General features: G+C 35.9%; 8 protein-coding genes and 1 long non-coding RNA gene across 17 annotated transcripts; 6 read left to right on the forward strand and 3 right to left on the reverse strand.

Annotated features, from left to right (window-relative positions):
• The first annotated feature begins 2,584 nt into the window (after positions 1 to 2,584).
• On the forward strand, positions 2,585 to 43,882 carry LOC140779547 (phospholipid-transporting ATPase 2). Its single transcript, XM_073124658.1, has 25 exons — positions 2,585 to 2,785; positions 3,221 to 3,414; positions 5,900 to 6,113; positions 8,894 to 9,010; positions 13,935 to 14,027; positions 14,105 to 14,279; positions 18,577 to 18,743; positions 21,243 to 21,347; positions 26,439 to 26,536; positions 26,622 to 26,764; positions 29,506 to 29,602; positions 29,704 to 29,813; positions 29,939 to 30,103; positions 32,413 to 32,567; positions 32,659 to 32,739; positions 32,903 to 33,023; positions 33,979 to 34,085; positions 34,199 to 34,330; positions 38,107 to 38,260; positions 41,427 to 41,544; positions 41,693 to 41,866; positions 42,013 to 42,064; positions 42,892 to 43,019; positions 43,130 to 43,280; positions 43,364 to 43,882. Exons 2-25 carry the CDS (start codon positions 3,293 to 3,295, stop codon positions 43,697 to 43,699), a joined length of 3,315 nt encoding a protein of 1,104 aa, XP_072980759.1. The 5' UTR covers positions 2,585 to 2,785; positions 3,221 to 3,292; the 3' UTR covers positions 43,700 to 43,882.
• Positions 43,883 to 46,186: 2,304 nt separating this feature from the next.
• Positions 46,187 to 53,374, forward strand: LOC140780158 (pentatricopeptide repeat-containing protein At4g21065-like). Of its 4 annotated transcripts, none has more exons than XR_012107462.1 (4): positions 46,187 to 48,423; positions 50,383 to 50,443; positions 50,517 to 52,848; positions 52,923 to 53,374. XR_012107462.1 is itself a non-coding variant. In XM_073125546.1 (2 exons), exon 1 carries the CDS (start codon positions 46,356 to 46,358, stop codon positions 48,390 to 48,392), a length of 2,037 nt encoding a protein of 678 aa, XP_072981647.1. In that variant the 5' UTR covers positions 46,187 to 46,355; the 3' UTR covers positions 48,393 to 48,423; positions 50,517 to 53,374. The 4 variants fall into 4 exon arrangements, 1 of the variants encoding a protein (XP_072981647.1); XR_012107463.1 differs by having other exon boundaries at positions 50,517 to 50,670; positions 52,707 to 53,374; XR_012107461.1 differs by having other exon boundaries at positions 50,517 to 53,374.
• A 10,317-nt stretch (positions 53,375 to 63,691) lies between these two features.
• Positions 63,692 to 66,522, forward strand: LOC140758460 (transcription factor bHLH62-like). The gene is made up of 8 exons (XM_073094640.1): positions 63,692 to 64,768; positions 64,856 to 65,092; positions 65,179 to 65,244; positions 65,328 to 65,396; positions 65,482 to 65,553; positions 65,646 to 65,867; positions 65,946 to 66,042; positions 66,123 to 66,522. Exons 1-8 carry the CDS (start codon positions 64,055 to 64,057, stop codon positions 66,158 to 66,160), a joined length of 1,515 nt encoding a protein of 504 aa, XP_072950741.1. The 5' UTR covers positions 63,692 to 64,054; the 3' UTR covers positions 66,161 to 66,522.
• Positions 66,523 to 71,548: 5,026 nt separating this feature from the next.
• LOC140778684 (U11/U12 small nuclear ribonucleoprotein 48 kDa protein) lies at positions 71,549 to 79,411 on the forward strand. Of its 6 annotated transcripts, none has more exons than XR_012107228.1 (6): positions 71,549 to 72,922; positions 73,829 to 73,943; positions 75,398 to 75,505; positions 76,054 to 76,872; positions 76,990 to 77,921; positions 79,157 to 79,411. XR_012107228.1 is itself a non-coding variant. In XM_073123514.1 (5 exons), exons 1-4 carry the CDS (start codon positions 71,583 to 71,585, stop codon positions 76,852 to 76,854), a joined length of 2,364 nt encoding a protein of 787 aa, XP_072979615.1. In that variant the 5' UTR covers positions 71,549 to 71,582; the 3' UTR covers positions 76,855 to 76,872; positions 76,990 to 79,411. The 6 variants fall into 6 exon arrangements, 3 of the variants coding, with proteins under 3 accessions (XP_072979615.1, XP_072979631.1, XP_072979640.1); XR_012107229.1 differs by having other exon boundaries at positions 79,207 to 79,411; XR_012107231.1 differs by having other exon boundaries at positions 76,054 to 76,673; positions 76,811 to 76,872; positions 76,990 to 79,411.
• Positions 79,412 to 94,453: 15,042 nt separating this feature from the next.
• LOC140758301 (uncharacterized) lies at positions 94,454 to 95,848 on the reverse strand. Its single transcript, XM_073094400.1, has one exon. The coding sequence runs from the start codon at positions 95,682 to 95,684 to the stop codon at positions 94,833 to 94,835; it is 852 nt and encodes a 283-aa protein (XP_072950501.1). The 5' UTR covers positions 95,685 to 95,848; the 3' UTR covers positions 94,454 to 94,832.
• Positions 95,849 to 96,402: 554 nt separating this feature from the next.
• Positions 96,403 to 98,444, forward strand: LOC140758246 (uncharacterized). The gene is made up of 2 exons (XR_012104079.1): positions 96,403 to 96,580; positions 98,190 to 98,444. It is a non-coding gene; the product is annotated as an uncharacterized lncRNA (long non-coding RNA).
• An 11,171-nt stretch (positions 98,445 to 109,615) lies between these two features.
• On the reverse strand, positions 109,616 to 110,692 carry LOC140758392 (uncharacterized). Its single transcript, XM_073094528.1, has one exon. It carries the CDS (start codon positions 110,672 to 110,674, stop codon positions 109,652 to 109,654), a length of 1,023 nt encoding a protein of 340 aa, XP_072950629.1. The 5' UTR covers positions 110,675 to 110,692; the 3' UTR covers positions 109,616 to 109,651.
• Positions 110,693 to 119,671: 8,979 nt separating this feature from the next.
• Positions 119,672 to 120,752, reverse strand: LOC140758362 (uncharacterized). Its single transcript, XM_073094492.1, has one exon. The coding sequence runs from the start codon at positions 120,603 to 120,605 to the stop codon at positions 119,748 to 119,750; it is 858 nt and encodes a 285-aa protein (XP_072950593.1). The 5' UTR covers positions 120,606 to 120,752; the 3' UTR covers positions 119,672 to 119,747.
• Positions 120,753 to 139,993: 19,241 nt separating this feature from the next.
• On the forward strand, positions 139,994 to 142,488 carry LOC140758430 (U-box domain-containing protein 9-like). The gene is made up of 2 exons (XM_073094589.1): positions 139,994 to 140,395; positions 141,206 to 142,488. Exons 1-2 carry the CDS (start codon positions 140,099 to 140,101, stop codon positions 142,289 to 142,291), a joined length of 1,383 nt encoding a protein of 460 aa, XP_072950690.1. The 5' UTR covers positions 139,994 to 140,098; the 3' UTR covers positions 142,292 to 142,488.
• Positions 142,489 to 144,179: the final 1,691 nt, after the last annotated feature.

A 144,179-nucleotide genomic window follows, 5' to 3' on the forward strand; every position in this document is an offset into this window, starting at 1 on the left:
TATTAAGCTAAAATCTAATTGATCATTAGTCACTGTTTGGTTAATATCTTGAGATTTAACCGATCAAATCCTGTGATCTTAGATTTGTTGGACAACTCACTCCTAGAGCGACGACATATATAAAATTCAAAAGGATCCGTCGGTTAGATTGTTTGTAGATCCCTTCGTACAAGCTTTATCGAGTTGAGAATTGTTGTGGATCGGATTAAGTTGGTTCGTAACATAATCATTTCGGTCTCCTAATCTTCTAATAATCTTCTTAGAAGGATATAAAGTTTGTTGCCTATTTTGTTCTTTAAATATAATATTTTGTTCTTCATGGTTATGATATTTTTGTCTTCAAGAAAAGATTATCTTCATTCATCGGCCTCTCTTCCCTCTCTTTCCCTTTCTTCTCACTACTATTGTTATTCTCTTTTTAGATTTTTCAGTTATTTTATAATAATTTTAAAAATTTTATGTAATTAAAAATAATCCATTACCGTAATGGCCGATACATATTTGGAGAGCATGATCTCAAAATCGATACTAGAATCTTGCTTATATTATTAGTTAACAAATTAATTTCATAATGTGTAATAACTATGCGCATCTCTTATTTATAAATTAAAATGTGTATAGATTCTTTGTCACTAATATCAAGAGCCAATAAGAGAAACTCTATTAACTGATATCAAATTGATTGTGGTATGAAATCCTAATATAGTCTCCTTCATATTCATAGATTTATTGCTAAAAGAACTTTTCTGGCCTTACAGGAAATTGTCACTATGACTCATTGAAATCTGAGATATGTTATGATTGTATCCAACAAATATTTTATCATATACAAAACCGAACATGATACTGTTGGAATATAAACAATCATGCTCCGCAAGCTTATATATGTATTGAGATGCAACAATGGTTATGCCGGTATGCCCATGCGCGCCGTCCTTGGCATGCCTTTGATACTTTTTAAATATAATTTTAGAATATTTAAATATATTATTGGGTTTTTGGCACGTCTATCTTTATTTTTTAGTTTGAATATATATATTAAAGTTAAATTAGAGTCATTTATCTTCAAATTATTTTAGTAAATACCTATCTGATTTAATAATATTAAAATAAAAATATTATTTAATCACATAATATGATTGAATATATATTCATTAAAATTAATATTAGTGATTGAAGAATTCTTCGTATGATTGAATAGTTAAAAAAGATGGGGCTCCATATAATATATCATGTTTGTCATATTATTAAAAAAAAAGGGTCCTATAGAATATTTTATATTTACCACTATAACAGATCTATTTTGTAAATAAAAATCTGTGTTTCAAATGTAATGCAACTCGTGCCAATTCGTGGCACACATCCAGGCTAGTTGGTATAAGTCGGCATGGCCATCATTGTTGGAATGTTTAGAGTATCTCCAAAGCTAAGGCTCCAAATATGGAGCCAAAGTTGGAGCAAGAGCCGGTGCATTGGAATATATAATATATTAAAATAATAATATAATATATATTATTATATTATCTATTTTAAATTACTTAATAGATCATCTCAGCGTTATTATTTTTTAATAAAAAATATATGGTTAGAAAACTTTCATCGAGATATTTAAAATAAGACTAATATTCAATAGTTTCAGAAGTAATTTTAAATTACTAATTTTTTAATTAAACGTATCGAAATTACATTACACAAAATAAACATCGAAATAAGAATTACATGTCATTAACTAAAAATATCAAAAATACATTAAATAAAATAAGCAGAAATTAACCAAATATAATAAAAATAATAGATGTTTAATATTCTGATAAGTCATCTCCGTAGGCACCCGTTCCGGTTCTGATTCCGTAGTCACCTTATTTTTTTGATTGTATCCACCTTATCCACCTTCTACAAATTTCTTGTCTTTTTCTTTGAAAGAAAGCACGTTCATCCGGATATTCAATTTTATTTAAATCAATTGACAAGATCTCTCTATCCTCGCGATCACGATAAGTATTTCATATCTAATGTATTTTAATTTTTAATATTTACATTGGAGATAATTTTGAGCAATTATATTTTAGGATACATAATTTATTAGACTCATTATTATAAATAATAAAAAATTTAAAATTTAAAATAACTTAAAATAATTTAATATTAGACTTATTTTTATAAATAATAAAAAATTTAAAATTTAAATTAACTCAAAATAATTTAATATTAGACTCATTTTAAAGGTCTTGATGAGAACTTTCCAATGATATTATTTTTGTTAAAAACTGATTAGTAAAACTAATTATATACTTAGTTTAACTAACTAAATTATTTAATAAAGGATACAAATAGAATTAAAATAATTGAATATAATAATTAGTGGGCAATTTTGTCATTTTTAAAAAATTAAAATGACAAATGGAGCCTGCTCTATCATTTTTATAGTGGGGCTCCAAAATTTAGAGCCCTATTATTCCTAGCTTTAAATTTGGAGCTAGGTTTAGAGCCCATTGGAGTTCAACAGGGCCGGTTGGAGTTGCAATAAAGTTAGTTATTTTTGTCTCTTTAATGTTACATATAGAGAGAGCTTAAGGGAAAAGTAGCTAACTTAAATAAAAAATTGTAATCCATCTCCTCTCTGACTCGATCCTCCTATTCTGCCCTAAATCCATCTCTCTCAATCCTCCTTTCTCACTCGATCCTCGTATTCTCCCCTAAATCCATCTCTCTCAATCCTCCTCTGTCGAGTCGGGGGCGGTGGCAAGCGGTAGTGGCAAGCGGCAACGGCAGCGGCAAGCTACAAGTAAACTTTCTCCTAATATTCTCTTTCTTCTTCTCTTCTTTCCTTTCCCTCTCGGGGGCGGCAAGCGATGGCGCTGGCAAGATCTTCCTTTTCTTCTTCTCTTCTTCCCTTTCTCTTTCTTCCCTGCTCGGCTGATCTCTCTATTCTACAGTTATATTTTGGAATTTCAATAATTAGTTTGCTAAAAGAAGAAAGAGATCATTGTCGTGACTGTCATGAATATTGGTTTATGAATGCAGTTTGCTAATTATTTATTAATATTAATCTGTTATTTATTAATGCTAATTTTCTCACTGTCCTGAAAATTTTGCTAATTAGTTTTCTAATTAATGTTAATATGTGAATCCAATAATGTTGGTCATATTACTTGCTACTCTTTATTTTGAAATTTTTGGTGGAGAACATTCTTTTATTGATGTTCCTTATTGAATGCAGATCTCCTGCCAGCCTCTTACTTGATTTTTTTATAGGGGACAGATAGCATATGTAGATGCTTTTGTGTCGGCAATGAAACGTTTTGTATACATCAATGATGATTCATGCCAGGATTCATACTGCGACAACCGAATATCAAATAGAAAGTATACTCTATTGAACTTCCTTCCGAAGAACTTATGGGAGCAATTCAGGTTTGAGTCTATTACTTACATTGTGTCTTGGGGTTAATTACTCTTGCATTGTCATCCAAGAGGAGCTGTATACAGAATTCAGAAATAAATTTTGCATAAAAGATGGAAATAAAACATGCTGTGCCGGTTGCTGGATGCCAACAACATGGAAATCCATGTTTTGAACCGGTCAAAGGTCCTTCCCTTGCATGCTAACCATTAGAACCTCATGTAATTTGTCATATGTTTGATGTACCTGATAAGCTTCCTTTTCATGTGGTAAATTATCTACCTATAATATTAAACTTATCATATGCTGTACTTTCTTATTAATCAAAATGTTACTGTTTTGACAATACTTTCATAGCCATTATGGACCTATCACCATTTTTTGAGTTAGACAATCATGATATAGCCATCAATAACACCCATTCACTTTGTGTGATGGATAGGCTTGCCCCACAGTAATGAAGCATGAATGTGAACACAGGCATGATATGATAAGACAGCGTGATATAGCAAATTTTGAAAAAAACGGGATATAGACACAACTAGGATACGACAATAAATCAGTTAATAATTAAATTATACATATAGTTTATTAATACATGTAAAGTTATAACACCTACAACAAAAATACATAAAAATGCATATGCTATATATAATAGAAAACATCACTTAGTTAGAGGTCAACCACTCACTTTTACCCTCTAATATGATCTTTTATAAACTTGCTGAATGGTAATTATATTGAAAATTGAAATTACTTTGAAATTACCTCCACCTTCTCCCAATTTTTGTAATTAGTTACACTCTTCCACAATGGAGTACTGCTATTTACATTGTTGGAACTTCTATTAGCTCCGCTAGATCTTAAACTTTCAATATTTTTTTTCCTGTCTCTGCAATCATTATAAAATTAAAAATAAAATAAATTTGACAAAATAACAAGTGTCACGTGCTAATTACAAAATGCAATAACTGTATAAATAAAAAAATAAAAAATAATAAGTCAAACTGAAAGTCGTTACGATCATGATAAATCTGTAGTTATTGTTTAAATAAAAATAAAAGTTAAATATATTTTACTGCCCTATACGTATGTTCTAAATCACTTTACCCCTTTATATTTCAAAAAGTCTCAAACTAATTCTTATATTTATGACTAAAGTGAAAATCGTTAGTTTTTCTGTCAAATTTAACTGAGCGTCATGGCTATTTTGGTCATTTGGCGACGTTACTTCAAAAATCGGTGTGTTTTGCTTAACAAATATGAGGGGGGTATTTTGGTCATTTTGGTGTGCTCAATTAAGTTTGGTAGAAAAAGTAATAGTTCCACTTTAATTATAAGTATAGGGATTAATTGGAGACATTTCAAAGTATATATGTATGGGTAAAATAATTTTTGGCATAAGTACAAGTTGGTAAAATATATTTAACTCTAAAAATAAAATAAAATTTAACAAGCCACTAACTAATAGTCGTTGCAATCAACTGTATAAATAATAAAAAACAAATATCTTTAAGTAATCTAAGCTTCTCTCTAATAAAAAATAAATCTAAACTTCTTTGCAACTTGGCTAGAGAGAAGAAATTTGAGAGAATGTGAGAGAAGAAATCTGAGAGAGGGAGATAGATACCTTAGTTGGGGATGGTTGCAGCTGCACATTGTCAAGAGGACCATTATTGTGGGAGACTGCTCAGCACGTCATTGAGGGAAATCGCTTCGCACATTATCGTTGAGGGAGCTCCACACATCATTAAGAGGATCACTGTCATAACAAATAGAGAGATGGGTTCATGGTAGGTTTGATTTGGGATTTTTGAGTTTGGGTTTTAGGGTAACGAGTTATTTGAAGGCCGTACTCATTACTCACGACGCGTCTGCCCGATGTTTTCGAAATTATTTTTTATTTTCATTTATTTCTCAGATACTTTCAACGTGTCGGACATGTATCTCCAGCATGTTGGTGTCCATGGCGAGTTGGACATGGCCATGATAGCCGTTTTGTTGCCATGTCCGTGCTACCCAGGCAATTTTATACTAAAAAACGCATACATATGCCCAAGTAGAAACCTTATGCACCACGGCATCTATGCAATTTTATGCTCAAACTGATTTGATATTCTATTAAATTTTAAAAGTTTGATTATCTAGTTATCTACAATGCAAAAATTGAATACTAAACAAATGTACTAAGTAATTTATTAACCTTTAGTTATAACTATATTTTGCTTATTCCATTTGCCATTTCTAACATCTCCTGTAGTTCTTGTCTATCTTGATTGTGCTAGAGCTCCATATTTGTTCTTTTCTCAGCTTAAATTTGCACTGATGACTGATCTCAAAAAACAATCACCTGAATTTGTTATAGAAATACCCATCTGTTATTGCTGTTCGAAAGGACTTTTATGCTTATTTTTATATTCTTGTACTCTTTCTGATGCACTTGATATTTATATTGTGACATCAACCTTTTTCTCCAATTTTTATTTGATGTTTCAGGAGGTTCATGAATCAATACTTCTTGCTGATTGCGTGCCTCCAACTATGGTCTCTTATTACTCCTGTAAATCCTGCTAGTACATGGGGTCCACTTATTATAATATTTGCAGTTTCTGCCTCAAAAGAGGCTTGGGATGACTACAATAGGTATCTTTTAGACAAGCAAGCAAATGAGAAGGAAGTTTGGGTTGTAAAGAATGGCGTCCGGAAACATGTACACCTTCATTTACCAATTTATGTTTCTTTTTCTTTTATTTTCTATATAACCTAATATCCGGTAAAAACCATATTCATTCTAGTTATTTCTTGGAGGTCCTTTATTTTACCTTAATCGTTCTAAAACTAATTACTTCTTTAAGTATGTTGGAGTTGTTGCTGTATGACTTGTAGTTGTATCTACTTCATATTTTCATTTGATATTGTTTTCACCAATGTTTTGAAAGACTCATGGTATGTGTGCAGGCACCCCATCACATAGCACCTAGGTGGTATGTGGGTGCATATGTAGGTGTCTTGGCAGTCTAGCATTTTTAACTAATACAGTATACTACATAATATATTATATGATATACTAATATAGTATAATATATACTAATGTAGTAAATGATATACCAATGGTGGCATAGGGTGTCTCCCTTTTGGAAAGGAGTATTACAGACAAGTAAAATTTTTAAAACTGGGCTTTATTGGAAGGTGAGAAGAGGGAACAAGGTCAAGTTCTGTACTGATATTTTGCTGGGTGAGTGTAGTTTATCTACCCAGTTTCAGATACTATATGAGATAGCGTGGGATACCAGTGCAGCTCTGAAGGAGGTCTGGGATAGAACTGATTAGAATCTGTAGTAAGAAGGCAATTAACGGAACATTTGAAAAAAGAGAAGCAGGAAATGAAAATGCTGGTTGAGACCGGTGGTAATGATTTATCCAATGATAAGGATATTCCTCACTGGCGTTTGACTAGCAATGACAATTATATAGTCAGATCTTTGTACAGATTTCTGAACAATGGGAGATTTATGCCTAGGAGATTTTCTATATTTGGAAATTGTAGATACCTATGAGAGTGAGGGCGTTTCTATGGTTGATGTGTCAGAATAATATTCTGACTAGAGATAACCTACTGAAGAGAGGTTGGCTGGAAATGCTAATTGTGTTTTTTGTTCTAAAGAAGAATCAATGAATTGTTTGTTTTTTGAAGTGCTGGTATATGAAGAAATTACTGAATGGAACTAGCTTGACCACTGGGCTCACAGTCTTTCCTACGCATGTGAAAGATTGATTTGGGGGGAGGAAAAGCTGCTTAGAAAAAAGGTTGATATTAAGTTATTAATTTGGATTGCTGCTATAATTTGGAGCGTTTGGCTTGAAAGAAATAGTAAAATATTTAATGACGATGCAAAAGACCGGAATACATTACACCATAAAATAACAACTTTGTTCTTATACTGGGCAGTAAGTCAAAGGGAGAATGCTACAAAGAAGGCTACGAGCTTTGTTTTTGGAGTGGTGGTGAACCTGGAAGAGGATGAACGAGTGATGCTTTTACTTCTGTCGACGGAGCTTGCTGGATGGAGGAGGCTTTTAATTCTGCTTCAAAAACTTTTAATTTTGATAACAAGTTGTTCTGCTAGTGATACTGTTATCCTTTCCTGAATTGTGGATAGTATTTGCTATGGCGGGTTAGGTGTTTGATGGTTATGTTTGGTAGAAATGTTGGTAGCTGGTGGTTGTTTTTGTTTGACTTATATTTTGATTTATAGTGTTCAAGGGGGTTCATGCTGAAGAGGGATTTGGTGGTTTGTTCCATCAAACTCAGATGTTTCTTGTTAGGATTTCAATGAAACAGGGTTTTAGATTTCTGTCAAAAAAAAAAAATCCTGTTAATCATAGACGATGCATTTGATGGTGAATACCCTAAGAGGGGCTTAGTGTTGTCACTTCCAATTAATGATATATAAGATTCTGTAGTTCTAATAAGCTGGAAAATTTCGCATCTCAGCATTGCTGCATGATTGCATCTACTTACAGAAACAACTAAGACTACTTCGAACATTTCGGGGTTATTTATATCAAGGATAGTTATGCTGGCCACCAGCTGGCACGGGCACAACACGACACAGCATGACGTGCTATGGTTAGAGCTTTGTTGCCGCATCATGCAAGAGAGAGAGAGAGAGAGGGGAGGGGGGAGCACCATCAATCGCTTCGCCATCCTCGTCTTTAACCTCTATTCGGCTCGTCCTATTATTGTGAAGCAGAATTCACCAAGTGTTGGATTGTTCACCCACCAATAGGAAACGGGAGAGAGAAAGAGAGAGGAGGGCGGTGACAAAGACAAGGTGAGGGGAGGGTGGTGACAAATAGCGAGGCGAGAGGAGGGCGACGGCTTCACAGTGATGCTGCCTCCTCCGGCTACTTTGCTTGATTCTAAGAGGTGAGAGGAGGGGTGTTGTGTGGCGCCCCTTGTGCCACGTGCCAGTACGGTTTTGACGTGACCATCATTAATTTTTATGATTGCATCTAGTTGTAAAACATTTGTCCTTACTCAGTAGGTTTTTATAAGTCTGTCTAGATAGTCTGTACTATAAACTATAGAAAATATTTTGTGGAAGATCTTATATTTAATTTCTGTGAAATTAAGAGAGCTAAGTATATCACCTATATGTATTATTTTTTTAAGGATAAATTACAAATCCTGCAGTCTGGGGGTAAGTTGAAATCAGTCTAGTGGTAGAGGAACATGATGTTTTTTTGATGAAATACCAATGCACCTTACTTTGCCTCTCAAGTTTCTTAGTCCAGCTAATTGCCAAAGTAAACACTCTGTTACTAATCATTCATTCTGAGAAATCCTCTGCATGACTTTGTCGGGTGAAGGGCCTTTATATACATAATGCTGGAAAATATAATCAAACATAGCTTTACTTATATGATAGGCATTATAAATGATTTAATGAAACATATGTAAAGTCATGTTTCTTGTTTCTCTTTTAGATTCAAGCACAAGACATTCGTGTTGGTAGCATAGTGTGGCTGCGAGAGAATGACGAAGTACCATGTGATCTTGTTTTAATTGGAACTTCTGAACCACTAGGCATCTGCTATGTTGAGGTAAAAAAAGTTATTCATTGTAATTCTTTTCTTTATCTGGGAGAAATGTGAATTCTGAGTGAAATGAGAATGCAATATGTTTCAAGTATAATTGTATAACTATCTTGCACTTATAATTTTGTTATTATCAAGTACTACATGTTCAGATGTCATCTTTCATTCTTTTGGGGTTGTGTGGACATGGAAAGGCCTCTTATAAACTTATTTGCACTAACGATTATAGGTAGATTGTTGATATGTTGTAGACTTTGTCATACTAAATGTTACATGTAAATAGATTGCAGTAACATAGTGGTAGTATAATTTTTTATGTTGTTACTCCTAGACAAGTTGCAGTATGAGTAAGTGATGGATTATTTATGCCAGCTTATGATGCCAAAGGTGTTAGTTTAAGTTGTTAACTACATGCAAATGAAACATAGGATAATAATATTGTAACACTCGTCCCTTGGCTACGTGCTCACAGCACACGCAAATGTGACAAGGCAAGCGAGTGCTAACATAGAAGCAATCCTGTCTTATAATAATCCATTCTTGAGACAACTCATGTTACATTTCAAACAAATCTCTTAGCACAAAAATTTCTATATATATCATAACAATACTAAACAATTACAAAATCTGATAGTACCTACGCAGGTTGCGACAAACTCATGTTGTCACCTGTTAAAACAAAATTTTTATGATAAATAGTGATACAAATATACAATTGTTACAACTATTGTAAGCTTATATACAAATATTATCGATATCACGTAATCTTTGCTATTGAGCATCCCATTATATCTCGGCTCACTACCAAGCTCCATATGTGAAGATTGTAAATGAAAAAGGTTTTGAGCTAAATCACTCACTGAATAAACCTTACCCCAAATTAGGGATGCCAAATAAATAAATCATGTATTAGTTAATGTAAATTAGAAGGAGAAACATCATGTTATGAATAAGTTTATAAATGGATCCTCAATAGAATATATAATTCATATTAAACAACCATGTTATAACAGTACCAAATGTAACAATATATGATACATGATAACTTTTTGATAATCATGTATAACGAGAAAAATGAGTCAATGCATCACCAAGGATATATGACTATTATCTAAAGCTTTGATGATTGAAAACTAATAAGATCAATGCTCATTTCATCATGCGCAATCTGTACTTTGTACTTGGTCTTGCAATCTTTTCTAAAGGCTCATTCGTTCCCATAGGCCCAATCCATACTATATCAATTTTATGAGTATATCAACCATCTATTCAGATTGGCATACCATTCTGGCTAATAGAAAGTACATGGGGATAATCTCTATATCAGTTATTAAGATAATAGATAGATAAACATCACATATGGCGATCAAGATAACATATAGCTAACTATTACATAAAACGATCAAAATAAAATATAGCTACTCATCGCATATAACGATCAAGATAACATATAACTAACTATCGTGTATAGCGATCAAGATAACATATAGCTAACCATTGCATATAGCGATCAAAATAACATTTAGCTAATCAGACACCCTTTACCCTGGCGCCTATTAGAATATTCCTATGCTTTCTATTAACTATTCTAGTTATGAGATTTCATGATTTCCTTTAGAATAAACATATCATACAATTATCCAGTACTTTAATAGATTATATATTTCAAGAATTTACGTGGTATAAGAATCAAAGGAAGCACAATGCTATGCACTCTCCAATCATTCCCATGTTAGATGTATATTCATGTTCAAGATCACCTCTACAAATGAAGTATGACTAGTATGCTTGTCTTTAATCATCTCTATATATTATCATATAATCATATTTGAGACTAAAACAAGATTCATAAATATAATAATTATATAATATACCCTAATTTGAGAAATGTGTCTAGGGGTAAAACTATTCACTACATTCTCGATTTTCTAATATCCTATTTCTGACCTCGTAACCAATTTGCGTCTACTTTCAAGATCTTCTAGAACTCATGTTACTGGTAGGGAAGGGTCAATACTGTAATGCCCAATAAGATAGAAGAGATTAGCAGATTTTAATATTATTTATCATGTTAGTAAAATATTAGTTAATGTATAAGTATATTTAGTATTTAAGTTTCTACATTACTATATATATATTTTTATTTATTTCATGTAGTTATAGCCAAATTGTAATACTTTACTAGAAATTATTTTTTGTACCCAATATATGAGTCCATAAAAATATTTATGTACATGTAATAGTAAGTGGGAATATTTACATATATATATATATATATATATATATTCTTATAAATGTTATAGTGTATAACTATATGCATTAATATAAATGAAACCTTATATTGGTATGTATTACACTCTAGATATTTGGTTTAACCTTAACAGGATAAGTATTAATTAAGATTTTGACAAAAAACCTATAATTGTGGTAGGTAGGAAAACATTAGACTATTAAGCCTCATTTACTTTAGGAATGAGGTATTTATTCTAGGAATAATTATTTTGGAATAAGAGTGTAATAATTATCTTTAATGTGATATAAAGTGAAAGAAAAGATGGAAAAAAGTGTTTTATTTTTATGAAATTATCATAAATACCCTTGATTTGATATAAAGTAGGTTGATAGGATAATTATCAATGGTAAATTAGTAATTAAGTTAGTATGTGGTATAAGATGTAATTTTGATAAATAATATTTATATAATAAAATGAGGTTATTATGATGTTCAGTTATATGGTAAATTAGCAATTAAGTTAGTATGTGATATATAGCTTCATTCATGATTGGCTTTTAGATGGGCATTTCTAGTCAGAAGAGTCATTAGAATCATTATACTGTGTTTAGTTAATATGATAGTACATTAATATTGGGGGAATATAGCCAATGAAGCACAAATACGGATACGATATGCTATAGATATGAGGATACAATAAATTCTCAAAAAATAGGATAGATAAGTCTAGGATACGGCAATAAATAAATTATGTAAAAAAAAAATTATTATGACACCTATATAACATTGTATTCAATATTTCAATATATTTGTTATCTATATAAGCATTTAATAGCAAAAATGAGAATAGTAGATATTGAAGACAATGAGACAAAGAAAACATCAACACTCAACAATTAATGCACCTAATGCAAGAAATTGAGAATGGGAAAGTGGAAGAAATCAGATGAAGAAAATTTAGAGAAAAAATTGAGAAGAAATTGAAGAAAAACTATGATTAGAAATTGAGAGAAAAAAGAGACAACTAGAGGGAGAACAAATATTGACACGAGAGAGTGATAGAGGAAGACCGGTCATCCTCGGGCAGTCAAGTGCTGAGAGAAGGGGAGAACAGTTTTGTCATCGACTTGCCGAGAGAGGGGGAGAATGATGTCGTCATCAGCTCGTTTGTTGAGAGGGGGAGAACAATATCATCGTCGACTTGTTCGTCGAGAGAGAGTGGGGGAGAACGATGTCATCGTGGTCGTCAAGAGAGAGGGGAAGACGAGCGGGCTAGGGTATGAATCAGTTAGAGAGAGGGGGGAGAATAAAAGGGGGTGGGGAGGGGGGGGGGGGGGGGGTAAGTTGGTTAAGTTAACGGGTTATAAAATTAACCTAATATACCCAAAATGTATCCCTAATGTATCCCCAACATATCCACCCGTATCCTCCCTGTATCTAAATATTAAAATTATTTATTTCAATTCCGGATACTTCAAAAACGGATCGGATATATATTCAGGCAGTATCCAGCCCATATCCTTTTCCAATACGTATCAGATATGGATACCTCTCCCATTTTGGGGTATCTGTGCTTCCCACAATATAGTGTATGTAGGCATGCATGCCTGTATATAGACATATAATTATAAACATATAACTATAGAATATGATAATTGAGTGGTTATTGTGAAGCAAAAGAGAACTCATCTTGAATATCGTGAAGCATCTATGTGGTGCTTCTTATTGGCATTCGCCTTCAATACTAAATATATACCTACGTTGCATCATAACGTCAAATGAAAATACGTATATTATTTAACCATTCAAACATTATTCTTTGTAAAATCGGGTATTTGATAGAACTTTCTGGTATTTCCATGCCATAATCTTGAGGTTCTTAGGTGATATGTATCTAATATGTGCATGGTTTAATGGATCAAATATTCTTGTTCCATTGCCAGTTATCTCCAAAGGAATTGCAAAATGCTTACTTGGTCTAATATACTTCCTAAAACTAGGACGAGCTTCCAACTTACTAATGATATTCTTTTGGCTGTATTAGTTGATAAACCTGCACAAGAACAAAACAAAAAGTCGTATGTTTTCTGGTCTTATAAGCGACAAATCTTTTTCTCTGGTGGATCATAAGGTGTCATATTTCAAAAGCACTTGATGGGCAAATAACTTCAGACTTAAGACCTTCAATTATGTAGGAGTTTTCCCAACTATCTACATTGTGATCAAATCCCTCCTTGTTTTGCTAGTAATTTTTAGAAAGCAGCAAAGAAAGGACTTTGATGAGAAGAACGGAAACAAAGATCGTATATTCCTACTTCATCGTTTATGATCTTACTTTGCTCTCACTTTCTTGCATCTCTTGCATCATGCTTGTTTTTTTTGGTAACTGAGGAACAGAAACATTGATGAGAAGAGAGATGAGACTTTGACTTGCTTGGAATTTGTGCCATGTTTCTCTTATTGGATATTAGTAAACAGTCTTTCTATAAGAAATTATCGTAGATGTGTCTATTGACCTGATGCTATTACTTCCTAAATGAATATGTTTTTCGGGCATCAAACCATATTCCTTGATGAACATGCAAATGAAACCACAGATTTAAAATGTCTTTTTAATGTATGTAGCTTGTCTCTGAAAATTGTCTGAAGTTGCTTATGTTGGTCATTTTTAACTTCTTGTTCTCATTGTATTCTCAGACTGCTGCTCTAGATGGCGAAACTGATTTGAAGACGAGGGTCATTCCACCAACTTGTGTTGGATTAGACTCAGAACAATTGCACAAGATCAAGGTCACGTTTTTCCCCTTGACCTGTTGTCAGCAACTCTGCGTATCTTCTTTCATAATTTTCTATCTTTAATCCAACAGGGTGTTATCGAGTGTCCCAACCCAGATAAGGACATCAGAAGATTTGATGCAAATATGCGGTTGTTTCCTCCCTTTATTGACAATGACTTATGCCCTTTAACCATCAATAATACCCTTCTACAGTCATGCTACTTGAGGTATACAGAGTGGGCTTGTGGAGTGGCAGTTTATACAGGCAAGTTTAAACATAAGAAATGAGAGTTGAATTAATCAGCTTAATTTGTATTTGCATACATATACACGTTTGATTGCTTTCTTTATGAAGTTAATTAAAAGGGTACATTTCATGCAGATTATCATCAGTACACTACTAATTTATATTTTCATTGATACTATAGTAGAGTTATAAACTCTACAGGACACATAGTTATCATTCTTGTCATGCCAAGAGTTAAACTTTACTGTATGAAATACGATGGGTGTCCTTTTAATACCCAGGCACCTAAGACTTCAGTATTTTAATTACTCTGGTCTTTGTGCATTTGTTATCCATCTTTGTGCAATCTGGCTTTTAGGTATTTGCAACCCAACCCCTGTTTTTCTTTTAGAATGACCAAAAAATACCCTGGGTTATTTAGACTTTAGACTAACAGAGTTTCAAGGGAAAAAAAAGAAAAGTATGGTATATGCTGTTGGTTCCAAATATTAATGTTTAAAAGTTACCCTTTTATTCCTTCCCTTAAGATCTATCACTTGTATTTGCTGCCTGCTGGTGCTTGGTCACAGCAAATTGCTACACTTTTTTTGCACCAGCCCCACCTGTCACCAGCTGGACAAGCCACTTGCAACCTTCTTAAGCTTCATTCAGAACTGGGCCATTGGCTACCCGCCTTCTTCATGGTCAACAAACCTCTTGTCCTAATAATGGCCTTCACTTACACAGTCTGACGAATATTCATTTGATTCTTTCAAGTGCGTCAGTCTATTGTGTTATCACAACTACATCCAACTCAACACGGTACTTGAATATCCTCGAGTCCTATTTATTGAACCCACACAGCTCTTGGACCTCTTTTCTTTCACAATCTTCCCCTTTTCGAAAAGTAGTTCCGTCCATTCAAGTTTGTCGATCCATAGAAGCAATGCAAGTGAAGACATGGAAATTTAAAAAAATTCAAATTTTGACTATTGCATATGAGATAGAAATAAGAAACTTTGATTCAAAGATTGTTAGGTAAGATTGGAAAGTGACCTATTTTTCTTTTTTAAAACATAAGTATACAAAAGGCCAATTATGCAATTTGGCTCCATAAAAGATTTATTTTATTTCTAATAAGATTTTAAATCAATTGAGGCTTAGATCATCCATCAGGCTCGACCGGGCCATCCTCCCATAATTGGCCCGTCCAACATCATAGGCATGAACTGGACTGGGTTTAATAACTTGTATCTGGCCTAAGTCTGGACCCAGTCTAAAAGTAGTTCGGGACTGATTGGGTAAGGCCTTGTCCAGGCCAAGCACTTTTTTTTTTTTTTTTTTCATCCTGACCAGGCCAAGCCCAACCGGATCCATGAGCAGATCTAGGTGTGTTATGCAAATTTCTATTATGCTTGGTTACTATATTATGTATATCACCTATAATTATGAGGAATGCGGGACCTATGGGTATCAGTTAGTGAGAATGATTTAGATCTATGGATTATCTGCTTCACTGGAAAAAAGCACGTCCTGGTGCACGAGGCTTTCGCTAGTGTAGAGTCTTGAAAAGGATGTTGTATGCAAGTATGTAGCATTGTCCTTATTGTTAAGGAGGCTGTTCCATGTCTCATACCTATGACTTGAACCCATTTCATCTTCCTCACTAATTCTTAAATTCCAAAATAGACCAGGAAGGCATGAATAACAAAAGTAGTGGTGTTTTTTTTATTTGTTGGAGACGGTACCTTTGGTATTTCCAATCTATCCAAACACTTATAGAGTTCTTATCCTGTACTAAGCGTTTATGATCAATCACTTTACTAGTTTATTCTGGCGGTGTTCATAAAGTTCTGAATATGGTTTTATTTAGCTTTATCTTATATTTACGTTATTGAGGTGTTCTAAAACTGTTAGATGATATGATCTCTTAAAAGCAATTAAAATTTAATAGAGTGAGATGTGAGAGTGAAGGATCACAAATACATAACGTACACATTACCTTCAGGGTTTTTGGGACTTCGTCTTTGTGTTTTTCTTTTTGGTGAAATTTTTGTAGAGCCTGTATTTTTTTACTTTTTAGATTGAGTTAAGCAATTAGAACAGTTTGGCTAGCAAGTACCTAAGCTATGGGTTCTTTGTTTAAACCACTGCATTTCTTATATGCATGCTCCAGGAGGAAGTATTGGGCTGTGGTCAATTTTTCTCCATTTACTTAACTGATAATTATCAAATGGTACAAAGAAATTCAAATTACACGTAAAGAAGTTACAGTTAATTACTTAATTATGTTTCACTACTTTGTCGTATGCTGTTTGTACTTTGTAGTGTTACATGCCTCTAGTGTCAAGGATGTAGTTCTTTTTGTGTATATAGTTAGTTGTTCAAGCTAAAATTTTATATTTCAATTTCCAGTGTTGCTTTTGGTTTTTTCTTGACTAGATTTGTTCCACAGAAGAGAACACATACGAGAAGATGAAGTATACTTTTGTGGAGTATGTAAGTGATTAAGAAAGAGTTATTATGATGATGAGAGCTAATAGAGATTTCCTTCAGGACAAGATTGAACCAAATGAACTCTATTGCCTCCTTAGTGGTCTTAATTTTTTTTGATGATCACTGGTTAAAGCCTATAATTTATAGGTTCAAATTATCTGTCTATGTGATTGTCTTGATAAAATCTGTGGGAAATTAGGTATATTTTGTTTTGGTGTGAGTATGCAATCAAGATCAGTAAGTTAAGCTCTTTCAAGTTGTTTTATGTGTCATGGCATTTCTAGGCAGTTCTGCAACATTTAATCTAATTCAGGAAGTGGATACATTTCAGACGCAAACATGAAATTCTGTTCGCAGTTTGCACTTTGCATTTTCCACTATCATAATTTACAATTAGAAGCACATGGTATGCTGTTGAATCATTGCACTGTGTCATGCTGACATTGACAAGCAATATATGGCATGAATGCACACTTTGATTTTTCTCACATGAACAGATTATCCATGTTTGTGTATTTACTGATGTAGGACGAAGTAGGGGTCCTATGGTCTGATGGTGGACCTTTTGATAAAGATGAATGAGACTGGAAAATGTCGAAAATGAAGAGAACAATAGAGGTGTAATATTTTAGTGAGAGAAAGATATAATAAATAGGGAGGAAGAGAGAGAAAGAGATAACATGAGACACCTGGCTAAAAGAGACTTCTTTTCATAAATCCATATCTGTTTGTTACATCTTTGAGCCTTTGATAGTCTTTTGGAAGAAAATCCTAATCTACTCTTTAAGAAAACAAAATTTTAATCTAATAGGACTCTTTAAATTACTTCAACAAAGTCTAATCTAGTTTATGTTGGACTCCTCCAGAACTAATAATAATTCAAATATTCATTGGCACTATTCACTGCTACTGTAATTCAAAAAAATAAATAAAAATAAAACCAATAAAACCCTAAGTCTAAAACTATATAAAATCTACTAGACTTTCATCCTCCCTCATTTATATTATGAGTTAGCAAAATATATCTTTAGATGTATCAATATATATATATATATATTTATATCTTTGTATCTGTACTGTGTCGTATCCCTATTCTGTGTCCATGTCCATGCTTCATAGGGGTGAAGTCATTTTTACCTTTCTATAACATGCTAGGTCGCGTAAACTGTGTAGTATGGTGCCTAAATCCATGTGAAGAAATCCTTATGACTGAATCGATAATCAGTCTTCAGCTATTCACTTAGGGATGATGAGTAATTACCTTCTCCAAATGGACTTTGGTAAGATAGTAGATTCCTTATGAGCATTCGACATAAACCATTTGCAGAATTAAGTATTTGAAGCCTATCCGTCAGCAGCATCACAAATTGACTTCCAAAATATAGAAGGGACATTATCTTGATGAAAGAAACTACCAGTTCACATTCAATCTGATGGTATCTTATGAACCTCAAATATCCTCATGTTCTCATCATAGATTTGTTTCTACTTCTTGAGTTTTTGCAAATCATTTCTTAGCTCTCCTACCATTCTTTTTAGTTGATAGATGTTTAGAATTACAATCAAAACAATAGAGTTGAGAAGGTATTCAAGAAATTTCAATTTATTTTCTTGTCTTTGTGATATATTCTCTTTCAAGCTCGGCAATATTTGGGTTATGGCATAATATTATGGGCGATTTGTTCATATGAACTGCAGGGAAACTAGTATCAATAGAGTATCTTGTGTTTTAGGATATTCTGCAATGTATTGGTTATGTCTCTTAAATAGTCTGTTTTTCAATAGCATTAGATTCTATTGATAACAATTTACTGATTGCATGGATCATTATTTTTTTCAGGCAACGAAACCAAGTTGGGAATGAGTAGGGGTATACCAGAACCCAAACTCACTGCTGTTGACGCAATGATTGATAAGCTTACTGGAGCAATATTTTTATTCCAAATAGTGGTTGTTATTGTTCTTGGTTTTGCAGGCAATGTTTGGAAGGATACTGAAGCTCGTAAGGTAATCTCCTTGACTGTCATAGGTATCGATGAATTAAATTGGTTTAGATTTTCTATTATACCACAACCTCTTGCTTAGTGTCTTGTATGATTAGTTCATCAGAATACAAAATTTCAGCTCGACGTTTCACATGCTTTAATTGGTCATGCCAACATGCAACACATTGTTTGACTTAGCACCTGTTGCATCAGGTAGCTTGGCACCCAGCGTGAAATATTGTAAAGAAATATATAAATTTGGATCCTTATAGAACTATGTTGCTTATGAATGAATTTTTAAACACATCTATGTGAGATTTTGATCGCAATGGAGGTCTACGCGCTCCATTCCAGTTCACCTACCAAAGGAGGCGACACCATGCAGCTAATGGAGGAGGCAATAAGGATGACGACTTGGGAGTTTAGCTCGTGGATTCGAACACATGACAGTCCATTCGAACGCACAACATATTTTGCCGCCACGTTAATGGACTTTCCTCCGTTCGAATGTCGTCGACCTGTTCAAATGGACTTTCATGAGTTTGAATGACTGATGAACTCAAGGGATGGCTAGGGAGGTTAGATCAGATGGTGGAAATTAAGTCATTGAGTCTATCTTGGTGAATGCGTCTTTATTAATTTGTCAGTTTGAATTAAGTCACTTTCAGTTTTTGGATTGATTAGGGTTTATTATAAAAGGAGTTGTGATCGGTTATTTTGGGCAAGCATTAAAATATTTTCTTCTCCTCGATCTCTTCTCTCTCAGGTCTTAGCTAAGGGCCTAGGGTTTGCCGATTTCTTCTCTCATTTTGCTCCGAAACAGTTGTGGTATTACTTGACAAATCTGTCGGCTAACCTATCAGATTCCATGTAGTATGAAATTTGCTAATGATATCATTTTTAGTTTATTAATATAGCATAGGACTAAACCATTGTTCAAGGTTTCAGTTCCCCCCAAAATGAAACATTTCGGCCCTTTTGACTCTAGTTTTGGTGGTATCAGTTTTAATTTTCTTTAATGAAAAAGAAGATTTTAAATTAATATTGTGGGGGTGGGGGGAGTTCTACTCTAACAAGGTCTGAATTGGTATGAAAACATAAAACCAAGACCAAATAGGAAAACACGCAAAGACCATTTGCTTGGTTTTCATCGACCCAAGCTTTGTTTGCGCCAAACTTATTTGCATGTTGCAGTTCAAACCGTATAGAAGCTCAGTTCGAAATAATTTCTACAAAATGCTGAATTTGACTTCTTCACTTGGAACTTTGATTTCTTCACACATACCAACTATCAATTTTTCACAAGTAGTGTGACTCAATCATATATAACTTCTAGAATTTTAGATCATATCACAAGTGTTGTGTCCACGAATTTGCCATTACATAAAATTACACTAAGATAAATAATACAAGACAAATTCAGAAAATCGGAGACATAAAGAGCAGGAAAATTAAAAAGACTTGCATACCATGATGAATAGTAAAAAAGTTTAGTGGTCATCATCACCGTGTGAAGAAGAGTAGAATTTTGTATAAGAGACAGAGGAGGACCAGGTGTTGCATTATCGAATGATCTGAGACTTTGTTGATGACAAGATAGTGGATTGTATTCCTCTAGGGATTTATGCAGGAATGTTGCCCTTGCAAACGAAAAAGAAAGAAATGAAATAGATCAGATTTATGCCAAATCTAGACTATACATTTGTATGAATTCTTTCTTTCTTCTCTCAACTTTCATTGTATGTAGTTTCTCGCAAGTAATGGGATTGATAATGGGTTGAGTCAATGTTAGGTTCAGAAAAAAATTCCAGCTTGAAATCTGAATCATACTTGGAAGATATTGTTACGGATGCGAGTAGGTTGAATGCTGGTTTAGTGGCAGTTTTGCATCAGATGAGGTGTGGTAGGGCTTATAAAATTTGTCACCCGCAACCAAGTTAGAGTTGTATGTCTTCATCAGGTACCTTGTAATGAGGGAATCTAAAGTACTGTTAGTACTACACTTGGTATCATCTGCTCAGCGTATGTTGTGTCATGATGGGACAGTGTAAGTAGCTGTAAACTATCTAGAAATATTTTTGGTTAAACTCCTGTTATCTGGTTTGACGTTGGAAGTTCCCTGATACATCATTGATCTATGGGTCCTGTTTTAGCCAATATATGCTTTCAGATTTTTTAGCTTGGATATGGGCATACGGCACATAGTTCCTTCTACTTCTATTTTAAACAAAAGCTGCTCCTATTGGTTCTTGTTGATGTAGATTTGCTTTTACACTTGGGACATCTACTGATCTCTTTGATAAATTATATTGTATAATTTGCAATTTTTATGATGAGCTGCATTAATAAGCTTACAGACAGCTCACTTCAAACATGTGCTTTTCATGCTTGCGATTGGAATTACTATTTTTACTATACCATTTGGTAGCACTTCTTTCTTTAGTAAGTCACAAGTGCATATTATATCTTATCTCTGAGAAACTTGATTGTTAGTATCATAATTCTTTTTATCTTGATGTAGCAATGGTATGTTTTGTATCCTAATGAAGGACCGTGGTATGAACTGTTGGTCATCCCTCTACGGTTTGAGTTATTATGTTCAATCATGATTCCCATCTCTCTGAAGGTATGCAATTTTCCAGTTGGCTGTTCATTTTATTTTGTAGTATCATCCAGCAGCATGCCATATATCTTGATAATATTAATGAAAATCATGTCATGTACATTTCTCGCCAACTTATTAAATACTGGAGCTGAGTCATGATAGACCTTCTGCTTCCAGGTGGATTATGTAGCAGCATATTTAATCATCAACAATTTTGAATATTTTATGTCGCAGAATTTAGTTCACTCATCTCAAGTTACTCTTGGATAACTGAACAGCTGAGATTAGCATTACAAATAGTTCGTATCTTATTAGTGGAGGCCCGAGGGGGCATATAAAGAAAAAATGTTAAGGGAGGGATTGCTGGGCTAATATGAAGCATAGATTTGGATACAATACAAATACACTAATACAACAGATCTTGAAATATACAAATACGATATATCAGGGATACATAGCTATATATGTACTTATTTATGTCTATACACACATATGAACTTGTGTACTTTCATTTTCTTAATTGAGGGATTATATATTATTGTTGCTTATGATAGCTTACATAAAGAGATTTCCAATTTATTCATTACAAGAACTACCATTCATAATAAAGAGCTACTATATTATGTAGTATATTACTAACTAATATGTAAGATAAACAAATGAATTCTATCTATAAATCAAAATAAATTGACCATTGTAACAAAATTTCTAATGTAGATTATAAAATAAATAAGTGAACTCAATCTTTTCAAAAAAGAAACCTTTTATAATTCATATTTGGGGATCTTGTTTTGGCAGTATTCCTTGATGTAATTGGTGACCTACCATTTGTGGGGCCAAATACCATTTAGTATTCTTCACCCATGAATAAACGTTCCACAAATATTGCCCACTCTTGTTACTGATCTAAAAGCAAACTAGCACCAACTCTCATTATACATGATCTGAATTTTGCTAGGCTGGTTATTTGGAACCAGCAATTGGCTGCCAGATTTCATCCTATCATAGTGCTTAAGAAGACATTGTGGCATGGCTGAATGTAGAGTAGTGAGTAGTCCTTGTCGAGCGGTCTTGTCTATAGTATAAAATCCAAATATTGAGCTCTAAAATTCTTCACATTTGTATTCACCTCTCAACATTGTGATGTTATGTTCAATGAAATTCATTTGTTTCTGTATCAATGTAGCCAGTTCTAGTGTAACATTTAGTAAGGACGAGACAATAAAAAAGCATCACAAAAAACTTAACACACATCAGAAGTTGCATATATTGGACCCATGGTTTCATGTGCCAGATAGCACTACTTGTGTTGCTAGGCACGTCTCATGCTTGCACTAATACTAGGGTGTCAATTCATCCTTACTACCAGTTGCATTCCACTTTCTCCTCCGTCACCCTTGACACTGTTATTGTTTTAGCCTTTGTCACCCTTGTCTGTAGTCTGTCTTCCGCCTTTGGTTTTATGATTGTTAATTGTTGTTACCATTTGTGTCAGAGTGAAGCGAGGGAGGACATACTGTAACCATTTTATATTATTTATTGTTTTTGTTGATGTGAGGTTGATCTTGAATAGAAACTTGCTCCACATTATAACACTAATAAGTTTATACCGCTTAAGAGCGGGGTAGGGTTTCCACCTCTTTTTCTTTATTGCGAACTAGGGTTGTGGGATAGGGTTTTTAGTTTTTCCTAAGGTTCGAAAAATCTGGATCGGGATCGGCCTTCCGGAAACGATATGTATCGGCCGTATCGGTCGCTTGGATTGGATCAGACTTTTTAATTACGTAAAATTCTAAATATTATTCAAAAATACAGGAAAACTTCTAAAAATTTAGAAAAAAGTTTACCAAAAAAAAGAAAATAAAAAAAAGAAAAACTATGGTGCAATAAAAATTAAAAAGAATAAGAGATTAGAAAGAAAGTGAGGGAAAGAAAATCAAACAAAAGAAAGAAAAAACCATGGTACGGTGACGAAGAAGAAGAAGAAGAAGAAGAAGAAGAAGAAGAGAGAGTGGAAGAAATGAAAAAAAATTGAGAGAAATAAAAAAATAAATTAAAAAAATTATCTATTAGAGTTCATCGGAGTTCGTTGGAGTTTGTCAGAGTTCGCCTGAGCTAGATTTCTTCATAAGAGAAACAATAATTATATAGTAAGGAGAGAAAAAGAGAAAAACGAGTGAAAGAAAGAGGAGAGCAAGAGAGGAGTGAGGAGTGAAAGAGAGAAAAAGAGAGAGAGAGAGAGAGAGTTCGGATCGGGCTTGGTTTAGGTTCGGGTTCTCCTGATCTCGATTCGGATTGGCCGATCAGTATCGGGATCGGCCAATCCGGTGAAGCATGGTTTTTCCCTTTCTTGCCTTCGATAGCTATAGAGATAGCAAACTAAAGAGACAACAATAGAAAAAGATCTAAAGAGTGCTCTTTGCTCTCTTCTCTCTTTCGTTCTCTTTCTATAATTTGTCCCACTCGGTTCTGTCGCAAGATGCCATCCTTGTGCCAAATTGCACATATCGTGCCACGCTGCCAGCACACCTAATGCCCTTGGCACATGAAACTTTGAGTGGACCAAAAAGTTGAAGGTTGAGAGAATTAATAAGATATGACATTGATGGATGGAAAGGATGGTGTTACTGGTTGATTTGATAGGTGGGGGCAATATAAAGGGCCTGCTGATTTGAAGAGGATGTCCTTACTACTAACATTGAAATTCTCCAAATGTAAGAAAATATATAATTGTCTTTGAAATTCTAGGTGTATATGACACCTTATCAGATAAGTAACTTCGACATTTCCAAGTATTTTAATGCAATACTAATTGATCTATAACTAGATAAAAATTTGAAAAAAGTAAATAAATTGGTAGATAAGATTCTATGTGATAACCATGTAAAATATATAACGATGGCCATGTCGGTCGCACGCCCTCACCATGCTCTTGCATGCTAGTGGCACGCAACGTAATAAAAATTTAGTGTATTTAGAGATGTTTTTAGATCTTCGGCATGCCAATTACTAGTTTTTGATTTGAATATATGTGTTAAAGTATATATTAGAATCTTTTTATCCTTAGATTATATTTGTAAATGACCTATTTTGTTAAAGATATAGTAATAGTTATTAGAAACATTATTCAACATATAATACGGTTGAATGCATTCATTAATTAATAATTAATAATTAAAATTAATACCTAATTAAACATAGAATAATGGGGATGATCAAAAACCTAATTTTCTATCACCGTTAGTATTGCTTATTGTAATGTATCACATAGTTTTCATACTAATGTAGATTTTGCAATTCTCTTATAATGTGATATGGATATTAAACATGTACGGGGATGATCAACACAAACACATTATAGACATATGCAAATTGTGGATATGGGGGTGTTGTGGCTTTGATGGTTGTGATTGATATGATGATATGATGATAATGATGATGAACTCATATCATTATATGAGCGCCTGTTCTCTGATGTATTGCCACTTATAAACTGAAGTCTTTTTCTTATTTGGCTGTAATCATGTTGAGCCTGAGATGATCCATTTTTGTTCTTTTGTCTCTGATAAATTTTGCCTTATACTTGTTTAGGTCTAGTCCCATGGTCTTGATCTTTAGTGCTATGTGTAAAAGTTTTCTCCTATGTTAACACATGTCTCATCCCTGTCATCACCACCACCAATCTTATATTGAGTCTCATCTTTATCACCATCACCACCGCCACCACCACCATTATCAATTGTATCTAAGACTTCTAAGGGATTAATTGGTCGTGAAAATGATCCAGTTTGACTAATAACAGGTTGTGAAAATATAGCTCAACTAGTAGACCTTGTCCTTATTCAATACCTTAATGAGCATTGCTAGCTTGGCCTTTAGAGGCTTGACTCCTTGTCTAGCTTTGATGAGCTTGACATTATATGAGACGGTCAAACTCCCTAAGTCTTCCTTGGTATTCCACTCGAGTATTTCTACGTTCATGCTGTACTTTCCTAGCAATCCAAGTCCCTTATGCAGGCTTTACAGCCCATCTTTTTAACATCTGTCACCCTAACCTTTTCAACAATAAATCTGTAAGGACAAAGAGGATCTCCATCTTCATCAAGCAATGGGTCATACTGATTATCAGCAGTCTGCTTCCACTTTATTATAGAATTTTTCTTGTATTGAAAAAAATCAGCATCCAGGGAGTCAAAATCTCTCTTATTTTTCTTCTAATCCTCAGTTATGTATTGTAGATGTAGCCTCATATTATAGTAGACGTATACTAATTTCTCTAAGTGTGTATAGGAAAGACGATTTCTAGTTTCAGCAGCTCAAAAGTTCACCAATTACGCTCACATCCACTAGATGAGGTCCTCTGTGAGAATATGTGAACAACAAGCTTTTTAAAATTGGAGGCTTCACATGATGTATCATGTTTGTCACATGATAAAAAGAGGTCCAATAAAATCCCTTTTAGATCTTATTCAATCTGTGTTGACCAGCACAAGCACATGTTAGTCGGCACGAGTTGGTGGCACGGGTTGGCACGACTGTGCCCCTTGCTAGATGCCGTGCCACCATCCGCACGACAAGTGCCGGTTTGCACTTGGCATGAGGCGTGCCGATTGGCATGACCTTCCTAAAAGTTATATGTCAAAGCCTCAAAAGATTGAATCCATAGCATATTTTCCTGGAGTAACTCTTTGGTATTTTGCACCTATCATTCATTATGGATCAAAATCAAAGCACCCCATATTATGCGATTCTTCAATACATTGTTAGTGCTACGATAATTAATTAGTATAATTGACTCTGCTTTTAGTACTCATGTAGTCATGTTCTTATGGTCTTATCTTGTTTAAGTTTTATACTGGCTGCCACCATTGGCTAAAGCCTAAAGGACATATTGCCATAGATGTTAGTCACATTTATACTGCTCATTCATGCAGATGATCATTTATGTCAATCTCCTCAGTTAACTTATTTTACAAGGCGAGAAAATAGTGCTACTTGAACATTCCTTTTTTTGGGGATCTTTTTTTTATGTATCTTTTCTATACCGTCTTCCACTCCTGTGTGAAGTCCCATTTCATATTAATGAAATTGTAGAAGAAATTTGTGTTATAGGTTTCTCTTGATTTGGTGAAAAGTGTTTATGCAAAGTTCATTGACTGGGACGAAGAAATGCTTGATCAGGAAACAGATACACCTTCTCACGCTGCAAAGTAGGACAGCACCCCCATATTTTTTGGATAAAGGCTACAATGTGTTTCTTCATTTTTCTTGATTTCTAAATATTTTCTTTTTCAGCACAGCGATTAGTGAGGATTTGGGACAGGTTGAATATATCTTGACTGATAAAACGGGGACCCTGACAGAGAACAGAATGATCTTTAGGAGATGCTGTATCAATGGCACATTTTATGGAAATGAAAGTGGGGATGCTTTGAAAGGTTATACTCTCACCACCTTACTGTTTCATGGGTCCTTTAGCTCTTATCTTTCTACTATCACATCCTCCTTATATTATTACTCTTGATTGAGTTTCCATCATCAATCTTAGAGATGTAGGTTTGTCCACTACGATCATAATTAAAAGTTCACGAATAGCTTTATGGTCATGTAGAGGTTGAGTGAGAATTGCTTGATATACTTGTACCACTATTAGTCCAAGTAAAATTTCTTTCAACTTTGAAGGTTGCAGATGTTGCACTTCTTATGTCAGGCTTCTCTTCATGGCAGCAGTAGGAAATTTCTAGTTCATTTTGGCATAAATTTATGAAGAAGGTAGCATTTGGTTCTAGTAGATTGGGATTTTTTTTTTTATTGTTAGATATGCATCACTTGAATCCCTTCCTTGGATAGGTCATATATGCACAGTAAGTATATCTCTTTTTTGAGTAAAGTGGTTTTTACTGCAACTCAACATGCTAGGCACTTAGGCATGAGGTTAAGGCAATATGACAGTAATGTGGAAACAATACTTCAAATGCTTGTTGCAAAAAGTAGCAGAGCTTAAAAGACGATCTCTCAGTTTCAAAAGTTGATGAATTGCTCAAGCATGCCTTCAATAAAAATCGTATAGCAGCCTTTGAGAAAGGAGAAAATTGAGACTTGAAAAGACCCATATGAGCTACTTTTCCCCATTTTCCTCGGTCTCCTCAGTCTCCTTTCTCTTTAAATTTACTCTTCTTTCCTTGCTTCACTCTTTTCTCCTTTTCTGGCTGCTCCTTTTCCTTTCTTTTCCAATGTGCTTTGCTGTTGTTCCTGCTGTTGCTAGTGTAGCTGTCCACTAGTGTTGCTATTTCTCCCCTTCTTTCATCTTCTGGACAACTACTGCTGCTAACTTATAGAGCTTTTGGAAGATATCTTGCAATAAAGTAAACTCCTTTTGCTGCAATAACGTGAGATAGGTATCTGGTTTTGTTATCTGTACATTTTACTACATTACTACACCTGACAAGTGGGGCTAAACTTGAAACGTTCTCACGTTCTCTTCCGATTCTAGTTTTTAACTTTTCATGTCCTTTCTTGTTTCCACTTCCCTAACTCCTCCTTTCTTTCAAAATTTAAAACCGTAGAACCTTCCCCTAAATATATCTCAATTGAGCAGTAAATTTACTGATACTTTGATTTTTTTAAATGTTACCAAACAATAGTTTTCTGTATTAACTTTCAGATTAAAGATATATTCTTGGTAGACTTATCTTTTGAGTTGGATTCTATCTTCTCATTTCTCTTCTTTCTCTCCTCCTCCATCTTATCATTGATAACTTGATATGGATAAGATTCTTGGTGGCAGAAAAAGGATCTCACAATGCTATTTCTTTTCTCTCCTTGGGTGTACATCTATGTATTTCTATCTCTTTCCTCATAGCAGCACGTTTCTTATTCTGACATATTTCAATTTGAACGTTGAAGTGTTGCTTTGTTCCTAAAAATTCTCAGCAACAAATTAATATCTTCTGGATTCTGACATAGAATGCTAGCTATGTTTAAAATTCAACTATTATATATTAATATTATTACCTGTATGTAGTTTACCATAACATCACTTTACTCCCCCCCCCCCATGCTTCATTTTATATTACTTAACTATCCTCTGCTTATTGCTGAAGTGAAACTTATGATGCCATTGACATAATATTTAAAATTAGTTATATACTCCTATTATTTTTATTAGATAATAATCTATTGGGGAAGAAAGGTTTTTGTTTAAACGACAACACCCCTCTCTTCTCCTATACTTGATTAGCGGTGTATTCCTGATTTTATATGGGATGATAGTGGAGTATTTTAGTTCATAAAATTTAAGAAATGGTGGGAATACAGTTGGCCAATTATTTTTGAAAGTTGTAACTTGTAAGCATTGACACCTTTAATTCGTATAGAAAATTTAACAATTTCACATTAGTCATAAGTAGAGGGTTGTTAAGTGATACAAAATGAAGTAGAGGCTGGGTAACCCTATATCTTTCATTAGGTGGGGTGACCAAGGCTGAAACCACATTTTAATTGATAGTAGAATTTCATTCTAGTACCTGGATTGCATTAAGAGTATCCAACTCCACTAATATTTTATGTTCCTTGTAGCTTTTCTCATTCACTTCTAATAGTTGAACACACACCTGCCTGAAAGAAATTGGGCATTGCAGCTCAACTAAGCAGCCTAGAGTTCATATTAGGTGGTATTATTATTGTCAAGTTGTACGTATTAAGCACAATTGTTACAAGATGAAATGGGTTTGAAAGGAAATAGAACATAAAAAGAAAACAATGATATAAAATCTTCATCATATCATTGCAGGCTTTTTTTGCCTTTCTGTTGTTCTCCATATAGTTATGAGTTCTCCAAGAATGGTACTCGATGAATGTTTTATGTGATAGTACTATTGGACTTGGTAACTAATTTTTTAGAATGCTCTAGCACGGATTAATGATTTTCTCTTCACACTCTGACTACTTGTATACTCACTCTAAATTTGCATAATACTGCTGTTTAGAAGCCCTCATTACTTGGAGATTGACCTTTCTTCTTTGTTGTTACCTTCTGATCATGTTTCACCATTGTTGGTCCTTGTACTTGGTTTAAATTTATGCACTTTGTCTTGTTTATCTGTTTCATATGTCTGACTGATCCATCTTTTGATGGATACTCATTTTAGAGTCTGACTGATTTTTTTTCTCTAGTTAGATGTTGAAATGCTGAATGCTGTTGCCAGTAATGATACTCATGTAATCAGATTTCTCACTGTTATGGCACTTTGCAATACCGTCATGCCTGTCAAAAGGTAAGGTTACTATTTTTTTTAATGCTTTATGTTGCCTTGTTTCACATCTCATATATTTTCTAAAATTGTTCCTTGTCACTCACCTCTGGCCCCATCTACAGTAATAGTGGAACTATCTCGTATAAAGCGCAATCCCAGGATGAAGATGCTCTTGTTAATGCAGCTGCTCGCTTGCATATGGTGCTTATCAGCAAGAATGGCAATACTGTTGGTAGGCTTCGTTGTCTTGAAGATCTTCAATTTTGTCGCTGACTATTAGAAGTCGAGAACTAGTACTGCTTTGTGCTATCTTTATGTTGATTGTTAAGTTTTCTTGCTATTTTGATGTATTTTCAGAAATAAATTATAATGGCTCTATTGTTCAATTTGAGATGCTGGACATTCTTGAGTTCACTTCTGATCGGAAAAGAATGTCAGTGGTAGTAAAGGATTGTCATAGCGGGAAGATTTTCCTGTTGTCTAAAGGCGCAGATGAGGCGACACTTCCTTGTTCCATTCCTGGTAAATTGCATGGCATATATATTTAACATTTCTGCTTTAATGCTTCTTGGTGAAACAGACATTTTGGCTTCAAGTAAAGTTCACTCATACATGAACGATCTTGAAAATCTTGGTCCAAACCTAATAGTGTTTTCCTGTTGCCCTTGGAGATTTAAGCCAATACACTTTACCATTGCAAAATTATTCAAAAGTTTGTATTTGTATGTAGCACTGTGGTCTCAACTTTCAAACATAAATAGGAATTTGAAGTCTCCTGAATGAGTAAATCACTATTGAGCATATCTGTATCAATCATTTGTGTTAATACTTCTAATAGTAATTCTCAAAACCTTTCATCTACATTACAGCATAAACTCAAGTTCTTAGACCACTAAACAATTTCTTTTCGTGGCATGTTAAAATGGTAATTGTTCTTACTTCCTACTTTCTTTTCTTCCTCATGCGTGTTTGTGAGTAAAATGGTCTAGAGGTGATTAATTTATCACTTCAACAATGGTTAGCAAGCAACAGATGCAATTGCATAGGCAGCAGCATATGTGAATTGATACTTTATATGACCCACGAAAACTGATATGAGCAAGTTAAGTATGAATATAAGAAACACAGACACTTGAGAACTTTAGCCATGTCATATTGGATCTGATACGTACTGCGTACTTCATAGATAGATAATTCTAGGATGGTTCCTTTTTGAAAAGCTTCAGCCATATCGTATCTGATTTTTTTTTGAAAAAAAAGGACACTTCTAAAATACTTCTATGATATTTCTTAGATACTTTTAAAAGTTTAAATCATGGATGGCCGTACTAGTGGCGTACTAGCATGTGGCATGAGAGGTGCCGCATGACACCCCTCCTAGTAGTTTCGCCGCTTGCTATTTACCTCATTGTCGAATTTGCCGTTGTCGATTGCCGCTCGCACTCCTGTTGAGTGCCCTAGGCCGAGGGAGAAGAGAGAGAGAGAGAGAGAGAGAGAGAGAGAGAGAGAGAGAGAGAGAGAGAGAGAGAGAGAGAGAGTTGGGTCGGTCGTTTAAAATCTTAAGTTGTGGATCTGACGGGGATACGAGCTCGGGCTGTGGCGAGTTGGCGACGGTGAGTGGTGAAGGGTGAAGGTTGTGAAGGTGAGTAGTACCTTACCTTTCTCTCTTTCTCTTACGACAGGGTCAGTAAAGTGCCACGGCACGTGCTATGCAGGTCGGTGGTTGGCACGACCTTCATTACTTCAAATACAAGTCAATGATACGAACCGGCTTGATCCGATTTGTACTGATTTCTAGACAGATTCGAGGATGGAACTTTTGAAGGCGATTCCGTCAGATGTCTAGCTGAATTTGGATATGTTATCGCTATTGAAGAGAACTTTCCAACGAATCCAAAATCTCAAGGTTTAATCGGTTAGATCTTGAAATATCGACCAAACAATTGCTGAAAGTTAGGATATATTATGGACAGTCAAATAAGAGAAGATGAGGGAGAGGAGATTGAACCTTAGGGACATGGGTGGTGCGGCTAGACGAAGGGCGTTTCGGCGATCAAGGATGGTAGCCTAGAAGGGGACGAGACCAATCTGAAAGAAGAGGTGATGATGGTTGATGGGAGGGAGGAAGGGGAAGTTGAGGTCAACGGCCAAGTTGAGAGGGGAAAAAGTAGGGGGCTGATAAAGTTCGAATCGGAAGAAACTTTAAATATGAAAGTTCTAGATCATGATGTCACCGATCTTATCCAACTAGTTTCCTAATGTTTAGACATCTGATAAATATCTTCTGAATATTTTTCTGAAACTACATAAAACTAGATTTAGCTAATTAAACAATTTCTAATCTACTCATAAGACAATAAGATAAATACACTCGATCTATCGAGCCCAATATCCCCATAATGTGATTTGACTTGACCCAACTTGCATAAGTCAAATTAGAATTTTTACCGTTAGATTAAGATGGTTCCTTTTGCAAAAGTTGACCCTAGAAGTGATTAATTATGCATTATTAATTTGAAATTTGAATCTAATCAATGTTTTAGATTCCATGCCACAAATGCATAATCAACTCATGATTTTTAGATCAATTTTGTTTTGTACTAATATAAGTGTTTACAAATTTTCTATAAATGATTACCTTTGCTGTAGCTTAAGTATATATTATCACAAGCTATAACAACAACTACAACAACAACAACAAATATTGATTATATACACAAGCATACACAAATATATCCTGATTTATAATCTGTTTATTAGGGAGTCAAATTTTCTATTGTCATTTTATATATGACAATGAATTTTAACGATTTCTTCTCTTTAATGTCCAGGGCAGCAGATACGGACCTATATTGATGCGGTGGAACAATATGCTCAGTTAGGACTACGTACCCTTGTTTTGGGTTGGCGTGAGTTGCAAGAAGATGAATACAGGGAATGGTCACGTATGTTTAAGGAAGCCAATAGTACATTGGTTGATAGGGAGGTATTTCACAATTCACATTTCAGTTAGCTATGATTTGGTTGTAACAAATTAAAGGAAAATAGTCTAATACTTCAATATCATTGTTATCTAGTGGAAAATTGCTGAGGTTTGCCAAAGGTTAGAGCTTGACCTTGAGATTCTTGGAGTCACTGCAATAGAGGATCGTCTTCAGGTATGTCTTTCTTCTCGCTGAGGGATAGATTTTTATTTTAGGTACTTGCTGAGGGATACATTTACTTTTTAAAATTATAAAACTTTCTTAGACAGCATGTTTACATGCCTCTATATATGTATGCTTGTTTACCTATTCTTTCTTGGTCCTTTGTTCTGGATAGGAGGGTGTGCCAGAAACTATCGAAATACTGAGGCAGGCAGGGATCAACTTTTGGATGTTGACGGGTGATAAACAAAGTACAGCAATCCAAGTTGCACTCCAGTGCAATTTCATTTCCTCAGGTAGTGTGCTAGTTTTCACATCCGTCTTACTAATATTAACTAAAACTTCATTCATTATGATAGATTTGACAAGTGTAGCACCGAAGCAACTGGAGTTTAATATGCCATCTGGCAAAAATGAGACATAAGGATGTGTTCTATATTTTCCTCTAGAGACAAGTTAACTCTGATGGATAATTTATAATTACTTAACTTTAAGCGAGTCTTCTATCACTTAATTTGCAGTGTATCTCCTATCATAGATTGTTTCTTGTAGGTTGTGTTCTAAATGAATCAAAGTCTTCAATATGGTTGCTTGATGTGGAAGATTATCTAAAACATGACCATTCTAAGCGGCTCGATTTGGGTAGTGGTAATAGACATAATGGATAAAGGACTTCCCATTAAATTGGATGACTCTTTCAGGGTGGTCAGCCTTTGTTTCTTCCAAATAAAATGACTAGTTATTTATTTGACTACATTTTACTGAATTTCTATTCTTTCCTGGTTAAACAACAAATTTTGTTTGATATAGATATCCTCCACACTTACGGTGCCTCAAAATAAAGTTGGTCAAATAAACTACTAATGGAAGAACAACTATAAGCATTAATGCTGACATCAACTTTAAAATAGATTGAGATTTGCATTAGTCCTCTTCACATGCTGAGCAGGTACAGAATATTTTACCATAGTGTCAAAGCTTAAGAACTTCCAAATAGTATCATTTCATAGAGTTATTTTGAATTTTTGATTGTCTATTATATTTTTAGGTTACATTTTCCCTTGATGTGTATCGTGTTAACATTTGTTTCAGAGGAACTAGTTGCAAGTCTTGTTCTTTTCATTGAAAGATGCACAAGTTACATTCTTTTCACCATTTTCATCTTCTGGCAATAAATGCATTCTTTGGTAATGTACTCATCATAATTTAAATAATTGAATTAACATACTAATTTATTGGTATTCATTTTAGAGCCCAAAGGACAACTTTTGTTTATTAATGGCAAAACTGAGGATGAAGTGGCTAGAAGCTTAGAGAGGGTATTGCTCACAATGAGAATAACATCTTCAGAACCTAAGGTACTTCGCAATTATTCTCTCTGTACTGCTGTATTGTCAGGAATTCTACTGTCCGGGACATGGATGCTTCCTGGATTTGGAGTCATCCTGATGTGGTTATTCATTTGAAACAGGACTTGGCATTTGTTGTGGATGGTTGGGCCCTTGAAATTATTCTTAAGCAGTATAAAGAAGCTTTCACTGAATTGGCAATTCTCTCAAGAACAGCAATATGCTGTCGTGTGACACCTTCACAGAAAGCTCAGGTACTTTCTTTGCCACATTGTTCCTAGACATGATTGGATCATCAAAGCTATCTCATTTACTTATTTCATATTCTTCTCTTTATCGTTCATGTTAACCATGATTAATAGTCTTTATTCACTGTATGCTTTTCCAACTGAATTATCAAATCTTAAGGATGACCATTTGCAGAATATGATGCAAAACTCATAACTGTGCTTTTAATTCTATCATTTTATGAGGCAATATTATCTAAAAGAATTCCAATTGGCATACTTGTTGATTGTTCATACCCTCATAAACTTTCTATTTATGATGTATCAATGTAAAAACATTTATTAAGTATGTGCACTTCTTTTGATTTTTCATATCCTCATAAGCCTATGGTGTTGGAGTATGAGAGGGAATCTCAATTGCATATGAGGTTTGCCAACTTTGCCTTGTGTTGGCATTCACTTGACCATGTTGATTGCCAACTTGTTGTGTTACAACAAGTAAATCTTTATTATCACTGTTTGCAACTAGTTTGTGTCGAGCAACATGGCCTGTGTGTCTCAGCATATCTTGTGCCACTCATTTGCCTATGGACAACTAACACACCTTGTACTATAGCAAACGTCGTGTGAAGTTTCATCCAAGTCTTGCAGTTCAGTCTTGTTTGATCCAATACTGCTATAATAACAATTTAAAAGAATTTGTTTTAGATTCAATGCTAAATTTAACTTGAATACAACTTGTACCTAACATCTATTATGCATAAATTTATGATAAACTCTTGGTTCAAAGCAAGGCTTCAAGCATCGGGATCAAGGATAGCCATGCCACAGGCACAGGCCACATCGATCACCGGTTGGCACGAGACGTGCTGCGAAACTTGTCGGTAATGTCGTAAGAGAGGGAGAGAAAAAGATAAGAAACTACTTACCATCACCTTTCACAGCTCACCGTCACTACTCGCTTAAAGTTGCTGTAAAATATTTTTTGGGCCAAAGGGTGTGTGTAGTAAAAAAAAAGTTAGAGAGTATGCAGAAAATGACGATAATTCATGGTGTCTAAGTGGAATTATTCTATAATATATACTAATATAGCATATATAAGTTTTTTAATAATGATTTACCTCTATAACAACAAATAATCACGAATTAACTATATATATGTAAATGTATACACACACACACACACATATACACACACACACACACTAACTAGTACTGGGTTCCTAATGGAGAGAGAAAAAAAGGGAAAAAAGAAGAGAAGAGAAGGCGAGCACGTCCTATCCACTCTCGTGAGTCTCCCTCTCTCACTCTCTTTTTAGCTCTTATTAATGAGGACATCAAAATTGATTGATCTGACTCTTTATCGGCCAATTTTTGGGACTATGGTTTGTTGTTGTAGTAGCTACCGTGTAACATCCGCCACCAAACACGTGCTGCTCACGTGGGTAGAACCAACATAATTATCACGTGATCTGCTGGTCAATATCTCAACACAATATACAAGAGAAAAGTCCACATTTTCATAAATAATACAAACAAGAAGTCCATAATACTAAAGCCACAGTAAGTCCAAAATATATATCCATAACCAAAAATATGATAAAGCCCACGCAGGAGCTATAAATTATTTAGCTTAATTTATATGAATAAACTAAGAATAAGATAAGAATTAGAAAAAGAAGACTCAAGTCAGTCTTTGCCAGATCTGCCACGAACTCTGGCTCATCTACTAATCTGAAAATATTTTCACCAGAAGATGGTGAGCATAAAGCCCAGCAAGTTTCTACTTTTATAGTCTAAAAGTAGTGCTATGAATGATGCAACAATAAGTAAATATGAATATGCTCATCATGATCAATTCAATGCATCAGTTATCAATAATCTACTATGCAATCAATCTGGACTATCAAGTCCTCAAACTTGAGCTCACACTGAGCTCCGCCCATAAGCCATGTCAATACCATATCATATAATATGCATCATTTCAAACTAACAAGTCTGCAACATAGGTTCATGCAGAGCTACACCCGAAGGCCACATCAATCCTCATACCCGACCACACACATACCCCAAGGGAAGAAATAAAAAAGAAAGGCAGGAAAGAGGGAGAAGAAGAAAAGAGATAGGGGAAAGGGACACACATGCCCCGCACTTACGCGCCATTTTTTTCTTTTTTTTTTTTCTGGTTGTTACACACGGCATGTTCTCTCTCTTTCCCTACTAATTTTCCTGCTGAAATAAAACATGTTTTAGCAAATTAGTTTGTTACGGTACAATTTCCTATGTAGTTTTAGTTACTTAATATTGTCACTAGTTTTATCTTCAGTTCTTCACCGTCGTAATATTATGCCTTGATGTATAATCTTACTAGTCTATTCATAGTTGAATTAATTGGAGTTAGTGAATTACTTATGGCAGTTTTACATTTGTATTTTCTCTGGTGATGATAGAATTGATGTCAAATTGTTAATTTGCAATAGGAGAAATTACAATTATTGAACATGTTTTACCATATATTATAAGGATAATTTATACTTAAACTCTCTAACCTATCACTATTTTTCACATACATTCACTGAACTTTTTTGTTATTTATATATACTTTCGAAACTAAGAAAAATATCTATATATACCCCTTTGAACTAAGAAAAGAAGTAACTATGCAGACATCTAAACTAAATATGAGCTTTCTTCGTAGTATGAAATAATCCTTTTGTAGGAAAATGTGCTTTAGTTTAGGAGAATATAAGTTTATCGACATATAGATGTACAAACATATAACATACAAGTATATTTTGTTGTGTGTGTATGTGTGTTTGTGCAGACATACATTCAGTGAACTTTTTTGTTATTTATATATACTCTCGAAACTAAGAAAAATATTTATATATACCCCTTTGAACTAAGAAAAGAAGTAACTATGCAGACATTTAAACCAAGGATTCGAGTTTCGGTCGATCCCGAGTGGGATCGGCCGAAACGGATCGGGATCAGCTATAGCCGATCCCAATCCAGGCCGAAATCACTCGGTTTCGGCCTGCTGTAGGCGGCTACAGCAGGCAGCTGTCTGCTGTCATCAGCAGCTAGAGAGAGAGGGAGAGAGAGGAAGGGAGAGTGAGGGAGAGAAAAGGAGAGAGAGAGAGAGAGGGAAAAAGCAAGAGAGAGTGAGAGAGAGAGAAAATGGAAGAGAGAGTGAGGGAGAAGGAAAGATTAAAAAAAATGGTATGAGAGAGAGGAAAAAAGGAAGAGAGAGTGAGGGAGAGGGAAAGATTAAAAAAAAAGTTGAGAAAGAGAGAGAGAAAAAGAAAAAAAAGAATGTGGGAGAAAATGAATACTTTAGACTAACAATTAGAGGGATAGAAAAGAAGAGAGGGAGAAAAAGAGATTTTTACTTTTTAGGCTTTATATGTGAGTAATTATTATTTCTTATTTTCTTATAATTTTTTCTAAATTTTTAGAAATTTCTCTAATATTTTTAATAATATTTAGAATTTTATTTAATTAAAATAGTCCGATTCGATACAGGCGGCCGATACAGCCGATACGTATCGTTTTTTCGGACGGCCGATCCCGATCCCGATACCGATTTTTGGAACCTTGATTTAAACCAAATATGAGCTTTCTTTATAGTATGAAATAATCCTTGTTTAGGAAAATGTGCTTTAGTTTAGGAGAATATAAGTTTATTGACATATAGATGTACAAACATATAACATACAAGTATATTTTCTTGTGTGTGTATGTGTGTTTGTGCACGTGTGTATTTATGTCAACAATTAACTGACATGTACATAATTATGCAGCTTGTTGAGCTTCTAAAATCCTGTGATTACCGAACTTTGGCAATTGGTGATGGTGGAAATGATGTAAGGATGATACAGCAGGCAGATATTGGTGTAGGGATTAGCGGTAGAGAGGGGCTCCAAGCTGCAAGGGCGGCAGACTATAGAATTGGAAGTAAGTTTTTCAATGATTTTGTCCTTTTAGATTCATTGTCATAATTTAATTTCATAAGTTTTTCAAAGATTTTTTCCTTTTAGATTCATTGTGGTATTTTTAATTCACTCATAAGATGTATGGTGTTGCAATTCTTTTGGCCAGCAGGCATTTTCATATATTGGATTTAGTGTTTCTGAAATTTTCTGTTATTCAATGTTGCTTAGGATATTATCATTTGTTTGGGAAGCTAAATATATTTCATTTTATTTATTAAATAATAATACTGGAGTTATATCTGTATCTTTATATCAGGTTGATCAGATACAATCTATAGTTTTCACATCAGAATTTTGATTTCACCTTACAAATTGAGTTGAAGGAGATGAGTATTTAGAAGCAAATAGTAGTTATTATTGTACAACATCTTATTCTTTCTGCTTCTTAGTGTTGTAAAAGTTTGCAATACATGTGTCAATGGAAGCCTATCCTATTGTGACATTCTAATATGCTTGAGACCTCTATATGAAGTAAATGGTCATGTTAGCCTTTCGTTAGATGGTTTCCACTCACACATTCTGTTGTGCGACATTTTATTTTGTCATGTTCTTTTGTATATTAAAGTTCACTATGCTAAGGGTCACCTTATTTAGGAGTTAAGAACCTAGATTTATGCCATAAAATTATAAAATAAAATTTCTAAGGTGCTAATTTTAACTTTTTATTTATTATCTTCCTCAGATAAAATCTACTAGTATAATTTGATAACTTTGCCCTCCTAATAAAAATTTCTGGCTCCACCAGATGGTGGAGAGATGTCCAACGAATATCCTTCTACGATAAGTTACTATGATTTACTATCTTTTGCGTTTATTCTTGACTGTTGTATCTAATTGTGATGTATAACCAATACTCCATATTTCAAGAGATTCACAGGCATTATGTAAACATTTCTGACTCGAGCATAATTATAAATTATAAATATAGATTTCAACTTATTGAGTTTTGTACCTATTGAAGTTAATTGCTGAAGTTAGCATGTGGTGATACTTTTCCTTTGTTTTCCTATTGTTTTTAGTGTTTTGGCTCCATTCATGCTGTATCTAAGTTCAATTGTTGATGGATATTTTGCAAAATAAGTTTGCCTAGTTCTTTTCAGGATAATTTGTTTTTAAGCTGCAATTTATGTTCAAGAACAGTGTGTAGAAGTTTCTTAGAAAAAATTATTCCATATTTGAACTTAGCCCAGCAGCAGCTGTACCACTGATAGAGTGACAGTAATTTTCCTCTCTAGGACCATTCATTCAAATGCAGTATATCGGGACATTGGAGTTCAATGGAACAAATAAACATGCTAAGTAGCTAAATTTAGATGTTTGTCTAGTTATATATCTGTAAAGATGAAAAAAATTTCTTACCAGATTTCTGTTTTGAGGTTGTAACGTTAGAATTATTAACCCTTTTATGAACAAAATTTTATGCAAGTACAGGAACTAGAACGGGCCAAAGTGGAGAAGTGCCTTAGTGATGTGACCCTTGTGTAAATCCCTTTAGCCAAGAATGGTTAGTGGATCAGAATGCTACAAAGGTTGATTCTTAGATGAGGATGTTGAGGTTGATAAGTAGTGTCAATAGGAAAGATACAATAAAGAATTAATAATTATAATATCAAAGCTGCATGGTTTGAACTTTGAAGTTCCATCTGAAACTGATGCATATTGCATAAAATGTATGGCAGCACCCAACCTGAAACTACAGTGAAACCAGTAGCTCCAAAACCAGCTGCCCTGCTTATTTTTGAGGTGAATAGTGTGTCTTGATTGAGCTGCAATGGGATTAGTAACAAATGTTTGCCTATATTTCAGATTTCAGGTTGAATTTGGCATAAATCTGTCCCAATTCTGACAGTAGCAAGTCTATTACAATGATCTGTTATATCTATTGTAATACAATAAAAAATGAAAAAAAGATGATCCAATGCAGACAATTCCAGGCTAGATCTTCCCTGAATTTGATCCATTTCATTTTGCTTCTCTTTCCCTCTGCCGACCTGACAGGCTGACAATAATTCACTTTCTCGACTTCAACATGTACTCAAATCATTCATTAGCACAACAACTCTCTCTTACACACAACCCTTAGAGGCTGACAATAGAATCCACTATGCGCCCCTCAATGCTTAAAGGGACATGTCTAAAGTTCCATTCAAATGATAAAGAATGCCCCTTTAATGAATTTGGTACTTATTCCTAGATACGAATACAAAGAATGTTGAAAGGTTACTTTTCAAAATGTGTTGGTAATTCTCTTTTTTCTGAATCAATATTAGATCTTTGAGACAAGTGAGAAAGTAAGGGCAAATTCAGACAAGCATGAACATAACCAATGTACTGTACATACTACTGCTTCTATTTACCGAAAATCTTCCCTTCTACATTCATAAGGTTCTATTTGCACTTTAGTACAAGTATACAAGTTCTTTTTCCCGTGGTAATGGAAGAGATTTGAGAATGTTTGAAAACCTATAGATGCAATAAGTGATGCTTAAAGTTCGGCTAGGGACCTTGTGTATCCGGTGTAACTGTTGTTGTATTTATCCTGTTCTTTTGTGATCGAAGGAGGCATCCTTGGGACTTGAGTCTTTTGTACCTCTGATATGTGAAAGAACTAGATTTAGCTTGTCCATGCTCATGGTGATGTCTTACAAATAAAAAATTGTATGCTACAGAATGTCATCAACAATGAAAAGATAGCTGACATGCTCTATTAACTAAGAATGGACATGGTTTTACCCTAGCAATTGCTAGTGGTGTCTCAAGATTCATTTTGGTTTAAGATTAAAGTACTAAACTAGGTTTAGATTGCTTCTAGAATCTTTCACATAAAATAATTGATTTTAACTGCTAAACTATTGCATTTCAAAGTTCTGTTATGTAAATGTTTTGAAGCAATGCAGGATATCTATCATTTTTTTATGTTTACTGCAATTTACTTTTTGCATGCATCAAGGCGGAGGGGTGTTTGGATATTTTATATTCTGAAACAGAGGGCACTATATGTGTTTGTCTGTCTACTCAGCTTAGTGTGTTCTGTGCTTTAGTTTATTTCTTTGAGAAGATATACGAAAACTAATCTTTTTTACTGTGAGATATAATATAGTTCGTTGTTCACTGTGGCGCTATTGCAGAGTTCAGGTTTCTGAAAAGGTTGATACTTGTTCATGGGCGGTATTCATACAATCGTACAGCTTTTCTTTCACAATATTCTTTCTACAAGTCACTATTGATATGTTTTATACAGATTCTGTAAGTTCTGTCTTTAGTTCATTTTTTCTGTCTTGGTAGTGATAAGTTGCTGCTTAATCTCTTGCATTTACGTTCAATGCTCCTGATAGTCTTGCTTTAAAGCGGTAAGTATCCCATATTATTAGTACTGATATTGGATTCTTTGTAGCTTTTCCTTTTTCTCAGGCATCTCTGGAACTAGCTTATTCAACTCTGTGAGTCTGATGGCTTACAATGTCTTCTACACCAGTATACCTGTTATGGCTAGTATTCTTGACAAGGACTTGTCAGAAAAGACAGTGATGCAACATCCTCAGATTCTTATTTATTGTCAAGCTGGAAGGTAAGAGAAGAAGCTCCTTTCTGTTCATGCCAGCTGTATTAGTCACATTAAGCTATTTGCTCTTTTGCCCTCTACTGTGTTTCTTTGAATACAAAAAACATATGCTTAAATTTTGTGGGGTCCACTTAACTTGGTTATCATTGCAGGCTTATCAATCCAAGTACTTTTGCTGGATGGTTTGGACGATCTCTGTACCATGTAAGTAAATATTTGATTAATGCTCTGAATCAATCTTCACATGATTTTTGGCTGATCCATTTTTGTGATCCTGTTACTTAGCAATATTGGCTGTCACACAATTCTTTCAAGTTTGTACCTACCCGAACAAAGTTACAGGAAGAGCTTTGTTTGCCTTAAATTTGGATAAATCCTAGTACTAGTTTAGGAATTTGTGTGTGTGTGTGTGTGTGTGTGTGTGTGTGTTTACTCCTATGTTTAACAATGTTCTGCTATTATAATTGTGAGCTCTTTATCACTTAAGGTACATTCTAAATCCATGACTATTTCATATGCTCAAATGATAAACAAAAATATACACAGAAAAGTGATTCAAATTGTATGTCATTAGATTTATTAACATACAATTATGACTCAGCCACCCTTGCCTTAATGTAGTTTCTCATAAATCATATTTCCACTTGTTCCTACTTTGGGGTCGTACGACAGTACCATGGCTTTTGTAAGTTTGGTTTAGCAACTGCTTTCAGTTTTTGTGCATATTTCCTTCTTATTAGCTACTTCTGTCTTATATCATTTAACTTATTTGGGCTACTGAGCAGGTTTTGTCTCATTTTTTTCATAGATGTGTCAATCTTGAATGCTTCCTTGACACATTGGCTTTGTCAATTTTTTCTGTTAACATATGTGATACCTTCATCCAAATATTAATTGATTTCATTTAAACTCATCATATGGATAATGATGAATGTCTATTTGCACTTAAGAGGCTTATGTGCAAGTCAACCCGAATATTGATTGTTATATAGTATTGTCTTCTCTAGGCACTCACAGTCTTGTAATTTCAGGCACTCGTTGTTTTCTTAATATCTATTCATGCATATGCTGATGAGAAAAGTGAGATGGAAGAGCTATCAATGGTTGCACTCTCCGGATGTATTTGGTTGCAGGCCTTTGTTGTGATGCTGGAGATGAAGTAGGCATATCTGATTGATTGTTATATTGCGAATATTGTTGTTGACTATCATAGTTTGATGCAGAAATATTTCCATATCTCACCATATCTTTTACTTACCATTTTTGCAGTTCTTTCACACTACTGCAGTTTCTTGCCATATGGGGAAACTTTGTTGCCTTCTATGTCATCAATTTCATAGTGAGTAATATACCATCAGCTGGGATGTACACCATCATGTTCCGTCTTTGCAGACAACCTTCATACTGGATAACCATGGTCGTGAGTATCATCTTATGCTCTTCTTCATTTTTTAATTGCAGTGATATACTTTCCTAGAACTTTGACCATACTTGTTGTTTCAGCTCATTGTTGCAGTAGGGATGGGACCCGTTCTAGCTCTAAAATACTTCAGATATACATACAGACCTAGTGCAATCAATATACTTCAGCAGGCGGAGCGGATTCGAGGGCCAATTTATTCCCTGGGAAATCTAGAATCTCAGCTGAAATCAGTGGAAAAGGACGTTGCGTCGTTGTCCCTGAATCAACCCAAGAATAGGAACTCCGTATACGAGCCCTTGCTTTCCGATTCTCCTACAGCTACCAGAAGATCTATAGGACCATCCACATTTGATCTTTTCCAGTCTACACAGTCCAGGCTCTCTTCCTCTTACTTACGAAATTGCAAGAATAATTGATTCTCCATACGTCTTTACCACACAAAAAGTGTAGTTATCTTACCCCCTGTTGCAGTGAGGATGTATCTCCAGGCAAAAGGGCAGTATAATTCCTTTTAACGATAAATTGTACTGGTGCCAAGATGGGCCATGTAAAACTCAAGATATATGGTTAATAAATGCGGACAAAAATATTGTTTACAATTCTTCTTATATTACACATCTCATTCTAGTTTTGTTCCTTTTTTTTTTTAATTTCTTTTTTGATGAAAAGAGTAGAAATAACTGCTTACAAGATCATGGCAGATAATGAATACCTTTAGGAAGTAGGAGCATTACCCCTAAGCCTCCTGCACGAAATATCCAATGTGACAGGGGATATCAATCGTCCCCTTAAAATATTCCTCTGTAAATAGTCTAAGCTCAAGGATGACTCTTTGCAGCCCCAGCTCTCGCCCCATGCCCAGCTCCTGGCTAAAAGAAACTCCTCTTAAAATCCATGTTTGAGCCTTTGATAGTCTTTCATAGGAAAAATTCCAACCTACTCTTGAATAAAACAAACTTTTAATCTAGTAGGACTCTTTAAATAACTTCAATTAACTCTGATCTAGTCTATGTTGGACTCCTTCAGAACTAACAATAGTATATTCGTTGGCACTATTCACTGCTACAGTAATTCAAAAAATAAAATCTAAAACTATATACAATCTACTAGACTTTCATCCTCGTCATTTACATCATAAGTTAGCAAAATATTTCTTTATATGTATAAATAATATATATATATATATCCTTCTTGTATCTCTATCTGTATCCATATCTATACTTCATAGGGGCGAAGCCGTTTATACCTTTTTATAACATGCTAGGTGGCGTAAATTGTGTAGTATGATTACTAAGTTCGTGTGAAGAAATCCTCATGAGTGAATTGATAACAAGTCTTCAGCTATTCACTTCGGATGATGAATAATTAGCTTGTCCAAATGGACTTTGGTAAGATAGTAGATTCCTTATGAGTATTGGACATAAATCATTTGCAGAATTAAGTTCTAGAGTAGTGACATATATATCTTAATATCTAGTTTTGGTTGTACATGGGTATGGGTCATTAGTTCTTATGATCTTTTCCGCAAACACAATACATTTGGCTTTTGGTTTTAATCGCCTTTATTTGCACATTTTGGAGCTAATTTTTTTCACTCCTCTCTTTGATATTTTTTGCAACTCGGAAGAGTAATTAGTTTTCAAAAATTGTTAAACTAGTAAGAATAATTTGACTTTTAATATTTTATCCGTAATTTATTTTATTGTCCATATTTAGAAGTCAATAGCATCAACAAGTGCATCGGTTTAAATGACATCTCCAATAGTATTTTTAATTATGATAGAATAAAGAAAAAAATTATCTAATCCGTATTCATTTAGTTGGGATACAATTTTAAAATTTTTTATTTGTCAAATACTGAACTAAAAATATGGCTCCAATTATGAGTTGAACATTATCTGATCCATTTTCACCTCCACCGGCTAATCGGTTGCTTTCGTTAGCAGCTAATAAATGAAGTGTTAGGATTTTATTGGTGTTTTGCACAACAGATTTATTTATATAATTTTTTATTCACTCCTACCCATTTTATATTATTTTTATAGTTTTACTATTCTAAATATAAATAATACCCTTATATTTATTTATAATTACACAAACCTATCACCTTATCGCAACATTTATGTAACGAAAAGAAAAATGATTGCTACTCTAAATTTTAGTTTTAATTTTCTTTTAAATTATTTTTGCAAACGGTTTAGCATTTTTTTAAATTATAAAACGTCTAAAGTTTAACATTTTATAAAAAAAAAATGATATTTTTATCTAAAAGTAAAATACTGATGAGTTAAATATTTTACTGACAACTAAAGTAAAATATATATTTTTTTATTCATTCATGAGCCCGAAGGTCAGATATGGGCCGGACAAAGGCCAACCCTCCCCAGATACAGAGATATTTTAGGTTCCACTAAGTTTTTAACTGTCTAATTTAGGCTTCAAATAATATGCGTCGAACCAAACACCGTCAAGACCTGTTCTAAGCCGTTGCGCTGCCAAATTCAGATTTGATTCATATATGTAAAATAAAAGTAAAATACTTATGAGTTAAATATTTTACTGACAACTAAAGTAAAATAATTTTTTTTTATTCATTCATGAGCCCGAAGGTCAGATATGGGCTGGACAAAGGCCAACCCTCCCCAGATACAAAGATATTTTAGGTTCTACTAAGTTTTTAACTATCTAATTTAAGCTTCAAATAATATGCGTCGAACCAAACACCGTCAAGACCTGCTCTAAGCCATTGCGCAAATTCAGATTTGATTCATATATGTAAAATAAAATTTAGGAGAGGGCTAGTTTGGTAAAAAAGCACTTGATGGATATTATTAAAATATCTGTGAATCTTAATGAATTAAATGTGCGTTTGATTAATTTCTTAATGACCTGTTTGGGGAATCCTAAGAATTCGGTCGGTCTGGTTAAGGGAGTCTCCAGCAAAATGATGCCTGCACGATGTGAACAAAGAAAGGAAATCAGATAGTGTAATTAATTTTGAAACCGAGGTGTGTAGGGATGCGTTTGAAGCGACAGAAATTCGACCAAGTGCATATACCGTGTGTGGTTTAGATGAACTCGTCTTCTCGAAGCCTACTTTTCGTCGAACACCTTCTCCACAACTCTCCTGCTCCAAGTCCCAGGATCCTCCACCAAATCCAAGCTCAGATCCTCACCAACCCAAGCCCTCAATCCTGTCATCGCCTCCTCTACGAGTTCATCTCTTCATGCTTCCGCTCCGGTGACATCTCCAAAGCCTTCCTTCTACTCCGCCACCTCCCAAAGTCCAGTGCGTCACTATGGAACCAACTCATACGCTTCTCCGCCGAATGCAATCCAAGCCCAGAGTTCTTTGCTTTCTACCGCGCAATGCTTCATCAAGGAATCCGCCCGGACAAAGCAACAATTGGTCTGGTTCTCCGGTTTGGCGTTTCTCTTCGCGAATCTTCCAATATCCCTGGGGCCATCCATTGCCAAATTATGAAGTTGGGTTTTGCTACTGATCGGTTTTTGTTGACCGGTTTGTTGAATTTTTACTCGAAATGTTACTGCTTGAGTGCCGCTGAGCAGCTGTTTGATGAAATGTCTGAGAGGGATGTGATTGCCCACAATGCAATGATAGCTACACTGAGCAGTCACGGCCGAGTGGAGGAAGCAAGGAAACTTTTTGACCAAATGCCGGAGAAGAGTTCGGCCTCATGGAATTCGATGATCACTTGCTACTGCAAGCATAATGACCTCTGTGCAGCACGTGAAATTTTTGACCAGAACCCTGTTAAGGATGTCGTCTCATGGAATGCAATGATCGATGGGTATTGCAAGATGGGGCATATGGTGAAGGCCCGTGAGTTTTTTGATCGGATGGGATCTGCAAAGAACTCTGTCACGTGGAATACGCTGATCGCTGGGTACTTGCATCATAGGGAGTTTGGTACTGCACTTGCGATGTTTCAAATAATGCAGATGGAGAATGTGAGGCCTTCTGAGGTTACCATGGTTAGCCTGCTCACTGTCTGCGCTCACTTGGGGGCATTAAAAATGGGTAGATGGATCCATGCCTACATAAAAAATCATCGTTTGAGGACCGATGTCATCTTGGGCAATGCTCTTATTGATATGTATTTCAAATGTGGAAGCATAACTGAAGCACTTGAGGTCTTCCATAGGATCCTCGTGAGGAATGTGTTCTGTTGGAATTCAATAATTGCAGGGCTAGGAATGAGTGGTCATGGGGAGCATGCTATTGAAGTGTTCCTTGAGATGGTTGGAAGGGAGAAGATCAAGCCTGATGGCATCACATTTGTCGGGCTATTGTCGGGCTGCAGTCATTCAGGTTTGGTGTCTGAAGGCAAGAAATATTTCTCCCAAATGCACAAAGTATATGGTTTAGAACCAAAGATTGAACATTATGGTTGTATGGTAGACCTTCTTGGTCGCGCCGGATATCTCGAAGAAGCATTAAATCTTGTAGAGACAATGCCTATACCGCCGAACGCCATAGTTTGGGGAAGTTTGCTACGCGCGTGCCGTATTCACAAGAATGCTAAGCTTAGTGAAAGAGTGACGCAACATCTATTGCAATTGGATCCAAATGATGGAGCTAATTATGTTTTTTTATCAAATATCTACGCATGTTCAAACCGTTGGGATGATGTTGAGAAATGTAGGAAGATTATGATAGAAAAAGGGGTACGCAAAGTGCCCGGGTGCAGTTCTACTGAGGTGAATAATATGATTCATGAGTTTGTTGTTGGTGATAGGTCACACCCGCAATTCGAACAGATTTACGCTTTTCTAGTCGAAATTGATAGGGAGATAAGGAAGCTTGGTTACCAACCGGTTATAGATTCTGTTCTTCATGATATAGAAGATGAAGAGAAAGAGAATGCAATAATGTATCACAGTGAGAGGATTGCAATTGCATTTGGACTTATGAGTACAAGTGCAAAAGAGCCAATTAGAGTGGTGAAGAACCTCAGGGTGTGCAGTGATTGCCATGAAGCAACAAAATTTATAGCTAAGTTATTTCAGAGGGAAATAATCGTTAGGGATCGGAATCGGTTTCACCATTTTTTAAATGGAGCTTGTTCTTGTAAAGACTATTGGTGACACTATCAATGAATTATTCTTCCTGGTCAAGGTAATGAGATATTAAAATTCATCTTGCTGATTGTTCTAACTAAGCTTTGTAAAAGCTACTAACCAATGATAGAGTTCATTTCTTCCACCAAGCTTGCAGTGCTCGCCAATCTTTGCCATCATTTCTATATTTTTTTGGTTTCTTTCTTGAAGAAACCATTACTTTGAAGCTAAATTATACTAATACTCTCTGAACAGAGAGAGACTAGCATTTCTCATTCATTAGATGTTAACCAGAAAGTATTAAAGCATTTGAATATTTCATAAATATCTAGAATTCTAGATTAATAACATAAATATCTTAATATCTAGTTTTGGTTGTATATAAGTATGGGTCATTAGTTCTTTTTTTTATGATCTAAATATCTTAATATCTAGTTTTGGTTGTATATAAGTATGGGTCATTAGTTCTTTTTTTTTATGATCTTTTCTGTAAACACAATACCTTTGACTTTTAGCTTTAGTCACCTCTATTTGCACATTTTGCAGCTAGTTTTTCTCTCTCCTCTTTTGTCTGACATTTTTGCAACTTAGAAGAGTAATTAGTTTTCAAAAATTGCTAGAATTGTAAGAATGTTTTTATCTTCAATGTATTATCTCTTTCATGCTTTGATCTTTAATGTTTTACCAGTAATTAGTTTTAATGTCCATGCTTAGGAGTTAATGGCATCTACAAGTATATCAGTTCAAGATGACACCTGTATTTTTAATTATGATAGAACAAAGAAAAGAAATTATGTGATCCATATTTGAAAGTTATTCGATCCATATCAGAAATCATCCATATCCGTTTAGTTAGGATATGGTTTTAAATTTTGCTATCCGTGTCTAATATCTGTACCTAAATCTGTATCCGGACTAAAAATATGAGAGAGAAGAAAAAGAGAGGGAGAGAGAGGGAATGATAGAGAAGAAAGAAAAATTGAAAAAGAAAAAAATAAAAATAAAAAACTCATTCGCAATTGTTAGATCTTGGTCGGAGAACATCACCAGAGATCGAGGTTGCCAGAGATCTACTCAGTCGCTAGTGGTGAAACCTTGAAAGAGATGAGAGAGAGAGAGAGAGAGAGAGATGGCTAGAAGAGTGGGGACATCATATGGTCGATACTAGCCAATGAGCTGGTTTTAGCCAGGATTGGGATTGGCTAGGGCCGATCCCTCTCGGAATTGGCCGAAACTGGAATCCATGGTGGGAATGTTGCCCTAGTGGATGAAAATGAAAGAAGCGAAGTAGATCAGATTTATGCCAAATCTAGACTATACATTTGTATGAATTCTTTCTTTCTTCTCTCAACTTCATTGTATATAGTTGCTAGCAAGTAATGGGATTGATACTAGGTTGAGTCAATGTTAGGTTCAAAAAAGAAAATCCAGCTTGAAATATGAATCATACTTAGAAGATATTGTTATGGATGCGAGTAGGTTGAATACTGGTATAGTGGGAGTTTTGCATCGGATGAGGTGTGGTAGGGCTTATAAAATTTGTCACCTGCAACCAAGTTAGAGTTGTATGTCTTCAGATACCTTGTAATGCAGGAATATAAAGTACTGTTAGTTCGACACTTGGTCTCATCTGCTCAGCATACTATGTTGTGTCAATTGTCATGATGGAACAATGTAAGTAGCTGTAAACTATCTAGAAAGATTTTTATTTAATTCCTGTTATCTGGTTCGACATTGGAAGTTCCCCTTGATACATCCTTGATCTATGGGTCCTGTTTTAGCCAATATATGCTTTCAGAATTTTTAGCTTGGATATGGGCAGACGGCACATAGTTCCTTCTACTTCTATTTTAAACAAAAGCTGCTCCTACTGGTTCCTGTTGGTGTAGATTTGCTTTTACATGTCAGACCTTAATGAAAATTCTTATCTTTTTTTCCTACTTGTAGATTAGTCCGATACTCTGATATTTCTGTTAAATATGAGCTTTCTTCTTACTTTGAAATAATCCTTTTTTAGGAAAATGCGCTTTAGTTTAGGAGAATATCAGCATATAGATGGACAAACATATAACATACAGGTATATTTTGTTGTGTGTTTGTGCACATGCCTATTTGTGTCAACAATTAACTGACCTATACATAATTATGCAGCTTGTTGAGCTTCTGAAATCCTGTTATTACCGAACTTTGGCAATTGGTTATGGTGGGAATGATGTAAGGATGATACAGCAGGCAGATATTGGTCGAGGGATTAGCGGAAGAGAGGGGCTCCAAGCTGCAAAGGCGGCAGAATATAGAATTGGAAGTAAGTTTTTCAATGATTTTGCCCTTTTAGATTCATTGTCATAATTTAATTCACTCTTACAAGCTGTATGGTCTTGCAATTCTTTTGACCAGTAGGCATTCTTAGATATTAGATTTAGTGTTTCTGAAATTTTCTGTTATTCAATGTTGCTTAGGATATTGTTATTTGTTTGGGAAGCTATATATATTTCATTTTATTTATTGGATAATACTGGAGTAATGTCTGTATCCTTATATCAGGTTGATTAGATACAGTCTATAGTTTTCATATCAGAATTTTGATTTCACCTTACAAATTGAGTTGGCAGGAGATGAGTGTCTAGAAGCAAATTGTAGTTAATATTATACAGCATCTTATTCTTTATGCTTCTTAGTGTTATAAAAGTTCACAATACAAGTGTCAATGGAAGCCTATCATATTGTGACATTCTAATATGCTTGCGTCCTCTATATGAAAGTAAGTGGTCATTTTAGCCTTTTGTTGGATGGTTTCCACTCACACATTCTGTTGTGTGACATTTTATTTCATCACATTCTTTTGTAGATTAAAGTTCAATATGCGAAACGTCACCTCATTTAGGAGTTAGAGCATCTATTACCATCTAGATTTTTGCCATAGAATTATAAAATAATATTTTTAAGGTGCAAATTCCTTTGACCTCCTAATAGAAATTTCTGGCTCCACCACTTGGTGGAGAGGCAGCAACATTGCCCTCTTTGTACGTTGCATGTCCAATGAATACCCTTCTACAATAAGTTACTATCTTTTACTATCTTTTGCATTTATTCTGGACTGTTGTATCTAATTGTCATGTATAACCAATACTCCAAATTTCAAGAGATTTATGGGCATTATGTAAACGTTTCTGACTTGAGTATAATTATAAATGATAAATTTATATTTCAAATTATTGAATTTTGTACCTATTAAAAGTTAATTTCTGAAGTTAGCATGTGAATTTCCTATTATTTTTAGTGTTTTGGTTCCATTCATGCTGTATCTAAGTTCAATTGTTTATCCTAGTTCTTTTGAAGATAATTTTTTTTAAACTGCAGCTTGTGTGCAAGAACAGTGTCTAGAAGTTTCTTACAAAAAATTATTCCATATTTGCACTTAGCAGAGCAGCACATAGACTGTACCACTGATAAAGAGTGATAGTAATTTTCCTCTCTAGGGTCATTCATTCAAATGCAGTATATTGGGACATTGGAGTTCAATGGAACAAATAAACATGCTAAGTAGCCTAAATTTAGATGTTTGTCTAGTTATATATCTGTAAAGATGAAAAAAATTTCTTACCAGATTTCTGTTTTGAGGTTGTAACGTTAGAATTGTTAACCCTTTTATGAACAAAGGTTTATACAAGTACAGGAACTAGAATGGGCCAAAGTGGAGAAGTGCCTTAGTGATGTGACCCTTGTGTGAATCCCTTTAGCCAAGAATGGTTAGTGGATCAGAATGGTACAAAGATTGATTCTTAGAAAAGGATGTTAAGGTTGATAAGTAGTGTTAATAAGAAATATACAATAGTTAATAATTATAATATCAAAGCTGCATGGTTTGAACTTTGAAGTTCCATCTGAAACTGATGCATGTTGCATAAAATGTATGGCAGCACCAAACCTGAAACTACAGTGAAACCAGTAGCTCCAAAACCAGCTGCCCTGCTTATTTTTGAGGTCAATAGTGTGTCTTGATTGAGCTGCAATGGGCTCAGTAACAAATTTTTGCCTATGGTTCAGATTTCAGGTTGAATTCGTAATAAATCCATCCCAAATCTGACAGTAGCAAGTCTATTACAATGATCTATTATATCTACTGTAATACAATGAAAAACGAAAAGAAGATGATCAAATGCAGACAATTTCCAGGCTAATTTTTCCCTGAATTTGATCCATTTCATCTTGCTTCTCTTTCCGTCTCCCGACCTGACAGACTGACAATATAATCCACTTTCTCGACTTCAACATGTAGTCAAATTATATCTCTCTCTCTCTCTCTCTCTCTCTCACACACACAAATGCATGACTCAACAGTCAACACACAGTTATGCTGTCCACTCCCTGGAGGCCAAATCTTTGCAGATACCTCACTAGCTCTCTCCGTTTCCATTTCTACGGCTCCTTCAACTATCCCTGTCTCAATGCAATGCTCGGCAGACTATATTGTTCCAACAAGGTATGGCATGGAGTCCTTCTATTTGACACAGAAATCTGCATGTTCGATTACATTCCCTCACCCCAGTGATCCAGGGCCTTGAAAGTCGCACTATTTAGTAGAGATGGAAGACTCAAGTTGTCCCGGCCAACTTCATGGACGTGTGGATCTTTGAAGGGGAGCAATGGTAGCAGCGGAGTAGTTTGGACGAGGAAGTGCAGGATATCCATGCATGATAACCCAACCAGAAGGTTTTAACTGCCGAGCCCGTTGGTAAGCAGAGGTGGAGAGATTTGGTTTCTCGGGCAATAAGGCGATTTGATCGTCTATAACCACAGCACTGGGTTAGTATTCAAGAAGGTTAGAGTGGGTATATTTTTTAATTGATATCGTTGATTTGTTGTTGTTTCTTTTTTACTTGGAAGCTTGAGCACATTATAATTAAGCAAATGTAAGAGTTTACAATCATATACGTTCTGGATTTTATTCGCTGTGTATATATTATTTTCGATGTACATTAAAGTTATAAAGCATTAAATTAAGCTGAGGAGATCATATATAATTTATCTTCTTCCCTCCCTCTCTTCCTTGTTCTTAAAGAAAGTCCGATAGATATTTCATTAAGCATTAAATCAAGCTTACAACATGATACACAAATGAATAGAGGAGATAGGATAAAATCCTAAAAGAAGCCCGACTATTTTCTCTCGAACTTCGCCTTGTTCTCCAAAAGTAGGCTTATCAATTAGCATTAAACAAAATATCAAAAGAAAATCTACTGGTCTTCAACTAGAAGGGTTTGCTAACCATTATCAATAACTTGAAGAAACCCACTTGTGATATCCATGGGCATGGTGTTAAACTAATATAAACATAAGTCTTGTATATTTCTCTCTTTCCTTCTCATCAAAGCTATTTTCTTAGCTCTCAAAAAATATATTTCATGGGATTCATAAATAAAAAAAACTAATTTTAATTTGTGTTACACTTTATGTATATGTAGATATAATCTTTCCAAATAGGCAACAACACTAGACTTAATTTTAGTTCTAACTAACTATAGGCCCAAAACCTTATGATGATGGGCCATCAAAATTCAAACCCTCAACATGACAAAGCTTAAACTATCATCAAATTTATGATCTATGCCATCAAAATATATAACTTGTGTTCATCCAAGAAACTAGGACCATTTTAGGTGGAGTATTTACCTCATGATCAAATTAATGCCAAGCTCTCAAAACTAGCTACTTAGTATTGAAGAATAAGAACTCCTAACCAATATATCAATTAGAGATTCCTTATGAGCTAAATTAAGTAGTAACTCATACAATGATTAATATTCTCTCAATCAAATTGGCACAAGTTTGAACTCTCTTATAAATTATGAAATCGTTTAGGCTGGATTGTATATTAATATGTATGCGAAAAAGTGGTGAGCAAATAAGAGGGCACAACTCTCCACAACCACCTAAAAATTTCCACTGGGCTAGTAAAGTAAGCAGCACTTTTATTGGGAATCGTAGAGATAGAAAATTAATAGCATAAATATCTTTGAGACATTGATGGATACGAATAGGAAAAAGCCATAAGATAAGACTTTTTATAAGATAAAAGAACAAGGAGGAAAGACAAAGAGAAATGGACAGGGAAACAAAACAGTGTGCTACTATTTGTGCCTGCATTGCATTGGTCACTTGATAACAAGTTTATATATCTATCTATATATATATATATAGAGAGAGAGAGAGAGAGAGAGAGAGGAGTTTTTCACCAAATTATTTTTTACCCATGTAGAAGTTAACTCAAACTTATCACCAAATAGTGTTTAATTCAGTGTAATTTCAATAAAAATGTTAATAAATTTAATATTTTTATTGTCGAATATTTTTTTTTTACCTTAACTACTGAAAGACTAAATTAAAAAGATTTATATATATAAAATGATGATTAGTTCTGCGTTTTAGAACTAGATAAAATTGCTGGGCGATATTTTTGCTTACGAAAAAAACGATGATTAGTTCAACATTTTTATTAGAGACACGGTAAGTAAGACTCTATTTGGTCATTTGATAACAAGTTTATTTATATATAGAGAGAGAGAGACGGTGCCGGAAGAGTTTTTGACCAAATTTACTTCTATTGAAATAGACTGTCATTCAAACCTATTATCAAATAGTATCTAATTCACTGTATTTCTAATAAAAATGTTAATAAATTTAATATTTTTATTATCAAATATTTTTTTATCTTAATCGTTGAAAGACTAAATTAAAAAGATTTATATACATAAAACGATGATCAGTTCTGCTTTTTAGAACCAGATAAAAACTCTGAGCAATATTTTTGTTTACGGAAAAAATGATGATCAGTTCAACGTTTTTATTTGGGCCACAGTAAGTTAGATTCTATTTGGTAATAAATTTGAGGAGGTAGTTTATTTTGATAAAAAAAATTAGAACAGATTGGGTTGGCCAAAAACCCATAGAGGAATCATCTGATATCCATTTTAAACTGTAATAAAATCCAGTACAATATGCTTCTAGTAAAGAACCTCTCTCTAATTTTCTTAGAATTTTTATAGATTTAAAATATCGTAATTGACACTGCATTCTTTAAAATATCATAATTGCCATCAAAACTATTGTGTTATTTTACAATATTATTAGTTAAATCTAGTTAGTCGTTATTAAAACATAATTTAAATATAAATAGACTATTCTATCCTTCTATAAATTATAAAAAATAATTTAAAAGTTATGAGATATTATACCTAATATCATAATACAACAAAATATATCTTATCTTATATGAGTTTAAAATTGTTCATAAATATTTTATACTTTAAACTTATAAAAGATATTATTTTTTAGTCATTTACATATGTTAATTAACTTTAATAATAATCTATTAAAACATTCTATTAAAAATTAATTATAATAATAATTTTTTTCTTATAAAGATGTCAATTTTATAAAGCTACATACATCTTACTAGGTGGTCTAATCGAGCGGAGTTCCATTCAAGCGCTAGCTTAAAATTTATTTTGAGTCTATGCATAAGCATTAAGTTTTTTTTTTCTTTCTCAATTCCAACGTATTTTAATTAGTTTGAGCTGAGATCGAGCTACAAATAGATTCAACCTATTTCAAATCTAGCATAAATTACCTTTGAATTGAATTTTGGGTGGTCTACACTATATATATATATAAACCTAATATAATTGACCAAGCTTGTTGTTTCAAAAGTGCATGAACCTATGATTTCTCCAATATAATATTCTAATTGTGAAGTAGATATGGTATGTATGTTTTTGGTGGTCAACATTGAACATTAAGAAGATGAAACTCCAACCATGCAACCAAGTATGACAATGGTTGCAAGTGAGAGATGAAAGATGCCCAATTGTTCTTTTGATCTCCAACACAACCAACTTGATCCTTGTCTATATATTGGCTACAAGGAAACACAAAAGATCCACTGGTTGGATACGACATGGCTGCAGAATGAATGAGGGAGTTGCAAAATATTATACACACACAAGAAAAGAAAAAGATATTACCTTTAATTTACATTTTCTTTTAAGAAAAAAAAGGTATTATATTTAAAATAATGTCTAAAAATTGTTCGCAAACCCTATCAACTAGTTCGCAAATTATGATAGAAATATAAAATTTAGCCGCAGTACTCTAATTCTCTGATACAAATTTTGGTTATCGATAACAATGGCGTTTATTATAATAGGGGTAATTAAGGATCTGTTTACTTCTTTTTTTTCAAACATATAAGATTGAGCATGTATTATATTGTATTTTTTTTATAAAATATTTCTATGAATCATCTCTTAAAGGCTTCAACATTGTGATTGATCTTTTTATATATATTTTTTTACATGAGACAGACAAGTTGGGAATAAATACATGAGACCTGCATCTCCTGCTGTGGTCAATGCATCAGTTTTTTTTTCAGGACAATATTTCACATTTGCATGCATTCAGATCCTGAGCATATCTACAGCCTTAACTCCTTCAAATCTTCTGAGAAATTCTTCTCTCCTTCTAAGAAAGATTATCAGTTAATCAGGCCAAATCTAACCAACAGAGAGTGCTTAGAAACTAGCCTGAAGTTTTTTCAGATCATGAGCATTTAGACTAATTATAAGTTAGCGAGAGAGATCCCGGTGAAAAATCCACCAATTTTAACACAAATGTCTATAGAGATTCAATCCCATGACTTTTATTATAGTCTATAGTGTCTAGCAATTACTTGTGATCGTTAAATTAAATTTCTTATTAAAATACCAAGCAACACTCTATGTTAAGTTTAATTTAACAAAACCCTAACAAAATGGAACAAATAAGAAGAAGAATACTTCATCTATTCTAAATAATATTATTATATTTTCTAAATCCGCTTGTCGCACCCCTCTAATATGATCTTTCATATTTAATTTTAGTGTTTTAGAGGTTTATTGTGACTCTATTTTATCGGAAATTAATCTATCAAATAATAGGGTGTGAGTTGGTATTTTTTGGACTCTATTAGTAAACAACAAAAAGTATAATTTATTTAGAAAGAGCTCTTAGTGCTCTATTATATATGATCATTGATGCACTCTAACACACATCGATCATGCATATTTGAATATAATAATCGCATATGATATAATCATTGTAGATATTTAAATTCAATTTTAAATATAACTACACTCGTGTATATAATCAATACGCTGACATGCATCTAACGACAAAATAAGAATAATCCAAAAATAAAAAGCATCCCAAATAATCTAAGTTGATACTATTTCAAAGGATTAAGATGGAAAAAAAGAAGGAAAAAATAGATAGAAGTAAGAAAAGCTCACAAACCAAATCACTTTCTAATCATTTAAAAGCCCTTGTGATCCATGACACAAAAGGTTTCATCATTCACACTTTGACCTTCTGCTTCAAGATTTCAGCCATATATATTTATATAATCCATTATCAAAGTTTTGAGCCATTAAGGAGGTGCCAAATGTCCACCAAACTTAGGTAAGCTCTGAGTACCTTCTTATCCTATCTCCCTAAGAATATTAAAAGATTATTCATAGAAAAAGAATATTAAAAGCAGCACAAACACATGGGTCTTTATAATTCAATGATTGAATGCCATGTTATCCACCTACAATGGAGAGAAGAGAGAAAGAAGAGAAGAGAAGAGAAGAGAGGAGAGAATAGAGAAGAGAGGAGAGGAGAGGAGAGGAGAGAGAGAAGAGAGTTATTTTGATATACATGCATGCATATGCACCTCAAAGGAAGCATCTTGGAAGCCAGTGAATGCTACTCGATTTAATATGTGACGCGGAGATTATTTATTGAACGATAATCTTCAGAATAACACCTTATATTTTTATAATTTATGATTAACACCTTTCCGCTCACCCCCTCTTACTGTCTATAAGTTTTGCAGGGATAATTCTCTTTTCGCCTCCTGAGCTATTACTTTCTTATAGAATAATTCATTGAATTTTTTCTTAGTATATAGTGACTCCTGAACTATCAGGAATGCCTCACTTGATCATACTAAAAATAAAAATTTAAGGAGTTGTTATGTACAAATCCGAAGGTTACTAATGGAAAGAATGATAGTTTAGGGGCGGAAAGATAATTATCCTATTGTTATATTACATCTTGGGTTACCTTAACCTAACTAATCTCTTTTAGAAAACGATATCTAAATAGGAATACTCTAGTATGAACAACTAAGTTTACCTTATATTAGAAAGATAATTTTTGTATAATTGCCGCTACATTATTTAAAATATCAAAATTCTCTTTTAGAATTATCATTATAGTTAATTTTTAATAGAATATTTCTAATATATACACAAATAAATAACTAAAATATCTCCCTCTCCTCTTTTTAAAGTTTAGAGTGTCATATAAAATAAGATATATTCTACTTTGGTATTGGGTATATTATTGAATAGCTTTTACATCACTTCTAATAGCTTATACAAAGGCAAAATAGTCTTTTTACATCTAAATTATGGTTAATTGACAATTATATAAAAATTCCTATTAAAAATTTCCATTTCTTCCTTCATCCCTTCTATTTAACTTCTAAAATACCGTCGTTCAAATTATCTACAAACTTCTTCGACAATATTTTTCTGAAGATGAATTTAATCAAATTCAATTGATGTAGGATAAAATCAGTTAGTCAAAATAACGCAGTAGGGAGTGATATGATTAATTGAACGCAAAAAGAAGGGATCAAATTAAAAAAAAACGGCCCAATAAAAATTAGGATTTAAATTATAAAAAAAATCCTATTCACTTATAGATCTCAAAGAGAGAGAGAGAGAGAGAGAGAGAGAGAGAGAGAGAGAGAGAGAGGAATTAAGAAGTGTGTTGATATTTAGAGGTCGGTGGATGGTCAACAATGGAGAAGCAACAAGAGGGTTGTTAGATCTTGACCGTAGGTGGTCACAATTTGTTTAATTTATTTACCAGACCAAAAGTATATTTCCAATAAATTAATCCTTTTCTTAGGCCACTTAATAGCTTTGTCTGTCCAAGTACCAAGGAGTTAGAAATTTATTTTGTAATAGTTAATTATTATTATTATTATCTCTCCTCATATTATACTGATTATATAATCTCTAACTGTATTAACTCGCTCGCTCTAAAAGCCCTAGTCGGTAGAGAACGGTGATTTTTATATTTTATATTATAGAAAAATTTATATATAATGCCCTGCTTTATAATGTAATTATAGTTTACACCATACATTTTTACTATTTTTAAATCGAGCATTCTAATTTAGCGAATATGTATAGAAAACATCCTGGGTTAGATTTAAACTAACACCGTGAGAATATTTTATTAAGTAAGAATATTTTGTTTTTAAAATAGCTAAAATAACTTTATTATGACTTGGTTGAGAATATTTTTATAATTTTCTAGTATAGTTAACTTAATTCAAAATTTTAGCTAAGTTTAATTAACTAATCTAACCGTAGGGTGTTAGCAAATATGTGCAGAAAACACTCTGGGTTAGATTTGAACTAACACCGTGAGAGTAAAAATATTTTATTTCTAAAATGACTAAAATATCCTTATTATGACTTGGTTGAGGATATTTTTGTTATTTTCTAGTATAGTTAACTTAATTCAAAATTTTAGCTAAGTTTAATTAACTGATCTAACGGCAGGGTGTTAGCTGTAAATATATGCTAAATCATAAGGCTCGATTTGCAAACAGTAAAAAAGTAGAGTGTAAACTATAATTTTATTAAAAGATACGGTGTTATATGCAAATACGGTGTTATATGTAAATTTTCCTATAATTATTAAAGTCCACCAATTTAATTCTAAACAAATTATAAACAAGTATAACGTTACCTATAAATAAACCATTTTTAAAGGCAATTAAATATTTAATTTCTCTAAATCTATTTTAAATAAACCGTAAAATAAGATTAAAAAAAGGGATGTATCTCGGATTAAGAGAAGTTGCATGAATTATAAGATTCGGCTATATTTTATTCAATAAATTGCAGTCTGATACTAGCAAAACCAAACCAGCGAACTTCTCATTTATAGGGACTAATTTGGGTACAAGAAAGTACGCAAGAAAGTCAACGGTAAAGCTTCGAAAAAAAAGTCAATGGTAAACTTGAATTTTATTTTTTATTTTTATTTTGACCTTTTTTTGCTTTAATGCGTAGAAAGTCGTTGGAGGACGTGAAAGAAAATCTAGCACGCCTTCTCAGCCGCCGTAGCTTTTTGATGCACCGACTTGTAAATTTGACCCCAAGGATCTACAAGGATGACACCTTTGCAATTTTAGGCTAATTAAGTTTCTAAAATCTAAGTAAGAAGATTTCTATATTTACTCATAGGATTAGGTCAGAATTACAGCTAGAAATGAGCTCATTTAATATTCTCATTATAACACTTTTAAAATATTGAAAAATATATATATATATGGTAGATTTTTGCGTGTGTATACTTTTTAAATAGTTTCTTATTTCTAAGTTTTATATTTACTCGTATGTTGGCAACTGTTTGTTAACAATCGGTGAGTCAGCACTGTGGGCTGAAGGGAAAACTCTCAGACTGGGACTGTTGGTTGTCGTGGGTCACAGTTGTGTAAATGTTGAGATGGATTCGCTTGAGTTAGTTTAAATTTTGAAGAATAACGTCAAATGTCTATGGTGTCTTAGAGGGTTAGTTGCCGAATGTAAAGCGTTATTCATCTCTTTTGCCAATAGACTCTTTTTCTCTTGAATTATGTAATATAACTTTTGCAGATGTCTTGACCCCTTTTAAGGGAATAAATCGAGCTAATCCAGCTTATTTTTTAAAAGAAAAATTACCAAGTATGTCCTTCAAATCCATAGTTTTTGTATAGTTACTCTTCATATTATTTTTATAATTATAAATTAAAATCTTATTAATTTAATAGATAAAAAAATAAAAATAAATGTTATTTAGTTATGAGGTAATCAATGAAAAAAATTTGAAAAAAAGGGTTTTAGAGAAATATCTATGAAAATAACAAATGTTATGAAATGGAGGGCATTACAATTTACCCCCCTTTATAATTAAGCTAAGTTCAATTAATTTGATACTTTTTTAATTAATATTGAACTTAATGGATGTAAATAAAATTGAAAAAAAAAACCAAAAAGTTGTTGCTAAATTGGACCACCGTTACGCACGTTTTTGTCCTGTAATGCAAAAAGGTTAGCTACACGCGCAAACACAGCTACTTTAGCTTGGGGAAAATGAGGAGTCTCTAGGGGTAAAATGGTCCGAATGAGAAATAACACCTGGAATTGTGGGCCATTTTTTGAGATTCGAACCGGAACAATCTGAACCCGGCCGGGTCCGGCTTAAGCGGCGGGTAAGAATTAATTGCAATGATTGACCCGGGCAGAAGGGAATCCTTTCTTTATTCAATTAAATCCCCTCTTTAATATTAATAACTAACAAGTACATGCCAGAACAAAAAAAGGTACATGTAAAATATAACAACAATTTCTTTTTCCCTTTTCAAATTTATAGATAAAGCCCTCCATTTCCAATAAATTAATTATTAGTGTGAGTACTCCAATATATTAATCTTATGCATCCAACCATAATTACTACTGTAGCCTTCTTTAGTTTAACGCCAATTTAATATTATGGAACTAGTTTAGAAGATCCCTCCGAATATAATAATATAATACATTAGTGTATATCTGACGATACACGTAAATAAATATATATATATATTTTTATAATAAAATAAAAATAAAAACTAGAGTTGTTACCACATTGAATTTTTTTTTTAAACCCTAGAAAAGGCCATCTCTTTCTTTTGACCCCAATGATTGCAAGAGATAAAAATCCTTGAGAAGCCCACCCCCATATTTCACCTTGGTTTCCATAAAATATTATCTTAGAAATAGTTTAATTGGCAAATGGAAGGAGATGTGAGAGTCCCACATAAGAATAACTAATTAGGTTTAGAGTAAGAGGAGGGGAAGAAAAGGTGAGGGATTGGTGGAAACCCACTCCCCTCTCCCTTCTCCCCCTCTCCCCCTCTACCCTCCTATAAGAATAGTTTTATTTTGTTTAGCTTCCACTAGCATGTTATCAAGAAGAAAGAAGCACTAATGAATTGGATAACGACAATTAGCACAACTATGGATTTGAATAGTATTTGAGTTAGGTCACAACAAACCTAGCTATTTGTTTAGATAGAATAAGTGTGCTACTTTGGAATAGTTTTCTTTTTTTTGTTTGAAATTTTATGCTTGATGCGGAATAAGATTATGATTCGAATATTTTTGTTGTTCTATGTTTTGGTTGGGATAACAGTTTTGGAATAACTCATCCATTTTATTCTAAGATGTAGACGATCGATTTGCCCTCTTTAATACTAAACCCATCGCTTTAGAATATGTTATACTAAAAGAATATTTTGATATAGGATAAGAAGGGTAGATATAAGAAAATTAACTAGAATTACTGCTCGATAAGGATCCCACTTCAATAGTCTAATATATAGATCATTAAATCTTCTTAGTGAATAACAAGCAGAACAAACCCTAGTTAAACGAAGGCGTGAATGTAAGACGCACGGGGAATGATTGGCCGAGACCCTCTTAAACTTCAGGAACTTTCGTTTGACTGTTGTTATATCTATTTGTGATGCTATCTATATCGTGTAAATTATAACAAATTAAATTAAATTAAATTATATTTCAATCAAGAATTATAAAAATAATATTTTCCAAGTAATTATATTAAACTAGAAAATGAGTAACATTTTACCCTATCATTGTTATTATACTACTTATCATTCTTTGAGCAAAACGAAACCAAAACCGAAATTGAAATTGAAATAAAAGTTTTTTTTTTATAAAATAACTTCTCATTTTATCCTAATTATAATTTTATTTTATTTAAATATATTGAAATGATTGGAACTTTTAACAAATTTTTTCGATATTTTTAGATTTGAATAGGGGATCTTTTCACCAAACTATGTCTATTTATAATATTTTTACGTTAAATCTAAAATAATAAATTAGACAGCACTTTATTTCAAATATAAAATAATAATATATTAAATACTAAAGATGGAAAGAGAAGTTGGTAAACATTATTATAGAGATCCAAGTAGGATTACGTGAACATAGCCGCACTTAAGAGGATCTAAAGAAATTTCACTACTCTTTTTAACGGCTGGATTATTTTTCCAGCCAATCAATCAACTGCTGCCATGTATGGCTACAGTACGTTCATGTAACCGTGGATGTACACAATCCCCGCTTTATCCATGTCCCTTCTCCTACATTTTTAGAGCCCTGAGTAGAAAAGAAGAAAGTTAACTCTCTCTCTCTCTCTCTCTCTCTGAAACAATCTCTCTTCCTTTCTCTCCTCTGCTTGCCTTTCCTTGCTTGTCTCTCTCTTTCTCTGTCTCTGCATTAAGCCTGTGAGGCATAATCCCGAACAACTTTCCCGCAGTAAAGGGGGAGGCTGCTAGTTTTCACGTCCAAGGCCCGGCATCTTCTCGCCGTCGATCGCGGTGGCACCACCCCTCTTTTTATATATAATCTCATAGATGTAAAAGGTCAAACATTTGTGCAATTCCCTCAGAAAAATCCCACCTTTTTGCTTCCTCTCTTACTCGTTCCCATAATTCCCCATCTGGGTCTCTTCCATCTCGGCCTTGTCGCCTCTTTTCCATGGAGCAGGAGAGATTTTTCAATAACCCAGCTGCTCTAAACTGGCAATCTTTAAACGCCCAAATGGCGCCGGAGTTGAATTCCGTCTCCGGCACCGACCAGTCCTTTCTCAACCTCAACTGGGAGCAGTCTATGGACCAGAGGAACCATTTTGAGTCCGCTCTCAGCTCGCTCGTGTCGTCTCCTTCCTCCAATCCTTCCACCGCCGGCGTCGCCAACGACAGCGTCGTAATTCGTGAGCTCATCGGCCGGCTCGGGAGCATCTGCAACTCCGGCGAGATATCGCCCACCTCGCGTTTCCACAGTACGAACACGTCTTGCTACAGCACTCCTCTCAATTCCCCTCCCAAGATTAACCTCTCCATGATGGATCACCACCCGGCGCAGCTCCCGCCGTTCGCCGCCGACCCTGGCTTCGCCGAGAGAGCGGCGAGATTATCGTGCTTCGGGGGGCGCAGCCAATTTGGTCTTCCGGGGCAATTCGGGCTCCCGGAGGCCGAAAAGCTGTCGAGGGTCTCGAGCAGCCAGTCCCTTAAGGCCACCGGCGAATACGGCGCCGGGCAAGAGGCATCTTCGGCATCCGATCGGGTTCCCGAGAATGGAGAGACACCCATTAAAGCTAACAACGAGAACAACGCAAGGAAGAGGAAGGCGGCTCCTAAGGGTAAAGGAAAGGAGACTCCTTCACCTTCCTCCATTACTATCAGTACAAAGGTACTTGTCATGTCGCTAAAGTTTGCTCTTGCAACTATAGTTATCTCTTGATGCATTTAAAAGGTGGAAACTTTTTTACAATCTCAGATGGCAGAGGAGGATACAAATGCAAAGAGATGTAAACCAATTGCTAATGGAACAGAAAAGGATGTGACAGCGGAGCCGGAGACTGAGACTAATGGTGGTTTGGACAATAAATGCGAAGTAAATCAGAAGAAGGGGAAGGAGAACAATGCCAAGCCGGCCGAGCCCCCGAAGCAGGACTATATCCATGTCAGGGCGAGGAGAGGCCAGGCGACGGATAGCCATAGCCTTGCCGAAAGGGTAAGAAGATGACATTGTTTTCCACCTTGGTGCTACTTAAAAAAAAAATTTCTCCTTCCTTAATGATCTTTTATTTGGATTGCCAGGTGAGAAGAGAAAAGATCAGTGAGAGGATGAAATTTTTGCAAGATCTGGTCCCTGGTTGCAATAAGGTAGTGCATTTTCTCACGTAAATGCTACTTATACCATTTAATTTTGGTGAGTCCTTGTCTCATTCTGTATCATTCTTGTGTAGGTAACAGGCAAAGCAGTTATGCTTGATGAGATTATAAACTATGTGCAGTCATTGCAGCGGCAAGTCGAGGTACAGATACCATCAAAATTGATTTCTTGATGAGATTCTAAGCTAATTTGATCTGTGTCTAATTTGTTACAATTTCTGGCTTCAGTTCTTGTCGATGAAGCTGGCAACCGTGAATCCACTGCTCGAGTTTAAAATGGATAATGTCCTCCCCAAAGACGTATGTCTTTTGCATTCTTCTTGATCAAAATTCCACATGAACACTTAGTTTTAAGTTGTTTGCCTTAAATTGGGGTTTCTTTGCAATTCCAGATGCATCAAGCATGTGGGCCTATGCCGCCACAAGCTTATCAATTAGAGGCCACAAGAATGCCATTCTCGTTTCCTCAACAACCTCAGGGGACCCCTCTCCAGAGTGTTGTGACTAATGGCATGGAGATGCACTCCTCCTTCATCCCGGTGGACTCATCTCTGCGTCGTGGTCCGAGCATACAACTTCCTTCCCTTGATGGATTTGGAGATGCCTCCTCTCAGGTAACAAATTTCACAGTGATGTCGATGTTTAGAACCGAAAAGGATGACATTATAATGTGAAAAATATTGTGCTTTCAGCTTGGGACTTTCTGGGAGGATGATCTTCATACTGTTGTCCAGATGGGCTATGGACAGAGCCAAGAGGCTGGATTCCCCTCCTCTCAGAGCTTTAATGGTAGGTGAATTGGAGCTCAAAAGTTTCAATATGAAAATTAATGAAACAAAACTCTCACAATGTTCATATATCTGATGCAGGCCAAATGCCGACATCTCACATGAAGATCGAACATTAATCGTTTGATTTCCAAGTACAGAAGGCCGTTGTATATACCGCATTGTTGGTTTGAAACAGCTCAGGAAGCTTTGAGCTGACAACCATTAGGTCTGAGCACGATATTCGTGCAAAGATTACTTCAACACCATATGTAAGATTGTAACATGGTGACGATGAAGGTCGAATAGTGGAATCTTATCGATGATGAGGGTCGAATAGCGGAATCTTATCTTGAGCTATAGCTATCTTTTGTGTTCGAATGAGAATATTACTACTCATTGATTGAGGAATATGTTTTCCCTGCTGTTTATCACAATTATTCCTTTCTTCACGTCTCTTGTGTAATAATTGTGGAAGAAATTTGAAACCTTAATCTGCTTATAGAGTACTTTCAATGAGTGGATAAACAGCTGTATGAGGACATATAAGTCTCATTTCTTAAAAAATTCTTTTATCAAGTGTGAAAAATCCTGAGCTTTTGTACAGTTCAATTCTTCCTATTTGAGCTGGATTCAACAAGCTTCACAGTATCTAACCTCTTCTCTTCAATGGATACAGAGCCTAAGCCAACTAAGCTTAGAAAATCTATCTCCCATTGACTACATTCTTTATTCTCCTACCACCAAACTAAGCAGTGCTCCAGAGCTGGCAAAGTAGGCAGAATGGCATCAAACTGACCAGGTTGGCAAAAATTTGGGTTTGACAAGGATCAATCAGCAAAAAAAAAAAAAAAAAAAGTCTGGAAATCCTAGATGCTGAAGCTTTACAGTTCACACACAAAGGGGAAGAAAATGAATAAGAATTGTGTTCCAAAGTGGATAGATTCCTTCCATCATAAGATGGCATATCTTATAACAACTCCATTTACATTCTGTTATAAAACTTCTGGTGAATCTTTAGAGTATATACTAACCTAAATGCTTTTGTTGTCTGTAGGTACCCAGATAAGTCTAAAAGGGCATGGAAGGTTGCATGTCATTATCCACTGTAGGCCTCTAATTTAGACAAGCATCAGTGGGTGCTTTCCTACTGATTGAGACACCACTGTAACTGATCATCACTGTATGTTTTCTTATCTCTTTTAACTTGCGTAAAATTCAAGAGTTATCAATTCTTAGATGAAGTTTATGGGTCCATCTGAATCTGGTACTTGGTTTACAACATGTTTGTACTCGATCCTGCTATCGTTTTCGCGTTCATGTGCACTAGGTTGGGGACCATGGCAAATGCAACTAACTCCACTAGGCAAACTACCATCTTTCAGCTTAGATTGAAATGTGGATGCCAAAGCTTTCTGTCCTAAGGAAACAGTTAGGCATGATTGAAATTGTTCACCTTTGCCAAATGGAACAGGGCTGTCAAGGTCTTCCTCAATTTTTTTAACTTGGGTCTTGGTGGGTGGATTAGAATTTCTTTTTCTTTTTCTTCTCTCAATCCAATTCCCTCATCAGAGCAAGATCCTTGGAAGATCATGTCACTCTCCAAATCTCCCTACTGATGGATCCATTTTGTCTACTTCCTTTCGCGCTCAGAAGCGCGCGAAGATTATATTAATTTGGTGGTTGGGATATCTTTGGAATGCCTTATTTTTTTCAGCTAAGAATCAAAAATCTTCCTCTGTAATACTTGATGATCTTGCTTGAATTTTAACAGGTCAACAGAATGAGATAGCAAGGGACTTCTCAACTGTTAACACTCAAGGAGGGGACGACAATTAGGTCATGAAAAACATTGGCTTGTGGTCTAACTGAGCAAAATGGTCCTTTTATTGGGGGGAGAGAGCCCCAAATGCAAGTGTAGGTAGGATGTCTGCTTTAGAGTTTCATATCATCAACAGGAGTGGATATTGTCTCATGAGCAACTTGAGTACTCCTCCACCCCGTGACATCTCTTTTAATCAATTGGAGTATAAAGCAAGTGAAATGATACCAAGCAGAGAATTTCGCATGTTATATAACTATTTATTTGCATTAATCAGACCTACAATAATTGGAAATATGAGCTCTTTTAATCATCTAAGTCCAATCAAGACACTTAGTGATAAAATAAGATAAGAAGTTTAGTTGAGTAAATTAATTCTAGCCTAAAAAACCACTAACATCTTCTAAGATAAGTTTTAAACCAGTTTAGTGAGCACTAAATTTATTTAGTATGTACAAAAACAATTCAGAGCAAAACTCATTCTTCTCTCTCCCCTCTTATTTATCCAATATTTTATATTGATCAATTAAATTAAATTATCAATTTATCTTTAAAAAGGCATCACTATAATTAATTATCATTTCAATCTTTGTCTCACTTTCTAATCCAGAGTATTTTGGTTATTTAATAAAATATCTCCTCAATTTATTATTTTTTTAGGTCACATCAAGTATAATCATGATACTTACCAAAACATTAGATTATTCTAAACCTAATTTTTAAGCTACTTTTAAAAAAAAAATTAAGTGTAGCTAATTAGAAGTTGAGATAAGTAAAATAGTTGTTATCCAAACTAATATTTCTCCTTTGTCATATGAGAAAAGTTTGAGGTCACAAATCAGTGACAGGACTAAGAGAAAGTAAAAAAAAATTTTGATGTGCCATTGTGGAGTGTAGCAATAGGCAGAAATATTCTGTCAATCTTTGTCTTTTTTATTATATGGGTCAGATCAACATCATTTAGCAAGTTGGACTTCAAAATGATAGAATAGGTGTTCAGGTATCTCTGTCAACCGACTGGCATTGAGTCCTATCAACTTGCAGGGTCTAATCTCTTGTTCACTAATTTGAAAAGATTAAGGTAGTCTAAGTTATGATTAAGGGTCTCAAAATGATTAAGACCTTTCCTAAGCCTACTTAAAATGGTTAAAATAGAGCTTGTGATTACTAACATGGGACAATGACTCTTATTTGCTTCTGATATGATTAGAATTGTCAAATAGAATCACATCACTGTCAACTTGAGATTGTTTTCTTATCATTAGTTTGGACAAAGTTTTGTTTTAATCTTTACCTCTTAATTGCTTCCCAATGGCTTTTGTCTTTGGTTTACAAAGCTTTAGGTATGGGCCTTTGGGCCAATACTGCTGCTAAGAACCTGAAATTTTAGCCCAAGCATTTACTTTTGGGCAGGGTAATAGGTTTGACATCTTAACTGATCCTTTTCTCACTATCATTCCCTTGGGCCTATATATATATATATGCTAATAGATTGGGTAGCCCGGGTGAGTAGGGATTAAAACTTTCTATACACTGATTTTGGTTGTATTCTTTGTTTTGAAAGTTTTATTAGAGCACTGTCTCCTCTTTTAATCAAGAAGTCCTTAATGAAGGTGAAGGTGGGAAAGTATGAGCAGTAAGGCTTCTTCACATTTTAACCTCTCTCCTGGGCTCAGACAAGGCTGTTCTCTCTCCCCATGTTTGTTTATTATTGTATCTAACATTCTATCTCTCATTCTTGATGATAGTTTTCAAAGGAATATGCTTTCATGCACCACGATTAGTCCAAACAACCCTCTCCTCTTATCCATTTCCTCTTTGTTGATGACCTTCTCTTTTTTGACAATGCCTCCCCTAAAGAAGCCTCCAAACCTCTCTTTCAGTTGCCACATGAGTTAGGCATGGATTCTTGCCTCAAGATTCAAAGCCAAAACTTTAAGGTTTGTAGTAGAGAAGTTCCACTCCAGACTAGCATGCTGGAAGTAGCACCAACTTTCTATCTCTATATACATTATGGTTTTTAATTCTTTTCCCATAGCTATGTTGGATGAAATAGAGGGAATCATGTGTAATCTTAAGTGGGGCTTTGCATAGGGAAGTCATCTTTATCTCTAGAGCTGGATGTCCTTGCATCAGGTGATCTGGGTGGAAGACTGCTCAAGGATCTCTCCTCTATCTGGGCGACTGCATTGAGAGCTAAATATTTTCCTCGTCGTTGCTCAATCTGGCAAGCTAAGAAGCTGGGCTCATCCTTGTCATTGTGAGCTTGATTCTTAAAATGAGATGGGCTCTAAGATATGGCTGTCCATGGCTTCTCTTATATAACCTAACTAGCATCAAATTACCAGTTGGAGTTGATCATGTCAAGGATCTCATTCTCAGCACCACTTCCTCCTGGAATGAAACTCTAGTCGATACTATCTTCTCGCAGAAAGTGGTAGCAACTATCTCCAGCTTCTCAGGAAGAAAGTTTATCTAGCAGTGCATTGTGGATGCCCTCCCAGTTAAGGCTACCATCAGAAGAATCAGGGGTGGCAATAGTACCGTGTTAAACCGGTAACACGATAAGAGTCGTCTAACTCATTTGATAAATAGGTCGTGTTAACACCGACACAGTAACCCATTTAATAGTTGAGTCGTGTTAACACGGCATAATAACAGGATAAAACAACAAGAATAACATAGTAATATTAAACAAAATAGTCTCTTTTTACTTAAAAAGATACACAATACTTCAACTATAAATTTAATTCAACACAAATCCATGTATTAATTCAACAACCAACATCCAAAATTATATAAGTAAATTAAGTACTAATTTTAATTTCAATTTCCAATTTACAGGTCTAACAATCTCATGACAATTATAATATAATTTCATGATCACAATCTATTACTGCAAATAGTTATAAAAAGAAAGCAAATAATAGCATTGAGCTCTTCATTTTATTATTCAAAGATCATGACTCAGTCAAAAATAAGAAAATGTAAACTAAGATAGGAATATAGACAGATAAATAAAACATCTATTTTCCATGATAAATCAAGTGAAATAGAAGATAATAATGGAAATTATGATATATGTTTCCCATTTTCAAATAATAACAGCTTTAGATTAGCCAAACTATTTCCCCCCCACTTATGCCTAGTAGCCCCACCCTTCTGGATCACCCAATTTGATATATCAGATTAATTAATTATAATATCAACATTAACAACTACTTTATCGATCACAGAAGGTCACAGAAGATGTAAGATTAAGTAGGCGAGGCGGAGATGGTTTCGATGCCGTCGAGGTCTCACCCATGACAAAGAAAAGAGGAAACCTATCACCACCATGAAAACCCTAGTAAGGCAAGATAGAAATAACTTATCCTTGTTCCGCAATCTCTTCTCCTCTCTTCAAATATTAATCTCTTAGTAAAAATACATACAACTCTACCTACCACACATATTAAGTCCGAAAAATTTATTACACCTAAGCTTTAAGGTTCTACAAATAAACCTCTTATTATCGTTTAAGGTTATGGACGAACTCAAAAATGTTAATTGTGTTTCTATGCAAATCTAATGTTGCTAGAAATTAATAAGAAAATAATGAGAAAAATATACAAATTCTCTATTAACAGGAAAAAGAAAAAAGAAAAAAAAAGAGGAAAAAGAAAAAGAGAAGAGAGAGTGAGGTTTTGGCGGTCAGAACATACGTTCGCTCTTATTGCTTTGTTCCCTTGTTTGCGTCTATGTTTCGTCCGATGGAGCCTTCTTTCTCCTCCCTCCACCTCTCTTCCATTCCCCTTCCCCTTCCCCAAACCTCCACCACCTTTCTCCCAAACCCTAATCCTAGCCCTAACCCGATTCCAGCCCCTTCCGCCACCGATCTACCCACCGCCATCTCCCTCCTCAAAGACCTCATCTCCGTCGCTGAAACCGCCCTCAAATCCACCGCCGACTTCCTCTCCCTTTCTTCCGACTCTACTGCTGGCTTCTGCACCTGCCCCTATGACTCCCGACACCGGATGCCCCCGGAATCCCTCTTCCGCCACTCCCTCCTCTGCCCCTCGGCCCCCGGCGCTGCTCGCCTCGACCTTGGCCTCCTCGAGACCCTCCGCTACCCGACGTCTCTCAAACCCGAGTCCGAGATCCGGAAAGAGACTCAAATCTTTCTCCCTCCCGCCGACCTCGACGCCGACCTCTGTTTCTCGCTCGACGACGCTGAGCTCGGCGATCTCGGTTCCAACTTCTTCTACAAGGACTGCCCGGGAGTTGTCACCACGCCGGAGCCTGATATCTCCAGTAGGACATTCACACTGCCCGGGTTCTTATCCATCGAGTGCGGCAACTTCATTCCCGATCATGGTGGAGGAGATGGGGATTTGGGTGGAGGTTTGATTCGAATCCTTCCATCGGAGTTCTGGGCTTTGAGATGCGAGGTGGAGGCCTGGAGAGACTTTCCGGTCTCCTACTCTTATGTTGTTCTTCAAGTTGCTTTGAGCTTGAATCGGGTTGAAGAGGGCGATTTGAAGAAGTGGGTACTCATGAATTCGCCTAAAAATGGGATTTTGATTGATGTCGCTATGAGAGATCATATATATCTGCTTCTGAAGCTGTGCTTAAAGGCGATTGCAAGGGAAGCTTGTGTTTTTTTGAAGCTGACGTTGAATAAGGATGGGCTCTTTGATTCAAAGTTCCTAAGGTTCGAGTGCCCTAGATTGGTTGGAAGCTTGTCTTGGTTTGCATCTCAGCTTTCAGTATTGTATGGGGAAGCAAATGGTAAGCTCTTCGCTCTGGGGATGCTAAAGGAATCAATTGTACAAGCTGGATCAAGATTGTTACTTATTAACTATGGGGAGGATGGTTGTATGCCTCGTGATGGTAATAAGGTTACTGGCGAAGATTGTGATTTTCGTGATTTCAAACAAATTGGAGATGTTGAACACGCAAAACCTTCTAAAAAGGTTAGTAGAAGGCAAGTGCTTGTTTCTCAGGTTGCGGCTGCAGTTGCTGCATTGCACGAAAGGTCTTTGTTGGAGGAAAAGATCAAAGCTCTAAGATTTGCCCAACCACTTTCCAAAGCTCAGCTGTATCCTTCTCTTTTCTCTTATCACCTTTGTTTTTCAGATTTTTGTCATATGATTGCAATCCTCACTTGGCTTACTGATGTTGGTTTCACCACACTGGTCTTGCTTGTTTCTTGCCTTCCTTGAAAATCATTATATTATATGCCCATTCTGAAGATACCAAACTTAGAGTATATTACTGATTCTTTTACAAACTCATTTCACATAAAGCATTGATGCCAATGGAAGGATTATTAGCTTAATTGAATAACAAACTTCCATTAGAAAAATTCATTCATACATATGAATATAAGTATATCTTTCTAATGATAGTTCTAAAGTTTAGTTTATTTAGAAGCACAAGGTAATAACTGTATAAAAGCTCTTAATTTTAAGTTCTGAAGGATAAATGCACATATTTTGGGACAGGGACATAAATTTTAAATGTATCTGCTTGTTGAATATTCTGAGACAATTTGCAATCATGCATAGGTGTGGAATACAAATGGGCTGTTCCACCTTTGTTTCGTAATCAAACTTAGATTGAGGACATTGTGGACAAGCCCTTGTTCCCTTGTTGCACAATATGAGCAAGAATTCTAGTCCCTTTTTCAATTTATCTTGAATGAAATGAGACAAGTTGACGTGGGAGGGGGTGGGCAACAAACCGACTTCTCTCATATGCTATCCCACCTGAAAGGAATTTGTTTGGAACTACTTTAAAATAAAGGGTGGTAGAATTATCTTATCCCCCTTCCAAATGCACCAAATGCAACCTAAAAGTAAATATATTATGGGATAAGCACTGTAGATGACTAACTACTTAAACTCTTAAACATCCTGTGTTTTCTATTTTGGTTATGCTTTATTCATGATAAGAATATCATAACTACTACTTCAGCACTGAAGTTATTAGCTTCTTCTGCTAGATTAATGGAGCATTCACATGCATCAACAAGGGGTAGCGAGGAACGCGGAAAGCGATCCAATTATAGACCTATTTTGGAGCATGATGGACTTCTTCCTCATCGAGTACAAAATCAGGTAATCATGTATAGTCATGCATCTAATAAAAACCTGTATTAAGTAATTTGTAACTAAGGAGGAGAAATCTATGTGTAAGTTGTGAGTGAGGAGTAACATTTTCTAGAGGATAATATGTGGTAAAATTGGTAGAAGTTGGTTCTAGCATAGTATATGTCAAGGTAGTCCATGCATGATAATTAGACTAGGCGTAATTTGGTTGAGGTAAATGTTTAAGTTAGGGGAATAGATACCGTAAATAAGCTGGATGAGAGCAGTCCAAGGGCTAGAACATTGATAGTTCATAGTAGGCTAGCAGCATTTATGTTGAGGATTATGTAGCCTTAAACAGATAAGCAACCTAATCAGCTGTTTGGTTGAGTAGTATTCATGCAGTTGATTGAGATAATTCAGAGGCAACAATTTGTAGGACTTTCACTTGAAGGAGCTGAAGCAGCAGAAAAATCTTGCTCCTGTCAAGACCTTACATGACCTTGAGATATTTAAGATGTCCATGTTAGCCATTCATCAGTAGGTTTCATTCTGAATAACTGAAAAATAGAAACCGCCTTCTGTAGTCTAAATATTTTACAATCCAATAGATCTTTTTGATTGTCTAATCTTAGGCATCCATCAGAAGATTCCCCATCAAAAGACTGAAAAGTAGGAGCTTCTTTCTGAAATCCAAGACTTTTACTACAAATTTGATGCTTGTGTTGCTTTGCTGCAACTTGATGTGTTCAAAGTATGATTGTTATGTTAAATTCATTTCGTTACGATATTAGTATAACTATTATTTTAAATTCACCTAGTTTGGGGAAGAAGCTTCACCAAGATGACCATGAATTGGCTATAATTTATTTTGGAAAAGTATGTATGCATGTACAACAAGGGTACTTTTGTCAGTTATCTTTCAAGTTGCTGGGGTCTAACTGGTAGTCAATACTCACTGTAGGGGCAACACTTAAGATTGAAGATTGCCACCTTGCAATTTGTGCTGTACGTAAAGTTATTAGATAAACCTCTTTATCAACAGGTTAAGGTTGTATAAAAGTCTTCCTTGATATAGAATTGGTGAGGGTCATGCTGAACTTGCAGGATACTTATGCAAAATTAAGAGATTTGCAAGCATATAAAGCACATATAATTTTTGAGGATTATACATGCAAATAACCTGATGAACAATTACTTGTTCATAATATTAGAAATTTGACCATTTTAAGTCTGAAAAAGCAACACTCCTGAAAGAAACTTTGCAAGACAAGAACAGCTATATTGTTTCATATCATAAAGAGTCCAAAGTGATACATTACTGTGTTTAATATATGTAAATGCTTTTTAATGCTAAATTGTGCTATATTCTGTTGACGAGATGGAAATTTAATATCTCTTGTAAGTTTAAAATTCAAATAACTATTATCAGAATGTATACTTTCTTTTCGCACTTTTACCTCTTATGTCTTTGTATTGTTAAGGATTCTGGTAAAGCCAAGACTAGAGAAGAGCTATTAGCTGAGGAAAGAGATTACAAAAGGAGAAGAATGTCATACCGTGGCAAGAAGGTGAAAAGAAATCCAACACAGGTATGTAGTTTGAAACCGGCATACTTCCCTAGGTTAATCTTCTTGGGAGTATTTAAAGGCTGATCAAAGTTGAAAACAAAGATCTATGATACTTGGAATAGAAAAGAACTATACATGGAATGTCAGAGGTTTCTGCAATTCTATAAATTGTCATTGAATGATCATTTTAGTGGTTAGTAAACAAACTTTATTGGATTCCAGGCACAGAATTGTGTGAATCTGCTAATCCGTTATTTCCACGTCCTAAATTTTTTTGGATCTCACGATCTTGTGGTTATCAGTTTATGCTGACCACTATGCATTTCTGTCATACGCTTTTTCATCTAATGCATTTGTAAACATTTGATTTTGATTCTTTGAGGTACTCCATTGGTTTGATTATGATATGTTTCTCAACCTGATGGCTGATTCTTTTTCTGTGCTAAGTTAAAAACCTGCTAGTTGTGTTTATGCCTTGTCACTTTCACTCAGACTTCTCTGACAGCCAATGATATGTTTGTCGTTTCATAGTGGCATGACCTTTGCTCTTCTTTTTCTTTCTAATGAAGGTAATAAGGGACATAATTGAGGACCACATGGAGGAAATTAAACAAGCTGGTGGAATTGGATGCCATGTCAAAATTGCTGAAGATATTGCACCAAAACCATTCAAATACAATTATGAGAGAGACAATATTTCAGATATTCACGAGTTACGTGATGGTAGGTATGATCCATTTGACACAGTCAGGAGCTCACCTGGTTATAGCAAGTCAATTAATGCAGTTGTTTCTAAAAGAGATACATCAGAGAATCATGATATGCCAAGGTCACTGTGGAAATCTAGATATGACCACTGTGAACATCAGGAAGAACATGATAGAAATGAGCCTGAAGGGAGGAAGATTTATACATCAAGAAGTTCCATATCACATAGAAGTTATTCCCACACATATGAACAGGACACACATAAGGAGCAAAATAAAGTCACAACACTCAGAAGTAGACATGAACGGAGTGATTCTGATAGCCATTCCAGGTCGGAAGATCACAAAAGTCGATCATCTTTAACACCAAAATCTTACAAGAAAGGGTATTCTTATGCATCACGAGGGGAAAATGAAGAAAAAGCCAGAGCTTGTGAGAGCCATAGATCAGAGTCTGTGACGCAAAGTGCTTTCGAGGACAGGTACAATCCAACTGGTTCATATGACGAGTATGATTCTTCCTATGATAGCAGTTCTGTAGGCAGCTATTGTGTAAGGTCACACAAATCTGACAATCTAAGAAAGAATGAGATTTATTCTGATGAACTTCGAAGAACAGATAATTCAACAAGAAGGCATAAGCGAGATCATCAGGAAAAATAGAGTAGCTTCTTTCGTGATGTAAGTACTTATGTTGATTTCTTGTTTTAATCATTGAAGTTTAAATATGCTCTTTTTCATGATTTTTAATGTGTTCATGTATTTGTTTTGAATGTTTTACTTGACATGTCTTTGCAGTACTAATTAATGAGGCCTCTGGATGTTTTCTAGAGCTGTATCCTTCTCTGTATCCTCATTTTATAATGTATTTCCTTTTCTTTTGCACTTTTCAACTGCTTTCAATCTGTTATTGAAAGAATACAGGTATTGAGTTGGAAATATATATTATTATATTCTAAGATATGTTGAGTTTGAAATTGTGATATTGATTAGTCTTACCTATTTTTTATTGAGAAAAGTTGGAAGTTCTAGTTAATTAGTTAATTTAATGTTGGTCATGGATTAAAACTTAGGAAAATTGATTAAAAACACCATATTTTATTTTTATTATCATTTACAACCTATCATATGGATATTTATCATTCGACTCCTACAGTTTGCTTTTAATGTCTCAAAAACACCTTGGGTTAATTTTACCCTAACAACAGTTGATGAAATAAGGAATATTCCATTAATTTTGGAAAATAAAAATCCGTCTGAGTGAATCGAGACAAGTACTCCTAAGACTAGAGTATAGCAGGGTTTACTGACTTCGCGATGAGTTCCAAGCTTTTTGAAAAGAGTGAATACCTAAAATACCTCCCGTTTGACTTTAAAATTTAGTTCTCTATTTAATGGTATGAGTCGAATGATAAATATAATTATAAAAGCAAAAGGTAGGGTGTTTTTGATAAATTTTCCTAAAACTTGTTTTTACTTACTAGCAAGTCAATGAAAAGGCATTCCTGTTTTGGTGACACATTCATGATTAATCACCTGTCATGTCTACTGGTTTTGCCTTAATGATTCCTTCCCCATGAAATAGTATGGTAACACTTCTATTTCTTTTTTGTCTTTTTTGTAGATACTATCATTTTCTAGTTACAAATAGATTTAGGGGGCCCTCTGCTTTGAACAATGCAGAGGCCTAAAGTGAAGGCTTTTTAGGTTGTGGGAGGATTTGAGAGGAGGTAAGACCTGTACAAAGTTCAATTACTGAAAGCATTTAATATTTATCACATTAAGGGAAAATAGATTTCGGCATCGATAGCTAATTATAATCAAGATCCCAATAAAAGTTCCTCGTAATTTGTATGTATTCCTTGCAGCTTGTATCGTTCAATGACCATAATTCATGAACCTGGTTACCATAGGGAACATATTGTAGATATCCTTGAAATGATTATGTCTCTTTCTATTGTTTCAGGCTAAAACATTGCTGACCATATACTGATATTTTGATGTAGGCAAGTAGATCAAGGTAGTGAATTGTGAATCTACCATATTTGTGTGATCAATTCCCATCGTTTGGCCATCATGTTATTTCAAATTCAAAATAATTGATTTCCATATTCCTATTTACGACCCTCCCGTAATCCATCATCTCTTCTGAAATCCACTGAAAATATTCATATCAAATAAGGAATACAATACTTTAGAGTTGAAGAGAAGTATCCAAATAACATGACTTATTTTTTCAATAATCCATATTTGTAGATCCCCTAGTTATTTCCAAAACTGCCACTTGGTACTTGATATTCTAATGGTGGACTTGGAAGTAAGAATCAGTATTTAGTCAAGTAAAAGCAAGTTTATATATATCTAGACCTGAAATAGTTGTCCAGTGACTATAGATACTGCACATGATTGTTGGTCATTGAATTATTTTTATTATTTTGGTGTTTTGCCAAGCTGCAAAATTTTAATTTAACACAGAAGCTTACTGGAGTCATGTGATTGGCATCTCTCCATTTAAATTTCTGCAGAAAACTAATATACCCTTCATGGGCCAGGAATATGCAATAGCAGTAATCTTCTTAAGAAACGATATTCACAGAAGTAGGTTTTGCAGGAGTAAATGAGCAAGTTGCGTTTCCTTTGGATTTTATATGAGATGATCTATTGTATTCGGTGCACTAGTGGTTGATATTAGATTTCTTGCACAGATTAGACCAACTTTTATTAGTTTTGCAATTACTCTATCATCTGTAATTTCCAGTTAAGTTTGTATGCATCTTATCTCTATCGCTAACCTGAGGATTCTGTGCAGTGTAAGACTGAATAATAGTGTCAGCAGAAGGATATTCTAGCTTTCTTTATGCACTTTTATACATCATTACGATAGTAAAGATGCTAGCACTAATTTAATTAGTTGTTTTTGAGCATTGGGTTTCACTTTCCACTTTCACTTTTCACTTTGTCATAGTGTTGGTTACTGAATCTTGCTTTGATGATGCTGGTGACTCCTGGAACCAGAAGGCTATCAATGTTGCAGAATAGCAGTTGAAATTGATGGATGAATCGAGTTGATCGTGGTGTTGATGATGTGCAAGTATCAAAAACTTGCAATCTGCCTGAAAATTTGGGACTAGAGAAATCCTGCTTTTGTAATGATAAAAGTGTCAGGACACAAAACATAGTGCACAAAATTACAGTTATAGATCCAGCTTTTCTGTTAGAACATTGGCCTCTGCTTCTCCTTTTTTTCTTTTTCAATAACAATATCAAGAGACTCCAAAGGAGGCTCAAATTACAAGTGTTATTAATCCTCGAACAGATAATATGCAGAAGACTTACATAACATGGTAAACACTACCTACCTTTAGAGTGTGCTTGGTTGCAGAGAAGTCAGAGAAGTGAAGTGCCTCTTCTTTCAAGTAAGAGAGTTAAAAAGAGAGTGAAACTATGTTTGATAGGTAAGGAAGTTTTTTAATTTATTTTTTGCAATTAAACATCAGAGAAGTTCTTAAATTGATTATTTTCTTCTCTCTTTTTTAGCAACCAAACACTTCTTTTAGAAAATCAAGTTCATACACAAAGTTAAAAGTTTGTACTTTTATTTTGTTAGATATATTTTATAGTTTGTGTGTGCGTGTGTGTGTGTGTGTGTGTGTGTGTGTGTGTGTGTGTGTAGAAGACTGAAATAGATAGAATAGTCTAAGTAGGCTGGACCAAAACTACACCATGTAAACATACAATGATACAATGAGAAACCCAAGACATCGACGACATTACGGAAGACACTTTCAAGTGTTTATAGCAATTACCAATGCTTTCATATCCCCACAAACATACAATGGTTAAGAGTGAAAAATTGGGAAAAAGAGTTCTTGCTGCCTTCAGTGTTTAATCTTCTGGAGAAGTGGTAAGAAAATTCAGGTAAGGGCAGAGAACTGCTATCAGATAAACCTTACTGGTCTGTAATTCCCAAGTGAAGCACGACTCAGGAGCAGCAGAAGTTCAAGTGGATGTGATTTAAAAGGAATTTTAAATATGTAGAGATTAGAATCACAAGTAATAACATAGATCACAATTAAATGGAAGAAATTGCATGTATTACCTCAATGATAGTGCCTAAGTAATAAAGAACTGCAGAAATCATTATAGATCTGTATATATTGCCCAGAAGCATAAAAGAGAAGCTACTAAAAAGTGAACTAAAAACTTCATGTCAATTAAAGAGAAACTTATGTCCTTTCACTCTCAGTTACCAAACTGCTTTCTGCCAAGTGAAATTTCATAAATTGCTGCACCAGCTTTCTTCTGTTTTTGTATCTTTGGTTCCAACAGTAAACCATTCGATGTAAAACGTACAGAATTTTCCCTTATAAATTCTATTGAAAAAGGATGAACATAATGCAAGGCTATGCTCTGTGTTGTTTACTGTTGACATTTCAGCTGGCATGCAGACTTATGGAACTTCACTGTACAGTTTGTCTAATGATTTGGAGATATGCTAGAGCATATATTTCGTCTATTATAGGGGGCTCATTTTTGAAAACAAGCCATGAGATGTTGTACAGTTTTTACACAACTTCGAGTATACTAATCGATTAGTTGGGAGAGTGTCGTGCTAGCAATACCTTATCAGGAGCTATGTTGTGTTAGTCGACATGATGCATCAGAAATAGTTGGTTCACTAGTTTTGCTACAAGTAGTATTATGAGCCTATTAGTCTCGTGTGAGTTTATTTATATCTAACCTTTCTATTTATGTGATGTTAGATTTGTGCATGAGAGAAACTATGTGTGGATCGACTTGAAGTATACCCCACTCTTGCTCAAGTTGTTGGTGATGAGGTTGAGGATGAGCACTAGGTTAAGGGTGAGCTAGCCTAGCCAGCCCAACTAATCCGACCAACTGTTGCTCTTGGAACCAGATGGCACCAATTATATGAGCGCAATTTTGCTCCACATATATTAGAATTCTATTGAGATGATTAGGTAATATTCAAATTTAAGAAAAACTTGTAATATGAGTGCTTACTTTATTATATTTATAGTTTTAATAATTACTAATTGTAGATCATATGGGAGCCATAGACACATAAAGTCTTGGTTGGACGACTTGTTATATGCTGATATAGTTGCTCTCGTGAAAGATGAATGTCTGTTTGAGCTGCTAATTTGGACAGAACTCAATACACAACTTTTGGATGCAGTAGGGATCAATCAAACCGTTGAAACAATTTGAGATTTAGATATGTTATTCTTCTAGAAGTTAGGAATTCATCGTAACTGGAATCTCATCGATTAGGCAGGTAGATCAAAATGAAATAATGACCAAAAGTTAGGGGATGATGGGATGGACGTAGATGATGTGGTTAGGGTTATGGGAGATTATGATGGCTATGGTGGATGAGTTAGTATCACGAACAAGATGAGATGAGAGAAGGAAATTTCCAAGTATGGTTGGTTGCTGGAGTGAGGAGAGAGAAGCGACAGAGGATTTCCTCGGCCGTAAAAGGAAAACTTGTTTGGATTTTGAAGGGGAGAAATGAGGAGGGAGAAGTTTGGCTCAAGCCTAGATGCAAAACCAAGTTTAATATTCAATAATTCAAAGATGGCTACTTTTTCACATATTTGGAGGTTAGCTAATTATCTAAAAACTCTAAACAAATATATGATGAAATAACTTAATGATGTGCATCCAAATGCCCCTTGATCATGTTTGAATGGACAAAAATTATACTCTGTATATGCGAATGCTATTCAGACGTACAAACGCCGAAAAATAGGGCTATGAATATGCGAACGTGAATCAGGCGTTCGAATGCCCTCTACTTACATTCAAATGCACCTATCAGAAGTCATCTTATTTTTTAAAAATAAAGACAAAAAATGATACAATTTAAAGCGATTTGATATGTCCACTTTCTATCTCAATCAAGAATTATAACATATGCATAATGGGTAACCATATATGAAGGTCGAGAACAGTCATTTGTTTTGATGTAGTAAAGTAATATTTTTATATTGTGTTATTTGCCAGTTTGTGCAAAGATATTAGACTCCAATACTATAGTGATATAAATGATGCTCTTCACTCTATCAATCAATGTGCGAAGAGCAAGCAGCTCAATAGGCAAAGTATATTACAATATGGGAGCATAGTGTAGGCCGGTGGATGAAACACTAATGGTGACTCCTATGGATTATACTAATCCCTACATGTATTGTTATATGAGGATCACATGACATTTTATCTCTCCATTCTCGAATAGGGGACACATGAGATTTTGGCCTTCTAATAGTAACTGATCTAACAACATAATATTTTCTGCACATATTTACTAAATTATAAGGCTTGATTTGTAAATAGTAAAAACGTTGGGCATATGTTAGAAAAGAGTACAGTAGAAATCATTCCTTTTCACCATAAATTATCTAAAGTAAATAATGTAGGGTTCTCATTTTTTTGGGAAGTTGATAAAAAACACTGCATTTTATTTTTTTGTTATCGTTTATACCCTATGTTAAGAGTAGTTATCATTCAGCTCATGCATGTTAGGTTTAATGCCCATAATGTTAGTTTTCTTAACCAAAAGTAACTAGATATTATTAGTTATCTTAAACAAAGGTGAAAAATAACATCAGTTAGCAGTAATCAGACCCTCCCATGACTCTGGAGAAGAATTAGAGAGAGAGAGAGAGGAGCCGATATTTTGTGTCAAATAAGGTAATATAGGTATTTGAGTTATTATTTTTTAGTTAATAAAATATTCTCTATTCTGTCAGTTATTGTCATGTTAAATTTACGTCAAAATGTAAGATGTAAACGATAATAAAAGTAAAATACAATATATTTTTTGATTAAATTTTCTAATTTCTTATAGGATATGTAATCCGGTACAGATGTGAAGTATTTAAACGAGTTTCTACTAAATATAATCAAGTTCAAGTTATAAACGAGTTGATCAATTTAATCGCATCATTAAAAGGATTGTGCTTGTTCTTTTATCTTGTTCAACCCTAAAATCAATATATTTAAGTTTGTTTTCAAGAGAAAGTTGGTAGATTAGATTCATTGAAACGAAGAATTACAGAGATGCCACAAAACCAATCCACTTATAGCTGAATTATTAGTTTATGACCCAACTAATCCTATAAACATAGCCTGAATAATTCCTGTAATTCATTAACATGTTTACCCTTTGTTACCATTTAACCCATTTATTAGTTGATTGCATGGATGATCCTTCTAACTTGTTTATTAAACAAATTGCTCATGTTTAATATTCTAACCAATTCAATAATAATATATCGTGTTTATATATATATAAAAATAAACGGGTCATGCTCATATTAGAGTGAATTAAATGGTTTATTAGATTAAGTTGCTCCTCAAGAAGGGAAGATTTAATATTTCTTCTGTAGAGAGGAAGACAAAATGCTAGTACATATATTTTAACTCTATTCATAACATATGGTTAGTCAAATTAACAAATGTATTTAAAATGCCTACCTTATACTTTTTTTATGTATACAAAGATAAACTATATTTTTCACATAGGTATTCTCCAAAGGATTACTATGACAAGAACCCTATTATTGGTGAATGCAATATACAATAGGCGGATTCGGCTCTTTACCTCTTTGAAGGTGCTTTACTCGAGCAAAAAAAATAACCTAATTGCTCACTTTCTAAGTTTTTATTATTATTTTTTGATTGAAACTCTATAGACCAATCTTCAGAATTTGTTACATCCCACTTCGGGGGGAATTCTATACCAAGCTTTGCATACATTGTGGTGAAAAGCTAACGGAGCCAACTAATAGGTCTGGAGATTGCTTTCCCTACTAGTGAATCTTAGGTTCACTTCTGGTAACGTAGATATGAGCCTCTTACATTCCTTTATCAGGTGTGAGACTTGCTAGGAATGATGAGCTTCTTTTACGGTTACAATGTTGGCTGTCCGAGTAAATCCACACTTTCCTCTCGCCATGGTCTCAGCTGATCTCCTTTAGACATTGCCGGAAGGGTAGAGTTTTCCTTTGGAGGGCTTGTGTAATTAGGCTGAAGGGAGGATTGACTTTTTAGTCAATCTTGCAATTTCGAAAAAAAAACTTGTAAGGAATGGACAGATTCATTATTGGATTAATTGTTCTAATTTTAGTAATGAATTATATCTACGGACTTTCACTAAAAAAAAAAAAAAAAAAAAACCCTATGACAAGATCCAGGATCTATTTGACATCTCATTGGTAGATCTTAAAATCCAACCTATTTGCTATCTTATCCATTTTGGCCAACCATTTTTGGCCCCCCCGAAATTGCAATCTCCATCAGGAGCTTTCCAACCTTGTACTGCATCTGGCCATCGTTCCCACAATTTGCCACCTGGGAAACAGACTCAGGTGAGATAGCAACTTGTAAGAGAAAAGACACACACATTTGCAATAATTGTACTTGAAATCACCCAAAAGATATATGAGGCCAATATGATGCACAATCTTGCATACTTTCATTACCTACATTTGAGTTGAAAATTATATCATATATATATATATATAAATTAATATTGAAAACTAGTAAACTCTATCTTATGAGTTTATTTTGGTTAATTCTAACTCACCTTAAACAGTTTAATGTATAAAAATCGCCCCAACAAATATACGGCCTAATTTGAGGATAGCAACGAATAGTTTGATCACTTAACAACTTACTTATGGGAGACAATATTAATGCTTAATTCTAATATTTGCGCTATTAGCTTTGGATAAAGATCTAGGGCATGTGGTCGCTATTTGTCGATATAGTTAAGTTTTCATATATATATTTTTGTGAAATATCTTAGATGATAAACTTTGGCAAATGATTGGAAGTTAAAGACATTAACATCAGTGAAACTTACCATTCCTGTTTGACGTCGGACATTGTCTTATGATAACTACAACACATTAAGAATGATTACTCCCTTAATTTATTGGACATAGTTTTCAACAATTCGCCCTAATGACACATATGATATAAACGTTTGAGCATTTAGGGCCAGCTTTGATAGCTACATGAACCATTATTGATCAGGTTGGATGAAAGACAAAAAATAAAAAATGAAAAAAAAAAATGAATGAAAAGAGTTCTTGAACGGCTAATGATTATGAAAACAATTAAAGTGAAAATGAATCTTTGGTAGTCTTCCTAATTTTATACTAGTGGGATCCGCCTTATTTTTTAAAAGATTTTAGTCCTATTATCTGGGGTGCACTAAATCTTTAAAGATATTGTTTTTATTATGTGGGGTCCGTGATGTTTTTAATACTACTCAAACCCTAAATCTATGGAATGGTAAATGTTTTCTAATTGACTCCCGTTTAGTCTTCGCCTACTTATATAAAATGGTCGCCTCTTAGAGAAAGATAGAGAAAACTTAATCACCGAAGGGAAAAACAAGAGCATCACCGATAACGACTATGTACGTTAAATTAATTGAGTCGGTTGAGTCGAGTCTATTTATCTTTTAATTAATTTATACTTATATAAATATTTTAAGGCAAGTCTAGTTAAGTTATGTAAACCATTAAGATAAATTAAATTAAGTCATATAAGCATCTAAGACAAGTCCTAGTTCGAGTCGTATAAGCCTTTAAAGCAAAATTTGAGTAAGACTCAATGTACCCGACCACTATATATAGAGGGGCTAAGCTTCTTCGTTTAATAATCCAAGCATTCAAGCATTAGGAAATTATTTTAGTCTTGAGTTAATCTTAAAAGTAAGAGTAAAATAATCTAGAAGTAGAAGTAAGTTAATCATAGTCGTTTATTTTTCTAGGAGTAGATCTAAGTTAGAAACCCTAATTTTACCTTCAACTCATAGTCGCTATGACCTCTATGAGCCACCCTACCTTACGGCCGTCCGCCACCCCTTGATTACCGCTACAACGTTGAATATTTACTATTTTGGCCCATTCTGACCTTTCTCTACTCTTTTATTTATATCATTTCATCCCAATATTTGATTTAAGTGAAACTAGAGCCATTAGAACCTAGCTCACGAGACTACCACCACTTAAATTTTCATAATTTTCTTACATCTAGTTTGTAATAAATAATAATCAAACAATTAATTAAATTTAATCTTATGATTACTAATCAAGAGATCTGTAATTGACCTTATGCATTCAAAATAAAATTAATCATGAAAATATGTCTAGAACATATGTATGAGCAATAACACAAGTTGAGCGAATTCTAATGAAAGAACTCAATGCACAAATCAGGTCGAAACCGTGGAAAGGATTTGGCATAACTAAAAGTATAGGCATTAGGTTAGAATCATTTTTAGAATACTTTCTCGGGAAGCCTCTCTCGAGCCTAGGGTTCAAACCCACTCAAGGAGTGTTCCACCTACAGAAAGTTGAGAGTAGTTTTGATCTATTGCAAGAGAGGTATTTAAAAGGTTTTTGACTTAAACCTAGGTCATATCTTAGAAAAAATTGATTGAAAATTTTGGAGATATTTTTGACAAAACCTTAGGGCCACTAAAGAGAGATTATTTTAATAAAAAATCTATGTCGGAGCCCAAGTGTGAAAATCTTAGGATACTGCATCTATTCATCTACATCAGCATTTTCTAAGAAATACTGTGACGTGGGATATCAACTCAATGAGTTCTAGCGGAGTTTAATAGACTATTGTACTAGGAGTATCTTATTGTGGGTCTAGCGAGCAAGAAGAAATTCAACTATTAATTATAGGTGTCGAGTTGTAAGTATATCTTCTATCTAAGAGTATTTTATCCATGAAGAGGACTCCTAATTTTTACCCTTAATTAATAGAATTTCTCATGTTAAAATTTTTGTACTGTGTGATTATGATTTGATCTTGCTTTTGACTTTATTACTCTGTGATGGTGCTGATAGATCTATTTCGGTAGGGTTATAAATTTTCAAACTCTACTACAGTACTCTTGTTCATATCTTTCAGCAAAGGACCCTATTCTATATTGTCTCTTTAGCAGATCGTCCAAGTTAGAAAAACTAGTACAACAACTACACTTTTCTAGACCGAGATGATTCACTATTCTTTATTAACTAAAATACAAGCTTGGCTACAGTTTATTTATTTATTTATTTCTGAGGAAAGAGATCAAACGCAATCCATCGGCATGAGTAGAGCTGAGTTGCATGCCATCCATAGAAGTTGGGATTTAAGCAACAATTACCTAAACATTAGTAGGTATCTTGATGCTGAATTTATGAGAGGGAGGTTATGAAATATCTATGTTAGTTTTTGCCGCAACTGTAGCCTAGCCATTAGCATAAGTAGTTCAAATTTTATCTCATTTACCAATAGGATAGGGGTTTAAATCCTTGAGAGAGTTAATTGCACCATATGCTCTAGAGTTGTTCGCTATGACGTGTTGCTATGAGAGTCAAGTCAAGTCTAGTCAATTATATTTACTTATTACTTTTAACTTTGTATTAAAACAAATATTCCATATGTTGATCCGATTGGTTAGAACTACACTTTTATAAATATGAGGGATCATGGTTCAATTGGGATGTGAAGAGAAATATTAAGTTAGCAATTTATTATCTTTATTTACCTTTTAATTATAGCCGTTCATTTCCTTAGAAGTAGATCTAATTAGAAACCCAACTTCCACCTTCAAACCCTATCCATCATTACTCTTCATGAGCCACCCACACCTACGGCCGTCAACTACTACCTTCCGACCGATCACCCCGTTCCTCGCCCCTCGACGACCACCACAAAGTTAGAAATTTTTATTTATGTCCCGTTTTGACATTTCTCTACTACTTCAATCATATATTGTGATCTCGACCTTGGGATCATGTCAAACTAGAGTCAAAAGAATTCTAAGATATGAGGCTACCACCATAGAAGTATCATAGTTTTATTACGAATAAATCAGTCCAATTTTGGTTTGTAATAGTGGTATCAGAGTTACTGTTCCTCAGCCAATAGTTAACACGAGATTGAGGAAGATGAACGAGGAAGAAGCATCCATGGAGGACTAGGAACTCATCTCCATCCCTATAGAATTTTCTCTAGCACCACCACTAGCAACCACTGACAATAAGCCATCGGAATGGGTGAAGGTGATATTTAAAGTATTTTCAATTGATTTGAAGGAGAACCTGAAGAAGATGCAAACCTTCCTCAAGAACTCGATCCAAGCTATGGCAGAAGCCCTACTAGCAGCCCACCACCTCTCTGCATCGCTAGCACCATCAGCCATGGCAGAACCTACCCTGCGTAGTGAGAATAATCTAACCAATAAAGGAGGGGAGGTGCTAGCCCAAACTGTGGCAACAACCCCTTCTCTGGTAGTGATGGAGCTCTCTCCATCCCTGTAGACCCTCCTAGTTCATCCATGATGCCAAAGCAGTCGACAGCGATGGTTCCTGAGCCATCTTCCTCATCCACAATGAAAGCTATGGCTTGAAACCTTTGTTTTCCATAAGCAATGATCCAAGTGCTCTTGGCCCATACTATCACGTCCATGCCCATCCTCGGACCACTCGCACTAGAATCATGACCATCGTTTCACTGAATCGAAGACCACTGTCGATGCTTCCACGCCATCGACGACTATGACTGGCTTCCTCGGCCCAACTGTTAGCCAATGGTGGTTGTCGCAGTTATCAACGACTATCGGGTGGTTGAATCTGACAACTGCCACTACTATGAGCTACCCCTTGATTAGGGTGGCTTCATCTAGACTTCCTGCCATAGTGGCTCCATTACTATGAGGCCCTAGGACCCATCGCAACCACTAGGGTATAGTGGAGTTACCATTGACATGTCATGGCCGCCACTACAGTAGATTGAGCACAAGCTTAATTTTCAACCTCCACTATTGTGAGGACATGTTGGACATTAATTGCCAACGACCCACGATCGAACCCAGCTGTCGGCACCCATGCAACCTGTGGCGGCGCTCCTAGGCCAAAACATGTTTTTAGCCCTAGGGTTAGGGTTATGACATTCATATGGAGGAGATGAAGTGCATGGATCCTAAAGCAAGCTAAATTTTCACAAACTAGTTTGACCACCTCTATGAGCATGACCTTGGGCCAGAGTACGAGTCTAAGGATAATTGGTGCAATGATTCAGTGGACCCATGTTAGTTGACTGAGTTAGACTTATGTGAAGCCCCCACGTGACCAACATTCTCCTCAAGGTTGCCTGGCTAGCTATAATGGACCACACGAGGGAATTCAAGCTCGGACAGTCAAGCTTGATTTCTTAAAATTCTCTCGACGAGATCCACTAGACTAGACCTACCTAGCGGAATAATTTTTCACGTACCATGGCACGCCTGATCACTAGAAAGTATAGCTCACATCACTCCACTTGGAGGGCATGATGATCAAGTGGTACCATTTGGAAGAGTGAACTCAACCATTCGAGTCTTGGTAGGCTTTTGTTGATACAATCTGTCCTCGATTCAGTCCAACCCAATACGAGGATTTCATACCATATCAACTAAGTTGACTCAGTCAACAACAATTCGGACTTACCAGGAGGAGTTTGAGTAGATCTATAACTGAGTCACTAACTGATCGAACTCGGCCCTCAAAGGCATATTCATATGTAGGCTTAGGCCTACTAAGATCAAGGCCCTAAGGCCCACTACGTCTGAGGAGGCCTTCTTATTGGCGGTTCTAATAGAGTCCTAGTTAGATTAGGTAAACCAGATCCACAAGGAATAGAGAAGGAAGATGACCTATTACATGTTAGATATGGATTGATCTGGATGTAAGAAATTATAAAAATTCATATGGTGATAATCTCACAAGTTAGAGTTCCAATGGTTCTAGCTTCATATAAATTTGAAGGGAAGACGAAATGTTATAATTAAAATAGTGAAGGAAGGTCAAAATGGGATATAATAGTTATTATCCGATGTTGCGGTGGTCGTCGGAATGTGGCAAATGGCCAATGATGGTGATGGATGACCATAGAGTAGGGTGGCTGTTGGAGGAAGATGATGATTAGGGTTTGAAAGCTTTGAAGGTTCAACGATTACAATTTGTTTCTATGAAAATAAAGGCAATCTAATGTCTATACTAAAAGATAAAAACGATAAGAAATATTTGGCTAAACTCAGATTCATTCAATAATAACTATCAACACATGTCCACTTTTATTTATAGGAGTAAAAATCCTAGTGGATTGGATCTACACATGAATGATCCATTTTATTTGAAATTTAAAATAATAAGATAAATCTAACAAATTAACTCAATATGACTCAACTTGATTCAATTGATTCTACTAACTTAACCCACGTGGTCGAATCATAACAACTCACTACGCTTTTGACATATTGTCCTCAATGTTATTAGTCACTCACATCCTTGTACTCGTACATCTTATCATGTTAATCAATGGACTTAGGTTCATCCTCTTTGAGTTCGCCTAGGAACATGATGTGGGTTGACTAGCTCTTGCATTTATGACCAAGGGGTAAATCAATCATCACAATAAAAACACAAGTTTTTCCTTCTACACTCCTCCAATTCATTGGGTACAAAATGATGGAAGATCATCTAGGGGTTGGGCTAAATCGTCAACACGGGCTGAGTCAGAAAGATGTAGTTTTTATTGGGTCATGGGCTTGAGCCGTCTTTCTTCTCTCCTTGTGGACATGGTTCAACTGATCTAATTTGGATTCCATCGAAATAGCTAAGGAGAATGCCTCACTAGAAGTAGTGGGCCTCAAAGCCTTGATTTCGACATGAATGTCAGGCCTAAACACACTAAAGAAGGTATCCAATATCGTCATTCATCTCGTCGTTGTCTTCTTCCTTATCTCCTCCACATTGTCCTTCTCCTCATCAAATGACTCCAGCTCTTTCACCTCTTTTATGCTCATCGGTGCATGAATTTCTAATGGTGCTACTCATTCCCTTACTTTAACATCTAGAGAGAGATGTGCACATGTGCTTGTCACGTGCGCCCCCTCTTCTTTTCATTTTCTTCTCTTTCTCCCCTCTTGCAGCTACCTGTTTCCCTCCCTTTAGCTCGCTATGCCAATCCCACTCCTAGAGCGAGCCGGCGCCATCATTCAAACTGCTCATGGATCTCATCTCCTTCCCATTTAATTTCTTATCTATTGCTTGTGGTGTCTCCCATTACTTTTTTGGTTTCTACTTTTGTCGACTAATTCTAATGGCCAACGACCTCATGTCTCCCTCGCGTTGAGCAAGAAGCTTCCCCTTAGTGTTCACTCACATGCCCACCTTTCATGGGTACTCTAGGCTTTAGGTGGGGGCTATATCTCATAGCCTCTCGTCATCGGCTTCTTAACGTACTTCTAGTCATCGTTGTCGCCTTCGATGACGCCCCTTTTGCTTATCTTCTTTGTTTTCTCACATAGATTCTTTAAGGGTTGTTCCTGAAAACTCTCATGGCTATATTGTTAGTTTTGGCATTTTGATAGTCGCCATCCATGGAAAGGGTGTCCCCTCGCTATCGACTAATTCAATTGATCTTTTAACTTCGTCCATTTTTTCCCAATAAGTTGTGGGTCTATCGATGTGTTTGGCTTTGGCTGTCAAAGACGTGAACACCAACAACTACCTCTGTCTCCCCTATTATGTCTTTCTAAAGAGAGAGAGGAAAGAGGATTGGTTGGGATGCGTGGGCCTTGGGCTCATAGCAACCCAGCCTTGGGATGGGCCTTGTCCCAAGTGGGTTTATTTGGTGGTATTTCTTTATTAGTCGCATTGTATAGACATGGCCATATTTGTTTGAGCCATTAAATGTTGATCCTCACAGAAGTATAGTGATATTATTTATAATACCTATTATAAGTCAATATTAATTTATGTAATTGAGGAGAAGAATGTGTCTGTACTAACTATTCCTAACAACCTTTAGATTGTATTGTTAATACCATTGTTATTTGGGAAAATAAATGTGCGAATTCTCAAATAGACCTACCCAAATTTATAGCGACAGTCTGTGACATGCTTATTTAATTATTTTTAGGTAAGTTTTCTATTTATGATTAGATTACATTCATCATATTGGTAGATCAGTTATTATTTTTGGAGGAATTGATGACCCAGGTGCAGATAGATGAATGGAGAGTGTTCACAATAGTTCAACTATATTTTAGGCAAGTAAATTCTTCGTAGTCTAAGAGTAGTGTAGATAATGTAATGATAGTTTATTTTGTGGCCTTATGGCACCCATGTCATGCATGTGTATATCCTTATTTAATAATCAACATAATTATGCTTTATTACTTCATCTTTAATAGAATTATTCATTCATTATGTATGATAACTACAATGAGCAAATTATATGATTAGTATATATTGCCATGTACTTAAGTCATGTCTTAGTAGTGCTCATTTACTCACCAAACCTAGGGTTAAGGGGCAGAATATATATCTAGTATTTATATTAATTTCAACTAATGTCTGAAGTCGTTAGGCTAATCCCCATGACTATTTCATATCGTGTACACTAATTGAAGAGACGTGAACACTATTGAGTATGGAGATTATACGTTGAATAATATTTAAATTATGATTGAGAGGCAGAATTTATAGATCTAGCGGTACTCGATGACATAGAGTCAGTGCGTTGAGCGGCGGTCATGTTTCCATGTTAGAGTTGCGATGAGCTGATGGCTCATGTAGGTAGCATCGAGATGCGATGTTGACTTGCGGAGATGATGAGTTGAGAGCTCATGCAGGTAGCATTGAGGTGTATGGTGATGGTGATAAGCCTATGTCTATGATTGAGGTCTTTAGGCTGTGGTGGCAAATTATTAGTTAGCTATTCGTTGAGTATGGGCAAACGATACTACTACTAGAAATCTCCACCTCAATAGATGATGCTTTGTGTGACTATACAATATATAATTGTGAATCCTTATGAGCATAAGTTAAATGACTAGGTGGCATTGTGTGAGCATAAAATTTTATGATACTTTAGGGCTTTAGAAAAGTATATGATGTGACACATGGTTAATTTTTATAATTCTAATGGTGAATTATTATTATTTTAGTTACGATTTTATTGCACTATCATTGAGCATGACGCGCATCTTAATTGTTGAATTATGTACAACATTACTTTTAGATTATAGAGATGTATACTTGCTGGGCTTAATGCTCATCATATTTTGACGGAATATTTTCATATTAATAGATGATTTGAGTCCGTAAAAGAGCTAGTGAGGAGTAGTAACTACATTTTAGTTATTTATTTAAATCTTGCAAATTAAATTAGATGGATTATAGCCTCTACGTGTGCATTATTAATTGGTTGGTTGTATATGAATATATATATTCTAGGGCTTCTTTTGACTTGTGACAATTTGGGCTTTTTATTTGTGCTTCGGTTATTTGTGACAATTTTGGCTTTTATTTAGTATACTATGTGATCACATTAACCAATAAGTTATGTGAATTCACCAATGTAAGACATGTATATTTAGAGGCATGTATTTCGTTCGTCGCTTGTGAAGCTTTGCTTTCGACTGTCCTCCCCTTGCAATAGCTCCTCTTTTAGCTTCGATGTTGGTGGAGATGGAGTTGAGTTTGCAGAGAAGGGTGGGTGCCAAACTTCATCGTCGATCTGCCTCCATGTAGCTTCGGGTTGTTCTCCTTCCTCTTCTAGAGGGTTGCTTTGTTCGATGTGCTTTTGGCTCCGCCGACACTTCCTCTCACCTCGTCGTCATCCATCTCCTCGCTGGGACTACCACCGGTTGTCTAAGTTATGTTTTGTTTTTCTATTTTGGATGATATTAATTGTAAATTTTGTGGTAGTGTGCTTCATGAAGGGTCTGAATCCTTGAGTCATATTGGAGCAGTTAAAATCTCTATTGTTGCAACGTGTTTGTGTTAGCTTTATTTGTCTCTAGGCTTGGTACAATTTGCAGTCATGTTGTGCTATTGATTTTCGCCAAATTATAATGCTTGTTCATAACATTTTCTTATTTTTTTTATGTATCATTCTTATCTTATAATCATCTGGTTATAATTTTTAAGTAGAAACGAATAAAAACACCTACAGGCTTTCCCTAAAAAAAAGGGTTAAATCAAACTATAATTATTTGGGGGATAATTATATATTTCCACATTCCAATTAACAGCTAACTAATAGTTACAATCTTGACCAAACCACATATATGTTAAGTGTTTAAGTTTAAAATACAAGAAAGATAAGTTAAAATCCAACTAAATCACAAAAGATAACTATAATTTGCCTAAGTAAATATATTGAGTACTTGCAGTAGTACATAAGATTTTTACCCACAACTTTCGACTGTACAACTAACAATCTCCTGGCCCATTCTAAACACAACTTCGATTCTGAAATTAACCTTACATTATATAAACATTCTTAATATATATATATATACACACACAAACACACACATATAAACACTATATACACACAACAACCATCGAGTAGAAGTTATATAGCTACAGTTAATGCACCCACCCAGATTGATTGATGTTGTTTCTCCTCTTTCTCCGACACCAGTCGCTGTATCATGGCCCACCTATTAGACATCCCAATCCTCTCGCCGCGTATTCCATCCATGCCTTCACTTCTCTACTCCCCACTCCAGCTTCAATTATTTACACTCAGTTTTTAATTATATATTAATAGTATATAAATTTAGAGCCACCTAAGGTCTCCTTCTCCAATGCCGGTGCGAACCCGACGGCGCGGCACTTGACCTCGCCCTCGGCAACCGCCACCCCTGCGGAAGCCTGCATGGGGTTGACTGTCCGGCGGTACGGGCCGAGCCACTTGGCGATCATGAACCGCCGCTTCCGCCACGGCGGCACGCTCAGCCCCTGCCGCCTCAGAGAGCGCCGGCCCTCGTCAGCCGCGATCCGAACCGCCCGCCGCACCTCCTCTGGCCTTGCCACCACGACTTCCGGCATCGCCGCCGCCAGTTTCCGGTAACCCTCCGTCGACCTGGCGACTTCGAACTCCGAGGCGAATCCGACGTCGACGATGTATCTCTTCTCCTCAACCTCAACGTCGATGTACTCGTAGTTCCCTTCGGCCCATCCTTTCGACCCTTCCCACCTCGCCTTGCAAACTCCCGCGTTATAACCTTTCTCTCGAAGCCTCGCCATCACCGCTCTTCGGAACCCCGACCGGCTCGGCCGGAGCTCCGCCATTGCCTCCACCGCGTCGACCACGTCTCCGTAGAGCCGGAGCCTGAACTGGTCGCCCTTGGAGCAAGGATCGAGAAGCTTCCTCACCTCTTCCGCCGCCTCCACGGTGGTATCACCTGCCTCATTGGAGTCATCGGACTCCTCCCCTCCGTCCGATTCGGCGGCGGCTGGCGCGACACCGTCGGGCTCGAGGAAGGCGTGGACGAGGCCGGAGAGCGCCGCCTCGCGCTCGCTGCCGCTGCTGGCCGCACACGTACGGAGGCGGGCCTTGGCGTCGTCGTCGAAGGGGTTGGTCGCACGCTTGGCTCGCACTTGCGCCGCCATCTGAGTTCCTCGTGAGAGAGAGAGAGAGAGAGAGAGAGAGAGAGAGAGAGAGATGGGCGGAGATGGGAATTGCTTCCTCTTGGTGTCTTACAGGGGAAAGTATTAAGCAATGAGGAGAGATGTCAACATCCATTGTTAACCATGGTACAAATAAATGTGGACAGTATGATGACACAACTAAATAACTGAAGAATATTCTTCTTTTTAACTTCTCTTTTATCTCGGATATGAAAATAAATAACATCCTTTATTAATTGAATTCCTCTACTAAATTCAATTATTTTCAAATGAGAAGACATCAACTAAAGAGTATTATTCTGTTTGAATATGGATCAAACGTAAAGGTAGCACTTCCTTGGCAGAGTTTGAAGCAGTTAATTGTTTCCATTGTAGACGAATTCCTACGAGACCAAATTTTCCTAAATAGTGTGATTAGATTAAAGGATATGCGTTAAAAAGAGAGAATTGGAAGCTTTTTAATAAAATTTCAGTAATTTAATCAGTAGAATTATATACTCAATATAGTAGTTAATAGTAATTAATCAAAGTAACAGTAGGATATTATATAAAACTTATAGGAAGAATAGGGTGTTATTTAAAAGTTTCCATAAAAATATTTAAATCCCAAGATGAATGGAAAATTGCAAGGAGAAGATAAGGTCAGCACGAGTACTACACGAGCGGACGCGTGGCAGGATATGCTGCGACACACGGTTTGATACCATAAAATGGACTCTGGTGCAGGGAAGCTTGTCGTTCGCACACGCTACCTGAGAAGCGAGAGTTAATTTATAGGAGAGAGAGGAAGGATGGTGGAGAAGAGGAGAGGAAGGATGGGATTGCCGTCGTGGTACGTTAATTGATAACAAAGCGTCCAGGTTCAGCGAACCAACATGGTAGAGTTCTAACCTCGTCTAACTGCACGCCCTATTATTTGTTATGATCGTTCGATTCAAATCAACTTCTTATAGACTTATTAAAATATTTTCGAACAATCTAATGTGGTATCAGAGCAAGTTTTAACGTCTGTAAAATGAATTTTCATAGCGTAAGTTCAAAGAGTCTACTCCAATGCTTGATAGAGTCGCTCGAATGCCCCATAACTTTTTGATAGTTTGGGAACTGATTTTGTAGGCAATTTTTGACGGAAAGAGGTCAGGTTTTATTTCTTTCATTAAACTTTTAGAGAGCTCTTCAATAGTTTTATAATTGTTCAGTATTGAGGCATGGGATTTTCAACTCTTGAGTTCTATCGGAGCTGTGTTGTATGGGGAGTAGTTCATCGAGAAAAATGCAGTGAGTAAAAAGAACAACAACAATTAGGCATATGTAGGTGTTGAGCAATAGAATTAGTTATAATTAGGTATATCTTATATCTAAATTTGATGGTGCATTAGTTTTGATCTCTAGAGATGATACTTGGTTTTTCTTATATCTTAGTTGATAGAGATTTTATCGTGTAAAAAAACTTGTGCATAATTGCAAAGGGTGGCAATAAGGTCGTGTTTCTTCGAGTTTATGTCAAATTTAGGTTAGATCTAGTAGGGTAGAGTCCAATTGAATTGGGTAAATATAAGCTAACGTAAGTATAACTCATTAATCAAACAAATTACATAGGTTATAAATAACTTATTAGGTCATAAGAGTTATTTATATTTATATAAGTTATTCATGTCATAAACATATTTAAGTAAGCTACAAATGAGTTTATCACATTTTATGATATTAAGCAAGCTATTTGTATCATAATTGAGTTCTTGTGCAATAAACAAATTGGTGGGATATAAACATGTTAAATGATTTGAGGTGCTAAATACCGAACGCAACTTGTTTTATGATTGGGTTAAGCAAGTCAATCCGTTTAAGATCCCATCTAATTATATTAAATTTAAACTCATTTAAAGCCTTCGAGTTCATGTCATATGAAAATTACCGATCTATGTAGTGATCATTCTGATTTTTTTTATTCAGTATATTATTATCTTTTGCTTAACTTTGCTAGATTGACTTAGAAAATTCACAGTTTCTAGATCCACCCCCTCCCTATTCTTTTTCAGAAATATTTGACAAATAACATTCCGGTCCCCCAGCAAAAGTTCAAAGAGTGTTCCTATTGTGTTGAAACATTAAGGTTAAACATATTTTTCTAGGATTTGGATTAAGATTGCCACAGGCAAGGTAACTCCTTCTCAGGGTATGGGTGTGTCAGAGACATTGTCTTAAAACAAAACAAAACAAAAACAAAAAAGAACGAATAGAGACATCATGTCATCATACAGTTACAAATTGACAAACGACACTTATTCTTTGGACACAATTATCAACTCTTCATCCTTACATATGAGGTAACATTGATCATTTAGGCCTCGTTTAAAATGCGATTTGTGTTACCCTTAATCGTAGGACCTACTTTTGTGGTTATACGAACAATTATTGCTTCAGTTCAAAAACAAAACAAGGAACAATTATTGCTGAGATCTTAGGAGCTGCTCTTCTTTTATTCAGGTTGGAGGAAAGACAAAACAAGAAAGAAGAGAAGAGAAGAGAAGAGAAGAGAAGACAAGTGAGTTATCAATTTCTGGCACTTGATGTTATCACATGTAGAGCAACAAATAGCTACGTTTAATCCCTCATGTCGAGTTTGTGGAGGGTGTGTTAGGAGATTAACTACTGTCGATGGGAATCCAAACCAAAGGATTTAATTGATCCTATGAAAGTTCTTCAAGAAAGAATTCATAGAGCTCAATCTCTATGCAGCTACATCATGAGTTAAGCTATATATATAATGTAATTCAAGCAATAAAAATACCACTTATAATTTGTTTTACACATATCATAGACCTTGCTCCAAATTAATGGGACATTGTTCAGATCATTAAAAGAAGCTCATTATATATAATGGCAACAGTAACAGTAATTGAAATAAATAATCTCACTCCCATCGTTAGCCTATATATTTGACCTCCCTGCCGCCGGCAACCTTTGGAAGCTAGCAGCGGGTTGATCGTCCGTTGAAATGGACTGATCCACTTGGCAATCCTGATGAACCGCCGGTTCCTCCATGGCGGCACACTCAGGCCCTACTTCCTCAGCAACCGCCGCGATTTGCGCTGTCCGTCGCACCTCCTCCGGCCTCGGAACGATCACCTCCGGCATCGCCGCCGCCACCGTCTGATAAGCCTGTTTCGACCTCGCCACTTCGAGCTCTCAAGCGAATCCAACGTCGATGTAGTCGTAGTTTTCTTCAGTCATCCCTTTCGACGTCGATGATGCACTCAGAATTATGCAGTGTACCGTAAGGACCATCGGATTCATCAGATACACTTGAAATAGCCTAAGATTGATCACCCATTAGTGCTTGTAGTGGTATCAGATGATTCTGGAAACAAATCAATGGCGGAATTAGTGATGATTAATTGGTAATTGACTCAAAGAGATAGATGGAATAGTGGAAAGACTAGTAAATGGCTTGTGTTCCTAGATTACTGCATGGCGAGACACTTGAAGATATTGGGTTATGAGATCATAGCATCTATATCTTTTTTGTTCAATACCATAATTGAGAAAACAACATAGCCTAGAGCATGATTCTAACTTTGTGCATTCATGTGGTAAAAGATGAACAAAACATATGCACAATGAAAAACCCAAAGTAAGATGTAGTTAGGTAAAGTGCCATAGAGAAGTTGATAAGGGGTTTTATTTTTAATGAGTAAAGATGGAAAACGGTTGATTATATAAATAGCTATAAAGGTAGCTTAATTTCGAAAAATAAGAAGAGACCTTACGGTATCTAAAATGTAACGATATTTTCTACATGACCATTATGTTGAGAGGTGAAACGACAAGAATGATGAAATATTATTCCATTTTGTTGTAAAAAAAATGAAAATAATTTCTCATTATATTCCGTAGCATTATCTAAACGAAAAACCTTAATATTTGTGGAAAAGGATGTTTATACCATTTTAGAAAGTTCAAAATCTATGCTTTAAGAAATATGTCTATATTTAACTAGAATAATGATTGATAAAAATAACAAAATAATAAGACTCCCTTCAGTAGAAACTAGGGAAGGACACCAAATATCAAAATGTACAAGGTCAAAAGGTGCAAAAGAAATAGAGCTACTTTTATTAAAGATAAATGTGTTTGTTCACCTAACTGACAAGAAACATAATCAAACTTATTGAAGTCTACTAAACCTAAATGCCCACTAGAAGCCAATGATTGAATGCAAGGGAAAGAGACATGACTCCGATAAGAGTGCCAAAAACTGGAGGAGGTAGAAAGAGCAACACTTGATGTAGATAGGGAGGAAAAATTCTACAAGGAACAAAGCTCAAATTGGCGTCCAATCTTACGACCTATCCCAAGTAGCTAACTTGTCTGTGGATCCTACACATTACAACACTGGTTAGTGAATGTAACTTCAAGGTCTAATTCAAAAAGTTGTCCAATGGTTTTATAGATAATTTGGGACTAAATATATGTTATCAATAGATAAATTTGAAGAGAAAATAGATCCTATATATGGCTAATTAGCATTTGAGATTCATCACCAGTATAAACAATAGGCTTAGGAGTAAGAGTTGTTTTCATAGCGAATAAGGACGGATCATGGTTACAAGATGCTGAACCTATAAATCATAAGGATTTATCTGAGGTGATAGAGAGTGAGAGAATAGAACATAACCTGATGAATTAATGCCTCAATGTCACTCGTAGTGAGATTAGTAGTCTGAGATAAACTCTCAAGTGTAGCAGAAGACTCATGGGTCGTGAAAGCAATTGTAACAGCATTTGGGTGGGAGCTCGAGTTTGGTTGTTCTTGTGTAGCTTGCGACACTCATTGACATGGTGAACATAGCTTCGACAATACTTGCACCATAGTTGTTTGAATGACGATTACAGTGTCGAAGATTTAGATGATTATCTTGGGCCATCAAATCAGGGAGTAGCCATAACCATGTCTAGAGATTGTATCTTCACAGTGGAATGACGATTTTCTTTAGAAATAAGTTCGGCGATAGCAATGCCTAATGGAGGAAAGGCGTGAAATGCAGGAGTGAGGCTCAAGTAGACTCAAAATCATCACAAAGCACCATGCATAAACTTTGGATGATAGTAGACATCTAACTGATCCCAACGATTAGTAACTTGAGAAAAATTTGCAATGATTGACTTGGCTCCTAGCGCATCTGATAGAGTTTGATCTCAAATTAAAACTGCAGAAATGCGTCATTGGTGCAATTGTATCGATTCACCAAAAATTCTCATGCCAATTTGCCATTTCCCAAATTCTATGAATAGAAGGAATTCAAGTACTGATGAACTATGAGAGAATTTTACATTGGATGCTTTCCCAATCATCTAATCAACTTGCGTAGCCTATATCAATTTTAGTTAATGACTTTTCTGGCATAGAAAATTCACCAAAAATATAATGCCATAATTTGCGTCCTTCTAATATGCCATCAAGAATAATCTCAATTGGACGAGTGGCATCATTTTGGGTAGATGAAGACATTTTAATATGACATTGACTAGTGCCCCCAGGTAGTTTATGGGTGTAGTGGCATTGCTGTGGTTGATGCATGCTTTGACTGATAAGATAATTAGGGAAAAGTCAAATATTATAGAGAAGAAGAAGATGACTTTCTTACTTGGATTGGTTTAGATCGAGACTATGGGTCCAAATGGACAAATATATACGCAAAGAGTAGAAGTCTAATGAAAAGCTATCATTCTGATTAATTACCCCTCTGACAAGTTGAACAAGCTAAGAACAAATGTAAACGAATCCAACTTGATGGATCACTTTCTTTCCATCCAAGCAGACTTCTACTATATGAGATGAAGTTTCGCTGCTCCACCCTCACTTCACTTGTCTCGCATCTACACTACACATCTTCATTCAAGCCTAGTAGCTCCTTCGATCCAAAACAAAACAATAAAATAAAATGAAGTGTTGACTTCCCATCTTACGCAGCAAGATACCATGCAAATATTGTAGGAAACTAAAGAGAAAGAGAATAGCAGAAGAAAGGTAATGATCGAATGATTGATTATGTTCCTATATATGTTGGCTTATTCATAGTTGAATGAGGCCACAATGGAAAATTATAACAAGAATCAATCCGAATTAGTATTAACATATTTATAAGAAAAAAATGAGGGGGTAAATATAGTAAACAATAAGATATTTTACCATGCTATTCTAGGAGTTGAAGAATATACCATTAATAGTATCTTGATAATATTTTGAGAATATTCTAATACCAATTATGATAATATTTACCATAATCTAAATAAACTAGAAGAATATATCTACATTACAGCTAAACAAAGTACTACCCAGTTGTTGCCCTCCCCTTCTCCACGTCACCATCTACTGCTTGTTGGCTTCGCCCACCACTTCATTCCGACCCCTCGCCGCATATTCTATCCATTCCTTTGTCTTCTAAATTCCACTACTACTCCTTAATTAATAATAGTATATTAATTTCGATCCAACTGTGCTATCCTTTTCTGGCAGCGCGAACCCGACGGCGCGGCATTTGACCTCCCCGCTGCCGGCCACCTTCGCTCCGGCGGAAGCTGGCTGAGGGTTGATCGTCCGAAGATATGGTCCGAGCCACTTGGCGATCATGAACCGCCGGTTCCGCCACGGCGGCACGCTCAGCCCTTGCTTCCTCAGCGACCGCCGCGCCTCGTCCGCCGCACCTCCTCTGGCATCGCAACGACCACCTCCGGCATCGCTGCGGCCACCGTCCGATAACCCTCCGTCGACCTTGCTACTTCGAGCTCTGACGCGAATCCGATGTCGATGATGTCTCTCTTCTCGTGAACCTCGACGTCGATGTACTCGTAGTTTCCTTCGGCCATCCCTTTTGACCCCTCTCACCTCGCGTTGCAAACTCCCGCATTATAACCTCTCTCTCGAAGCCTCGCCATCACGGCTCTTCGGAACCCCGACCGGCTCGGTCAGAGCGCCGCTATTGCTTCCAACGCGATGACCACGTCTCCCTAGAGCCGGATTCGAAATGGGTCGCCTTTAGAGTAAGGATCGAGAAGTTTCCTGACCTCCGCCGACGCCTCCACGGTGGTATCACCGTCCCCATCTGCGTCATCGGACTCTTCCCCGCCGTCGGACTCAGCGGCAGGCAGGGCCACCCCGTCGGGCTCGAGAAAGGCGTGGACGAGGCCGGAGAGCGCCGCGTCGCGCTCGCTGCCGCTGCTGGAATCACACGTACTGAGGCGGGCCTTGGCGTCGTCGTCGAAGAGGTCGGTCGCACGCTTGGCTCGCACTTTGCGCCGCCATCTAAGTTCCAAGAGAGAGGAGGGAGATCTAGATGGCCGGATCAAGATGGGAGCTAATTAAGTAACTATTCAGAAGAGGTGTCAACATCCACCCATCCATCCATCCATCGTTAATTCATGTACATGAAGATTTTGACGATATAATTGAAGAATATTCTTCTTCTTTTATCTCCCTTTCTTGAACTCTTTAGATGCGAGGAGATAACAAAAATAAGAAAATCCAAGGAGAGAATAAAGTCAGCGCGAGTACTACACGCGGCGACACGAGGCGGGATACGTAGCGGTACGAGGTTTCATACCATAAAATGGATCCTGGAGCAAGGAAGATTGTCGTTTGCACACGTTAGCTGAGAGACGAGTTATTTTATAGGAGAGAGAGAGAGAGAGAGAGAGAGAGAGAGAGAGAGAGAGAGAGAGAGAGAGAGGAGTCTGAGATGACTTGAAGAAGGATGGAATTGCCGTACGTCTTCGTACGTTCGATCGATAGAAGTGCGTACGTCCAGTTTAGAACCAACGTTAGTTGGCTTACTTGCTTGCTAGAGGACAGGTAGTTTACTACTTGAATATAGCTGTGATCTGTCATTACATGCGACTATCTCTATAGATAGAAAAGTACAGTTTAGGGTTACAACTGATGCAAAGTGGTAAGTAGAGCATGAAAGCTCGCTTATATCTAGATTGGATTGAACTCGAGTTGATATTTTTTAGGCTCTTTAGGTTTAAATTAACCTCGTCAGATGCACACCTTATTATTAGTTTTTATTTATCAATGTATTGTTCATTTGATTATGAAAAAGAATCATAATTTTAACCAGCAAAAAAGAAAAGACAATTACAAATATATTGGTTAGAATGTAATTGAGCTGAGTTTTATCTAAACTTAGACTGAGATTAGTTTCGAGCCTAATTGAAAGTATTAAATTTGAGTTGATTAAACCTAATTAGCTTCAGCTTATTTCAAACCTATTTTGAATCAAAATTGAATTGGATCTAATCAGTAATTTATGTATGTACTCATATATAAAATTTAGACGTATTATACAAATAAAATTATATTTTAAAATATAATATATGAGTATATTTAAAATTTTACACCCTTGATTGAGTTAGAAACATCTCATATTTTTAGATCCATCCCCATTTTTACCCCAGAAATATTCGATAAATAAAAATATTTCTTCATCAGAAAAAAAATTCAAAGGGTGTCTCTATAATGTTGAAACTTTGAAAGGTTTAAATATTTGCGTAGGATTTGGATTAAGATTTCTACTAGCAGGATAACTCCATCTCAGGCTATAAATGAAAAAGAACTAGAGACATTGTGTCATCATAACAAATAACAAATTAACATGATTACTACTTCTACTTGTAGGGCATAATTTTCAACTGTTTAACCCTAACGACATATGATGTAACATCGTTTGATCATTCATTTAGCACTCCACCCACCTTTGATAGTTACATGAACAATTATTGCTAAAGAGGTGCTACTCTTTGGAGGAAATAAAAAGAAAGGAAAAGACTAAAAATAAATTAAAATGTTTTCGAATTGCTAACGGCATATTTAGTTATAGAGAAATGCCAAAAGTGAAGTAACCATACGAAGGAGAAATTCTTAGAAAACTTATTTTGTAACAGAAATTTATTATTTCATAATGTTTGTGAGACAAAGTGGAATTATGATTTTTTTTATTATTGTTTATTATTTGATTGAGAAAAAAAAATAGAAGTTGTTGTTTATAATAAAGATAAATTGTTCGTATTAGTTTTTAACGAATATAAGTTAAAATCTTTAGTACTTAAAATATAAAGCCATAAAAATTATTAACTAAAAAGAGTGTGTGAAAACAAAATTAAGGGTGTTTTGTCTTATTAATTAGTCAAGTTGGTGAAATTTTAATAATTAGTTTGGTTTGAGGGGTATTTAGAAATTTCTTTTAAAGAAGATAACTATGTAAAAGAAAGATTAAGGGTTTTAAAGTAGATTAAATATTAATTATAAAGGGGTATATATATATAAATAAAAGATCTTAGAAGAGTATATAAGTTGGAATAGAATATTTGATAAAATAATATACAATATTCTAGGAACTTAGTAGTCATATGTTTTGCATATAACTAGGAACAACAACTGCGAAGTCGACTCTCCCTCCTATAGAGAGGAGTGAATTTGGTCAAAAATATGGAAGTCTAATATGTAATTTTTCAACTCATTTTCTTCAACCAAATAATAAAGAACGTGAAACTACCTATTTTACTTCCCTCCAACTAAACACGGCCTGATGGATACGTCAACATTTAGGATCATGCAGTGATCAAACCGTTTTCATTTTTTTCCCTCTAGATAATGATATGTATATCCATTTTGTTTCAATTAAATTTACATTCTTAGGTCTAGGAACTTAAGTACTAAATATCGTTTCTAGTAAATTGCTCTAGTTCCTTGTGCATTTTATTGACCCAAAATTCATCCAAAACAGCTTTGTCTAGTTGTTGTGTGAGAATTTAACACGTTCAAGTTCCACTTTGTACTTCTTCTCAAATTGATTTTTTTTGGATTCAATTACCTTGGGTTTTTGAAGTAGTCTTAAGTTGCTTTCTTGATATTAAACTCTATGTATATACAAATCATTAGATTCTTCTTCTTTTTCTAGTGGTAAGAATTCCTTCATCTATACTATCGGAATCAACAAATAAATTTAGTACGAGCGAGAGAGACGGTGAAGACTACATAGTTCTTTTAGTCTTTCTCGGAATCATCATCTGATTTATCTGAGTCATCCCAAGAGACTTTCATAGTCTTACCATGCCTCTTGTGCCAATTAGGACATTTTTATGCCATGTGTCCAAAACCAGAATATTCATAAAACAAGTTTTATTGTCATGATTTTTAATTTTTGGTTGAAAATTATTGTTATCCACCCCAACACCCAACATTTGAACTCATAGGATTCTTCTTCTTTTCCAAATTTTTATTTTTCTCAAGCTTCTCAGTATTGAACTTGTTTGGCTTCTTAAATAATTTAGTAAACTTTTTGACAAATATAGCGAACATCTCGGCATCTATTTCGCTATCATCATTCGACTTCTCGAAATTTTCCTTGATAGTTGTTAAGACCATATCATTGGACTTTTTAGGTTTAGAGAGAGTGGGCTCAAATTTTGGAGATTACCTATCAATTGTTCAGCCTTCATTATATCGATGTCTTTACTTTTCTTAATAGCAGTAGCTTTAGCTTGAAACTTTTTAGGTAGTGATGTGAGGATCTTTTGAACAGTTTTATATTTAGAAATTTTTTCAGCTAAGTTGAAAATATAATTGACTATGTCACTTAGTTTTACATAGAAGTTATAAAATGTCTCATTCTCCTCCATGCGAAGAGTTTTAAAACTAGTTATCAATCTCTAACACTTCAAAAGCTTAACAGCCAAGCTTCCTTCATGTGTAGTTTCTAAGATCATCCGAGCATCTTTACTGATCTCACATGTAGAACTTTTTTGGAAATCATCCGAAGAAACACAATTGAAAAAACATTAATTGCTTTGCTATTCTAGCTAACTTTTTTAAAATACGACCTATTGCGAGACTTAGGAGGTTTTTCAACTAACTTATCATTCGCCAAGTGCATCAATACACTCTAACCGTTCACAACTTCAAACCAAACTCTCTCGTCTATAGACGTCATGAATGCTCTCATCCTAGTTTTCTAATATCCATAATTTGATCCATCAAGAATAAGAAGTCTAATTGAAGATTGCCCATCTCTATGAAAATTTATGCTTAGTGGATCTCTCTTTAAGGTAAGAGAATCTACTCTGATATCAATTGAAAAAAACTTAGACATACGTATGTATCTAAACCTTAGGCAATAATTTCAACCCTTTGCTTAAGTAATATACAGAATAAATATCAAAGAGTAAAGCAAAAATGAACATCAAAAATTTTTATGTGAAAAAACTCAAACGAAAAAAACTATGAATATAAACTCAAATCAAAACTAATTACTAAACTTGTAGTAGTTTAAAAGCTAATTGACTTACAAAACAACCTTTCGATCTTTTACGACTTTGTTTAACTTGGTCTTACTTGCTAGAGCCCGCGATTCACCACTTTCCGTAATTGATCTCCAATCTCAGTAGTCCTCAAGATTGATCTTTCATCTAGATGACTCTTAAGATGAAAGCTTGGTGCGTTGAAAATAAGATGAACCTTGTTGGTGAAAGAACATTATAACCCCAAAACCTCCCTTTCAAAAGTAATGACCAACCTATTGTAGGGTTAGGACATCCCAACATTTATATAGGTTAACAAATAAGGCTAAATCCAAGTTAGAGCAAGTCTCATAGAAATCAAAATATATCATGTTACGTAGAGGTATTTGAACGCGGCCTAAGTGTGTTTGAACGCTATGATTTATTTTTCCAAGTGCGTTCAAATGCGTAAAAACAGCCCTTTGTATCTGTGAACACACTATGAACGCCTGTAGGGTGCATTCAGATTGCCAAAACACCATCTTTGTATGTGTGAACTCTTAAGTCTATGTTCGAATGAACGAAACACATTCTTGGTATCTACGAACGCTTGAGACCGCGTTTGAACGCGATCCGAGTGCGTTTGAACGTCATGTGAACGTTGTGCGAACGTAGTGACTTGTCTACCTTAGATATTAAATATCTTCAGTCCGAATACTTTCAAAACTTATAAAAATGCTTATGTATATATGTAAAAGTACTTAGATTATTTTGTGCATATTTGCCAACACCAAAATCTTAACACTTTCTATATATTCTTATATAATTAAATTACTGATTTACTTGTGTAAAAAATTAATTATATTTAAAATATTGTTAATACATATCAAGATTCGATGGGAGATTTGTTGTATCAAATTCTCGATGATATTTTTGTTAATACTATAATTTTATTTAAATGTGTTTCATTAACACCAATTTCTATATAATCAATCATTGAATAGTTAAAATAAAATGCTAATAGTAATAGAAGTTAAAAAAATTTAAAACTAATATTTATATAACTTATTCAATTCAAATACATAAATTAGTAATCATAAGATTGAAACCCGATTAACATTTGATTATTGTTGGTGATGCTCTTGTCTTCTCCTTCTATGGTTTTACTTATCTTTCTCTAAATTCTTGTATATTTAACTTACTAAATCACTTACATAAATACTATCATTATATTTAAATTAATTAAAATATTGTCAATACATATCAAGATCCAACAGGAGATTTTCTTTTGTCAAATATTTTGATACTTTTTTATGTTAATATTATGGTTTTCTTTAAACGTGTTTCATGCTCACCAATTTGTGACCGGCCATTGAATAATTAAAATAAAACCATAATAATAATAATACTAAAAAATTAAAACTAATATTTATATAATTTCTCAATACATAATTTAGTAATCACAAAATTAAAACCTAATCAAGAAATTGATTATTCTTGGTGATGCTCTTGTCTTCTCCTTCTATGATTTTATATATCTTTATCTACATTTTATATAATTAAGTTACTAAGTCACTTATATAAAAAAATTTAAGTATATTTAAATGATTAAAATGTTGTTAATGCATATCAAGATCCTACTGGAGATTTATATAACCAATTTCTATCAAGGTAGGGTGTAAATAAGGGGGCGAACAAAATAAATTGAGGAATGGGTCAACTCGAGGAGAGTTGGAATATTGCTTATCTCTATAAAAATAGAGTCAATTTCTTGATGATTTTTATTTTGTTACTACTATGATGTTCTTTAAACGTGTTTCATTCTCACCAATGCAATGTGACTAGTCAAAGAATAATTGAAATAAAATCAGAATAATAATAATAGAAATAAAAAATTAAACCTGATATATATATAATTTACTCAATTCAAATACATAAACTAGTAGTCACTAGATTAAAACATAGTTAAGCATTTGATTATTGTGGCGACGCTCTTGTCTTCTCCTTCTATTATTTTATATTTCTTTCTCTACAATCTTGTATAATTACTTCACCAAATTAATTATGTAATAAATTATTTAAAATATTTTTAACACACATCAAGAGCCAACAGGACATTTTTATGCCAATTTCTCAATGAATTGTTCATTAATACTATGGTTTTCATTAAATGCGTTTCACTCTCAGCAATTTCTATCTAACAGGCCATTGCATAATTGAATAAAATCTTAATAATAATAATAGAAGTTAAAAAAAAACTAATATTTATATAATTTATTCAATTCAAAAGGCATTTTATTATTGTTGATGATGCTCTTGTCTTTTGCATCTATGATTTTATCTATCTTTCTATGAATTCCATCTATGATTATTGTTGCTTAGCTTCTTTGCTACCAGTAGGAATATCAAATTTAACAAGAAATATACATCATAACTCTTATGATCATTCTCAACATAGCTTTGTGATGATAGATATCTACATTGTTCTTCAGCAAAGCATTTTATTATATATATATATATATATATACACCTAGGTTTTCCGGTCTCCACGTTACCATCTACTGCTTGATGGGTTCGCTCATCGGTACATTCCAACCTCTCGCCGCATATTCCATCCATCCCTTTGTCTTCTGAATTCCACTGCTACTCCTCAATTAATTATATACTCTCAATTAATAATAGTATATTGATTTCGATCCACTTGTGGTCTCCTTTTCCGGCGGCGCGAACCCGACGGCGCGGCATTTGACCTCCCCGCCGCTGGCCACCTTCGTTCCGGCGGAAGCCGTCAGCGGGCTTACTGTCCGGCGATATGGTCCGAGCCACTTGGCGATCATGAACCGCCGCATCCGCCACGGCGGCACGCTCAGCCCCTGCCGCCTCAGCGACCGCCGCGCCTCGTCCGCGGCGATCTTCACCGCCCGTCGCACCTCCTCCGGCCTCGCCACCACCACCTCCGGCATCGCAGCCGTTACAATCCGGTAACCCTCCGTCGATCTCGCCACCTCGAACTCTGAGGCGAATCCGACGTCGATGATGTATCTCTTCTCGTCAACCTCGACGTCGATGTACTCGTAGTTTCCTTCGGCCATTCCTTTTGACTGGTCCCACCTCGCCTTGCAAAATCCCGCATTATAACCTCTCTCTCGTAGCCTCGCCATCACCGCTCTTCGGAAACTCGACCGTCTTGGACGGACCGCCAACAGTGCTTCCACCGCGATGACCACTTCTCCGTAGAGCCGGATTCGAAATGGGTCGCCTTTAGAATAAGGATCAAGAAGCTTCCGCACCTCCTCCGCAGCCTCCAGGGCGGCGTCACTGGCGCCGGTGTCATCGGACTCCTCCCCGCCGTCGGATTCAGCGGCGGGCGGGGCGACACAGTCGGGCTCGAGGAAGGCGTGGACGAGGCCGGAGAGCGCCGCCTCGTAATCGCTGCCGCTGCTGGCGCAGCACGTGCGGAGGCGGGCCTTAGCGGCGTCGTCGAGGGGTTCGGTCGCCCGCTTGGCTCTCGCGTGCGCCGCCATCTGAGCTCCGAGAGATGGCCGGTGACGGGAATGGCTTTCTCTCGGTGCTTTACAAGTGGAAATATAAACGATCAGGAGAGATGTCGACATCCATCCATCGATCACCGTGCTACAAATAATGTGGAGAGGATGATGAAATAAGCGAAGAATATTCTTCTTTTTATCTCCCATTCTTGAACTTATTTAGGATGTAAAAAATCCACTGTGGACTGAGAGCATATGCTTGTTGGGATACTGGGGTGGGGGGTGAATGTAGGGATCTTCGATCGGCCAAAACTGCTCTTATTGGCTGAAACGTGTTTAAATTTAAGATGACAATGCCTTTTGGGTTATAATTATATAAAAAAAAATATTGTAACTTAAATTTTTGGGAAAAGAATGGCTCTAAAAAGTCTTGCAGGTCTTGGAAAGCTATCCACAAAGTGCCCAACAATATGAGATTAGGTATTTGTCCTCTCAAGGGTAGTAAATTTTGACCAGACTTGATAGTTCGATATGATAATTAAATTCTTCATCGGATTTGAGTCGTAAATGGGTCAACCTGCCCAACCCATTTAATAATCGAATTGTGCTCGGGTTTATATTGCAGACCCGTTTTGACCCATTTGATCCCTTTAAGTATACGGGTTGGATTGGACCGGGTCAATCCACCAAGCCACCAATATATATATATATATATAAGATAGCTAAAGTTTATAACCTAAATCGTCCTCTCGTTCTCTCTACTCTCTAGCATTCTAGCCACAGTCGCCTCATCTCACCAGAAGGGCAAAAAATTTTTGCTACACCTCCTCTCTCTCCAATTTCTCCGGTCGTCGTTTGTCGCCTGCCACAGTGGCTCCCGCTTAGTCTCCACCTACTGTCTGCTCTGAGAGTTCGTCGGTGCTCATTTGCGATTCCTCTGCTCCCACAACGCCAACATATTAAGTGCCTTGAATAGCTGAACCTAGTTCGCCACCCCATCTTTGTATAACGTAAATGTCACCGTCCCCTTCTTGTTATACTTCTGAGTAAACACAACACTGCATCCCAAGGGAACTTGTGCCCCAACAATCCCGTGCATAGAATTACACATCATTCTTGTAGAAATGCATTGATCCACCCTTTCCTCTGGAGCACCCATTGCGGCGGCCCATGAGCTTAGCGAAGATGGATACGAGATCGCTGTCATGGTCGAGGTAGATGTAATGGTCACGGTAGGCGGTGAAGATGGCATCAGATTTAGTGATAGTGGCCTCCATGTCGACTTTAGCGGTCTCCTGGCCATCGTAGAGGTGGCAAAAGCCACGGATGAGCTTCGCCTTGTATAAGAAGTCAGCGACGATCTCCATACGATGCATAGTGGACATGGTTCATAAGAAGGGGATGCTCTTCTCAATCATTAGTTTCGTCGCCGAAGGCGGAGGAGAAGCCATAAGGAGTGACAAAGAGTAAGCAAATGAAGGAGGTGGAAGAAGAGGACAGGCGACGAAGGAGCATCATGGTTGTTGTCTCCAGAAAAATGGGAACACGGAGCAGGAAGAAGAGCAAGTAGAGAAAACATATTTGAATACTTCGATAAGACCTAAATACGACGTGTTCAGTGACAACATGGGACATGACATTCGTTTGGTCTCAAGAGATGAATATATATGTATTAGGATTGTAATTTTAATGTTGTATGAGATTTGAGTTGGTAATAAGTTATTTTATTTGTATAATACACTATTTATATAGGATAAATAAGTAAATATTAAATTTTATATAAAATTTATATTAAATGGGTTAGACGAGTCATGTTAACATGTCATGTTAACATGACCTATTTAAGTATATAGGTTAGACAAGTCGTGTTAGCGTGTTGTGTTAACTCGACCCATTTATTAAACGAGTTAGGTGAGTCGAGTTGTATTACCTATATATTAATCAGGTCATGTTCATGTCAATGTAAAGTTGACTCGACCCGAAGCTGACCCAACCCAAACCCACTTAACCCAACTCAATTGCCATCCCTAGTCATCAGGTTGGTAACAATCACTCGGTCAATATTGCCTATGACCCCTTGGTAACTAGTATCCTGCTTCATTTTATGCCTATTTTTTTTTAATCAACCAGGGTCAATCAGTTAATATGCACATTTCCTAGAAAAAAAAAAAGAAATCGGTGCCTAGTCTTGGCCTTATCAAAATTTGACCAAAATCTAACTGGTTAGTGTGTCTAAGGACCTAAATTTGATTGTGACTGAGCTAGACTTAAGAAACGCTAAGACAATTTGAAGATATACAAACTCTATGCTAAACATAGTAAAAATAGACTGTGTTTGGATCAACAGAGGGCTAATCCACTCCAAGGCGCAATGGCCATTTGTTCCTAAGTGAGGTGGCTTATCGAAGATGCTTATGAAAGGCTACCATGATGCAAAGAGGTTAGGACACTAATGGTCAAGAAGAGCAGATGAGAGCATTGTCAAAAACTACAGACCAAAGGAGCAGCGGAGCAATGCACGACAACCCATTAGAGCGAGGATGGAGAAGCGACTTATGACATACTTGATGAGAGGAAAAAAAAAGGACCATATTGTAGCCTAGTGGCCACATGGTTTGTCTCAAGAGTAAGGAAGATGAATGACCTTGCAAAGACACTCATGGAGGACCAATCAACTGTAAATAGGTGGAAAAGTACGTCAAAGAACCTAACTGTCTAGGGTGTCCAAGAACCTAAACCCGGTTGTAATTATGTAGTCTCGAATTAAAATTTTCTCGATTGGCTCAGCCAAATAGGATCCAAATTTCAACTCTCAGAGCCACAAGAAGCCCTGCATTCTACAATCTCCATTGTGTTCAACCTCTTGCAGCCTCCTTGCTATAAAACAAATTAACAAAAGTTAACTTATAAACCCTCTGTTCCTCTGGTATTCCTTTATCATATGTTTATCTTTGTTGATTACTTTTGGATGATGCATCACTAACTTTTAGAAGAAAGTATGGAACAATTAGAAAGTGATTCCACCCCTTCATCACCTCCGATAATTTAATGTTCTTAAGCATAAAGATGAGTTAAAAGTGGCTATTAATAGAAGATATACAATTATATTTTTCTTTTAAAAAATCAGCAGTGGAGTGAATCACGGGTTAAACTAATAAACTCTAACCAAGTCAATGCTCAGTCCAATGTTTTTAATTATAATTTAATGTGAATTCTAATCTCTTTATTTTAATTATAGATTTAAGTGATTTCATATTTCTCATGGCTTCACGAACTATTAAATATGAATAAATTCGACATTCCATCCTCATGCCTATATATCAAACGAACGAGCATTGTAGCCTATAGTTTTTGGTGCCTGTTTATTATGCATATCTATAATATAATATGTATCTAAAGAAAATAATATAATTCATTAGCAATTCAAGCAATAATTGTTGCTATAACCACCAAAGGTGGGTCCTAAAACGTTACGTCATGTGTCAATAGGACAACAAATGAATGAAGTAATCATTGTCGATGTGTTACTTTATGTTGACACAATGTGCACTAAATTACTTTAAAAAGAATGGAATTTTTATAAATTAAACCCTATATTTTATCTATTTTGTGAGGAGTTTATAACTCAACCTATCATTTAAGATTATTTTGATTAACTAATGTCTACTAAATTACTAAAATACTTCTAAATCACCTTCCTATTTTCTATATTCCTCCACCATCTTTCTCACCTACCTCCTCCGCCATCACCATCGCCATCGCCATCGTCGTCATCACTGCCGCCGCCATCACCGAGATAGGGTATGAATTATAAAATAGATAAAATATAGGATATGATTTATAAAAGTCGCTTAAAAAAATAGGGTTGGCTTAATATTTATGGAGCCTAGTGTTGTCAAGGTAGGTCTAATATGGATACAATTAAAGTGTAGAGGCAAAATGAGAGAAAAAGAAGACTGCAGGATTTTGGAATGGAATTCTCTATCCTATTCCTCAGCTCTCAAGCTCACACAAGAGTTGTTAGGCTTTTATATAGAAATAAAGATGACACAAGTACAACACTAGAGTATCTCAATCTCTGTTTCTAAGGTGTCTGGCATAGAGATCACAGACTCACAGTTTCCCTCTAAATTATTTTAGATTTATAAGATAAAATTAGTTTCAATTTTAGGATTAAAATACTCTTAGGGTAGGAAATAGAACAACTAAATATCACAAGATTATTAGGTAATTTTGCTAAACTAAGTGCTTGGTCGCAAAAAAAATTGACCGAGTTAGTTGATTTTTATCAGGAATATTACTTTTCCGGTGTATAAACAAAATCGAACTGGTTTAATGGTTCTCACCTGCCGACCACCTAGTCCGATCTAGTTCTATGTAGAAAGTACAAAATCATATTTTATTTTATTTATGTCTTACTCTTTATAATATTTTAAATAATATATAATTTGATAGTATTGTTTAACCGATATCCCTATCCAAATAAGACTATTTGAAAAAAAAAAAAGGAAAATAGGAGATAACCAAAATAAAGAACCCCTTATCAACTAAGGGTAAGGACTATGAATCTTTTCTATAAGATCAAACTAAGTACTATGAAATTAATAATTATAAAATATTTACAATTGGATTGTTATTACTCATAATCCTCTTAATAGGGTTTTGCTTAATTCCGCCTCATGGCGCTGCTTCCCACACTTGATACCTAATTTTAGTGACACTTAAGGTTGTAGGCTTGACTCTGTAACCCTTGAGATAATATCTAATGAAATCTTTTAATATAGTAGAACTCTAATAAGAAGAAACATTAAATTTTCACAAATGATTTCCCAACTCCTTATTTGAATGATTCCAAAAAAAAATTTTGACCTCCAGGAGTAGTGCCATATTTTCTTCAAGACTTCTCTTTTATAGCCCCCAAAAAGATAATCTCTTGAAACCTTAATCTAGAATGAGAAGAATTTTTCATGACCTATTCGAACAAGTTCGAACATGCCTGCTTCAAATTGCTTCAAAAGTCTTTTAAGCAAATTTTATTCAAACGAATTCGAAGAACTTCAAACAATCCAAGTTTGTTCAAATAACTTTGAGCAAACTATTCAACTTTATTCTTGGAATATCTTTTAGAGCTCTTGAGTAAGTTTTATTTAAATGGCTTCAAACAAATTCGGACAATCGAAGTTTGTTCTAATGACTTTGAACAATCGAAGGTAGTTTGAATGATTTTAAACAAGCTACTCAACTTCTTCTCTTGAATATCTTCTGGAGCCCTAGGGTAAGTTTTATCCAATGTTGTTTGAATAAGCTTTGAATAAACTTCGAATAAGCTTCAAATAAACTTCAAACAGACTTCAAACAAACTTCAAACGAAGTTTAATCTTTACTACATAAGCTTTATTTATCCTTTAAACTCTATAGGATATTATCTCATAACTTATACACTTAAAACTAAAAAAAATACATTATAACTGACTTTATTTGGTCATTAATTTGCCAATTACAAAACCAAATAGAGATAAATACCGCCAAGCTTATCTATTATTTAAAGTATAAAACAATCATCTATTTAATTCAAGTTATTCCTTGGGCCATCAAAAATATTTTAAATGTAGAAGCGAGGAAAAGTATTAAATATAACATCTCAAGATTTTAGAGTACTCCATGAATCAATATATTTGCTCATAAATTTAATTAGCACTCGCAGTTCTGTGTTGCCAAATGAAACATGTGGATATTTTTATTAATATATTTTTGGAATAAATTTGGATGACATGATTGAAAATATTAAAACGCACTAGGAGATCAATTTGTCACAGATTTTAGTGGAAGAAAAAAAAAATTAAACTGTTACGATCCGACCACATAGATTAAGTCGAATCAAGTTGAGTCGAGTCAAATTAGTTACTTAGTTTTATTTTTCTGTTTTTAATTTTAAATAAATCAGATAATTTGTATGTGAAACCGATCTGTTAGGGATTTTATTCCTATAAATAGGGGTAGACATTAGTTGATAAGGGCATGGAATTGAGAGAAATTTGAGTTTAGCCGGTTATTATTCTCGTTTTTTATATTAATCATTATCTAACTTTATCTTCATAAGAGTAGATCATAATCATAGATTCCCTTCAAGCTTCCAAATCCTAGCTACCTCCTACCTTCAGCAGTCACCTGTTGCCACCACCCTTGGCCGTTCACCACACTCCAATGACCGCTACAATATCAAAAATTACCGTTCTACCCTCCCTGACCTATCTTCACTATCTTTTCATCCTGATTTCCGATTTAAGTGAAACCAGAGCCATTAGAACCCTAACTTATGAGGCTACCTCCACCTAAATTTTTATAATCATCCTACGGACGGATCATTTCATATCTAGTCCGTAACATAAACTAAATCTTCATAGGCACTATTCACAATCATTCATCGACACTGTAACAAAGACTATTCACACAGTATAATAAGAATAGAATGTAAAATAATAAGTCACATGCACTGTAAAATAATTTTAAGGACAAACTAATTACTAAATAACTATAGTAGGCAGAATATAGACTTACAAACAACTAGGCGAAACTCATGACTATATCTATAAGGTCTTGATCGTTTGAACTTATGTTTCTAAACTAAGTGACCCTTATAACTATTCAACACATTCTATCAAGAAACCATCCAAAGATATAATATGATCTCCAAAATTTACTTCAAAGATAACATAAGAGATTCCATAGGTTATATGAGAATCCTCCTCTTTATACCTCTACCACTCTTCAAAACATTTCTTTGAAGTAGATAATTGTAGAGTCTCTACAGGTTGTAGAACACCGGTGAGTGCATTCGAACATCAAACGCTAATAATTTGTTAATTTCCTCAATTTCAATCCCTAGATTGATTAGAATCGATCTTCTGACGTCCATACAATAAAATTATATGATATTTTTTTTAGCATAAACCATTTTCAAAGCAATTCGAACCACTTCTAGTCCTAGAGGATTTAGTTTGCTGTTAAAAATTATTTAGAATAAATCATATGACTTATATATCTGATCATACAAATAATCTAATTTACATAATGAGAATATTTTAAAACACATTGCCAATTATAATAAAATCTTACAATTTTCTTCCTTAGTAATTTATGACTAAATAAATTTCACCAATGCAATGTTGAACCACATTCATTACAACTCCCTAAAGGAGCATATCACAAGTGTTATGAGGTTTAAATAAATCTGTGAAACTCAAAAACATATATACTAAGTGAAAGAATGTATGGTAAAAAAAATATAACTATAAATGTGTGATAAATAAATACATATAATAGCATACTACTTATGTAGAAATAACATTTTAAGCATGCACATCATCTATAATAAACCAAGGACACCAGACATACTATAATACCATAATTCTCAAGTTCTAAATTTTCTAGAAGACCAGGTAAACAAACTAGAAACCAATTACAGAAACCAGAGACCATACTAAACTCTCACCATTTTTATCATTAATTAATTGATAAAGTGTCTAATTAATAAGAGCAAACCCATTGCAAAGACCCATGCTCCCCCTTTAATATTATAATCCTTAAATCATTTTTCAACCAAAAACAAAATTCCAAACCTCATTTCTAAAACAAAAGTCAAATAATTTTGTATTGCAACATTTAAATCTTCAATATCTCATAATTTTGTAATAAAGTTGCTCCAAAACTAATAGAAGAGTTGTCATAGGGTTTGGTCAAAACTCTACAACATTTGAATGCTAATAAGGGTGTTTGAATCCAAATGCCAAAATATGGATTCCTCAAAATTTATTCCCTAATTGGTTAGAATTAATCTTCTAATTACATAAAAATTACTAATTTTTTTTATTCGAACCACTTTCATAGTCGTTAGAAGAACGACTTTTGTAATATTTATTTATTTTTTCTTAATATTTTGCATAGTTTATCATACTATTTGTGCATATACTCACACAAACAATCTAGACAATTCTATACAATTAGAATATTTTGAATTACATTGCCAATAAACTTTACAATGATTTCAATCTACAATTTCTAAGATTTTATACACAAATAAGTGATGCATAACATAACATTTAATGTCAACCACTCTTCTATCATTGTGTGGTAACGGCTATTCACACTGATAAAACTTATCATTCTTTAAACAATTTAAGCTTTTAGGTAGTCTTAATTCATGGAATAAATTTTAGACGATATAATTAAGCTCATTTCTTAAACTTGCATAAGAAAGCTTATACTTGTTAGGCCATTATGGTATTTGGTTGTAACCATTACACTTGTGTAATTATAACAATTGATGTGACATAAACAATATTAAATTATAAATATTTTAGTAAATAACCAAAATATATTTTAAATGGATGGATTAGAGAAGAGAGAGAGAGCAAGAGAGTGGTTAAAATGATAATTGATTGAAGTAATATCTTTTTAAAGGTATAATAGTAATTAAATTTTGTTGGTAAAATATAAATATTAAATGGAAGATGGATAGTAGTGAATTGATGTTTGCATAGCTAGAGAAGATTAGGGATTTTTTTTTTTTGTTAGTCTTCAATGTTAGATTGCTAAGAAGTAATGAACCGTGATTTGGATCTCGAACACAGGTTGGATTTCTTTTACTTCTCTATTTTGTTTCTTTATTTGCTATTTATCTGGTTGTTTCTCTCTTTCCAGATGCTCTAATTTGGATTATGAGTCTTTATTTGCTCTTTATCTGATTGTTTCTCTCTTTCAGGATGCTCTAATTTGAATTATGAGTAACAAATTAGGGTATACTGTGCATCATATTATCAGTATTTGGTTAAGCTCCGACCAATATCCCATCTATATCTATATCCATTTAAGATATAATCCACATCCCAAAAGTAATCATATCCATTTAGTTAGTATATAATTTTTAAAAGAAATTTATCTAATGTCTATATCTGACAAGAAAAATATAAATCCGACTATAAGTTAAGCACTATCTAATCCATTTCACCCTAAAATTCTCTCCTCTCCTTATACCCTCTTCTTCCATCTCCTCCTCCCTCACCACCATTTTAGTTTCCAAATAATACATATTTAAACATGTTCTTAAAAGGTACAATACAGCATTAGATTAATATATGCTACAAGAAGTATTTACAGTACACTGAAAACATTTTTAATACCCCATGAATCTAACAAACAAGCCAACCCCCTCGCCGTATATTCGATCCGATCCGATCCATACCTTGTCTTCTAATTAATTATATCTACCCTAAATATACCATTAAAAATAGTATATTAATTTAGATCCAGCTATGGCCTCCTTTTCAGCTGGCGCGAATCCGACGGCGCGGCATTTGACCTCCCCGCCGCCGTCCATCTTTGCTCCGGCGGATGCTGGCAGAGGGTTGACGGTCCGGCGATATGGCCCGAGCCACTTGGCGATCATGAACCGCCGCTTCCGCCACGGCGGCACGCTCAGCCCCTGCTGCCTCAGCGACTGCCGTGCCAGGTCAGCCGCGATTCGCACCACCCGCCGCACCTCCTCCGGCTGCGCCACCACCACCTCCGGCATTGCCGCCGCCAACGCCTTGTAACTCTCGGTCGACCGCGCCACCTCGAATTCCGATGCGAAGCCGACGTCGACGATGTATCTCTTCTCGTCAACCTCTTCAATCACGTCGATGTACTCGTAGTTTCCTTCGGCCATTCCTTTCGACCCCTCCCACCTTGCCTTGCAAACTCCCGCGTTGTAACCTCTCTCTCTCAGCCTCCCCATCACCGCCCTTCGGAACCCCGACCGGCTCTGCCGGAGCGCCGCCATTGCTTCCACCGCGATGACCGCGTCTCCGTGGAGACGGATTCGAAATGGGTCGCCTTTAGAGTTAGGATCGAGAAGTTTCCTCACCTCCTCCGCCGCCTCCAAGGCGGCGTCACCGCCGCCGGTGTCATCGGACTCCTCCCCGCCGTCGGATTCCGCGGCGGGCGGGGCGACGCCGTCGGGCTCGAGGAAAGCGTGGACGAGGCCGGAGAGCGCCGCCTCGTACTCGCTGCCGCTGCTGGCGCAGCACGTGCGGAGGCGGGCCTTGGCGGCGGCGTCTAGTGGGTCCGTCGCGCGCTTGGCTCTCGCGTGCGCCGCCATCTGAGCTCCGAGAGATGGCCGGAGATGGGAATTGCTTTCTCTCGGTGCTTTACAAGTGGAAATATAAGCGATCAGGAAAGATGTATCATTGTGCAACAAATAATGCGGAGAGGATGACGAAATAAGCGAAGAATATTCTTCTTTTTATCTCCCTTCCTTGAACTTCTTTAGGATGTAAAAAATCCCCCACTGTGGACTGAGAGCATATGCTTGTTACGAGTACTACACGCCCACACACGTGGCAGAATATGCTGGGGCACAAAGTTTGATGCCACACGATGAGCCCTGCAGCGGAGCAGCTCGTACGTCGATAATATTAAAATTATGACGATAAAAGAATAGAAGAAGTGGTGAAAGGAAAATGATTAGAAAAAATAGGAAGAAGCGGTGAAAGGAAGAAGGGAGAGGTATTATTGAGAGAGAGGAATGTGAGAGGAGGAGGACTCGGATTTATAAAGCGAGGGGTCTAGGACGAGGGATGAGTTAGCGTCTTGATACGTTGAATGCATGTAAAAATGTCCAGGTTCAATGAACCAATAGAGTAGAGCTTAGCTCGTCCTTGGTCGATAGGAAGTAGTAAAAAATTTATACCGGTCCGATGGATAGAGAAAGTAAAATGAAAAGTGAGTTTTTCTATTTCTTGATATTCATGTGACTTAATAATTAATATTAAATAATAAAAATTAATTTATCAAAAAGAAACATAAATTCAATAAGATAAAAACTAAAGTCACATGCCATAGCAAATCTCCAAAACTATATATAGGTACAAACCTGTACTATCTAGATCACGTAGGAGCTATAACATATTCTACATAATAAAAGGAAAATGTCTAAGTTTGTGCGGTAGCTACTCTATAGTGAACTCATGATCCTCCTCTGTAATACTTATATAAATATGACAGTATGTAAAGATTTTTTTTCTTTTTTGAAATGGAGAGCTATATTAAGCTTTGCTCCTCAACCAACAAAGTTGGTGAGGAGTCAAAAGGGAGAATTTTACATAGATCAAGGTGGATTGGGCCATCCGGCCCAATGAACTTACAATTTGTTCCAAGCGACCCCTAGCTGGCTACCCAATCAGCCGTCCGATTTACCTCTCGAAACATGTGCAAAATGCTAACCTTCTTGAGTCCTCTCAGGAGACCGATACATTCCTTCACAATGTTTCTAATTTTCCACGAACAAGTTTCTTCCTCTCGGAGAATCCGTGCCAAGCCTACGGAGTCTGTTTCCAAGATGACATCCTTATTAGGATCCGTGACCCAGAGACCCATCCTAATAGCCAGATTTTCGAAAAGATGGCGAACACATTTGGGCAAGGTTCCCAAGCTGCCCACACTAGATCCCCCTTGTCATTTCTGGCCACAGCGCCCAAGCCACCTTGATATTCCTTTGCCGAGCAAGCCCTATTTGTATTGATTTTTGTCCAGCCCATTTCTAGTGCCACTCACTTGGCTAGCCTCGTAGCATTCCCCCCAATGAGTTTTTCCTTTCCTTCACCTGTGTAATCTTTGGCTAGCTACTATGCCGGTATCACAATTGTTCTCGGGGTCGCCAAGGGCTCGTTGAAAACTACCGCATTTTGTTGCTTCCATATTTGCCATAGTGTTGCCGCAATGACACCCTTTAGCCTCCTTGCATGGCGCGATTCCCTAGGCCATGCACACGTGATCCAATCGTGGTCTACAACCAAGTTGGGTAAGCACAAAGCCTCACGTAGTCTTTGCCACACTCTTTCACTGAACCTGTATTGAAAGAAAAAAATGCATGGATGTCTCACCAAACATCCCACACAGCACACAGCTCTCCTGCAGTCCTATGCGCTTCGCTTGGAGGTAGCTTCTCGTCGGCAGCTGATTCCATGCTAGTTTCCAACAGAAGGTTCCCACCCTTGGCATTGCCGGGACCCGCCACAAAAGCTGTCATCCCTCCTATCTATTCTGGTGCGGTGGTGCAAGATATTTGCATATCGACCTAGCGATCGGTTCGCCCTTTGGGTGCGGCCACTAGATCCAAGTGTCAGTAGTGGTGGCAGCACCCAAAGAGAGCAAAAGGATATCAAAAGCTAGGTCGGCACCCCCCACCTGAAGTAGACGATTCAATGACCACCTCCGATTGTCGAGGAGGTCAACGACAAGTAAGTCTGCGTCCGACAGCGCCGGATGCATGGCTCTAGGTTGTCTACACCATGGGATTGTCAATACCCATGGGGTAGTTGACGCCTTTGTTGTCTAGCCGTTTCCAATGAGCATGCGGCATCCTAGCCGCAAGGTCGCTGCAGTCCTGGTTAGTGCTCGCCATACCCATGAAGTTGCCCTTGGTTCCCAAGGGTTGATGTTATCGTATTTAGCCAATAGCAGTTGCACCCATGGTATATTGGCGTAATTTAAAACTTTAAAGACGAGCTTCTCCAGCATCGCCGATCTGGCCAGCTTGAGCCTATAGATGCCCAAACCCCCATCCTCCTTCGTAGTAGTGACATTATCCCAGATAATCAGGTGCATGCCGCAGTCGCACCCGTTGCTCCAAAGGAACTCCCTAGCCTTACCTGTGATCACATCAAGGACTGAATCCAGCAACCACATGCTACCAAGCCAATATGACGGTATGGCTAATAGCGTCGCCTTCACCAGCGTACCCCTCCCCACCGTTGAGAGGAAACTTCTTTTCCATCTAGCGAGGCGCCTCACCACTCTATCCACTAGTAGTTAGTGTTCTCTGACGTTGACCCTTCTACCAGATATAGTGACCCCAAGGTAGGTAAAAGGCATAGCCGTCAATGGCAAGCCTAGCCCTTCTTCCAGATGTAATCACAAGTCTTGATCGACCCATTGAGGGAGGTAGCGAGCCGATTTTGCCATGTGCATTGTTTGGTTTGTTAAGGCTGAATAGCTTTCCATGCAAGCTAGGATGCATTCCACATTAGAGTGGATCGCTTGGGCCATTATCAAGAGGTCGTCTACGTAGAGCAGGTGAGATAGGTGCACTGTTCCCTCCCTGTACCCTTGGAGCTCGCTGGAGTTGGCCTTCGCATTGAGTAGCCTAGTGAGCACCTGGGATACCAAGATAAACTAGTACGACGACAACGGGTCGCCTTGCTGTAGGCCAAGGTGTGTCGAGAACCATTCTGACAGACTTCCATTGATGAGAATCACGAACCTCGGTGATGTGATGGCATGCCTGGATCCACGTACACCATTTCTCCGAAAATCCCATCCGCTCGAGAGTGCCAAGAATTGCTGTCCAGCTGACTCGGTCGTAGGCCTTTTCTATATCTATCTTTGCCATCAGCATCAGCGACCAGTGTTTATCGTGCATGAGTGCGCAACTTCCTGGGCTGCCAAGGTATTATCCATGATGCTTCACCCAGCGACGAAGACAACTTGTTCTGGTCTGACCACCTCTGCTAGAAGAGGCTTGAGGCGAGCTACAAACATCTTTGAGATGATATTGTAAACCACATTGCAAAGAGCTATCGGCTGAAATTCATGCACTTGCAATGGGTTTTCCACCTTGGGTATAAGGGGCAGGAAGGTGTTCCCCCACCTGCGAAGAAGGGAGGCCGTCATGAAAAGGTGCTCAACCGCCACACAAAGTCTTGCCCCCATGGTAACCCAGAACTGGATGTACACTTCTACTTGAATACCGTTCGACCCCAGTGCCTTCCCTCGAGGCATGCTCCATAATGCCGCTTTTATCTCCTCCATGGAGATCGGGGCCTCTATTTGTTGGGCGTCTTCTGATGAGATCTTAGGTAGTTCCGGCCACTGTGATCCATCCACATTGTCCACCTCATATGGCTCTCATAGCCTGTTGTAGAACTCTATGAAGGCAGTCATCACCTCCGTCGGGTCTTGCGTCCAACTACCTTCCGTTTTCATGATTCCTGCAATCCAGTTGCGCTGTTTATGAATAGTTGCGATAAGGTGGAAGAACTTGGTATGGTCTCCCTCCTGTTCCCATTTCAAGCGTGCTTGTTGAGCCCATTTGATGTTGATTTGATAACTCAACGCCAACTTTCGATGATACTGACTATCAAGGGATTGCATCCCCGCCACATCAGCTAGCCTGCTGCATCTTGCTCCTCTAGCTGCTTGATGATCACTGCGGCTTCTTCTAAGTTGGTCTTAAGGTTCCCCACCACCTTCCTATGCTAGTTGTAGAAGGCCTTTGGCAGGAGACAGACTTTGTGCATGAATGCATGGAGGGGGTTCGCATGGGCCATCTTCTCCCATAACTCATGCACCACTCATTCACAATCTTTATATTCAAGCCAAAGTAGCTCAAACCAAAACGGGTGATTGAGCTTGAGGGGAGAGAGATGGACCATCATTTCTAAGTGAAAGATCCTGTTGTGAGAGTGAGCCGCCAGCCATTCACCATTGGCAATAGCTCGATTTAGCTTGACCCAGATCCTCCAATCCCCTTGTTGGTTGTTGCACCATGTGAATGGTAGTCCCTAATATCCTAGGTCGCAGAGGCCCGCTTAGTCTATGAATCCCGCAAACGCCCTGCACTTTGGGCCAAGCTTGACCACTCTGCTAGATTTCTTTTCATCCATTGTTACGTAGGCGTTGAAATCACCAACGATGAGCCATGGGAGCTTGAGGTTGGTGAGTTGCACCAACTCCTTCCATAACTCCTTTTGCAACATGAGGTTGTTGCTGGCATAGATGGCCGACCATATCCAAGTATGCCCTGTTATGGTTGTGATAACTATATGGAGGGCATATCAAGAGGCTGCCACCATTTCTACCCATCCTAAGGTGTTCTTCCATAAAACAATAATCATACCTAAGTTGCCCACAGCCGGGATGACAAACCATTTTTAGCACCTACCTAGTGCTTTGGTGACAATCTTCGCCGCATCCCAATCTGCATGAGTTTCAAGAAAGATGAGGGTGTCCAGTTTGTGACTTCTATTCAGATCTCTGCATCGATCCAACACTTCCTTTTTGAGTGCCTCTCTACAGTTCCATGCTAAAACTTTAAACATTGGCAACTGATAGTAAATGACTGGGCAACTCAGTTGAGTCTTCCCCGCTTGGGGGCGAAAGAGCGTGTCTCCTCTCCGCGTTGCCCATTGATCTCGTCTTCAGCTTCCATGGCGATTACCTCATGCTGGTATCTCACCTCACTAACCACCAATGCCAAGTGATTCTAGGTGACATCGATCTCCATGGCTACCTCCTTCAATCCAGTCGGAGATGGCATGGATGTCGAAGACGGCAAGAGTGCTAGTTTGAGTGACCTTACTACCTCCACATGCGCCTCAGATGGGTTAATCTCCTTCTCCAATGCCGGTCCCTCGCTTGCTGAGGCCAAGCCATCCTACATGAGCTTCGATGGGTACATTCTGTTCCAATGCTATTTGGCCTTGTTCGTTCTGACATAAGGTGATCTCGTTGCTCATCGGCTTCTTGAGCCTAGCCGGAAGGACAGCCCATTAATTACCGTAGCTCTAGGTTCAAAAGTAGGTACCTCCTCGGTGTGCCCCGGCTTTCGCTTGTCCAAAGGTTTCCCCACCCCTCTCGGATTGAGCTCCAAGTTAGGTGATGTTAGTATATTGATTTGACCCATCCTCCCTCAGGCCAAGCTACCGGACTGGCTCATGCCATGCCCCAGTTTCTCTTGGGTGTCACCTCTCCTTCCTTTGGCCTTGCATTGTCCGCTAGGGTCATATCCGTTGCCATCTGAGGGTCATCCACTTTCTCTTTTCCTTTGCCCATGTTTGGTAGGGCAATAGAAGGCCTTCTGCCCTGCTAGTTGGTGTGTTGACCATGGGTTTGACGTTGTCCTCTATGTGTATTATCACATTCTTCCATGACCACAGGCTTCTTCACATAAGCTCCTCCTGCCCTAGTGCCTGGTTTGCTTTTCCTAATGTCTATCATGATGGGACGGGTATGGTTCCCTATTGCCTGCTAGTCTCTTCTGAGGTTTGAGTTGCCCCCATGGTTTGGTGAACCCGAGTTGCCTTTTTGGCCTGGCATGACTGTGCCTTAACTCGCATTGGGTCCACTCCCAACCTTTCGGTTTGGCCCCCATTGTGGCATCGTTCTCCTTGGCTTGCGTTGCATTGTGCACCACAAGCCAAAAGTGGTGCCCTGCTCTTTCTCCTCCGATTTCTCTCATTCTTCTTGCTCAGTGCATGGTGTTGTATTAGGGCCTTCATGCATATGAGCATCTTGGTCAGCGACTTGGCATCTTGCCGCTGAGTGGCCTATACGTTCGCATAGATAGCAGAATAGTGGGATGTTTTCGTATATGACTCTTTGGTCCACCTGGTAGGATTTTGGCCCCAGCCGAACTGCCGATTTGAGTGGCTATTTGAGGTTAACCTCCACACAGACCCACACAGATCGGCTCCTGGTGTGATCTAACGTTGTTTTATCCACCCTAAGTGGTTTGTCAAAATATGCTGCCACCGAAATGAGAGCTTCGAGCTCCTAGTACTCTTTTGGGAGGTTGTACAGTTGGATCCATACAGGCGCGGTTACAAAAGCATCCGCGTCAATCTAAAGTTGTTTCGCCACAGTATCGTATTCAACACCATGCCTTGGATCGTCCATGGCCCATTGGTGAGTGCATAACTCATATCTTCCTCCTTCTCAAATCTAAATATGTAGAAGCCGTCTTCCATATGTGATACTTAGAACCCCCAAGTGCCATTCCAAAGGGTAGCAAGGATACTTTTTAGTCTTGCCCGGGGGATGCCTCGGCCGAGGAAATGCCTGAAAAGGGAGCATTTCCATCATTCCCTACACCCCGCTAAGATATTATGCAGTCCTTAGTTTAAGCTCTCCACTTTTCTAAGATGTCCTTGGGGATCTTCCCATATCCTCCACGACACTGTGACCTAGCTGCCACAAACACCCAGGACCATTAGGTGGTGGCCGGTGGATAGTTCTTCTCCCTAGTTAGCTCAAGTTCTAAGACTTTGGATGCTGACGCTCTTCTTAGATGAACTTCCCCACCCTTAGGGATGGGTGGGGCTTTCCCCGCTTCATCGCTCATCTCACGCTCTCGGTCGGGAATCGACTGGTGTCCATGGACTACTGACAATATGTAAAGATGCTAAAATGAAGAAAATAATAAAGTCACAATTGTCAAATATCCACGTACTTTCCAACTTATTATACAATTTATATGTCATAATGAAAACTTGTGCAGAGTTTATATCCATTCTTATTTACTCCATCATAGGCTCACACAGAGTAATTTCATATACATCCATAAATCATACAAACAACGAGGTGCGAATTATGTATCTAACGATAACGTCGTCTGTACATGTCTGACGATACTACATATGAACGATAATCTATGACCATCGATCTAAAGACCCCAGTTGTAAACCCATAACCATATATCTATATCTTCGCATGCAGCTCAAATTATTACATGCAGCGAAATAAGAAGCATGTAGCTCAAAAGATGCCTTAACCCTACGTCATCGGGTACCGCTATGACTAATATCCTAACCTCACATACAATAGATCATGTCATCATTTCATCATTAATCTAATTATTATCACATGTCTCTAAAATGCATGAATCACATGAGCAAAATATGGTGATAACATGTTATAAATAAAATAATAATGAAATAAATACTATGTATGACAATTATAATTGAATTAATATAACACTCATCAATAACAAGTTAAAATTCATATCATCTTTAAACTATGAAAGATTCACTTGCTTGGGTATTATAACTGAATTATAAAGAGCTCCCCTCAAATGTCGATTCGCTCCTACGTCTCAGAATCCTCTCTAGATCGTAATATATCAACAGATTAGGCAAAATGTTTTCTTTGCTCCGACGAGGCTCTGACAATCTCCCCAAAGTGTCAATTAGCTGACGAAGATAACGGCAAACAATAAGGAACGAGAAGTAGAAAGAAGAGATGGAGGAAGATGAAGGGTGAGAAGGAGAAGAGGTAATGAATCCCTAGTACCATTACATACCTGCATTGTTAAATAATCACAGGTACTTAGATTTTATTTCTTTCTCTAGTTCCCAAGTAGCTTCTTTCATGCCATCATTTCGCCATAGGATTTTTACCAAAGGTACACTTATTTTTTGGAAGTGTCTTTTCACATCTATCGATAACTCGGATTGGTTGCTCCTTTTAGGGATAGATCATGTAGATACTTCGTAGCATAGAAACATGGAAAACATTATGGATCTGAGATAATTCTAGAGGCAAAGCCACACGATATGCCACCGACCCAATTCATTTCTAAATCCCATATGGACCAATATATTGAGGACTTAACTTGCCTTTCTTTCCAAACCTAATTACCGCTTTCCATTGTAAAAATTTGAGAAAGACTTTATCTCTAACTTGGAACTTTAAATTTCGACATTTGCGATCAGCATAACTCTATTGTCTACTATGGGCAGCCTTCAAATGTTCTCGAATTCTTTGCACCTTCTCAATGGTATCCTAGATAAGAACTTAATTTTCTAATTTTCTCTCTCCTACTTCATCCCAGCTAATAGGTGTTTGATATTTTCTGTTATGGACCAGATCTGGACTGATTTGGACATAAGAAAATTATAAAAATTTAGGTGATGGTAACTCATGAGTTAGGGTTATAATGGCTTTGGTTTTATCAAAATCGGAGGTCCGGATGAAAAGTTAAAAATAAAATAGTGGTGATAGGTCAGAATAGGGCAAAACGGTAAGTATCTAACGTTGCGGCTGTTGGAGGTGATGGTAGTTATAAGTTGGAGATAGAATTAAGGTTTCTAACTTAGATCTACTTCTAGAAAGATAACGATAATCTAATGACTATAATAAAAGATAACGACGATAAGTAATGCAAGGTAAATAAACTTAACTTAACTCAATATTCATTTCATTCAATTTCATGTATAAACAAAAAAGCTCAACCCCTTTATATATAGAGGTCAGGTACAATGAGTCCTACTCGGACTAGCCCTAAAGGCTTATACGACTCGAACTACGACTTACCTTCGACTAACCCTAAAGGCTTATATCACTCAAACTAGAATTTACCTTAGAGACTTACATGACTTAATTGAACTTGCCTTAGTGGCTTACATGACTTAACTAGACTTGCCTTAAGTGCTTACATAAGAGATAAATATGATCTAGAGATAAATATAACTTAACTAAATCAACCTTCCTTATCCTTCTCAAATTGATTCTTCATTTTGCCGCAAATAGAGTCCAAATCTAGAGAAACCTTAAATATGGAAGTTGTAGATCAGGACGTTTTTGATCTTCTCCAAGTGGTTTTATAATATTTGGTCATCTGTAAAATATCATTCAAATATTTTCCCAAAACTGCGTAGAGCTGAATTAGTTAACTAACAAATTCTAACATAATAAGACTCTAATTAAAGCAGGAGATAAGATAACTAAACTCAATCAATTAAGCCAAATCTCCACTTAATGCGATCCGATCTTATTTGGTTCGCACCATTTTCACCCATATAATGCCTTATAAGTGGCGATTCTGATATTAGAGTAATAGCTGTTATTGTAAGCAAACTCAATCAAAGGAAGATGTTGGTCCTAATTAAGTCCAAAATTTGCCACTGATGCTCGCAAAATATCCTCCAAGGTTGAATTGTTCGCTTTGACTATCCATCTATCTAGGGTGATAAGCAGGTACTAAATTTCAATTTAGTACCAAGAGACTTAGCAAAGTGATGCCAAAACCTAAAGGTAAACCTCGGATCCCTATCAAAGGTGATGGATATTGCCACCCCATGACGAGCAAAAATTTCATCATGAAAAATAATAGCTTACTGATCCATGGTGTTAGAAGGACACACTGGCAAGAAATGAGCATCCTTCTTCCTCAAGGTTAGAGCCAACCTAACTACAAAATCTATCGTAATGTGTTCCCACTTCCATTCTAGAATAGGCAAAGGACGGAGTGTTCCAATAGGTTTTTGGTGCTCAATCTTTACTTGCTGAAAAGTCAAACACCGAGCTACATATTCTGCAATATCCTTCTTTAAGCCTAGCCATCAAAACTTTCTACGAAGATCATGATACATTTTGGTCTCCCTAGGATGTATGGAATATGCAGAATGATGAGCTTCCTATAAAATCTCCTTCTAAAGTTTACCGGATATGGGAACACAAAGTGATAAGCTATGAAACGATTCCTTCAAGATCTGAATTTATTGCAGAAAATAGTTCGCGTAACTGAGGAAAAATATTCACTAAATATTCTCCCATAGTTAGAAAATTACGAAACTAAGTGGAAACAATCCGTAATCCCCTGATCTATGATTTTTGTATTTACACCCTTCGCAGATTCGAACTGTTCAGCCTCCATAGGATTAGTGATCCCACTAAAAAGAGGTGGATTAAGGTGGATAAACCAGTTTAGCAGCCAAGATTGCCAACTACCGGTCTGCTCAGACTACCCATCTCGTACTTTTGTATAATCAATTGCCTGATGGCTTCCATGCTACTAACTAGACCATCAACTATTTGTTCATCCAATGGAGCTAAAGCTCCCTCAGATGCGGTAGCATAGACTGATCTTGCACACCTAGGAGGTATTTAAAGAAGAAAAAAAAAATCTGCAATAATAAGGTTGAGATTTAATTTATTTGGACGTTAAAGTTTTCTTACCCTACATCTTTATTAACTAACTTATCTTACACCTAACTCGTATGGACATAGTTCTGGAAGATTTGTCGGATTATCCAATGGAACTTTTGCTCTGATATCAAGTTGAAACACCACCACCACAAAACACATGCCAATCACGTGCCAAATGCCCACGTGACTCAATAATCAGTATTAAATAATAAAAACTAATTTACTAAAAAGAAATATAAATTCAACAAGATAAGAACTACATGTCATAAGCCACAACAAATCTTCAGAACCATATGTCCATACTATCTAGCTTACCCAGGAGCTATAACATACTCTACATAATAAAAGGGAATTGTCTAAGTCTATGCAGCAGCTATCCCATAGTGAACTCATGATCCTCCTCTAAATCTATAATGTATATATTCCATCAAAGATAGTGAGCATAATTGCCTAGCAAGTGCAATCCACAATAGTCTAAGGATAATATAAATATAGCAAAAATGAATTTCATACTTACATGAATATGGCAATATGTAAAGATGCTAAATTGAAGGATATAATCAAGTCGTAATTGTTAAATATCCACATATTATTTTCCAACTTATTATACAATTTATATGTCATAATGAACACTTGTGCAAAGTTTATATCCATTCTTATTTACTCTATCATAGGCTCACATAGAGCGATTTTATATACATCCAAAAATTATACAAACAACGAGGTGTGAATTATGTATCTAATAGTAATATCGTTCGTACATGCCTAGCGATAGTATATATGACCAATAGTCTATGTTTATCAGTCGAAGTATCCCAGTCGTAAGCTCAAATCATCACATACAGCAAAAAATAAGGAGCACGCAGCTCAAAAGACGCCCTAACCCTACGTCACGAGTACTGCTATGACTAATATCCCAACCTCACATACAATAGTTCATGTCATTATTTCATCATTAATCTAATTATTATCACATGTCTCTAAAATGTATGAATCACATGAGCAGAATATAGTGATAACATACTATAAATAAAATAACAATGAAATAAATACTACATATAGCAATCATAACTAAATTAATGCAACACTCATTAATAACAAATTAAGATTCATATCATCTTTATACTATGAAAGATTCACTCGCTTGAGTATTATAACTGAATTGTAAATAGCTTTTCTCAAACGTCGATCCCCTCCTACATCCGGAAATCCTCTCAAGATGGTAATAGGCAGATTGGGCAGAATATTTTCCTTGCTCTGGTGAGGCTCCGACAATCTCCCCAGTGTCAATTAGCCGGCAAAGGTAACGACAAAAAAATAAGGAATGAGAAATAGAAACAAGAGATGGAGAAAGATAAAGGTTGAGAAAGTGAAGAGGTTTTTGAAGAGGATGAATGACCCTTCCTATCCCTTAGGCTGTGGCATGAACAATGTCTTTCCACTGTTCCGCCTTAGCCTCGATGAGGAAGACGAAGGGGTTGCTTTGCAAGAGTGCGACAAGCACACAAGTTTTTTTTTTTTTAAGGTGTTACAAATTAGCCAAGTAATACACATAAATGTCAATCTGAGCATATGATATATTTTGGGATAGAATGTTATTTTAACAATTCATTAGTATGAATGAATCAGCGATAATCTAATAGATCATCAATAAATTCACATCTTTTAGTTATCAGTTCAGAATATATATTGCAATTTCTCAACTTTCTTTTTATAATTCATGCATTTATATTGCGCTAGACAAAAAAATCTTATTACACTCATATCGGGAAAAATAATTTTCTTTTTTGAATCTATATCCTTTTAGAATCTTTTATTTATTTCCATGTATATTTTTTTTAAGTTGATATTCGTCTATATATCTCAAACCATTAAGTTTCTATATAAATATCACTAAAACCATTGTGTTTTTATATGGATACCCTTCAAACGTAATTAACCTTTAATATTTCCTATAAGTAACTGTAAAGAAACACATTTAGATGCATTCCTTTTTAATTAAGATTCACTAAGTTTTCTCATTAATTTATTAACTTTTTAACTTATAGGTGTTAGAAAAGTAAGCTGAATGGCATCCACGCAAAAACCATAGGTTTTGATGGGTACAAATATAAGTAAGAAAATTTGGAGGGTAATAGAAAAAAAGAACCCCAAAAAATTAGATAATTATTTCTAAATCTCCTTAAGTATTTCTTATTTCCACATACACTTCCTCATATATTTTCACTCATCAACTATGTAAAATCTCATAATTGCCCCTTCCGTTAGTAGTTTCTTTCTTTTGTTAAGAAAAATATTAAATGAATTTCACATGATCGATTAATTTTAGGTTTTGGTCCACTATCCTGCATGTTTGCCTACGAGTATTCAGTTATAAATTCCTATGCTTGCAAGCTACCTACACGGCACTAAGTGGGATCAAAGAAACTAATGGACTGATCACTAAATAGATACAAATAGCTTTGAATGCCGTTTTCCAATTGATATTTGTCTCTATAATGCTCGGACTATCAAAGAGCTTAAACAAGTAAGCGTTAGCCATCAATAAAAGACTTTCCTTGGCTCAAGGAGGGGATTGTTTTACTCGTAATTATTTTAGAGAAAAGTAAGAAAGAGAAGTTGAGAATAAGATAATCATTTAACATTTTTCGTCTACATAGTGTTTAAGAATACGAGGAGATATTAGATATTTGAGGTAGTTTAAGTGTTACAAAATATTGCACCTATCAAAGAGCTTGAACAAGTAAGGGAAAGGTAGAAAACACTAGCATTTAAAGTAAGCGCCGTCAATAAAAGACTTTCCTTAGCTCAAGGAGGGGATCGTTTTACTCTTAATAATTTTAGAGAAAAGTAAGAAAGAGAAGTTGAGAATAAGATTATCATTTAATATTTTTCGTCTACATAGTGTTTAAGAATACGAGGAGATATTAGATATTTGAGGTAGTTTAAGTGTTAGAAAATATTGCACCTATCTATTAAGTTCAACCACAGTTGCCCCAAGATTTCTATAAGCTTCTTTGAGAACATTTAGTAATTTTTTCCTTTATTTTTTTTCTTTTTTTCTTGTATTTGAGAAGTTAATGATTCTGATATAAATTTTTATGAGGGTAAACCTAGTAGTGCAGGCTTGCTTCTGTGCAGGCACAAGCACTCCTATGTTGGTTAGCTATTGCCACAGTTTCTTTTGATTGTCCCTGATGGCTAAGGTTGTGGCCATAAGGGAAGCCCTATTCTACTTGCTTTAGTTGCTTTAGTTATCTTACTATCATATTTATCATGAAGCTAATAATGCTGCATAAGGGCTCACAAATTAGCGAAATAAATTTCTACATATTTTTTGTTCGGACATGAATTGAGCATTTCATAATCATAATCAGTAATTAATGCAAACCTCTTGTTTCTTTCTTGAAAAACTGTATTAGTCTAGTCCTACCAACTCATGACAAAGATTATATATAGGTATAGATTATTCTCACAATGCAATTTGAATAATGGATAACAAATCTTCTTTGTCTAATCTAATTATTCAATTTGGGCTGTATTCATATGGAGCACCTTTAGGCCCAATTTCTCTCTATGGTTCTTTTTAGCCTTCCTTTGGAGAAAAGTATCTTTTGTACTTCCAAATTATCCATACTAACAAACCTAATCTCCAGCTTCTACATAATCTAGAGTTGTTTCCTCTACTTAATTTGATTAAAAAAAATAACCCCATTATATACAGTAGATTTCAGAATTTAAAAGATAATCTAAATCATTTCTTGATTAAGGAAGAAGGAATATATATGAACACATTTAGGATCATTTAGGATGTTACTTGCTCTTCCTTTCTCTTATTATTATGAAGTAGCAAGAATATATAGATGTTGATTATTGATTTGGTGATGCTACTTCTATTGTTTCTTTTTTTTTCTTGATGTTTTAAAATTGTTAATTAGATAATAATGTTTTAATTTTTTTAGAGTAGCTAGGGAATTAACACCAATGGAGAAATTATGCTTATCCAAGTCCATGGAATAAGAGGACCACAAAATGGGTGGATAAGTCTCCAATGTACTTCTAAAAAGGTTAGTGAGGTGTCATTATCCACAACACTCTGTTTGGAAACTCATTAGTAGGTATTTAGACATTAGATAGTGCAGCAGTTTGATGCTTCATTGGGGGTGACCCACTAATCACAATCTATATATCAAACTAGATTAGGAAGTGGCCAATCCAAATGGGACCAAAACTAAACCCCACTGGATTAGATTACAAGTGAGAATTGGTAGGTTTGAAGTGGGTGAACTACACACAAACATCTCTCCCTTTCTCAGATAACACCTAATATTTTAATACAACATTCGCAACAAAAAAAAATTAATTAATTTTTAAATTAGCAAAAATAAGCATTTAAGATATGTATCTACTATAAAATATGAGCGCATTTAGTTTCAAAAGCTCAATCTTATTAATACTAAAATCTAAGAGTTCTTTAAGCGGAACTTTTTTTGTATACTCCTTTTATTCTCTTGCGTAGTCCTTAAAATTATGTATTTGCATGAATAACTTTGCCTTTCTTTTGATAACCATATATTAAAATTTGAAGCATTTAATAGATAAAATAACAAAGATGCTCTTATTTGAGAGCAATCTAATGTAAAAAGATAAAAGAGAAAGATAGTAATCTTGTCCTTCTATGTTAAATATGAATCAATATTTAACTATTGGTTAAATTTCATGGGTATATATATAAAAATAAGAGTTTTAAAAACAATATCCATGCAACAACAAAAAAAACCAAGTATTTTAAAAGGAATTTATGCAAAAACCAAGTCCAGTAGATTTGATAAGTGTGCTTGTAGGTTAGGAAATATCTTAAGAAACTACTTAGTAACTTCACTCATAGAGTTAAATAAAGATTACAAGTAGCTCAAAAGGACATTGTCCCTATATATATATATGTATATAAATATAAGAGACCTACATAGTGTGAGGTGGCAATAGTCATTGGGTGGGTCCTAAGAGCACCTCTAAGGACCAAGATGGGAAAATGATGTGACCTTGAGGCAAAATAATGGGCAGGCATATGAAGGGTCTGGCCTTTGGATTGCTACCTCAGAAGTAGACAGAGGAGAGTGCAGATGGGTCCTTCAAAAGAATCAAAATAAAATTAAATTAAATAAAGAGAGATCCCTTTATGTTTATTGTCTGGCAGACTAGAGGGAAAGAAGAGAAAATAATTGCCACCTTAGCCAATCTTATACAATTCATCATGCAAGGTAGGAAGGAATTTATCATATCTACCCATTTAATCCATTGAATCAACTAATTATCTAATATTGTTAAAAGTATAATATATATTGTTAGTTTATTACCTATTAGCTTAAGAGTTGTTTAGATCAATGGATTATCTAATATATTATTATGACTTTTTCCCTCCATTTTCTAATTTCTATTATTATGGGTAGTTTATATCGACTTAAGCTTTTTGGTAAATTAATTAGCTAATATACCCATTAGAACACTGTCGGATGTGAATTAAAATCCCGTTATCCCACTTTTATTTCTCAATTCTTTTCTAATTTTTACTTCAGTGCCGACCACATTGAATTATGATATATATTGTTAGTTTATTGACTAGTAACTTAAAATTTTAGATCACCGATTATCTAATATAGCATTAGGGCTTATCTTTTTAATTATCTGTCGACTTAAGCCTTTCGATAAACAGATTATCTATCGCTTTTTTTTTTTTCTAGTTCATGAAAAAAAACGTGTTAAAAATCATTACCTATTAGTATTAGAGTACAAGAGAGACATTGGAAATAAATATTAAGTGTTAATTTAATTTATAGTTTTATATTTAATTTTAATTAAATTTAAACCTCTTCCAATTTGAGCTTTAACCTAACAATAATTCTTCCCACATGTGGAAGAACAATCAAACACCACGTTCTCGTTGCTAGTTTTAGATAACTAGACAGCTGCATCATGATTGGCTAGCTCCGTCGCTACCCTGGCGCAAACCCAGCCACCGAATGTAACCCAACCAGAAGACGCCAGGTTGGAAAGGAAGATACGTGGCGCATCCTAATAGGGTCCACTCTCTGTTTGACGGTCGACTGCATGAGCTAAACCTGGAGACAATGATTGGAAGTACGAGTAGATACTATTTTTTTATTAAAAAAGTAAATTAGTACTCCGACCATACTACTGTGGTCTGATGCCCATGATGTCATGGCCATCCAATGGCCATGCATGGTGGGCCTCACCACATCATGTGGCTCGTCCGAGCTGTCGACTGAGTTATTATGAGTAGTTATCAAGTTCTCTTAGGGTTGTGCTTTGGCTCGTGGTATCATGCCATCCATCCATCCATCCATCCATTCATCTATCCAGCTTTGCTTTAGTTAATATATACTGTCGTAAGGAAGTAGTTTAAATTAGATACGGCATCGAATAATTATTTTAAACTAAATATTTCTAAAATTTATTTTAAATTATCACGTCGTCGAACTACTCTTTCAGTCAAACGCACCGTCGAACTATTAATCGATTCGAACTGCTAAGTAAATTCACCGAATCACAAATAACACAGCTACCAACTCTGCGAGAAGTTATTAAGATTTGAAGATTATGCTTAATTATTTGGCTTGTGGTTCCATGGCATCAAGACATCTATCTATCTTCTTCTCCTCTCTTTCTTCTCTTTTCTTTCATTCTGAGTTCAATAATGGGTGTCAGAGATAAGTGGATGGGCCACATAATCCAAGAACCCTATCAACTTTAAGCTAAGGATTAATAGTGTTAAAGTTGTAAACGATGTGACTTTTATCATTCAAAATTGGTCCTTTTTTTAATTATTTTTAAGAAGTGTTTAAGGTGAACAATTTTAAAACACTATTCTGTTAGATTTTTATTATATTTTTAATTATGTATAAATCGAGTTTTATATTTTTAGCGAATACGTATAAAAAATACTATATTATTAGATTCGTTAGATAAACTTAATTAAACATCTAAGTTAAATTAGTTATATTAAAAAAATTACAAAAATATTATCAACTAAGTCATGCTAAGCTCATCATTTTAAAAATAAAGATATTTTAATTATTTTAGAAATAAAATCTCTATCCTCAACAGAATATTCTATCGGTATCGGTTCAATAAAGCTCAATTTATAAATAATAAAAATATACATTATAAAATATAATTTGCTATTAAAAAAAAATAAAACTAAAAAAAAAGAAGAAACACTTAACTAAAGAATTATTTCCTTAGGTATTTTGCCCTTGACCAAGGAGGTCATGGTTCAACTCCAATCCCAAATAATATTGTAGAGAAATTATTTGATGGTTGGTAGTTTGGTAGCTTAGCTTGATTTAATTGATAGCTTGGCAGTGCAGAGGACAGCTTGACAACGTCAATGACTTAGAGTAGGTTTCGGCGGCGTTTAGTTCGGAGCAATTATTCGGTATATGACTTAAAGCCTAAATTAAGTAGCTAAAGGCTCAATGGTACCTCAGTGCCTTTATATCTAAAGACGGTTTGCTCTTTGTCTAATCTACATTTAGCCTTCGGACTCATGAACGATTAAAAACAAAAAAAGAATCATTTACTTTGATAGGGTATTACTTCTTTTCACCTATTTCTCTAACAAGTTCAAAAAATTAGACCTAGTTTGCAGAAGTCTTAAATGACGTTAGGGAAACTGTCCTTGCTACTGACAAAATAGTCCTACTTTATGTATAAATGACAACGTGTGTACCCAAGACCTTGCATAAAGTTATCCGTATATCTTATTTTATCTTCTTGGTTTTTTTTTTCATTTTCCCGCTTAGAATAACAAAAAGTTGGTTGGTCTAATAGTAGGAAGAATCAGAGGGTTTTTCTCTTCTTTTTTTAAACTACTTTTTCAAATTTTGAATTTAAATTTAAGTGCTGAAAATTTAAAAGTCACTAATAAGTCAAAAGGAATGGGATTTTTCGCATATCTAGTCACCCAACATAGATATTAGAAATTTATTAATAAAGTTCAGATGAATATAAAGTATTAATAAACCGTTCTGATAATACTAGGAAATATATGGGAGTTCTATTAAATACTAGAATAAGTTAGACCTCGTTATTCGCGATTGCGTTATCCACTGTCAAATACCTAATAACTCCGCTATCCCGTCCGCAAATCCGGATAAATTCACGGCACGCGGTAGTCCCTCCGTGATAAAAAAGAAAAGTTCAATGGCTGTCTCGTAATAAGGTGGAAACTTTATGGCCAAAGGTTAATTAGAAGGCCACCCACTTACCGGCAAGCCACCGACCCTACTAAATTTACCAAATTCTAATTCTTCTATTTCCAGTTTAGTCCAGGATGAGGTAATAAAAGAGGTGGATAAGTGGATCTTATTCCGGATAAACTAGGAGGTATAGGAATAGGATAGCATCAGAGCCAGCTGTCGAGCCACGCGTTCCACGATTAGGAGGACAGGTGGGACATGTTGGCCTCCTCATTGCCCGCGTTAACCTGCTCCGTAGGAACAACTTAAATTCCGAAACAACCCTGATAACGCAATTACAGTATTATTATTATTATTGTTTTATTAAGAGCAGCCTTAATGTTTGCAAAGTTCAAACTCCCTCATTTTGCTATGGTTCTAAACCTGTACCGTCGGCGCAACGTACCATCCTTCGTTGGTTAATTAGAAATTTTATTTCCAAAATTGCCCTTTTAGCTTTAATTGATCGATGGCGTATTAGCATATCCTATATAAGCGGCTAAAGGCTGCTCCCATTCGTATCGGTTCCGCTTCGCGAGGCGATGAGAGAGGAGGGAGGAGGAGGCGAAGACGAGGAGCCTACGCCAAGATCCTGTCTTTAATCCAGTCCCGGCCAAATCGTTCTCCTGGAATGGCTAAATCGGAGGCGGGGGAGGCGGCCGCGTGCGCCGCAGAGCTGAGGAGGGAGCTGCGGCGGCTAGTGCGCGTCATTTCCGATGACGCCGGGGCCGCCACCGAGACGTACGAGGAGGCTGCGGTGGCGCTGGCAGCGTTGAGAGATCTCAAATTTGGGAGTTCGAATGGGAGGCGGGGTTCGTCTTTCTCGAAGGAGAGGAGGAAGGAGGAGAGTGTTCAGATTCCTGTGCACTTCCTATGTCCTATCTCGTCAGAGATAATGAGGGATCCCGTGGTTTTGGCTTCCGGGCAGGTAATCGTTAATCTCTTAGGCTTATGTGTCTTTTAAATCTTTGTTCGGATTTTGGTCTTGTGCTCTAGAGTGGTTTCGAGTGGAGAGGATTTCGCATCGATTTTTTTTTTCTTTTGGGAATAAAATGTATCTATAGTTTATGGGATTGGGTTTTTATTCGTTTGAGGGCTCTGTTTTAATCGTCGTCTACGATTGTGTTGCTTGTTTTATAATCTCGGAAACGTAATATTGGATGGGAATTAGCTGTTCTTAAACGTACAAATTACTGATTTTATTGTAGAACAAAACATAAATGTGCTGCCAAATTCGGTTCTCTTCAATTTCAGAGATAGGATTGCTCTGTTTCTTTGTGTTATTTATGGTACTTTATATGTTCGCCATTATTCCTCTTAGAATATCTCTATGTGATGCACTATAACGTTTTGCGACATACCTTTGTATTTAGTGGTTGCTTTCTAAGTTGGTAAAATCTTCAAGCACACAATTGAAACCATACTTATGGGAAAAAAATTTCCCCTGCTTAGATTTGTGAATTGGTGTCTCTGCAATTGGTTTGTTAGTCCCTAATCTCTCCTCATAGAAAAAGAAAAAGAAAATTCTTCCTGTGCCTTGGAATTTTAGGTGCCTGTAATATGTAGTGCTGAAGTTGGCCAGCACTGTCAATGAGAAGGAAGCTACTTGCATCCATCCCTCTAACTAGCTAATATTGCCTTCCGAATCTCAAATAGTTGAACTGCTGCTATATGTCTGTTGTTCATTGTTCCTTGTTTTTGGCATCTGAGCTAGATTTGGTTCTTTGCCCTCACACAGACTTATGATCGGCCCTTCATTCAAGAATGGCTGAATTCGGGCAATCGGACTTGCCCTCAGACCCAGCAGGTCCTCTCCAACACCACCCTCACGCCAAACCACCTTGTTCGGAGCATGATATCTGAATGGTGCATAGAACATAACATTACTTTGCCCTCACTTGACAACCAAGAGGAATGTCTCGTAACAAAGAATGAGAGAAGTGCATTCAGTCAGCTCCTTGAGAAGATTTCATCCTCCTCCTCCACTGTCGAACAGAAGCAAGGTGTGAGGGAGCTCCGCCTCCTTACCAAACGCAACCGGTCGTTCCGAGCTGTTATAGGAGACAAGCCAGATTCTATCTCGGAGTTGCTCGGTGTCCTCTCTGTGCCTGGCTTACGTGGTGACCTAGAAGTACAAGAGGACATGGTGACCACAATTTTGAATCTCTCAATCCACGACAGCAATAAAAAGATTGTTGGGGACAACCCCAAAGCAATACCTCTGCTTATTGAGGCGCTCAAGTCTGGAACAATGGAGGCTCGCAGCAATTCCGCTGCCGCACTCTTCACGCTATCATCTCATGATACAAATAAGTTGAAGATTGGTGAAATGGGAGCCATGAAACATCTTGTGGACCTCCTAGAACAAGGAAGCCCAAATGCCAAGAAGGATGCAGCATCAGCTATTTTTAATTTGTGCATGGCACATGAGAATAGAGCAAGAGCAGTTCAGGAAGGGGTGGTCAATGTAGCATTGAAGGCCATTGTGGATCAGTCACTTGTGGACGAGTCGTTGGCAATCCTCGCATTACTATCGAGTGATCAAGAGGCGGTTGAGGAGATCAGTGAGGGCGATGGGCTTCCTTGTGTACTGCGCATCATAAGGGAGAGCTCGTGCGGGCGTAATAAAGAGAATGCAGTTGTGATCTTATTCTCTATCTGTATGTATGACAGAACAAAGCTGAAAGAGGTAGGAGATGACGAAAAGATGAACGGAAAGATATCTTGGCTGGCTCAAAATGGTACGTCGAGGGCACGAAGAAAGGCTAGTGGAATCTTAGAAAAGTTGAGGAGAACAATGCACAACAAACATTATTCATGTTAGATGCGTATGTAATTATAGGAATAAGGGGCATGTTTTATGTATATATTTACTTCTTCAGCTATTTACTCAGATCATAGAACAAGAAGCATCATGTTAATTTTAAGAGCTTTCGGTACTCTTTTAAGGGTTAACTTCTCCTTTGAACTATGAGAACAAATTTTCCAGGAGCCCTTCCTTTGCTTTTAAGCAATAAAAGATTTTACTTTTTTTTTCCTTTCAATTTCTCTGTTTCATTATGCTGAGAAGTAGAATGTATGCACTCAATGAAGCATCAATCACAGTGGTGGATGAGTGTCTCTTAATTGTGATAAAAAATTTAGAGAAATTTATTAAATGCAAGCTATATCATATAGATATTTATTTTGCTTTTAATATCTTAAAAATAAGTTAATTTTTACCGAATAACAACTAATAAGGGAATAATAATATATTAAAATATCTAAACATTCCTAATTTGCTCTTAAAATTTAGTTCTCTTTTTTCATTTTAATCTTAACATTAAGAAAATTGCTTAAAGTTATTAAAACCATTTTAACATCAAAAAGTATATTAACTCATTCTTATAGTCGTTGTCTCACTACCAGTTATTACTATTTTTCATATACTTTATGAAACGTTCTGAACTAAGAAAATTCTTAGTTTACAAAGTTTACATAATTAATTTTTTTTGATAGATTTTGGAAAATTCGTTTAAAATTTGAACTCTTAGGTTGAAAGTAGGTCGAAAGTGCCAAGTTGATGGATTGGTTTGGATTCGGTTGACGTAGCGTGAATGGGCAGGCAGGCGGCAGCTAAGAGAGTTAAGAAACTATTAAAACATAAATAAATAAATAAATAAAAGTCAAAAGTCAAAAGTAGATCCTCCTAGATTTACTCGGAAGTGTTCGTGGGACCTACCAGCGCCGTCAACAATTGATTGCCGTCAGGCAGGTGGAGCTCCCACTTCACGCGCTATCAGTTTGACCGCTACCGCCGATCGTCGGTGATCACCACCTACCCATGTATTATTACTTTTTAAACCTTTTTCCAGTCCCACAGACGGGCACTAATGGCAACACATGATCGTTAGGCCGGACTCGTCCTAGTCTGGCCCGACCCGCTCGATTTTCGCTGGGCTAAACTCAGCCCGAGCCTAGGCCCGATTCGAAAACTCGATCCACTACGCTTATTTATGACCCGACCTATAATACATACATATTCATATAATCTTTTTAATTTTATATTAGATATTTAGTAAATTATATATTAATATATAAGTATGCTTTCATAAAATATAACTAAAATATTTTCATATAAGTCCATTAAACTCGACCTAATAAAATATAATATTTTTTATATTTAACCCATTATTTTAGAGCTATTATACCCAACCCAAGCCTAATATTTAATGAGTTAGTAGGCGGTAACGGACTAGAATATTTTAGGCTAGCCCGAACTCAGCCTAACACAAGTAATTGGTGAGTCGAGCCGTGAATAAATATTTAATCCCAATTGATCGGAAAAGTTCGGCCCGAACCAGACCCGGCCCGCTCGATGATCATGTCTAATAGCACTCTTCACATACCTTTATATTTAGAACAGCCAAGTAATATATCAATATAGATTGGTACACAAAAGAACAAGAAAAGAAATAGAAATAGAGCAACAACTCTTTTAACACAAGTATTACACTTGATCTATAATAAATAATCGCTCATAAGGAAAATAAGAGTGGAGTACAAGTATTACACTTAATCTATAATAAACAATCACCCACAAGAAAAATAAGAGTAGGGTGGAGCGGAGCGGAGCGGAGCGGAGCGGAGCGGAGCATAACCCTGATAGATTCATAAGAACAGAGAATCTCAAATCATCATATGAATTCTGTGCGACCAATAATCTAAGACAC

The sequence above is a fragment of the Typha angustifolia genome, chromosome 3 (genome assembly GCF_048772165.1).
Source record: "Typha angustifolia cultivar Huaian chromosome 3, ASM4877216v1, whole genome shotgun sequence".
In the NCBI taxonomy this organism is placed as follows: Eukaryota; Viridiplantae; Streptophyta; class Magnoliopsida; order Poales; family Typhaceae; genus Typha; species Typha angustifolia.

Coding starts and splice junctions, on each gene's coding strand:
- LOC140779547 (XM_073124658.1), top strand. CDS start 3,293: ATGAAACGTTTTGTATACATCAATGATGATTCATGCCAGGATTCATAC. Junction 33,024..33,978: donor GTGCAATTTCATTTCCTCAG/GTAGTGTGCTAG, acceptor TATTCATTTTAG/AGCCCAAAGGACAACTTTTG. Junction 34,086..34,198: donor TAACATCTTCAGAACCTAAG/GTACTTCGCAAT, acceptor CATTTGAAACAG/GACTTGGCATTTGTTGTGGA.
- LOC140780158 (XM_073125546.1), top strand. CDS start 46,356: ATGAACTCGTCTTCTCGAAGCCTACTTTTCGTCGAACACCTTCTCCAC.
- LOC140758460 (XM_073094640.1), top strand. CDS start 64,055: ATGGAGCAGGAGAGATTTTTCAATAACCCAGCTGCTCTAAACTGGCAA. Junction 65,397..65,481: donor CATTGCAGCGGCAAGTCGAG/GTACAGATACCA, acceptor TTCTGGCTTCAG/TTCTTGTCGATGAAGCTGGC. Junction 66,043..66,122: donor CTCCTCTCAGAGCTTTAATG/GTAGGTGAATTG, acceptor TATCTGATGCAG/GCCAAATGCCGACATCTCAC.
- LOC140778684 (XM_073123514.1), top strand. CDS start 71,583: ATGTTTCGTCCGATGGAGCCTTCTTTCTCCTCCCTCCACCTCTCTTCC. Junction 73,944..75,397: donor CTCATCGAGTACAAAATCAG/GTAATCATGTAT, acceptor TGTATTGTTAAG/GATTCTGGTAAAGCCAAGAC. Junction 75,506..76,053: donor TGAAAAGAAATCCAACACAG/GTATGTAGTTTG, acceptor TTTCTAATGAAG/GTAATAAGGGACATAATTGA.
- LOC140758301 (XM_073094400.1), bottom strand. CDS start 95,684: ATGGCGGCGCAAGTGCGAGCCAAGCGTGCGACCAACCCCTTCGACGAC.
- LOC140758392 (XM_073094528.1), bottom strand. CDS start 110,674: ATGGGAGATAAAAAGAAGAATATTCTTCGCTTATTTCATCATCCTCTC.
- LOC140758362 (XM_073094492.1), bottom strand. CDS start 120,605: ATGGCGGCGCACGCGAGAGCCAAGCGCGCGACGGACCCACTAGACGCC.
- LOC140758430 (XM_073094589.1), top strand. CDS start 140,099: ATGGCTAAATCGGAGGCGGGGGAGGCGGCCGCGTGCGCCGCAGAGCTG. Junction 140,396..141,205: donor TGGTTTTGGCTTCCGGGCAG/GTAATCGTTAAT, acceptor GCCCTCACACAG/ACTTATGATCGGCCCTTCAT.